Source organism: Lissotriton helveticus, chromosome 10, assembly GCF_964261635.1.
Source record: "Lissotriton helveticus chromosome 10, aLisHel1.1, whole genome shotgun sequence".
In the NCBI taxonomy this organism is placed as follows: Eukaryota; Metazoa; Chordata; class Amphibia; order Caudata; family Salamandridae; genus Lissotriton; species Lissotriton helveticus.
This window is the reverse complement of record NC_136071.1, coordinates 68,326,364-68,468,894: the sequence shown is the minus strand read 5'-3', so window position 1 is coordinate 68,468,894 and position 142,531 is coordinate 68,326,364. Positions and strand designations below refer to the sequence as shown.

Sequence of the window (142,531 nt, the reverse complement as noted above, 5' to 3'; positions counted from 1 at the left end):
TTCTTAACAGGGAGGTTGTCTTCTATGTCCACATCATGGGAACACAGGAGGGAAGTCCCAGGGATAAGGAAGAACAGAGAAGAGTACTGTCCCAACACTTGGTGACAACCTCTCTGTTGTTCTGTAGTGTAGTTCCTATATTCCCAATAGACTCTGCGCATTGGAATAATATATACCATAGAATTGACGTAGGACTTAGGTCTACTAGGTCCCTATCAAATATATTAAATTTAATTGTGAGTGCCAGCTACCGCAGAGGTCACTAGAAACGTTCTTGAATAAACGAGAAGGGATTCGTTTCTGACAACCGCTTAAAACATGACAACTTTGTTTCCCAAGTTAGAAACGTATCTCTAGAGTCGCGGAAACAATAGATAGCTATTTCACATCAATCGTGCATGCTTCGTTTCGCCAGAGGTGCAGAGAAATAGAGAGACGGACGTTTTCAATAAAAGTATTTATTGAACAGTCTTCTTTCTCATGCAGAAGAAATTAACTGCTATAATCGTAATGCTGGTTGCAAAGTACAATGCGTACAGTACGAAAAGTATTATAAAATAATACTGTAAAAGCATGATATGGTTTATAAGCATACATACATTAATAAATAAAGACTAAAAGTACGCAACTGGTGCTTTTAAAATACGCCTACTCCGGTGTACCTAACCTAGGTCTAGTATAAGGGAAGAAGTAAGTGAGGTGTAGCTTAGTTTTAGTATTCTTTGCCAAGAATCTATCCAAGAATTCACTAAGGGTCTAATCAGCTCTGTACCTTGGTTTAGAATGTTGGAGGTCTGGTATCTTCTCTCTCTCTCTCTCTCTCTCTCTCTCTCTCTCTCTCTCTCTCTCAGTACTCGATTTCCCAGCAACCCGCAAGGGTATATGGGCTGCATGGGCTAAGTCTAAATATGGTTATGATTTCTATGCCTATATAAGGATAGGGTGATTTATACCTATATATGGGCGTGAATCTGGAAAATTACACTAGGGTCCTAAATTCATATACAAGAGTTCAGGAGTTAGAGTGGGGAAAGGAGTACTCCTTCCACAGACCCATCCTTCTCCTTGGTGTCCCAGAGGTCAGGCAGAGATTCGCTCTCTTCTTCCTCTTCTCCATCTGTCACCAACAGCATGTTGAGCCCAGACCTCTCAAAGTGTAGTTTGAGGTGATTGACATGCAAAACCCTGTGGGGTTGCCTAGCGGTCTCGAGGTCCACCAGGTATATGGCTCTAATCCTTTCTTTCAATCACCTCATAGGGCACATTTCAGCGATCCTTGAGGGCCTTGGGCCCTACCGGCTCCATCACCCACACTTTCTGAGCAGGTTGAAACTCCACAGTGTGCAGAATTTTTGTCATACCACTCCTTCATGGCATCCTGGCTGGCTTTAGGTTACTGGAAGCTTGCTTCCATAACTTTGCCATTTTGCTTCTGAAGGCCAACATGTAGCTCACTACATCCTGGAGTACCTTCCTGGACGCTTGCTCCTATCCTTCTTTCACCAAGTTCAGAGGTCCGCTGTCTGCATGCCCATGCAGCAGTTGAAGTACTGGGTTTTTCAGAACCGGTACCGAACCGGTAACCCAGCGATGCCAGGGACAACACCCAAAGACTTCCTGTTTCAGACTACAGAACCTCAGAGTCTTCTAGGTGAAGTCAAAGATCGAATTTATTGGCTGCAACCAAGTAACAGGCGTCCTAGAAGTACAACACAGTGTATATTCTCAGGAGACTGCTCAAACTTACAAAGCCAGGCTTCTCTTTTTATACAAAATATTACGCTTTAGGCAAACATTCTTGGCATTACTGTTGACCATTCACATATTTCCACTACAAAGGAAAAGCAGAGTCATGATGACAAGCTCATGTTTCAGTTTGTTCGGCCCACAATAAATTATCCGGCAAGGCCCAGTATTTTCATCAGATACATCGATAACTGTGTTTTTTGCAATTTTCAGCCCGAGTGGGCTGGGTATGCTCAGACGTGAGTCCCAGGCTCTCCACACCACTGGAGTCAAGCTATCCAGGCTGATGAAGGCTGATAGCCAGAAACCGGTCCTTGGATGCTTGATTCCGGTCTGGGAAAGACATGGCTTGGTATTTCGGACTGGACTGTTCCCATGAGGCACAGGGCCAGAGCTGATTTGCATATAGCCAGTGTCTAACCCAGGGTGGTGTGGAGTGCGAAAAAACGATGGATTTAGGCACAGATCCTTGTACTGGGGTGAATGTATGACATTGTTCTACATTCTGTCCATCAACTGTGTTTTTTGCAATTTTCACCCCGAGTGGGCTGGGTATGCTCAGACGTGAGTCCCAGGCTCTCCACACCACTGGAGTCAAGCTATCCAGGCTGATGAAGGCTGATAGCCAGAAACCGGTCCTTGGATGCTTGATTTCGGTCTGGGAAAGACATGGCTTGGTAGTTCGGACTGGACTGTTCCCATGAGGCACAGGGTCAGAGCTGATTTGCATATAGCCAGTGTCTAACCCAGGGTGGTGTGGAGTGCAAAAAAAAAACCGATGGATTTAGGCCCAGATCCTTGTACTGGGGTGAATGTATGACATTGTTCTACATTCTGTCCATCAACTGTGTTTTTTGCAATTTTCACCCCGAGTGGGCTGGGTTTGCTCAGACGTGAGTCCCAGGCTCTCCACACCACTGGAGTCAAGCTATCCAGGCTGATGAAGGCTGATAGCCAGAAACCGGTCCTTGGATGCTTGATTCCGGTCTGGGAAAGACATGGCTTGGTAGTTCGGACTGGACAGTTCCCATGAGGCACAGGGTCAGAGCTGATTTGCATATAGCCAGTGTCTAACCCAGGGTGGTGTGGAGTGCAAAAAAACGATGGATTTAGGCCCAGATCCTTGTACTGGGGTGAATGTATGACATTGTTCTACATTCTGTCCATCAACTGTGTTTTTTGCAATTTTCACCCCGAGTGGGCTGGGTATGCTCAGACGTGAGTCCCAGGCTCTCCACACCACTGGAGTCAAGCTATCCAGGCTGATGAAGGCTGATAGCCAGAAACCGGTCCTTGGATGCTTGATTCCGGTCTGGGAAAGACATGGCTTGGTAGTTCGGACTGGACTGTTCCCATGAGGCACAGGGTCAGAGCTGATTTGCATATAGCCAGTGTCTAACCCAGGGTGGTGTGGAGTGCAAAAAAAACGATGGATTTAGGCCCAGATCCTTGTACTGGGGTGAATGTATGACATTGTTCTACATTCTGTCCATCAACTGTGTTTTTTGCAATTTTCACCCCGAGTGGGCTGGGTATGCTCAGACGTGAGTCCCAGGCTCTCCACACCACTGGAGTCAAGCTATCCAGGCTGATGAAGGCTGATAGCCGGAAACCGGTCCTTGGATGCTTGATTCCGGTCTGGGAAAGACATGGCTTGGTAGTTCGGACTGGACTGTTCCCATGAGGCACAGGGTCAGAGCTGATTTGCATATAGCCAGTGTCTAACCCAGGGTGGTGTGGAGTGCAAAAAAACAATGGATTTAGGCCCAGATCCTTGTACTGGGGTGAATGTATGACATTGTTCTACATTCTGTCCATCAACTGTGTTTTGTGCTAATATCACCCCAACGACCATCAGAATTTTCCATCCCCGGGCGGATATCAGTTCCCAGAACCATCCCATCAACGACCAATCTCCTTTATCCACATGAATAGATTCGAGAATCTTATGCAGTTTGGAGATGGCCTGGTACACTGTTGGAGCGTTATCTGGAATGAAAACACAGCAACTCGATTGGATCAATTTACATACCCCACCTCGGTCTGCAAGTATGACGTCTAGCGCAACCCTTTTCTGAAGGGTCATAAGACGATCCGACTGGAGCTCAGCGGTCAAGTTACTAAGGGCACCGGCAGTTTCAATTACGGTGGACTCAACCACCCTTGTCAATTGCCTTATGTTCCTGCTGTTAACCATTGGTCCCCAGAATGGCAGGAAACCCTTTGCGAAGTCCCCAAATTCTTGTCCTGCAGTGTCTTCTTTACTGAAGACGCCTCTAACTATCCTTGTCTTATGGTAATCTGCCGCAGCGGTGTAGGTGGGAGGCAACAGGAACGAAACAAAACATGTGCCCGAGAAGTCAGGGGGCAACCATGTATAGGCTCAATCATGGCAGATGAAATAGGTGCCCTTAGCTGCTAGAAACGAAGGGGAAGTCTGAGATGCAAACACATATGTTTCAGTACAGATACTCTTCCCTAGCTGAGCTCTGGGAATCATGCCAGTACCTTGCAGACATAGGTGACCCTAATGGGGTACAATCCAAATCGGGGAAGATCTCTTAGCTTGCTGTTTCTCACTCAAAGTAGCTCCATATCCTGTTACGTTCCATCCTATGTATACTAGTGTCTCATCTCTCGGGATAGTCTCGTAGGAAATATCTTCCTTAATCATGTCTACTATACCCTTAACTAGAGCACTATTCTTAGGATTGTCTGTTACGGAACGTAGGGGGTAAACTTCATGTGCATAGATGAACATCGTTCTGTATGCCCACACAGAACCATTATGGCTGAATGGCAGGACCAGATAAGGAATACCTTTATCCGTGGTGTGAGGCATAAGGCCACACACCCAACAGTTAGTCGTGTTCATTACTAGTTGGTGTTGGTGCAAAAGCTGAACGAAGGAGTTATTAATAAACTCTAATCTCCTAGCGGATTCATGTTCAGGAAGAGGTTGAAAAGAATGTGAGGAAACAGTAGGAGGAGGTATAGGCGATGTAGTGGGTGCAAATGTCACTTGAAACGAGAATAGAACATATCCTATAAAAAACATCATTACACTTAATAACATGAAAATACATAGTATCAAAAAGCTTTTCTTGGTCTTCATTCTACATATTCATTGGTTTGGCAGGCCTCTCCATCTCGAAAAACTCCATCCTCTATACAATGCTGCTCGCGATGGTTGGGTGTTCTATGCTAAGGAATGCTTCTGTCAGTCCAGGGCAACTCCCTTAGACCAACCAGAACTGTCGACCTAACATCTTCAGCTGCACCCCAAAGACTTTGGGCAACCGCGACCCTACAGCCGAACCCGGATGGTGGTTCGAAAAACAAAAATAAAAAAGTTTCTCAGATGAGAGAGCTGCGCTTTCAAAAATAGTACTTAGAAAAGACAATTTTATCAGTTCATAGTTCTCGGCCTCAGATTATATCGTTGTTTTCCCGGTATTGTCTGGTCTCGGAACAAGAGTTCAGGTTCTGTAGTGTCCAATCGGACTGATGGTGATACAGCTGGTTGCAAAATTTTGTCACTCTCTTTTTCGGTAATTGTTCCTTTTATACGTGCATCACTGAATGGCAGAAAACGAGGCACAGTTTCAGTCTCTGAGTCGGCGACGCCCTCCTGGACCCACTGGTCGTACGGCAGAGGCAAAGGTACCCTCTTACAATGTACACCGTGGATCCAGTGCTTCTTTCCTTCCACTCGAACAGCTGATCTTGTTGAAAGAAGGACGAGGTGAGGGCCGGTCCACCGGGGCTGGTCGTTCTTTGTTCGCTGAAAGTTTTTCACCAGAACCCAGAATCCAGGATCGATGGGGTGTCCTGGAGCTTCAGAGACCTGCGGTAGTGTGTCGTGAACCTGTTGGTGTAAAACACGCAATTTAGCCGTCAATTCGTACAAATAATCAAGCAGTACAGGGTGTTCGATTTCACTGAATTTCGTAGGCCTTGGTACTCCCCATATGTTGGCCGGGCGGCCAAATACTATCTCGTAGGGACTAAGTCCCACTCGCGAGTGCACAGTCATTCTGGTTGATAGGAGTGCTAAAGACAGAGCGTCAGGCCATTTAAGACCAGAGCTTGCTTGGATTTTGGCCAGTTTAAGTTTTAACATGCCATTGTAGCATTCTACTAATCCAGCTGATTGGGGGTGATTTGCAGCGTGAAATTTCTGTTGGATGCCTAGCCCTTCACATACTTTCATCATCACTCGACCCACAAATTCACTCCCATTGTCGCTCCAGACCATTCTCGGCATTCCAAATCTAGGGAAGAACTCTTTCACAAGGGCTTTAGCTGTGGATAAGGCAGTGTTGTCTTTTAGGGGGTATGCTTCTATCCATCTTGAAAAGGCACAGACAACAGCGAGTACGTATTTTAAATTGTTGCACCTCTCCATGTGGATGAAATCTAGCTGTAAAACGTCGAACGGGTACGTAGGAGGCGCAAAATGACCAGCTGGAGTTGGGGTTCCCCAACCAGGATTGTATTTCAGACACACCATGCAATTCTTGACAACATTCTCTGCACACTTAGGAATTCCAGCATTTTGCCATACTGGGGCCAACAACTTACAAATCCCTTTCACACTGATGTGAGCCATTCCATGGGCCATTGTAACCACTGCAAGCACATACGCATCGGGTAGCAACCATCTCTGATGCTCTGACAATTCAATCCAACAACCATTGGCATCCATTTTACCCGTATTTTCTCTCCACACACTCAACTCTTTCTCTGTAGCTTCAGCTTGAATTGATTTCACACTCTCTATCGTATCCTCACACATTCCAACGTCACCAATCCATCTTGCAGGGCCCGCAACATATATTCGACTCATCACATTCCCCGCTGTTTCTTTTGCGACTTCGTCAGCAAATGCATTTCCACGACCAACATCATCCGTCACCTTCTTGTGTGCACTGCATTTCACAATCGTGACTTGCAACGTAAGTGACTCAAGTAACTCATTCACCAACTGACCATGCTGTATCTTAGCTCCATGCGAAGTCAGAAATCCACGTTCTTTACACAATCGTCCAAAACTGTGAGCCACACCAAATGCATACTGGCTGTCGGTATAGATGGTCACTTTCATTCCTTTTGATAACACACATGCTCTCGTAAGCGCAATCAACTCTGCTGCTTGAGCTGAATTATGTGGGATACGTGCAGCTTCAACAATCGTATGCAAAGTCGTGACAGCATAAGCTGCAGTCGTATCACCATTCGGAAGCTTGAAGCATGAACCATCCACCCATAAGGTACCATCACACTTTGCAAGAGGAGTATCTTTGAGATCTATTATACCTTTCATTTCTTCTTCTGTTCTAAGAAAACAATCATGCTGTTCTGAAGCATCTAATTCCTCTACAATCGGCAACAACGTAGCTGTGTTAAGTGTGTTGCATCTTTTTATGTGCACATGACTCGCTAACAATGTCAACTCGTAACCTGACAATCGAGCACTAGTTAAGTGCTGTGTCTTGGTTCTGTTTAACAATGTGTCCACTGCATGTGGAACCATCACAATGAACGTATTATTCATCACTAAACCAGCAGACTGTCGAATAGAAACAGCCGCTGCCGCTGTGGCTCTTAAGCAACTCGGCAATGCTTTAGCTACTGGGTCCAAAGTCGACGAAAAATATGCACATGGACGCTGCTTGTCTCCAAACAACTGTGTCAACACTGACAATGCACAACCCTCTTTCTCATGGACATATAATGTAAAGGGCTTACTGTAGTCGGGGGTACCCAACACAGGAGCCGAACATAATGTTGTGCGCAATTCGGAAAACATTTTCTGACAATCTTCAGACCATGGAAGGGGATTCGGTGTATCTTTACAGGTTAATGCCACCAAAGGTTTGGCCATCAACGAAAAATTCGGTATCCATTGTCTGCAATATGACGTAATGCCCAAGAAAGCACGCACTTCTCTCTGTGTTCTTGGCACACTCAATTTCGCTATTGCCTGAATTCTTTCTGGGGTCAGTTTCCTTCCCTCCTTCGATAAGAGATGACCTAAGTAGGTCACTTCTTGTCGACAATATTGCAATTTTGAGAGAGACACTTTGTGATGCAAATCACACAAATGATGCAACAAAGACAACGTGGCTTCTTTACAGATTTTCTCAGTATCTGCAGCAACAAGCAAATCATCAACATACTGAATGAGGGTAGCGCCATCAGGTAAAACAATCGTATCAAGCTGTGTTTTTAAAGCTTGACTGTATATTGATGGACTTTCACAGTAGCCCTGGGGAGCGAGTTTAAAGCGGAAGCTTCGGCCTCCTAAACTGAAGCCAAAAATATCCCTACTCTCCTCAGCAATCGGGATGCTGAAGAAAGCATTCTTCAAGTCAATCACCGAAAACCAGGTGGCAGAAGCTAGGAATCATAGTCAATAGGGCAGTGATATCAGGAACAACTGGAAATTGTGGCACAACGATCTTATTGACCTCTCTAAGATCAATCACAAATCTGTAAACAGGTGGCTGAGAAGGATAAGTACGCTTCAAAACAGGCAGAACAGGACTATTGCAAACGTTGCCTCTTGTCTCTTCAATCACATCTTTTTCAATCAAATCGTAAATGATCGCTAGCAAAGCTTTTTCACCTTCACTAGAACTTTTGTATTGGGGAATTTGTGTCATTTTAACATTGGCTTTCAATGTCACAACATATGGTGGTAGAGACCCACATCATTAGGACCAGTAGCCCAAAGAATATTAGGAAGAAATGACAATTCTGTCGGGAGTTTGTCCTTCGACAAATACATTGGAGAGATCACTTTCTTACCTAGTGTAAGTTGTACTCCTGAAGGAGAACAGTACAAAGTCGCATACAGTCTTTTCAACAGATCTAATCCTAACAAGTTTTCACCACAACCTGTTGTCAGAATAAGGGGTGCTTCGAATTCACAAGGACCAACAGAAAGAGACATAGGACTAGGAATCGGGTTCCTAACCGGGGCGCCAGAAAAACCTACTGAAACATTCATTTCGCCAGACAAAGGTGCGCCAGGGAGTTTGGAGTGCATAATAGAACTCTTTGTAGCACCAGTATCCAACAGAAAAGGCTCTGATACACCTGATGTAATCACCTCAACATAAGGCCCACTCTGATCTACTGGAACTGAAACAACTCCCTCTCTTTGTCTATGGCTGTCCTAGCAATCATTACCTTCCATATGCTCATCTTCTGCATAGTAGTCATCAGTATAGTACTGAGCTGTCCTACCAGACGCGTTATTCTGCTGATCGAACCTATTCATTGAATTCTGAGGTGGAAGAGAATGTGTGTTCTGGGGGAAATTTCCACGTCCTCTACCTCTAGGCGCTTGTTCAACACCACGACCTCTTACACCAGAAGCACCATTTGTACGCTGTAACAAGATAGGACAACTATACTTGAAATGACCCTCTTCCTTACAATATGAACACTGATTGGGACCTACAGGGACATGTGGTTGAGTATACTCGACTCTTTGCGAGTTCTTCTGATACTGTTGAGGTTGCTGATAGTTATTCTGATTACCACCATTTTGACCACCACGTGGCGGATACGCTTGCTGTAAAAGAACCTTCGTCTTTAATTCTTTAGTTTTCTTCTCTGCTCTATCTTTCTCATCTTTATCTCGATTTTCATAATACTGTGCGGTAGCCAATATCTGTGCTGAAGAGGAAATGGCCCAAGAACTCTCTGAATCCTTCAACTTCTTACACAACTCTGGAAGCAAATTATGTACGAACTTGTCTACGAACAACCGTTGACCACCTTCTGTACTCATATCTTGACCACTGTGGTCGACAAACGTTTCTTCAAACCTGGTGAAGAAATCAGACACCGTTTCGTCTTTCTTCTGCTTGCACGCAGACAGTTTATCCCAATTCACACGCATCGCAGGCATTAAAGTCTTCATGTAATTAATAATCCTACCAGGGAGATCTGCTACTAAAGGCTCAGGTTTAGCACCACCAACTTGTCGGCCATCTGCAGCAGTAATATTAGCCCATGAGTCACCTAACTCTTGATCATGATCCGCATGACGAATCTTCCCCTATAGAGGCTGCGGAACAACATTCCCAAACAACATATCGATATCGGCTAAATTCATAATGCATGAACCTGCAGTCTGCGACAATTCCTTGTAATACCCTGCAGGATTTTTACGGGGATCAGGCAATGTCTGTTTAAGGGCCAAAACTTCAGCTCGCTTCCATGGAACATGTACCCAGACACGCTGAAAATGTGCTGGAACAGCATCAATATTACGACCCACATCAGCCTGCACTGCTTCCTTCCATACTGGAGGAACTTCTCCCATCGGGTACTGTCTCACCTTCTTCTTAACGGAAGAGCCAGGCTCAAACAACGACTGAGAAACACCCTCACTCCTAAACGACAACAATGTCGCAACTGCTTTCTCAACATCGGATCCCACAATTGTTCCCTTTGCAAACTCGAACCGTACACGGCACAACTCAGGCCGATTAGGCTCCAAATCATTCTCCTCTAAATCCTCACACAGAAAAACACACATTTTCTCAAAAACGTATCTCTGCTTCGGTTCTTCCCACTGATGGAAGACATCCATAACAGATTCTAGCTCATATCTTATCGGGTCTGTAACCCATTTATGTGCCAAATGATCCAACGTTTCTTTTTCCCTAGAACCAGGCAATTGACTACGCAATTGTTTGCGCTCTGAGACGGGGGTTACACTTGTTGCTCCAAAAAGAGGATACAGAAGACTAGCAACAGTGTCAGTCATTCTCTGTCGAACAGAAGGAGAAGTCGACAAAACGGGAGAAAAAGCAGATTGAGAAAAGGGCAACGCAGGAGCAGTAGTGGAAGAGGTAGCAAGAACAGGTGAAAAGGTTACAGGAGGTAAAGTCTGAGCAGGTAACGAAGCAGGTAGCAAAGTCAGTGGCCCTTGAGGAGGCAGGACCGGAGGAATAGGAACCACCTGGAGAGGAGCTGGTGGTTGTGGAGGAGCAGGAGGCACAACAACTAAAGGTTGCGCAACTAAAGGTTACGGAGGTGCCGTAACATTTTGCGCACAGGGGGGTGGGGAACTCAATAAATGCGACATTAGGGGATCTTTTTTAAGTTCTTTTGCTGCGTCTTGCTGAAGAGGCGGCAAAACTGGATAGCATTTATCGATCACCATTTTACGTTGCCTGTGCAACTGCTCACTCATCTGTTCCTCTTCGTTATCTTTAAACTGCATAGCAGCTTGCATTATCGAGATACCCCTTTCTCTCTTATTTTTCTTCGCTAATTTAATTTCCTTCTGTTTGGCCTCCTTACGCCATAGGCGGAAAGAGTCAAACATCGCCGGCCGGGCTTTCTTCTTGAAAAGTTTGACCTCAAGGTTATCTAGTATTTCCGTGTCAACTACCATATTGTGGCCATTTTAAAACACCATCCTTTCTGGTGTATTTGATCCATACTTCATTATATGTGATGGGGCCTACTCAATGTTTCACATACAGTTCATAAGTTGGAGTTCCAATCGGAGGAACCGGACACGAGTCCTCCAATCGGGAATCCCTATTATTACAACCAAGACAAAACAAATTTCCAAGTCTGCTAAGACCAGGCATCTTCGCTCTCTAGTCTAGCTTCAAACTTCAAAGGATTATCGAATACGATATTCTCGTGAATACACAAGTCCTTCGGCTTTGGTACTTGCAAGTTCCAAATCAAAAGATCCCAAGGGGATACCAAAACTAAGAACAAAACTAAGGACTGGGAGACGCTCCACTTATACTTAACTGAGGTATCGATGACGTCACCAGAAGACTCGTCTATCGTTTCGCTCTACCAAACATCAAGGGTCCAAAACAGGGTGATAGTCAGGGCAGCAGTCCTTTCTTAGCTGTCGGGAAGCGGGGAACCTCGCAGCAAAGACTTTCGGACCACGTCGACATGCAGGGGTCGATGAAGTGGTGGCCTTCCTCCAGAATTTTCACACGAAGCTCCTCACGAACCTCTGGCTTGGACCGGTACCGTTGAAATCGCCCCACGTTGGGCGCCAACTGAAGTACTGGGTTTTTCAGAACCGATACCGAACCAGTAACCCAGCGGTGCCAGGGACTACACCCAAAGACTTCGGGTACTTCCTGTTTCAGACTACAGAAACTCAGAGTCTTCTAGGTGAAGTCAAAGATCGAATTTATTGGCTGCAACCAAGTAACAGGCGTCCTAGAAGTACAACATGGTGTATATTCTCAGGAGACTGCTCACACTTACAAAGCCAGGCTTCTCTTTTTATACAAAATATTACGCTTTAGGCAAACATTCTTGGCATTACTGTTGACTATTCACATATTTCCACTACAAAGGAAAAGCAGAGTCATGATGACAAGCTCATGTTTCAGTTTGTTCGGCCCACAATAAATTATCTGGCAAGGCCCAGTATTTTCATCAGATATCGACGGACCCCCAATAAAAGCGGGCACCTCCTCATCGTAAAGCAAGTAAGAGAGAAAGAACAGGGACAGGTGTGAGCAAGATTTAGGCAGGGTGTGTGTGTGATGAAAAGGTTTATGGTAGGCTGTGCCTTGATGCTATCTTGCTCGGCCATTGGGAAAGGAACTGGCCGGGCAGGTTCGGCCTGGGGCAATGGTTCCAGCTTGCCCAGGTCGCAGAGTAGTCAACCAAGGTGTACGTGTCCTTTGGAATCGAATTTGGCTTTAATCATCTGCCTATGTGAGGGCAACTCACAAAATGGCTGCCATGCACGAAATGCAACCCAGGGTTCAGAACGAATATGTCGATCTCGATGTGAAATCCTCACTCGAATATGACGGAAATGCTTGTGCATAGTGTACTTGTCTTTTTCGGTCTTTTGATATCAAATTCGTCATGCTACGATGATGTTCATAACACGGGTCCAGAATTTCCAGTACCACACAGTTCAAATGGGATGAAACCCACTCCTTTTGTGACACCTCTCTGTAAGCAAACAACAGGCATGGTAAGATGATATCCCACTTTTTCCTCAGGGCCTCAACCAGGCCTCTGATAATGCCTTTCAGGTCTTGTTGAACCTCTCGAGAAGCCCATTGGTTTGTGGATGGTAAGGTATGGGGAACATGTAGGTTACTCCACACTTCTTCCAAATTAACTGCTTATAGGCCGAAATTAAGTTTGTGCCCTTGTCAGACACAACTTCCTCGAGGAAATCCGCTCTGTGAAAATCCCCATCAGGACCTAAGCTGCTGTGGGTGCAGTTGTGGTCCTCCAAGGGATTGCCCTGGGTACCTAGTGGTATTATCCACCAGAACCAGGATAAACCTGTTGACTGAAGCAGTCTGGGGATCCATAGGCCCTACAATGTCAATGGCCACCCGCTCAAAGTGGGTGCTTATGAACACACAGGCAACCATCTTAGAATGCCATTTTATGAGTACTATGTCAAAAACTGTTCTAAAATGGCAGTCAATGTGTTCCCTTGCAGGCATGGACAGCAACCTTAAAATGCCTTTGGCCAATAGATCTGAGCCAAGACGTTCTGTTGGCTCTGCTAATGCATGTTTAATTTTACTTTCAAGTCCCCATGCAGGCATGGACAGCAAGCTTAAAATGCATTTGGCCAATAGATCTGAGCCAAGAAGATCTGGTGGCTCTGCTAATGCATGTTTAATTTTACTTTCAATTTTTTTTAAATTGTACTTCCATATTCCTGGACATGTTCCATTTCATTTGCCTTGTCTTTTTTCTTTTCATAAATTATCACTTATCTTTGTCATTATCTTGTTAATCGCTGTATCCAGAACGTATTATCAGCTACCTTCTCTACCCAAGGCCGGATTGGCCATACCGGGCATTGGGTGTTTCCCCAGGAGGCTGGAAGGGTGGGGGCCCACTTTTGAAGCTGGGGCCCGGTTTAGTAGCTGTGCAGCAGTTTTAAAAGCACACGCAGAGTTCCTCCTATATCCAACCGTTTTCAGGCAACCATAAAAGTGCTAAATCTCATTATTAATGTACTTGCTGGAGAGAGATCAGAGTTTTGTCTAGTGGCAGTCTTGACTCATCCAAGGTTGTTCAGAGGGCGAATAAGCCTGCTGCAAAGAGAGTGTACTATGCAGATCACAAACAATATTTTATGTGCATGGCTTAGTGGTGGATGTACGTCGTTACAACGCAATGTTTTACATCGCAGTACTTTACGACGCATGTTTTACAACGCAAGTCATTACCATGACGCGTTGTTGGGGGCTGGATAGTGAATAGTTTAATTTACTATTCCAACTCCATTCCCCATGGATAGTAGGGAAAGAGTTGGATAGTAAATTAAACTATTTACTATCCTGGAGCGCCCCCCAGCGCAATTCGTTGTTACAACTTGCGTTGTAAGGGAACTGCGGTGTAACATCCGCGTTGTAAAGGATGTTCCCCCTTAGTGGTTTACCGCTTTTGTCACAGATATCCTTTTGTTACTGTGCAATCTATAAGTTACAATCAAAATCTATGTTAGATAGTTATGTATTTGTTCCCAGTCTTTCATTATCCTAACTGTGCTAATAAGGTTTGTTTGGGTAGAAATAAATTCTTATTAGTCGAGTCCACCCCAACCACTGTGTTATGTTCTGAATCCTGAGTTTGTGCTTCCCCAGACTAAGCACTCTGATTTTCACATGTATGATTCATTGTCTCTGTATGTGTGTGTGATGCAATATGCTCCGGTGCTATAAAACAAATGAAATACATGTGAGAGAGGGGCAATGGAGAGATGAGAGGCTCTGTTGGAGGGGGATAGTGCGGGAATCATTGAAGAGCTGTAATAAAGATTGCTGGGCCTCATTTATGAAAAGTGACGCATCGCTGCGTGAAAACAGCGATGCGTCACTTTTCACTGCGTCCTCCTTGCGACACCAATGATGCGTCATATTTACAGTATAACGCATTGTTAGAAACGGGACCCTGGCCGGCCAAGACTCGCGTCGAGGTCAGTCAGGGATCATCATTTCTAAGGTCAGGGCTAGGGAGTCACACACCAAGATAACCCCCGCTCACCCTCTAGGTAACGTGGCGCGAGCAGCAAGGCTAATCTCAGAGGCGATGTGTAAAGCGTTTGCGCGCGCACCCCAGCGACAACAACCAAAGGCCCACCACAAAGGAAACTCCACACAAGGTTATATCAAAAATAGCCTTTGTATTATAATAATAAAAACACATTAGATAACACACACACTTTACAATGTGCCAACAGGCACGGGCAAGATTTACAAGGGATTATGTACAGGACAGGGCCACCTGGACCACTGTCAGGGGTATGCACTTGTTAGAAATAATACTTGTAGGTATAACACTTTAGCACATAAACATACAATGACTGTAACACAGAAATAGTAAATGTAGCATACAACCAGTAACTACTGGTAAAGAGAAAATACCTCCTACGCCACCCTAGTCTCTGTAGGGAAATCACGCAGGGAGCTAGGACCTATGGAAGGAAAACCTATCACCTACTACGCCACCCTAGTCTCTGTAGGGAAATCACGCAGGGAGCTAGGACCTTATCATCAGGACCTATGGAAGGAAAACCTATCACCTCCTACGCCACCCTAGTCTCTGTAGGGAAATCACGCAGGGGGAAGGAAACCTAAAATAATCACCTAGGCAAGTAACATTTAGCAAAGGCAATCAAACACAAACAATCCTCTAAGCAGGTCACTTTTAGCAAAGGGGATAAACACATAAAGAATTACCTAAGCAGGTCACTTTTAGCAAAGGTAAAAACAAACATTCCTCTAAGCAGGTCACTTTTAGCAAAGGGGAATAAAAGAACAAAGAATCACCTAAGCAGGTCACTTTTAGCAAAGGTAATAATAAACAAGAATTGCACATGTAACATTAAAACACATTCAGAGGTGCAGGTTAGAACTTTTGCGCAAGAATCATATAGCAAAGAAATCACAATGCGCAGGGTGCATGTAGCACAACACTCAAAATGTCCCTCAGGCCAACTGGCCTCGAAAGGGGCGGAATGCCCTGAGTCTCAGTGTCAGGGAGGTCTGCGCAGGCAGCACAGACACAAAAGCCTAAACGTAGCAACTGTCCACTAAGTGCTGGACAGTTGTGAATAGCAGGTAGGCAAACGTTGGAGCCAGGTGGGCTCAAGAACAATGGTGGGGAGACACAGCGTGGGAGCCTCGGGGCTGCAACCAACTCACTGCCTGTGTCCCCCTAGAGCCTCTGTGGCTCGCAAAGCAAATGTGCACTAGTGTAGAGCTTCAGCGCTCTCAAACAATTAAAATGGCCCCAGAGCCTCTCGGGGCTCAAAGATCAATAACATGCCCCCTCGAGCCTCGGGGCTCGTAACATAGGAGTAGGGCGGGAGCCTCTCGGGCTCTAAATAAACCAATTGCCCCCAGGAGCCTCGGGGCTCCAAGCACCAAAAATGCGGCCACGTGGGAGTCCCTCACGGGGGACTCAGGAATCAATAATGCCCCCGGAGCCTATCGAGGCTCCACACAACAGTGCGCGCGAAATCGCGCTACGGGGGAGGGGCGGACACCGGCAATGTGTCCCGCGGCCCCTCTCCCTCCTCGGCACTCACCGGCAGTCTCAGGGCGGGCGGAGCTCCTCTTCACACGGGGAGCCTCCTAGCAGCGCGGGGCTCCTCTCCACACGGGGAGCCTCGGCGAGACGCGCCAAGCTGCTTCCTGGTTCCGCTCTCCTCCCCCGATGACGCGGCGGGAGGCTCGACCGCCTGGGCCAATCCCAGCGCGGCCGGGCTATGACGCTGGCGGCTGCTTCTGCTCGGCCCGGGACTGCGGCGGTGATCACGGGGCAATGCGGCGTGGGCAGCCGCTCTTCAAAATAAATATAACGAGGCAATGCCGGGTGGCACCGGCTCTCCGAAAATAAAGGTAAAGCGAGGTAGGCACTCGCTCGGTCCTGGGAAAGCGCTCCAAAGCGCTAGAATCAAAATAAAGCGCACCCAGCGCTTAGGGGGGAAATAAAGCGCTCTTCAGCGCTAAAAGCAAAACGAAGCGCTCCCAGCGCTGGGGACAAGGGAGAGCGCTCCCCCAGCACAGCAAAGCTCCAGCAAGGTCTGGAGGCAGACAGGGGGGCAAGGCAGGGCCAGAGCCAGCACACTGGGTCTCCAGGCAGGGAGACAAGCCAAGTGGCGGTCCTCCTGGCCCCAGCAGCAGCAGCAGCCCCCTCTGGCAAGGATCCACAAGCAGAACCATTTCTGTGGGGACACAGCCCCATATTTATACAGAGAAATCCTTTGTTAGGAGGTGCAGGGTGGGGGGAAACCAGTTGCAGCTGGCTTGGGAGTACCCTTGATGGCCCAACCACCCCTTTCATTCACTGGGGAGGCTAGGGTCATTAGACAAACCACAGGGGGGCGGAGCCAGCATTGTGTGGGGAAAACCCAGCCCATCCAGGACACAGATCTACTCCTCCCACACATCACTCATGCTGATCTCACACTCACCACCGGGCAGACCCATCCAGACTTCCTGGAGCCTGGCATGCCAGCCAGCTCCAGCCAATCACGCTCCAGTATCCTCACTGCACACATACATCAATGTCCAGAAGTAGCACTTCCCTTCTAGACACATACAAGCCGCACATACCATTGCGCAGCATTCACTCTCACGAGTTCATACATACTAAACTCGAGCCTGCACTCCCCTCACATCAGGAACTACCAGGGCACACACATTCCCCATGCATTCCTATGGGAGGGCAGGCCAGCCATACTACACGCACGCACTTTCACTCTGGGACACAGGGAAAAAGTGCGCCAAGACCCAAAAATCACTACACAGGGTCACAAATAAAGGCAAAAAGATTAGGGGTGAACCTGCCCTAAGGCCCAAGTCTAACACGACCCCCTTCCAGCCAAAACGCAGGGCAGACCGATCACCACCGTGATGGGCTTCCCTGCTTGGGGCGATAAAACAAGGACGCGGGCCCACAACTGCAGGGACACCCTCCTGTTTTACGCCATGGTGAACCCCTAGGGTTCCTTCTAAAACTACTGTAGGGACTAACTGGGGTACCCCACTGATACTCTCCAGCTGCCCTCGGCCAGGACCAGGCCCTAGGCCACCCAGGTACCACTGGATCCTGTATACTCACAAAGTGGGGGGTAGTAACCCCTGGCACATAACAGCCATTTTCCACTCTTCCTGTCTGCAAGACAGGGCTAGACTGCCACTGGTTCTCCAGCCTAGGGTCTACAACCTTAGGTGGACCAGGAGTCTCAGGGAAGGCTCTCCTCCCCTTACCTCTTCTCCTAGGGTTCCTCCTCCTCCTGCGAGGGGTCCCCTCTAAACAACATTCTCCCAACCTAGGGTTTAACCCCTCAGGTGGTACCGGGGTCAGAGGTGGGCTCTCCCACCCTCTGCACCCCCTTCCAGAGTCCTGCTCCCTCCCAACCGGGGCGGTACCTCTGGAGAAAGAACTGGTTAGGACACCGATTACAGTAGTCCCACCCTTCAGGTCAGGCGGATCCTGAACCTGGCCATCCAACCTCTGGTCTAAAACCTTCGGTGGAACCAATGCCTGGCACTCCAGGACTTCTGGGGACTCACATCCTATCCCCAAATCACTCCTTTCACTGGACTTCTGTACTCTCCCTCCTGGAGCGGTACTGCCAGCTTCTAGGACCATAGAAGCTCCGCTTACAGATGCTCCAGGTTCTCTACACACTAGGAGATCTCCCTCAAGTGAACTAACAGGCAAGTCTAGGTTCCTTTCCTGGTGTTCCCTAAAGAAACCATCCAGGCTCTGTGACAGGGCTTCGGGCATCTGGGGACTCTCGGTCACACACTCACTCCCGCTCCACTGAGACAGGCAGTCAGCCCCTACACCCTTCTCACTAACCAAGGACCTAGCTGGGCTACTCTCACCCTCCTCCACCACACTGGGTTGGAGAAAACCTGACCCACTATTGTTGGAATCACTCACTAGTGACTCAAAAGAACCTTTCGCACTGTCCCAACGGTCTGCTTCCGCTGCAAGCTCACATGCAATAAACGATCCAAACTTCAACAGGTGCTGCCGCAACTCTGGCACACAACAACTGAGCAACTGCTCTCTGATAAACATATCGAACAATATGTCCCAATCACATTTCGTGGGCTCCCGTACCCAATCACACAGGGCTCCACAACAGTCATCCTCAAAGTCTACCCAAGACTGATGAGACGGTTTCCTAAGGTTCCTAAACCTCAACCTATTCTCCTCCTCTGGGGAAACAGGAACCATACTCGGGGAACTGGGAGTGGGACTGTCCACACTAATATTTAAAAAGCTGCCACCACTGGACTCCACCCTCCCTGGGGAATCCAGACAATTACAATTATGCGCAGGGAAGAGTCTATCCTCTAGGGCTGCTCTCTCACGGATGATGGCCCTTCTCTCCACCTCTATCCTCTCCTGCGCTAAGAGTCTTTCGATCTCTAGCTGCGCCATAGCCTGGGCATGCTCTAACAGGAGCTGTTCCATCGCTAACTGATGCTCCCTTTCTTCCTTCCTGTCTAACCAATCCTCTGGGGACAGGACAAGGGATGTGGCGCTGGTACTGACACTGGACTCAGCAAGGGACTCCCTACCTATGGGGTCCTCACCATCTGCTGACATCCATCCACTGTCATCATCATACAACTCACATTCTTCAGGGCTCTCCACAGACTCACCATCCTCACGACGTGCGGCCCGGGCCCTCTCTCTCTCACTGTACTCAAGATCCCACTGACCCTTTTGCCATTGGATCAGGCTGTCCCTAAGCTGGGACTGAGTATCCAACACACTCACCTCCATGCCTCCCTCTTCACAGAATCTGACCAGCTCTGACCTACTGTACCTAAAAAGACAACAGAGATCAAAAACAGGCTCCATTTTGGCGGACGTTCTCAAGAAGAGTTTGACACAGGGAACCTGGGGGTCTGAGCTAAACAGGAGTATACAATCAACAAAATTCAGCAAGATTCCTATCTCAGAACTTGCACTCCACTGTCCAGCGTAACACACACTCATTCACACACAACCCTCCCCTCGGACTGGTAAGGCAGTTTCTACCACCCCTGATTATCTCAACCTGACCACTAGCGACACAGGTACCAAACTCTGGGAGCAGGGCGGGGAACAAGGTACTGGACAAAATACAAATGACACCTTTCAGGAGAAGCAGAACTGAACTTCCCTAAAAAACAATAATCCCAAAAATGTGGTTATCTAAAATTGCAGAGTTTTGAAGTGTGGCCTGTCGCCACTGTGGTACAACGCAAACGCAAGTCCAATCCGCACCGCTAGCCACCAATGTTAGAAACGGGACCCTGGCCGGCCAAGACTCGCGTCGAGGTCAGTCAGGGATCATCATTTCTAAGGTCAGGGCTAGGGAGTCACACACCAAGATAACCCCCGCTCACCCTCTAGGTAACGTGGCGCGAGCAGCAAGGCTAATCTCAGAGGCGATGTGTAAAGCGTTTGCGCGCGCACCCCAGCGACAACAACCAAAGGCCCACCACAAAGGAAACTCCACACAAGGTTATATCAAAAATAGCCTTTGTATTATAATAATAAAAACACATTAGATAACACACACACTTTACAATGTGCCAACAGGCACGGGCAAGATTTACAAGGGATTATGTACAGGACAGGGCCACCTGGACCACTGTCAGGGGTATGCACTTGTTAGAAATAATACTTGTAGGTATAACACTTTAGCACATAAACATACAATGACTGTAACACAGAAATAGTAAATGTAGCATACAACCAGTAACTACTGGTAAAGAGAAAATACCTCCTACGCCACCCTAGTCTCTGTAGGGAAATCACGCAGGGAGCTAGGACCTATGGAAGGAAAACCTATCACCTACTACGCCACCCTAGTCTCTGTAGGGAAATCACGCAGGGAGCTAGGACCTTATCATCAGGACCTATGGAAGGAAAACCTATCACCTCCTACGCCACCCTAGTCTCTGTAGGGAAATCACGCAGGGGGAAGGAAACCTAAAATAATCACCTAGGCAAGTAACATTTAGCAAAGGCAATCAAACACAAACAATCCTCTAAGCAGGTCACTTTTAGCAAAGGGGATAAACACATAAAGAATTACCTAAGCAGGTCACTTTTAGCAAAGGTAAAAACAAACATTCCTCTAAGCAGGTCACTTTTAGCAAAGGGGAATAAAAGAACAAAGAATCACCTAAGCAGGTCACTTTTAGCAAAGGTAATAATAAACAAGAATTGCACATGTAACATTAAAACACATTCAGAGGTGCAGGTTAGAACTTTTGCGCAAGAATCATATAGCAAAGAAATCACAATGCGCAGGGTGCATGTAGCACAACACTCAAAATGTCCCTCAGGCCAACTGGCCTCGAAAGGGGCGGAATGCCCTGAGTCTCAGTGTCAGGGAGGTCTGCGCAGGCAGCACAGACACAAAAGCCTAAACGTAGCAACTGTCCACTAAGTGCTGGACAGTTGTGAATAGCAGGTAGGCAAACGTTGGAGCCAGGTGGGCTCAAGAACAATGGTGGGGAGACACAGCGTGGGAGCCTCGGGGCTGCAACCAACTCACTGCCTGTGTCCCCCTAGAGCCTCTGTGGCTCGCAAAGCAAATGTGCACTAGTGTAGAGCTTCAGCGCTCTCAAACAATTAAAATGGCCCCAGAGCCTCTCGGGGCTCAAAGATCAATAACATGCCCCCTCGAGCCTCGGGGCTCGTAACATAGGAGTAGGGCGGGAGCCTCTCGGGCTCTAAATAAACCAATTGCCCCCAGGAGCCTCGGGGCTCCAAGCACCAAAAATGCGGCCACGTGGGAGTCCCTCACGGGGGACTCAGGAATCAATAATGCCCCCGGAGCCTATCGAGGCTCCACACAACAGTGCGCGCGAAATCGCGCTACGGGGGAGGGGCGGACACCGGCAATGTGTCCCGCGGCCCCTCTCCCTCCTCGGCACTCACCGGCAGTCTCAGGGCGGGCGGAGCTCCTCTTCACACGGGGAGCCTCCTAGCAGCGCGGGGCTCCTCTCCACACGGGGAGCCTCGGCGAGACGCGCCAAGCTGCTTCCTGGTTCCGCTCTTCTCCCCCGATGACGCGGCGGGAGGCTCGACCGCCTGGGCCAATCCCAGCGCGGCCGGGCTATGACGCTGGCGGCTGCTTCTGCTCGGCCCGGGACTGCGGCGGTGATCACGGGGCAATGCGGCGTGGGCAGCCGCTCTTCAAAATAAATATAACGAGGCAATGCCGGGTGGCACCGGCTCTCCGAAAATAAAGGTAAAGCGAGGTAGGCACTCGCTCGGTCCTGGGAAAGCGCTCCAAAGCGCTAGAATCAAAATAAAGCGCACCCAGCGCTTAGGGGGGAAATAAAGCGCTCTTCAGCGCTAAAAGCAAAACGAAGCGCTCCCAGCGCTGGGGACAAGGGAGAGCGCTCCCCCAGCACAGCAAAGCTCCAGCAAGGTCTGGAGGCAGACAGGGGGGCAAGGCAGGGCCAGAGCCAGCACACTGGGTCTCCAGGCAGGGAGACAAGCCAAGTGGCGGTCCTCCTGGCCCCAGCAGCAGCAGCAGCCCCCTCTGGCAAGGATCCACAAGCAGAACCATTTCTGTGGGGACACAGCCCCATATTTATACAGAGAAATCCTTTGTTAGGAGGTGCAGGGTGGGGGGAAACCAGTTGCAGCTGGCTTGGGAGTACCCTTGATGGCCCAACCACCCCTTTCATTCACTGGGGAGGCTAGGGTCATTAGACAAACCACAGGGGGGCGGAGCCAGCATTGTGTGGGGAAAACCCAGCCCATCCAGGACACAGATCTACTCCTCCCACACATCACTCATGCTGATCTCACACTCACCACCGGGCAGACCCATCCAGACTTCCTGGAGCCTGGCATGCCAGCCAGCTCCAGCCAATCACGCTCCAGTATCCTCACTGCACACATACATCAATGTCCAGAAGTAGCACTTCCCTTCTAGACACATACAAGCCGCACATACCATTGCGCAGCATTCACTCTCACGAGTTCATACATACTAAACTCGAGCCTGCACTCCCCTCACATCAGGAACTACCAGGGCACACACATTCCCCATGCATTCCTATGGGAGGGCAGGCCAGCCATACTACACGCACGCACTTTACTCTGGGACCCAGGGAAAAAGTGCGCCAAGACCCAAAAATCACTACACAGGGTCACAAATAAAGGCAAAAAGATTAGGGGTGAACCTGCCCTAAGGCCCAAGTCTAACACGCATCATGTCGCAAGGAGTTACAGATACGTCAGTAAGCGCAAAAGTCACGCATTGCTGGGGTGTGTCACAAAAGTGACGCAACTTCAGCAATGTGTCCTTTCACATGGGGAAAGCCCCATGTGAAAGGGCTTGCGGCAGGCGCAAGATTTTGGCGCAACAGCCTCCTAAAAGTGACGCAGTGAAATCTCATAGATTTCACTGCGTCACTATTACGAGGCTTTTTGCGGGGGAACGCCCCCTCTGCATACATTATACCTGACGCAGGTATAATGTAGCACAGGGGTTTACAAAGTGACGCATCTGCTTAGATGCGTTACTTTGTAAATAGTGCGTAACAGGAGGCATGTTTTACGCCGCTGATGCGCCCCAAAAAGTGACGCATCGGAAGCGCAAAACTGATGCAAGGCCTCATAAATGAGGCCCAAAGTATCCTGGTGCACTTTAAGGTCATCATTCACTATGCTTTAAAAATGAAAACGATTAAATATATAATGAAAATGTGCTGTAGAATGCACAATTTTTTCCAACTTTTCTTGGTGGGAGAATCCTCCAAACCCCTTGTAGTGGCTAGGCTAGCTTGCTGCGCTGGCTCCCTGTGCTCTGTATGGGGGCTGGACTGACAACATTTGACAGGGCTGCTTTGGATTCCCAGTCTGTCACTACCTCTCAGTTTTCCCATTCTAATGCATGCACTAACTTTAATATGTGTAAATTAGGAGGAGTAGCATGTTGATGTCTGCCAGCAGCCTCTCCCACTGAAACACGTTTAGCCTGCCTGCTCCTCGCCGACTGTCTTATAAAAGACTCATTTAAAACCCAATAAGCTCTTGAAGGACGCAAACGCTTTTGCACCATCAGACATCAAGGCGGTAGAGCAGAGCTTGAAGAAACAGGTAAGTAAGGTCTATATAAATAATATTAAACTGGAGACTCCAGTACTCTACAGTAGATTCATTGCATAGATACAGCGGTAAAATTCTTGAATGAAGCATGGAAAGCTATCAAATGTCAGACAGGATTTATATATGTTTTGTATATTGTCGCCCCTCCTCCCTGTTCCCTGCCAGCCACTACTGTTGAAAGGGAGTGATTAATTAGTAAACGTAAAAGTTTAGAAGCCCAAAATGGTCTTGGGTGCTCTCTGCTGGTGTTCCTGAATGCCAGGGTTGCTTACGCGAAGACTGACTAGTTTTCATGCCATCTCTTGACTCCTCCCACCACCCTACACTTCCTGTCCTTTATCTCACTATTGCTGATTATTTTTCATCACTGTTTCCCCATTTGTCATTGTGCATCGCTTTATCTTCCTTCTTCTTTCTCCTTTTTCTGCCTTTTCCCCTATTTCCCTGTGATCCCTGGTCTCCAAACTTGAGATCAGGACATGACGTTTTCTGGTGATACAACCTCCATTGTGTCAAACATCCCCTGACACCAGGAAGTAGGGGCTGTAAAAGTGAGGACATTAAGCTGCCTGTTCTATTTAGGGCCATCTGTGAAATGTATTTTTACGTGTCCTTCAGTAAAAACCTGGGGCCTCATTTATGAAAAGTGACGCATCGCTGCGTGAAAACAGCGATGCGTCACTTTTCATTGCGCCCTCCTTGCAACATGCTGGATGCGTCATATTTATAATATGACGCCTCATGTCGCAAGGAGTTACAGATACGTCAGTATTTCTGGCGTATCTGTATGGCGCAAAAGTGACGCATTGCTGGAGTGTGTCACAAAAGTGACGCAACTCCAGCAATGTGTCCTTTCACATGGGGCAAGCCCCATGTGATAGGGCCTGCCTCCGTTTTACCCCTGCTGTGAGGCAGGGGTACAAAATTGACGCATTTGTGTCCTAGAAGTGGCGCAGTGAAATCTCATAGATTTCACTGCGTCATTTCTACGACCCTTTCTTGCGTCAATACGCCCCCCTTGCATACATTATGCCTGGCGCAAGAATAATGTGGCGCAGGGGTTTACAAAGTGAGGCATCTACTTAGATGAGTCACTTTGTAAATATGGCGCAACAACGTGTATTTTTTACGCCACTGGTGCGTCACAAAAAGTGACGCACCAGCGGCGTAAAAGGGACGCACAGCCTCATAAATGAGGCCCCTGATGGTGAGAAACCATAAAAAAATTATTCCTACTCTCTGGAAGAAAATTCCCAGTTTGTGGGGTCATATATTTTTCTTTCAAAAACAAACTCCTGCTTTGGAAGTTTGTTTCTGAAGGACACAAAATTTAAAAAGTTTGGTAAACGGCCATGAAAACCGATGGCAGCCACAGCCGCGGGCCGTGGAGGGAGTTACGGTGGGTCAGGGAGGCGGGGAGGGGGAGGGGCAGGGTGGAGGGACCTAAAAACTGGCATATGGATAATTGCAGGTAAGTACACAATTTAATTAATAAAACAAAATTCGTAGCGCGCACTGCATCGCAAAATGCGATGCTGTGCGAGCTACGAAATTCGTTTTAATAATTAAATTGTGTACTTACCTGCAATTATCCATATGCCAGTTTTTAGGTCCCTCCACCCCGCCCCTCCCCCTCCCCGCCTCCTTGCCCCACCGTAACTCCATCCACGGCCCGCGGCTGGGCAGCCATCCACCAGTGTTTTATTCATTGAAAGAAATCGCTGTGATTGTGCTTCCTTTCAATGTTTAGAGATGATGCTGGGCTGGGGGCTTTCTTTAAATGTGGTAGGAGGTAGCCCTCATAGTGATAGGGGTAAATTCCTCCGCCATCCTGATGGACTATACTCTGTCCATCAATTTAACAATCAGTCACTTAGTGTGACTTACAGGATACAATGTACTCAGCTGGGTATGTGTGGGAATTACAGCTGTGCAAGCTGTATGTCTGTGGACCTACTCAAGACCAGGCAGAATGTTAACGATGACAGTGGTGTCTTGTCTTGGCAAAAGTGTGGATGATGCTTTACCTTCTGGTCGTGTTTTCTGCCATTGATGGGCACACATGCACAAATTAATATACATCACAAGTAGTAATTGTGCAAAGAGAAGGGAGTTTTTTTAAAGAAGAATGGGGCAGATGCCAGCTCTGATGCAATATCACTATCTTCAGATTGAAAGATCGAACATCTGATAACAGTTCTTGGAAACATTATGACAGCTGATGCAAACAGTGGGTGTGTATAGGGCAAACGTGTATGTCACCCTGTTATTAATAAACAATTGTGCCTAAGATTTCTCCTTGTAACGCACGAGCATGGTCTGTTAGGAAGCCTCTTAGATTATACCATTAGGGAATACACAAATATATCATCTAATGTTTATAGGAAACTCCTGTGTGCTGCCCTGTTACCAGTAATGAGGTATATCTAAGATTTCTCTACTTTGTACCGCATGGGTTTGGTCTGTTAGGAAGTCTCTTAAATTATAATGTTATGTATTATGGTTATGTACATTTTCTGTTTGTAAAACATAGGTATGATTAGGTAATATGATGAGGTAACACACAAATATATCTAATGTTATTAGGGAACTCCTGTATGTCACCCTGTTATCAGTAAAGAGATATATCTAAGATAAGATTTTTCTTCTTTGCAAAACATGAGTATGGTTTATTACATTATAACATTAGGTTATACACAAATAAACCTAATGTTCGTCGGAAATTACTGTGAGCCACTGTGTTACCAGTAAAGAGGGATATTTAAGATTTCTCCTCTTTGTCACATGTGGGTACCTCCCCATAGTCAACCTCATGCAGTAAAAGATTTAGGGCCAGATGTAGGTGGCCATTTACCGATCGGTAATGGCCGATTTCGGCCGTTACCGACCGGTAAATGGGTTTTTGGTATGTAAGGGGGCTACATTTACCGATTCGGTAAATTTACCGAATCGGTAAAATACCAAATCGGTAATTTTACCGATGCGGTAATTTTGGGATGTAGGTGGGACTCTTCAGAGTCCCTAAGGGCTTACAGATTCGGTATTTTACCACCCAATTCAATTGGGTGGTAAAATACCGAATCCAGGTGTGCATGCACATGTGTGCATGCACACCTATGCTATGTGACAATCAGACATGCCCTTAGGGCATGTCTGTCTGCCACATGGCACACATGCCAGTATTTGGGGTGCTAGAGGGTGTCAAAGTGACACCCCCTGCACCCTTGCTGGAATCGGTATTTACCGAATCGGTAAATACCGATTCGGTAATGCCCATTGATTCCTATGGGCTTCAATGCCCATAGGAATCAATGGGCATTACCGAATCGGTATTTACCGATTCGGTAAATACCGATTGTTACAGAATCGGTAATTCAATTACCGATTCTTCCTACATTTCCCCCTTCTATTTTACCGATTCATAAATACCGAATCGGTAAAATTCGGTATTTATGAATCGGTAAAATAGAATTACCTACATCTGGCCCTAGGTCATATCATGCAGAGTTACTCAGATTGCAGACCATCAACCCATATGGAGAATTAAAATGAAATGTGTCCTTAATCCACCTCCTGTTTTCCTTTAGCAGACCTGGCTCAACAAAATGTTGCCACCCGAAGGGTATCATGCTGGTAGGAAACAGAAGTGTCCACTGCCTGCATTGAAACCCATACTCCATTTTTATGGAATATATGAATAATGGACTATAGATTTACACTATAACTTCTCCTAATGGGAAATCAATTTAAATCTAAGCATTGACATGTATTGGCCCCTTAAAACCAACTACACATCAATGCTATTCCCATGTGGGAAATGTATATTGAGGCGAGGGCCTGATAGCATCAGCAGGCCCACCTATCCATCCCTTTGAGGTTCATGAGAGTCAATACATATACGAGCATTGGGTGCATGCCCTGCTATTTTACTTGTGGCTTGCTAGGCTGTAAATGTGAGTGCACATCAGCAGTTGCCACCTGCCCTCCTTCTGCCCGCATGTTCCTATATATATATGTTCCTATATGTTTAACATATAAAACTGCGCAAAAAAAGTTACAGGTGCTAATGTAAAGTGCTCCATTACAATCTTGTGGCGCTACATAAACCTGCACAAAACAAATATAAAGAACAGAGTCATGGAGGAGGAGATAACTGTATGGAGTTCAGGGGAGGCAAGCAGGGATGGGCCGGAGGTGGATGGACAACCAACAGCAAATGCGGGCAGCCACAGGGAGATTAAGTGATTTGGCCATAATCACAAAATGTGGAAATTAGGTAAAAGTTAGGGAGATGGTGTGGCATCCTCTTGGGAGAGATGTGGTGTAAAGGCTGCTGACTATGTAAATGTAAATGTGTTGGACTTGTAAAGCGCACGGCTGCCCGTAAGCGTCCCTGCGCTGGAGACCGCTGGGGAACCCATCCTGGCTTTCCCTGTGAGATGGTCCCTTCTGGGTATGTCCAAGGTGTGGGGCCGTTGTACAGATGAGGCAAGCTTAATGCCCAGAGTTGCCGAGTGTGATCCCTGGTTAGAGTAGGCACCAAGGTGAGAATTGTCGAGTCCGCTGACCCTGGTCCACTACTCTGCCGTGTCGGGAATTGAACCCTGGTCCCAGGCCGTTCTCTGCTTCTGGGTCTGCCACCTCTAACCAGTGAGCCACACAACTCCACTATGGAGCTTTGAAACCAGGTTTGAGTTTTCGCTTTGGCTTAATTTCCTTGATTGTGGGCAAATCACGTAACTTTCCAGTGCTTACAAAAATGTATGTATCCTTGTGTAAAGTAACTGGTGTTAATGTAAAGTGCTCCAATACAATAAGGTGGTGTTGGCACTATATAAAACTGCACAGAAAGGGCAACTGGTGCGTATGTAAAGTGCTCTAATACCTTTGAGTGGTTTTGGCGCTACATAAAACCACACATAAAAACTAATGTGAAAAGCAGATTCGGGAGAGGAGAGGATCTGGGGGAAGAGGGTATCTGTGCAATGGGAGTTCATGGTGTACAAGCAGCGACGGGCGGGAGGTTGCTGGGCAACCAACAGCAAACGCGGACTGCCACAGGGAGACTGCGTGATTTGCCTACATTTATGGTGTCATCATGAAAGGTTACTGATGTTAATGTAAAGCACTCCAATACCCTTGGGAGGTGTTGGCACTGTATAAAACTCCACAAACAAAATATGAAAAACAGAGTGGAGAGGATCTGTGCAACGGAGTTCAGTGGGGCAAGCAGTGACAGGCGGGACGTGGACGGGCAACCAACAGCAAATACGGTCTGCCACGGGGAGATTAAGGGATTTGGCCTTAATCATAAAATGTGGAACTGAGGCTGAGGCTAGGTTGTAAGGACTAAAGCTACCGACTATGGAGCTGGGAAACTCAGCTTAACATCCTTGACTCTGGGCAAATCACTTAATCTCCCCATTCCTACAAAAATAAATGTGTGCTTGTGTAAAGGAACTGGTGCTCATGTAAAGTGCTCCAATACCTTTGGGTGGTGATGCCACTATTTAAAATTGCACAAAAAAATAACTGGTGTTAATGTAAGGCACTCCACTACCTTCGGATGCGGTTGGCACTATATAAAACTGCACATACAAAATGAAAGAATCACAGGGTTAGGCTGTCTTACAGTAGTGAATATGAGGAAATACATTGCATCAACAGCCACATTAAAAGGATTACTTTTGCCATGGACATCGGAGGGGCAGGCAGACTTTGCTGACATCAAGACTCAGCCTGGCTTCATTGAAGAGTATTCAAGTGAAGCAACAATGGCTGGTAAAGGGGGAAACAGTAAGAAAGCGTTCCGACGGGGGAAATTTGAACAAATAGAGTATCACCCTATGAAATGAGAAGCAACAAGGTGAGACACAAAGAGTTCAATCATTTCATTCAAGAAAAACATGGTCATGCAATTAGCAAATGACACAGGTCCTTTAGAAGCTCTGACATGCCCTTTGATAAAGCATATCTGATTCACGTGAGGTCTGCTTTCCAGCTATAAACACCAATTCTGAATGGCCACATATGATGTAAACATGCACACACATCTAGGACCCACACATGCAGAAAATATACAGAGACTAAACGTGTGCCAAGTAATAGCAGCTGTGCACACGTGCTCCAATCAGCATGTCAGCTATACACTAATAAGATATTAAAAGGCAAAACACCACCACTCACTACAATGAAACAGACTACAATGGAGGTTACATGCAGTGACTGGGTCGGGGGTGACTTGTGGATGGGCAAGCACCAGGAGGTGCGAGGGAGCAAGCAGAGGCAGGAGGGAGGAGGTGGGGGAAATAGAAAGCAGAAACAAAGGGAAAAGCAGTGATGGGGATGGGGTAATCTGTAGATGGGGCAAGCACCCGGAGGTATGGGGGACCAAGCAGGGATGCAAGGGTGTAGGTGAGGGATCCAAAAAGCAGCAATGATTGGAAAAGCAGTGATGGGAAGGGGGTGATTTGTGGGTGAGGCAGGAGGCCGTGTGGAAGGACACTGAACTGGTAAAAGTACGAGCACTCTGTAGAATGCTGGAAAAGAAAACAAAGTAAGTCCTACAGGAATACTGATAGTAGGCTGTCCATATTGTCCCATGAAGTAGAAATACTCCTATGGTAAGCCAAGATGTAGGGCTCTTTACTGAGTGATGATTGGTTTTCGAGCAGGTCAATACTGCTACTTTACATACCTGCACATTCACTGCAGAGCTCACAACTTGATCAGCTGCAGAATTACATTTAGAATGAACTCTCGTACTCTGGTGGGTCAGTGTGTGCTGGAGCTCCACCAGTAGATGTAGTCGCTGGAGGGTAGATAGCCAAGCACAAAGTTATTTAGCTTCTATTGACATTCTCAAAACATCATTGTAGTTGTTAGTTTATGAATGTTTCATATCAATATTGTATACCTCTGCACACAATTTTGACTCACAATCAGAGTTGGAAGAGATTTATTAGCAGTTTGCGGGGCTAAGTGAAGTACATTTAATTCTGCAATTTGTGTGGTTGAGTCACCTAAAAACTTTCCAAGTGTGTGCTAAATTATAAATTCTCAGGGGGCGATTCACAGAACTAACTTAAGACAAAATCCTAAACTTACTACTTTTGGTATTCACAGAAGTTAGGATTTTGTCTTAGGTTTGTCTTAAGACAAACTTAAGACAGACTTAAGACAGATTTAAGACAAAATCCTAACTTAAGTCTGTTTTAAGTCTGTCTTAAGTTTGCCTTAAGACAAACTTAAGACAAAATCCGAACTTCTGTGAATACCAAAAGTAGTAAGTTTAGGATTTTGTCTTAAGTTAGTTCTGTGAATCGTGCCCCAAAACCTCAAATCTACCTTTAAAAGCTGCCCATGCGGCAAAATACTTAGGGTTGTGTGAAACTTGCTTAATTTAGCAAAATTCACTCAAACTGACACAAAATTATGCGTGATTACAAAAATGCATCTTCCACATAAACAATTTGCCATTCAGTTAAAAATGTAACTTACAAATTTTATTTTGAATTGAATTCCAATCAATTGCATTCAAAACACTGCAGCTTGTGCTTGCATGTGTAGTTTTGTCCTCATAAACAACCCGTAAGGACAGCTTGGGCAAAAAATATACCTAAAATGTTTGTTGACCAACAAAGTTAAAGGAACTGACGCTTGTGTTCAAAACACTCCAATTACAAGTTTCATTTGTAGTCTTGCACTCAAAAATCACTTCAACAGTCCGCTCAAGTAAAAAATCTACCAGAGCTGCCACTCGTGTTAAAAAAAATGACCTGAATGGTACATCCTGCATTACAAATTCTATATTAAATCACTCGATGTGTCGCAATGGTGTAATCTGTAATTTATGTACATTTTGTTATATGAAATTACTAATATTACACAAATTATGCTTACATAAATTTTCCCCTGACCTACTGAATACTGCTTTTTCATGCTTCTGCCAGATGTGCTGATCCATCAGTATAAAAATATCATTTAATTCATGCAACTGTTTTGTCGATGCGGTTTCAGATATCACCTTTTGAATACTGCACAAATTCCAGTTTTCTAATATAGGGTCATAGTCAAACTGTACATTTGTACTGGTCTGACTTGTGGTCCACTGCATGAAGCAAACATACAATGTACGTGAAATTGGGATACTTTCCCTAGTTTCAGCTTCAAAAGAAGGTATAGGCATTACAGCAATTACCTCTTCCCTGGGCTTTGGATTGTTCTTTAATTATTGCAGTTTGCACAGCAGTAAGAATTTTCTCTCTCTAAGCAAATCACCCCACTGTTGCTTTTTTGATTTATGGGCAATGGGTACAGTTTGTTCTTAATTGTATGGGATTTAATCGAATCCGCAATGGCTAAGTACTAAGCTGATTGCCAAACAGTTGTATTAACTTTAATTTGCTAGTATGTCTTTGTGAGCATGTCTCTTTGTCAAATTCTAACAATTTGTTTATGTTCATTTTCCAATCTTTTCTCTTGGTGTGATAAATATGCCAACATTAAAGAATCCATTTTATTTCGGTAGTTTTCTAATAGAAATAGAGGGAATCCACAGGTTTCTAAGAACCCAGGAGCAAATCCTTTTTGTTCAATGGATAATTTATTTCCTAAAACTATTGCATGCAAAATCATATCTTGGACGTCCTGAAATTCAGCTCATAATCTCCCCCACAAGCACTGTGACTACTTTGACTACAGATTGTAAATGATAACTCAAGTATTCAGCTATTGTGTATATGTCATCAAGATATGAGACGGAAAAACCTGACATCCTCCTGCTTGCAGAAACATGGCTATCTCCTACCTCGGCACCGGATATCATAGCAGCTCTTCCATCTGACTACTACATTATTCAGGCAGATCGCGCAAGTGCAAAAATAGGAGGTGGAGTTGCGGCCATTATCCATTCCAGCTTGGAAGTCACCAGTCTTACCTGTCTGACACTAGCCAACACGGACAACCTTGTGCTAAAAATTGTCACTTCTCACATGACTTTAGCATGCGTTCTGTTGTATAGACCACCTACCTCAATGCCATTGTTCCCCATGGCATTTAGCGAGCAGGTTGCCAACCTAGCCCTGGACTACACCAGGGTCATGTTAGTAGGTGACTTCAACTATTGGTACAAGGATCCCTTAGAGGGCCCTCAATCAACAGAACTGACTGACCTCCTGTCCAACCTCAACTTCAAACAATTGGTACTCTCCCCTACTCACGAAAAAGGACATATATTGGATCACGTGTGGTCCAACACTACCTGCGTGACCCCCCCACTTACCCTGCCTTGTCTGTGGTCAGACCATACGATCCTTAAATTTGAGATTCATGCCACTCAAAACAGAACCATTGTGCCAACCACTGGCAGACTAGCTAGGAATTGGAATGCCTTGGATAGGAATGCTTTTTTACAGTCTTTAGCTAACGATGTCCCTTCTTTGGACAGTGACATAAATCTGTCAGTTGCTTCTCTAACCGATTGGCTACAAACGGCCAGCAATCTCCATGCCCCGTACAAAAAAATCAAAATTGCTCGGCGCACAGATGCCAACAGATGGTTTTCTGCCGAGTTAAAAAACAGGAAACTGGCTCTCCGACAGCTCGAGCGCCTTTGGCGTCGTGACTATGACACTGAGGAAAAAATCAAATATACCAGGGCGAGGAAAGAATACATGAATGCCATCTCTGCTGCAAAGGTGGAGTACTTTTCTTCTCGTATTCTGGACTCATCAAATAAATCCAAAGATATCTTTTCTGTCTTCAACGAACTGACCAATCTGGAGAATGTTCGTCCTAAAGTAATCCCCACCCAGAGTCTGTGTGATTCACTCAACTCCTACTTTAGTGACAAAATCAAAGACATAAAAACTAGCATTCCTCAACCAAAGACCCCTCTCACTACTGGTATGGCAATAAGGACAGGATCTGCCACCCTCACCAACTTTCAACCTATAACCTACGATCAGCTCCTTGAACTAACGACAAGAGTCAAATCTGGCTCCCCATTAGACATCTGTCCCCCTCGCATCCTGAAAGAATGTTTCTCCACTTTCCCAACCCCTATTCTTGCCCTCTTAAACAACTCCCTTTCCTCGGGCATTGTCCCGTCTACCTTTAAAGAAGCAACGGTTATACCCCTATTAAAAAAACCCGGGGCGGATCCTGGATGCAAGGCAAATTTCAGGCCCATCTCCCTACTGCCTTACTTGGCGAAAATTCTAGAGGCACACGTGGCGAAAAATCTCTCCAACTTCTTGGAGGAGTCCTCCTGCTTTGACCCTCACCAGGCCGGATTCCGGCCAGCACACTCTACGGAGGCAGTGATCACCGCAGTCTTGGACACACTCCGAGACTGCGCAGACAGACGTTCTCCCCAGGCCCTGGTACTACTGGACTTGTCGGCCGCGTTCGACACGGTCGACCACAAAATCTTGATCGACCGTGTCGGACAGACCGGCATACAGGGTGTGGCGGCCTGCTGGCTGAGATCCTTTTTGGAGGACCGATCCCTAGCAGTGCGCCTGGGGGACTTGACCGGTGTTAAACAAGCCATCCCATGTGGAGTGCCACAGGGCTCCTCCCTGTCACCTCACCTTTTTAACATATACATACTCCCCCTTATACAAACCTTGAGGGACAAACAGGTGAGAGTTTTTAACTACGCAGATGACCTGCAACTACTCTTCACCATTGATAACTCTGAAGACTCTATGAGTCATTTCCAGTCAACCATGAGGTTTATTAAATCCTGGATGGATCAAAATCAATTGAAATTAAATCCAGGTAAAACTGAACTAGTATTGACCGGGGATAGTGCTAAGTACTGGGGCCCTCACTATTGGCCTGCAGACCTGGGTCAAGCTCCACAACCATCATCTTCGGCTAAAACGCTCGGAGTCATTGTGGACAGTGATCTTTCACTAAAAACACAAGTGGGACAAGTGGTCTCCAAATGCTTCTACCAACTAAAAAAAATCAGGAAGGTCAGGCGTTTATTAACGCCTGAAGCGATTACCCAGGTCGTGATCGCCACTGTCCTGTCCCACCTGGATTACGCAAATGCCATTTACCTAGGTCTCCCCAACTATTTACTTAAGCGCCTCCAGATGGTGCAGAACTACGCTGCTAGGCTGATTCTAAAGCAACCTAGATGGCAGGCTGCGACCCCTCTTCTCATCAAGCTGCATTGGCTTCCAGTCACACAACGCTGCTATTTTAAAGCAGGCTGTATGGTCTTCAAGTCATTACATGGCAAAAGCCCTAAATTTATCAATCAACTGATCACCAGACACGTCCCCTCCCGTAACCTCCGCTCACTCCATCTAGCCCTGCTCCAGACCCCCCCCTTTAAACTCAAACGCTCTGGTGGTCGTAGATTTGCCACCCTTGCCCCCTGTCTATGGAACACCTTTCCCCTGGAGATCCGATCTTGCCAAGACCTCCTACCTTTTCGGAAAGCTCTGAAGACCTGGCTCTTTAGACAAGCTTTTTAATCCACCTCCTCCTCCACCTTAGGCTGTGTTACTGTCAATTTTAGCGCCAAGAAACTAATCAGTGTTAGCGCGCTTTATAAGTGACTTAATAACATAACATAACATAACTGTGACTACTTTGACTACAGATTGTAAATGATAACTCAAGTATTCAGCTATTGTGTATATGTCATCAAGATATGAGACTGCATGCAAATTGCACTGTAACAAAATATTTATTCTTGCTGAAAATTTATCACATGTATTACTAAACCCTGCGGGTAATCATGTGCACCCAAACTGTATTCCTTGCAAAGACAAGGATGTCAAATAATGTGTTAAAAATTCCTTGGCTGGGGCATGGCCTCAGCGGCCAAGATGGCGGTCCACCCGCACAGGTGCTCCTGTCGGCTGAGGGAGATCCATTGTCATCTTGACTGACAACGACATTTGTCTCGATACTTGGGGTATAAGAGCTCCTTGCGGGGCTCTGTGGTACCCAATGGGCCCTTCCATTGAGCCAGTTCAGGGCTTCTGGACTGCTTCTGTGCAGTAAAGGCCTATCACGCTGCTGGGCCTTTGCAGGGAGAGGCCTTAGCGTGGAGCTGCTGGACTCCACTGAGGTGGAGTGGCTTGAGACAAGGAGCTCTTTACCAACAGTGACCACTTACCTAGTGAACCTCGGTGAGATCCGGTTGTGGCCAGGAAGCAAGCGGCTGTGGACTGTGCCAGTTCAGTGGCCATAAACTCTTCCGGGAGTTGGTGACCTGCTGGGAGGAGCGGGCCCCCCGGGAACTGGATGGCCACTTGATGCGATGCTCCGGTGCGGCTGTCCTGGAGAGCAGTATTAGCATGGTGGAGGGTGCCACAGACTGGAGGTGAAAGCCGCCCATTAGCCACTGGACAGAGGGCCCTTTTCTCTCTCTCTCCTTCTCCCCCCTCTCCGTTTCTGCCTGGACCACATGTGTGGTGTTGCTGGGCACTCGGGGAGGGACTCATGGTGAAGTAGACTGTATGGCGGCCAGGAAAGATTGGAGCGGCGGTCTGCTGGACCTGGCCTCCTAGCCTGAATCTGCCTTCTTGCGGAGTGGGAGGCAAGACTCAGCCCACAGCGAGTTGCGGCAAGAGTGGCAGGCAGCAACAGTAGCAGATGGTGGGGCCCCTTGCCATTTCAGAGGGTCCAGAGGTGAGAAAACGACCTTAGCTCATCTAGACCTTGTGCAGCCAGGAAATCCCCCGGGACCTGGGTGCTTCTACCTGAGCCCTGTGATGGTGGTGCTTCCTGTTGGCTCCTGATGCCTGAAATGACTGAGAGTGCTGGAAAGCCCTTTGCCTCTGACCTGAGTTGGGAACCCGGGTGTGTAGCTGAGAGTAAGAAGTGAACTGACACTAGACTGCTGCCTCCAGGGCTGTGGGGGGTGGAGGGGGGGGGGGCATTGAGGTACTCTGGGTGCTTGGGACCAGGAATGGTGGCCTGAGCTAGAAACCACCTATCTATCCCACTCATCTATAGACAGCTTGTGGACTTTCTTGCTCCCCTTCCTGGCAATTGCTTGTTGGAAACTTGCTGTCTGGTGGTCCAGGTGGCTGGTGGCTCCCCACTTCCCCTGAGCCACCCTGGGCCCTGCCCTGGAGATGTTCTTGCCTTCTGCTTACCTGATTATTGGGCTCCCGATTCTGGAGGATTGGGGTGGAGGAAGGTTCTGCCACAAATTCCGGCCCAAATGAAAATGGATCAACACACTGTCGCACCAACCGCCCCCCACGAGCAGGGTGAGTGTTCGAAAGCTCCGATGTGTGACTCACCGCAGCAGGGGGCTCAATCAATCAATGAATGACATTTATAGAGCGCACTACATACCCGTAGGGTCTCAAGGCGCTGGGGGAGGGGGGGTGCCGCTACTGCTCGAACAGCCAGGTCTTCAGCTTCTTCCTGAAGGAGAGATGGTCTTGGGTCAGGCGCAGGTCGGCCGGGAGGGAGTTCCAGGTCTTGGCGGCCAGGTAGGAGAAGGACCTTCCTCCTGTAGTCGCTCTTCGGATGCGGGGGGCGGCGGCGAGGGCGTGGTTGGCTGATCGGAGGTGGCGTTTGGGAGCGTAGAAGTTGATTCGGCTGTTGAGGTAGCTTGGGCCTTGGTCGTGTAGGGCTTTGTGTGCGTGGGTGAGGAGGCGGAAGGTGATTCTTTTGTTGACGGGGAGCCAGTGAAGGTCTCTCAGGTGTCCGGAGATGTGGCTGGTTCGCGGGATGTCGAGGATGAGTCTGGCTGAGGCGTTCTGGATCCGCTGGAGTCTCTTCTGGAGCTTGGCGGTGGTACCGGCGTAGAGGGCGTTGCCATAGTCCAGTCGGCTGGTGACGAGGGCCTGGGTGACGGTCTTCCTGGTCTCGGTGGGGATCCACCAGAAGATCTTCCGTAGCATGCGTAGGATGTTGAAGCACGACGAGGAGACGGCGTTGACTTGCCTGGTCATGGAGAGGGAGGAGTCCAGGATGAAGCCCAGGTTGCGTGCATGGTCTGTCGGTTTGGGTGCGGTGCCCAGGGCGGGGGGCCACCAGGAGTCGTCCCAGGCGGAGGGTGAAGAGCCCAGGATGAGGACCTCCGTCTTGTCCGAGTTCAGTTTCTGGCGGCTGGTCGTCATCCACTCGGCTACCTCTTTCATCCCTTCGTGCAGGTTGGCTCTGGCGGCGGCGGGGTCGTTGGTCAGGGAGAGGATCAGCTGGGTGTCGTCGGCGTAGGAGATTATGCTGAGGTTGTGTTGGCGTGCGATGGCCGCGAGGGGGCTCATGTAGACGTTGAACAGCGTGGGGCTCAGTGAGGATCCTTGGGGGACGCCGCAGATGACTTCGGTGGCCTCTGATTTGTACGGTGGTAGGCGGACTCTCTGTGTTCTTCCGTCGAGGAAGGAGATGATCCATTCCAGTGCCTTGTCCTGGATTCCGACGTTGCTGAGGCGCTGTACTAGGGTGCGGTGGCAGACAGTGTCGAATGCCGCGGAGAGGTCTAGGAGGATGAGGGCCACTGTTTCTCCGTTGTCCATCAGGGCTCGGATGTCATCGGTGGCGGCTATGAGGGCGGTCTCGGTGCTGTGATTGGCTCGGAAGCCGGACTGTGAGGGGTCGAGGGATCCATTCGTCTCGAGGAAGGCGGCCATCTGCTTGTTGACGGTCTTCTCGATGACTTTGGCTGGAAACGGTAGGAGCGAGATTGGGCGGTAGTTCTTGAGTTCGGTGGGGTCCGCTGTGGGTTTCTTGAGTAGAGCGCTGAGTTCGGCGTGCTTCCAGCTCTCAGGGAAGGTGGCGGTGTCGAAGGATGTGTTGATGATGTCTCGCAGGTGGGGTGCGATGACAGCGTCGGCCTTGTTGAAGACGTGGTGAGGGCAGGGGTCGGTCGGTGATCCGGAGTGGATGGAGTTCATCGTGCGGATGGTGTCTTCGGTGCTGATCGGGGTCCAGGCGTGGAGGGTGGTGGTGGGGGGTGGTTGTTCGGTCTTGGTGTACGTTGGTTGGTTGTTGAAGCTGTTGTGTATGTCCGCGATCTTGTTGTGGAAGTATGACGCGAGGGAGTTGCAGAGGTCTTGCGATGGGGTGATGTCGTTGTTTCCTGCGCTGGGGTTGGATAGCTCTTTCACGATGTTGAAGAGTTCTTTGCAGTTGTGTGCGTTGTTGTCCAGCCGGTCCTTGAATGCAGTTTTCTTGGCGGCGCGGATCAGCTGGTGGTGCTTCCGGGTGGCCAGCTTGAGGGTGGTCCTGTTGTCCGGTGTGGGTTCCCTTCTCCAGACTTTCTCGAGGGCTCGGCAGTTCTTCTTGGAGCTCTTGAGTTCGTCGGTGAACCACGGGGCCTTCTTGCTGCTGGGTCTGTTGGGCGGGGTCCTCAGCGGGGCGAGCTCGTCCGCGCAGATGCTGATCCACTTCGTGAGGTTGTCGGCGGCCTGGCTGGGGTTCGCTGAGCTGGCAGGAGGGTGCTGGCTCAGGGAGGTGGCGAGCTGGTCTGCTGTGATCTTGTTCCAGCTTCTGCGGGCGGCCTGTTGCTGGTGGTGGTGGGTCTTCGTTCTCTTGAAGGTGAAGTGGACGCAGCTGTGGTCCGTCCATTGAAGCTCTGTGGCGTGGCTGAAGTCGATGTCTGTGCTGGAAGAGAAGACTGCGTTGAGTGTGTGTCCGGCGAGGTGGGTGGGGGTGGACACCAGCTGCTTGAGTCCAAGATTGGCGAGGTTGTCGAGCAGGGCGCTGGTGTTGCGGTCGTTGTTGTTCTCCAGGTGGAAGTTGAGGTCCCCCAGGAGGATGTAGTCAGGGGAGGGTAGGGCGTGCGGGCTGATGAAGTCAGTGATGTCCTCGCTGAATTGTGTGCGTGGTCCCGGGGGTCGGTAGATCAGGGTGCCTCTGAGGGTGGTGTTCGGGTCGGTGTGGATCTGGAAATGCAGGTGTTCCGCAGTGGTCAGGGAGTTGTCGGTGCTGGTCGAGAGGCGGATGGTGTTCCTGTGAATGATGGCGATGCCTCCTCCCATCTGGTTGGCGTTGCGGTCCCTCCGGACGATCTTGTAGCCATCTGGGATAGCGATGGCGATGTCGGGAGCTGAAGAGGCGTTCATCCAGGTCTCAGTGAGGAAGGCAACGTCAGGGGCTGTGGTGTCTAGGAGGTTCCAGAGTTCGATGGCGTGCCTGTGGACGGAGCGGGTGTTGAGCAGGATGCACTTGAGGTGGGTGCTGCTGGAGGTCGACTTGGCGGGTGTTGGAGCGAGGCAGGTCCGGATGCAGGTGTACTTGCAGGCGTGGCAGCTGAAGGGTCCGTGGGAGCGACGTGGTGTGGCTTGGTGGCATTCTGGGAGTCGGCCGGTGTTGAGTGCGGTGAGGGTGGCGGCGGAGTACGTCAGGCGGGTCGGTCGGGGTCCGCGGGGGCCAGGGGTCCTGGCGCTGGTCGCGATCCAGTTGCGGACGGGCGCAGACGGGCTTACCTTTGGCGCGCCTTCGGCGCACAATCGGCGCACCCGCTGCGCGTGACCGCTGCGCGTTTGCACGGTCTCCATATAAGGCGAAGTGCGCGGGTGGGTGGAGCAGCTGGGAGGCGGGAGCGGGGAGGGTACAGAAGAGAAAGGGGCGGGGTAATCGGCGGTGGCGGGAAGCGGGGAGGGAGAGCGGAGGGCGGCGAGGTAGGCGGACAAACAGGAAGGAAAAAAACGATAACACGGGCACAAGTTACAAAATACGATGATACAAGCACAAATTAATGGCAAAACAAGACCAGATACTGACAGAGGCAAAAGCGGCCGGCAGCCGAGCACGGACCACGCCGCTCGGAGGAGGGGGCGTGGTCAGCGGCAGTGAGGCAGGCGGCGAGGCAGTAGAGGCAGGGCAAGGGGCACACGCAGCAGCTGGTGGCCGTGCGGCGCGGGGGTGTCCCACAAGTGGGTCACACTCACCTGCGTCGCACGGTCTCCATATAAGGCCAAGTGCGCGGGTGGGCGGAGCAGCTGGGAGGCGGGAGAGGGGAGGGTACAGAAGAGAAAGGGGCGGGGTAATCGGCGGTGGCGGGAAGCGGGGAGGGAGAGCGGAGGGCGGCGAGGTAGGCGGACAAACAGGAAGGAAAAAAACGATAACACGGGCACAAGTTACAAAATACGATGATACAAGCACAAAGTAATGGCAAAACAAGACCAGATACTGACAGAGGTAAAAGCGGCCGGCAGCCGGATCTAGTTCTGGTTCTCAAAGAAATACAGGAATCTCGGGATGCTTTAGAGTCCAGAGTAGATGACCTACGAGTGGATCCCTCCCTGCTGTGTCAGGTTTTGAGTAATGTGGTGGACAGGAGCACAGAAGTCGAGAACTGGGTCTCCTCTACTGAGGACGAAATTTAATCTCTCAAGAGCCAGATGTCCAGGCTGTCTGCCTCGGTGTTCTCTTTGACGGAGAGAGAAGAGGATGCTGTAAACAGGTCTTGACATAATAACCTTAGACTTATTGGCCTACCCGAATCCTTGGAGCAGAGGGGCCAGGCCGGAGTGCTGGAGGACTGGTTGAAAACATGGGTGCCCGAAAATGAACTGTTCCCCTGTTATTGTCATCGAAAGGGCGCACCACTCCTTGATGCCAAGGCCTCCGCCAGGGGCTTCCCCAGGGCCTGTGATCCTGAGGTTGCTCAACTTTAAGGACCGAGACATGATTTACAAGAGGCCCCAACCCATCCTGATCTGCGGTTTGACAACACAAAAGCGGTGCAGGAGTAGTCAGCGCCCCTTCGCCGAAGTGAAGCAGTAGCTCCGTGAATTAGACCTGACTACATGCTTCTGTTTCCCACTGCCTCAAAATCTTCTTCCAATCTTGCACTCTTTTCTTTGACACACTGGATCAGACTTGGGAATGGGCAACAAAGCGCTGGCTGCTGCAGTGCCGCACCAACCGACCTGCACCAATCTGGGAGCACAAAGGGGGATGCTCCCAATCTTGGAAATATTGGATCAAGTATGGGACAGATGATGAGGGCTCTGGCTTGGTCCAGGCGGAACTCACCTTGGACCCGGCTTCAACAAGGGAGGTCAACAACCTCTCAAATACTCCACTGGTCTTTCGCTCTGCAGAGGTGGACTTGGGTTCTTCTTGTAAGCTTACCAGAACACTATGACTTGGATGCTCCTTCTCCATATATAGCAACAGTCATGTTGTGGGGAGCGGATCACTGACATAACCTCGACAGACCGAATATCGACTGGACAAAATATCGATGCCAAATTATCGACTACAAAATTATCGATTGCCTATACTTAAACAACAAAACACAAAAATATCGAAACCACATTATCGACTAAAATAAACAACGACTACAACAATATCGACTAACAACATTATCGATTTCTAAAACATCGATTATCACATCTTTAAATGAAAAACTGTCAAAATATCGAATACAAAAATATAGATAGCAAATTTATCGTTTTTTAAAAATATCGAAATTACTACATCCTTGAATAAATCACTGTATTATCTTAAAATTTAGTCATACTATTCATAATTATTCACTAATTGTTTCTAAAAAGCTATGAAACATACTATATATTTTCCTAACATTTATAACACAAAATAAATACAAACATACATTTTATAATACATAAACAATGTTTCGAACAACTAAACATTTCTTACTGCAAATTATATATATTCCTCCACTTTAAAAATATAAAGATAACATTACCTATACTAAATAAGGCCTTACACATTAAATAAACGTTAATTGGCGTCACCCATATAAGGAAAGCAATTAGCATAACAGGTTACAAAATTCAAATCCACTAATTAAAACAGACTATCAATTTAAACAACCAATCCTACTTCAGAAACTATTAGACTAATACTATATAAACAAAATTACAGCAAACTAAAAATGCAGCCTAAATCTCCTAACTAAAGGAAGACGAAACTCTGCAGGATTTCTGAAAGAAAACGTATTGACTTCAACATAAAGACAGCTACAGCTATCTGAAGTAAGTACTACTACATTATTTTCCATCGAAAATGTAACTTTCAAACCTCACACCTATGTTTAAAAGCCAAATACCCAAAATATGTTTTTTTTTTACTATTTATCCTACAGACAAAAAGAAAATACAGAAGACCTAGACAACACCTGGACATCAAAAGTTAAATATAAACAAGTAAGTATATCATTTAAATGTAACTTCGACATTTAATAGATAGGTAACTAAATAGAAACTAGCTAAAAACCTCTACCAAAATATCATAAATAGTTATAAAATATTTCTACACATTTTCTCAACTTCCACAGGTACAAAAATATATACACAGAAAATACCAGTTTGAAGAACATCAACACCTGAAAAGAACTACTTGAAATCATAAAAAGATTTACAGGTAAATCAGAAATGTGTTAAAGTGTATTATTAGAATACAACATTATTTTTTCAAAAAATGTAATGACATTCTCTTTTAATTACCTCCTAGCACTACAATACAAGCATGACTGAAGGAGCTAAATTCATTTATTCACAAAAAGGGAAAATGCTTCTTTGTTACATGGGATATGTCTACACTCAAGAAAAACAAAAAGATTTGAAAGTTTTTTGGAAGTGTACGAAATATTATGCCAACAAATGTTATGGTAGAGCTATAACTCAGGAAACTACTGTTACTTATACTAAGGAACATAATCACCCACCCAATGTAACAGAAATAGAGATTAGACAAATGCTAGATTCCCTTAAAGAAGCTAGTACTAGTACTGATCAACCAACAACTGCTATTCTGAAACACCATTTAAGTGTACTTCCCCAACATGCTTCTAGCCAATTACCATCTATCGAATCCCTTAAAAGAACTATAGCTAGACAAAAAAGAGCAACATGCACTACTCCTCCCACACCAAAAACTTTTGAAGAAGTGCAAATTCCCCCTGAACTCTCTGTAACTCACAATAAAGATGATTTTATACTCCATGACAACAAATCTAAAGATAAAAGAATTATACTGTTTGCCACAGCAAACAACATGACTAAACTTAGCCAATGCCAAACTTGGATGATGGACGGTACTTTTTCTGTATGCCCAAACCTTTTTATCAATTATACACTATCCATGGTAATTTCCAAAATGCTAATATTCCATTCATTAATGCCCTTCTACCAAACAAACAGCAAGCTACCTATCAAGAAATACTAACTGAAGTCAAGCAACATACTAACAACTATTTTCCACAAAAAATGATCATTGACTTTGAAAAAGCAATGATAAACAGCATCCTTAAAACATACCCACACACAGCAATACAAGGTTGCTATTACCATTTTAACCAATGTATCTGGTGACATCTACAACAATCTACCTTGAGTATCCAATACGCCACTGATAGCACTTTTGCTTATCAAATAAAAAAACTCATCGCCCTAGCCTATGTTCCACTGACAGATGTAACTGAGCACTATAACTTGTTAATAGACAGCCCCTACTATAAAAGAAACGAAGAAAGACTAAGCCCTATGCTTGACTACTTCGAAGACACATGGGTAGGAAGGCTACACAGATCAGGCCATAGAAGACAACCCAAATACCAAATAGCTTGGTGGAATGTCTACCTTAGCACACTAAATAAGGAAGCAAAAACAAACAATGCAGTTGAAGGATGGCACAATGCCTTCCAAGCAACTACAGGCCGAGGAACGCCTACCCTTCACAAATTAATACAATCCTTACAAAAAGAACAGAGTTACCAGGAGCTCCGAATGGAGCAATCAGTAACTTTGATCGGACCTAAACTCACCAAAGAAAGGAAAGAAATGTATAACACACTCCAAAGTCAAGTTACCCTCTATCCAACTAGCAAAGGACTAGACTATCTATCAATGATTGCAAAAACTATTCTTTAAAACATAACATAACTATACACGTTACATTAAGCATTTTTTTTTAAATTCCTTGATTTTTACATGTAACAATTTGCAATTAAATTATCAAATACATAATATTAACATATATAAAATGTATTTAGATAATGTATTTACAAAATGTTACATACAACGTAACTAAAGCAAAAATTAAAACAGTTTCCCCACCCATAAAAAGTTTTGTAAATACTGACCTTTCTGTTGCACCTTCAAACGTAATCCAATTCCAAGCAATCCATACGACACCATTGCAAAAACCCATACAATCCATGGAAGCCCAAAAAAAAAAGAAAAAATACAAGCAAATCCATAGCGACTCCTCTCCAATGTAATCCACACGATATACCATTGAAAACCCGAAAATAGTAATTTGTAAAAAAAACGCTCCTGGAAAACTTGAAAACCAAAATATTTGTGTGCAAAAATAAGAGTATATAATACTCGTCACACAACTCTGATCGAAAAAGAAGGACCTCCTCAAAAACAGTAAAACGCGACGATAACCTGGAAAAAATAAAATACATACCCACCCACACAAAAACACCCATACATATATAAAAAAACATATTTATACACCAAACATATTATCTTTGTAACATTTAAACATATTAGCTCACGTCACACACCTACAACTAAAATGCGGTAAAAATGAAATATCGTACACTCTATCTAACACCGAAAACACAATCTTCTCTTAATAACCCTATCTACATAAACTTAAACACACCACACATACACTAACACTAACTTCATTAACTTCTAAAATACAATTAAAACAAACTTACCCTCTCTAACGCGAAGCAGCATCCAACCGCGATCTGTTGAAGCACCAAATAAGCCTAAATAACATTACGCGGTTAAAAAGTAGTCCCTGTATACAGCAAAAACCTCTTTAATTTCTATATTCCAACACTTTAAAAAAATACACTGAGTATTATATTAAGTGTTAATAATTATTTAAATTGTAGAACATTATTTCTTAAATATTCATTACTTTCAAATAATTATTCAACTGTTATCTGTTACTTTAAATAATATTTTATTATTTATATATACATTTTGAAAATAATCTATATGTTAAACAAATTTGAATATATAACCTTGTTACAAATAATTTGTTTATAAAAATAGCTAATATTAGTTTAAACATTATGTATGTATATAAAAATGTATTTGTGTGTTTATCTATGTAAAAATTAATATTATAAATATGTTCAATATTCATACGATTAATTTGTTTAAAAAAATATGATTACTTTGTAAAAAACAAAAATGTTACTGTTGTAAAACAAATATACATATTTATCTATGACAATATATTCAATGTCTATGTAAATAAAATAATTGTTATTAAATGAAAAGTACATATTACCAATTTGTTTCTTTAACTTTTTAAATTACAATATATGTGAATAAACATCAAATTATTTAAATATCATTTATTTGTTAAAAACATATATATGCACTTCATATATTTTGTTGGATAATAAAAACTGTTTACTTACAATTTTCAATAGAAATAAAAAATACATCTCTACTTACAATTTTATTTTTAATATGTTAATAAACTGTTTTTCATTTATTCCATTTACCCCTGTGTATGTTTCCTTCTTTATTATTCTATATAAATATTAATTACATATGAAATATTCTATTTAAAAATGCATTTTAAAATTTAATAATTTTACAAATGTATTTATCTTTTAACTACTACAATAACAATAATTATAATTAATACAAAATGTTTCTATGTAATTTTAAAACTTTATTATAGTATCCTACCAATAATAATTATTTGTATTAAAAATGTTTTCTTATTTCCACTGCACCAATTATAAACTCACAAAACCATACTACACATTAAAACCATACAAATTACAATTCCCACTTCACCAATTGTAAACTCATGGAAGGTGCTGCACACTGAACCCATACTAATTACTATTCCAACTCCACCAAGTATAAACGTAATTGTTACCCTGTACCCCTGTACCCAAAAACCCCAAACTGACCCAGAAACCTAAAAATACCCCTTTACCCAAAAACAGAAAACTGACCCTGAACTCTAAATATACCCCTTTACCCTAAAACCCAAAACTGACCCTGAACCCTAAAAATACCCATTTACCCAAAAACTGAAAACTGACCCTGAACCCTAAAAATACCCCTTTACCCAAAAACTGAAAACTGACCCTGAACACAAAAAATATCCCTTTACCCAAAAACTGAAAACTGACCCTGAACCCTAAAAATACCCCTTTACCCAAAAACTGAAAACTGATCCTGAACCCTAAAAATACCCCTTTACCCAAAAACTGAAAACTGACCCTGAACCCTAAAAATACCCCTTTACCCAAAAACTGAAAACTGACCCTGAACCCTAAAAATACCCCTTTACCCAAAAACAGAAAACTGAGCCTGAACCCTAAAAATACCCCTTTACCCAAAAACCCAAACCTATAACATTTTAAATATAACTATATACTTACCAATACTTACGTTGTAATGGTATGCGTTGTAAAAGTACCTGCGTTGTAAAAACATTCGTTGTAAATACATGCGTTGTAATGGTATTTGCGTTGTAAAAGTTTCGTTGTAATGGTAGTGCGTTGTAAAAGTTGCGTGGTAAACGTTGTATACCTTTAATAAATAATATTATTTCATTATTTATTATTAAATTACTTCCCACTCTATTCCCCTATAAACCCACAACCCGCTACAGAAAAAAAAAAATATTCAAAATAATTAGCAATTAATCAATTAAATTTAATTAATTATCAATTAAATTTTAAATAATCAACAAATATTTTTTAATTAACAATTAATTAAATATTACTACCAATTAATAAATTTACATATTTAATTAATTATAATTAAATTACTTCCCACCCTATTCCCCTATAAACCCACAACCCGCTACATGACATAAATTATTTAAATTAACATAATTACCAATTAATCAATTAAATTAAATTAATTACAAATTAAATTTTATATAATTAAAACATATTATTTAATTAACAATTAATTAAATATTACTACCAATTAATAAATTTACATATTTAATTAATTATAATTAAATTACTTCCCACCCTATTCCCCTAAAAACCCACTACCCGCTCCTAGAAATTATTATACTATTTGAATTATTTTTTATAATTATTAATTTTTTATAAATTTAATTTCGATATAAAAAAAAATAACATATATTTTAACAATAAATATTCGAGATTATTTATATCGATATTATTATTCGATATTATGACAGTCGATATCATGACTGTCGATAACACAACTTTCGATATTCTTAAAACCTATATTTTGACTTTCGATATTTTTAAACTACTAGAAAAAACTATATTTTTTACTATCGATATTACTTACTCGATATTTTTTCAATCGATATTTTTTAACATACATGACAATCGATAATAAATATATCGATATTACTTACCTCGACATTAATGCCATCTCGATATTCTGGAGTCGATATTATGTCCATTCGAAAATAAAAACTCGATATTTAGACTGCACACCGTGGGGGGCTGGTTAGGTGGGACTTCCGGAGAGGATGGTTGGGCTTGCCTCCCTCCCACTCCCAATGAGGGTCCTAGTCTGCATAGCTCTCTTCTCGCTCTGTTTGTTGCTTATGTTTGGTTCCAAGGGACGAATTCATTTGTATGTGGTATACTTCATTGTCAGGTACTGGATCCTGTTTTACGGGCACTTATAGACCACAGAGGTTTCCCACCCCCTAGTTAGAGATTTGGGTTATTTAGGGGGTCAGATGCTTCCTGGTGTGAAGTATGATGTGAGGGGTGTTGAGGGAGGGTACTCTAGTTGGGCTTTCGAGCCTGGTTTATTTTTTTGAATGTTCTGTTATAACAAAAAAATTCATTCCAGGTTGGCTAACATGAGTTTTTTTGCCGCTAATAAGCCTATCGGTAGTTTTTTGCCCACTAACGCCGGGTTTCATATCGCCTTTGCGCTGATTTTAGCGGCAGTTTTCAACAACGTTCCCTGAAACTTTCGCCTGTTAACGGCGGTTGTGAATACGCCGCTAACGCAGCGATAAGTTCACACGGTACACAGCGATAAGAAAACGCATGCTAACAGAGATTAGCGATACTTTTCGCCTATTGTTGAGAATATCCCACCTAGTATTCATAAGTAGCTTCGGTGTTTTGAAATGGTCAATGAAAATTGAAGTCTCTCAGCACCATAGCAATGTACCATGAGTGGGAAATGATGTTAGGTTCTCTGTTCTTGCTTTCAGCAAACCACCAATACTATTTTCTGCTTGAAAAGGTATGTGAGAGGAAGATACATTTTAATATGCTAATGGCTTCATATTTTGATAACAAGAGAAGCAGAAAAACTGCAGAACAAAGGCAGGATCTGTGATAAAAGAAGAAGAAGAAAGAAATTGATGTGCACCGTGTGTCTATTAATGATACTTGAATGATGAAACTGAAGTAATAAAACAAAGTGCAGATTTTATAAACTGAAAAAGAACTCCTAATTCAACTAATATTGATGATCAGGAAAACAAAATAAAAGAAGTGCAAAAAAAATAGAAATCATAGACATGAAGTTGGTATGGACTCGATGGAAGACATTGTGATATATATCACAGAAAGCTCTATTGTCGTTCATCTGAGAATCATTAAAAAGAATGAAAGCGAAACACCTAATGAAAGAGCTAATGGGCCTATGAGCACTGCTCAGGATGGAAATCAAAGTCCTCCAGACCAATAAAACAAATCAAAGTAAAATAACATTCAGGGCTTAACAACAATGATTAAAAACGTATGAAAAATAAAGGGCAGCTTCAAAGAAAACATACAATGTTGAAAAAGCAATAAAAAGAAATTGCCAGAATGATCATTGTTCAGGCAGAGAGCAACACAAGGCAAATCACTGAGGATGACATTTATGAGTGATATAAAGGAATAATTGACTAAGAAATGGAGAAAAGTCAATAATTCGTCCAATTGCCTAATACTTAGAGGAATAGCATTATGAAAACATGCGGAACAAATTCCCAGTTCTTGAAATAATGCAGGCACTTGAAGAACCCAATTTAAGACAAGTGGTTGTACCCAACAATATAGGTTAAAGTGATGTGTACAAAACACATAAAAAAGAATGTAAGACTTTTGCTCAGAATCTTATCATCTTGGTTTGGAATGAGAAGAGCGTGAGAGTGCATCAAAAAGAACAGATAAATAATAATTCAGAAAAACATGCTCTTAAAAAAACTCAGCAAAATAAGCAACTGAAGACCGATTAAAATAGATACATAAGACCTAAAAACGGCTGATGAAAATGTTGTCACAAAAATTGGCATGCTTTGCAGGCATGAACAAAAGGCAGAAAAGCTTCATGAAGGTGAATGTGTATCTAGAAAACATGAAACCCCTGCAGAACCTCATAAAAGGAGCAGAGAGAACAAGCACACTCTTTCCGTAGTGCTCATAGACAAATCAAAAGTATTCGACACTGTTAGACATCTTCACATCAGGCAAAAAACAAAGAATACTATTGTCTGTTTGAAATCTCATAAAAAATGTAATCAAATTGAAGTACGTTCTTCCAGGGGAAAAAATAAATTGACACCTGAAATAGTAAAGGTTCCATGAGCTCTTTACTATGAGATCTTTCAGGCAATGGCAAGGGCCTTACATTTGGGTCTTGTTTATCATAAAGCAACTCTTTGCTATGGCCTTTGCAAATGAAATAGCAGTACTCAATGAAACATGGGAAGGAATGAGAGCTAACTTGAAGACCACCAAGAAACTTAGCAAGGCAGGCAGTTTAAAACCATGGAGTTTATTTACAAGCCCTTTGCTCGCCGGTGCATCACTTTTTATGACGTTCTGGTGGTGCAGAGTACAGACCTATATCTACAAGGCAGCGCAAATCCACTTTGCATTGCTTTTCATGGCCTGGTATTGTGTTAGGCAGCACAGTGCAAGGTTCTGCAGCACACATAGAAAGAGGAAAAAGCCTCCATGAATTGTTTTTGTGCAAGAAGGTGGCCTTTCTGCACAAAAACAATCCTGCCAACAAGGCAGGCACTTTTGCATCATGGTGCCTCTGTTGGCACAATGCACTAAATTGTGCACCAGCGCAGGCAGGATGGACAGGTATGCACAGTAACTTGTAAATGAGGTGCATTCGAGTCCTTGCAATTTGGCATAGGGCAGTGCAGCAAAAAGACTTGTGGAGCTGCCCCATTCCAATTCATTGTAATTGAGGCCCTAATTGTCAAGAAGACCAATGAGTTCTTTATAAGCATCACAAATTAAAACACTGGTCAATAACTGGAAGCCATGGCAATTTGACAGTCGAAAAAATCTAAGATATCAATTTGAAATATAAGCCCAAGTATCAGCAAGCATTACATTGGATTGAATTCTGATTCTAAGAGGTATCATAAAAAAAAATGAGGTATGAGCACTGTGGGATAACAAACTTCAGCCCAAACTCACACAAAAGGTTGACAATCTGACAATAATTAATGCTCAAGCTGTCATAGAAACTAAAGAAGGTAGGCACATAGGCAAAAACTCTTATAGAAATGAATCAAACAAAAAAGAAATATGTAAAGTGAATTTAATGAAAAATTAATTCACTGCAGCACTTATTTTAAGAGGAAATGTCAGAACAGAGGAGTAATGATCTCTAAAGAGAGTGACAGTCATTCACTACCTGTTGATATTTAAAAGATGCTTTTGAGACGATTTCTCATGTATCAGGAACATGTCCCAAGACAAAAAATATCAGAATAAAAAGGCACAATACAATCCTAGAGCTTCTTATTGATAGAGTAGCTAAGATATACAGAACCTCATTTAAACAATAACCAAGGTAACTGAGATGTAGACACAGATTTACTAACTTTTCATAAGATATGGTGTTGTTTTCCTCTGTAGCTCGCTTGTTCTCTTCATATTACCATATGCTAATGTACACACTCTTGCACCATAGTGATGTTGTGTGTGTGTTCTTTGAAGCTTGGGTTTTATAGTAGAAAGTGGCCCTTGCAGTAAAAACAAACTATGCTTTAATACTATAATACTTTTTCCACGTTCTATGTGTAATGTTTAGTGTAGCGCACATACAAGGTTGAAAAATGTGAAGAATTAAAGAAATGCTTTACAGTTACACCTTCTTCTAGGAGGCATACATTTTTTGCATTATCAAAGTACTGCAAACCCAGCAGAAAGTGTTACTAAAGCTGGGTCAGACTGTTCCCTAAAAATGGTACTGCTGTAGTGATAGATGTATCAATCTGATAGAAGAACGTTGAGAATTCACTTGAAGACGACTACAAAAGTTAATTACTATTGTAATTTATCACAGGAAATGAAATCTCTCACTGTCTGTTGCACTGGTAAATGTCATGGTTTCACTTTAAGTAGTTGGAGAATTTTGCTATAATGTAATGATGTCATAATAAACAGATTTATGCCTTCAAATGTCATTCTCTTTTCAAAAAGAAAAAGAATGTTTACCTCGCAATAATGATGGAAACTTTAAAACAAGTACCAGCTACTTATGGACAATTAACCAAGTAGCAAAACTCATAATGTTTAGAAATGAATCAACATCTTAATATCGGAACCACTGGAAAATGTTCTCAACTCCAGACACATCACCTTGCCCATAACGGGCTGCGAAAAACTTCTCCCAGTGGATCATAGAATGTGACGACACAATCACCCCGCCAAGCCAGCAAAACCTAAAGTACCGGTCAGAAGAGCCACCTGGTTTACAGCGGAACTGATATCGTTCAAATGCAACTTCTAGCAACTAGAAAGGAAGTGATGAACAAGTGAAACGACAGAAGACCATACCAATATCAAAACAGCACCTAACCAGTACCATTGCCTCCTGAGAAAACAAAGAAGAGTGCTCTATCAGACTGAATAGAAGCTAACACAAACCCCAGCAAGAAGTTCTTCACCGTAACTAAGGAGTTCTCCAGCCCCACAGCCATTGGGAATGACATCACCCTCTCCCAAGAACAGTGTGACAGGCTGGCAGACTTCTTCTACAACAAGATCGCAGCCATTTATGAAAACTTGAACCCCTACCCCTAAAAGCATCAGCCTACTCACACCCATGAACACAAAGCCCGAACACCTACTCATCCATTGGGACCCTTTCACAAGTTAAGCCACAATCTCCATCACAAACTTTGTATACTCAGGAGCACCCATGGACCCATGTCCCCACCATATCTTCAACCTTTGTAACAAGATGATTGGCGACAAGCTCCAAAAGGTCCTGAACGCCTCCATCAGCACGGCCTCCTTCCATGAGGAACAAAACACACTGAAGTGAGGCCCCTTCTGAAGTAACTTTTCGATGACTCAGCAGATTCGCAGAACTACCATCCCATCTCCCTGCTCCCATCCAGCGAAGGTTCTCGAAAAGGCAGCTCACCAAACACTTGGAATACCATGACCTCCTGGACACTCCCAATTTGGATTCTGAGTCAACTACAGCACCAAGACAGCCCTTATAGCAGTGACCGGCGACATCGGGGCCCTCCTTGACCATGGTAAACAAGCAGCCCTCATGCTCCTGCACCTGTCAGACACTTTGGCACTATCTCCTTCCACATCTTGATCAACAGCCTCCACAAAATTGGAATCCAGGAAGATGCCCTCAAATGGATTGCCTTATGCCTCATCATAAAAACCCAGAGAATCACCTTGGGACATACAAAGATCATCTGCGACGTCCCACAAGGATCATCCCTCAGCCTCACCCTCTTCAACATGTACATTAGCCCCCTGGTCAACACCGTCAGACCACACAAACTCAACATAACTTCCTATGGCGACGGCACCCAGCTCATTCACTCGCTGTCGGAAGACACCTCGATCACCACAACCAACTTCCACAGATATATGATGAACCTCGCCAACTGAATAAAGGCCAACTATCTTAAGCTCAACTCAGACAAGAGGGACGTCCTCATCTCTGGGAATAATGCCTTGCCATGGAACAGTACTTGGTGGCCTGCTGAACTCTGCCCTTGCCCTGCCCCTACAGACTATGCCTGTAACCTCTGCATCATCTTGGACAGCAACGTATCGATGTAAAAACAGGTAAATGCAGTCTTGTCCACCTACTTCCACATCCTAAGCATGCTCCATACCATCTTTAGGTGGCTTGTAATCGATTCCAGAAGAACCGTCACTCTAGCCTTCATCACCTGCAGGCTGGACTACGGTAACACTATTTACGTAGGAATCAATACACGCCTTCTGAAGAGACTACAGACCATACAGAATGCAGCAGCAAGAATCATTCTTTACCTGCTCAGATGGACTGACATCACCCCACACCTCAATAAGCTACACTAGTTCCTGATCCAGGAGGGATGGCAGTTCAAGATGCTGACCCATGTATACAAAGGCATGCACAACGAAGGACTAGCACACATTGACAAATGAATGAATTTCCGCTAAGTAACCAGACACCTGCGATCTGCCTCCCCTTTCCTCTCAGAAACCCTAAATCCACTGATCCAATAGCGGAGGTCACCCCGTTTATCACCTTGTGCCCAAAGCATGCAACAGTCTTCCCCTGCATATCAGGAACACTGTATCAATCTGGGAATTCAGAAAAGGACTCAAGAAATGGCTATTCGGATGAACAGAGCACCGGTAAGTGGCTAGCAATTCCAGCACATTGAGAAACAATTGTAAAGGAAATTTACAATTAATGTTGAACTACTGCTACCTTTTGTCATCGTTACCCTTTTTGAGCTAGACTATAGTCTGAAGGAACATGATAGCTGTAGGAAAGTGGCAGGCCCTATTTCTGCTGGCTAATTCCACTACTTTTATTGTGTTTCACTTAACTTGTGAGACAGGAAGGCAAAGCCTCCGGGGCTCTTGCTTCTAGCTCTAAGCTCTAGGTGTCCGATTTGCGTGATCCACTCAGGACAGTGGTAGGTGAGTGGTTTGATGGGGCATTGCAATGGTCAAGCCAGAAAGCAAGCTTTCTGAGGCAAGTGCAAAAAGGGTAGGAACATCCCAAAGAGAAGAAAAACAAAAGCTTGCTTGATTCCTATTTTCAGTATGAAGACAGAGCGTGAAAGCGAGGCCACCTGAAACGTATGACTTTTTGGGTTTCCAAGCAATGTCAGTTTTTGATCGTATGATGCAGGCCTTTACTATCATTTTGAAGAAGATTTAGGCAAGCATTGGAATATCCATCCACTAATAACGAACATGAGTTGGGTTTATACTGCCCTGAGAAAGGTTTGTATTAGTTTATTGATGGTTTGTTGTTGCAGTTGTAATCCTTCTCAGTACAAGAAAAATTGCCAGTTCAACTATTTGGTGTAAGTGCTTCATTGAGGAGCCTAGGATATCCATCCTCTAAGCCAATGCCTTCACCATGCACTACTAATTACATCACATTTTACTTCACTTATGACATGTTAGATGACATCATTGACAACTCCTGCAACATCGGAAATTACATCTTTGATGACAACACAGTGCATGTCGGAGTTGTAAGTTATAGTGACTTTAGGGCATGAGTTGTAGTTAGTTGAAATAACAACTATATCGGATGAATTTCAGTGGATGTGTTTGTTCAAAGATGTATATTTTTTAATCTGGTGAATTTCAGTGGATTTGTTTGTTCAAAGTTGTGTTTTTACTGACATTTGCACCTACAAATGATGTCAGTATGTATATATATATACAAGAAACCAAAGTTCCAGTAAATCACCAGTCGCGCTCACGGGTGGGTCGGAGTAGGGCTCACGGTCACCCACTAAATCCACCAAAGTACTCCATTCAATCGAATAGACGTCTCCGACACTCAAAAGTTGATGTGCACGCAATTTTTAATCAGCAGGAAAACTGATTAAAAATTGCGTGCACATCAACTTTTGAGTGACGGAGACGTCTATTCGATTGAATGGAGTACTTTGGTGAATATATATATATATATCTGCTGGCAAGCTGTTCGATAATAAAGTGAAGCCACGTACTTCAACTTCCTTGAGTTTCCTCCGTATGTGCATCCTGAGTTGGTTGGATTAGTACGGTCGGCACAGCAGTGGAGGAGAGCCACTGCTTCAACGCGGTCCCGTCCAGCTCGACTTCGAGTTAAGACCAAAGGGAGGAAGTCTGCTGCGCCCATTTCAGGGATGGAACCAGCATCGTGCAATTGAATAGCTACAGAACGGGGCAGCTATGACATTAAGAACCCAGCATCAACCCACTGGGGTTTCATTATTTTCCATTTTTGCAGAGTTTAACAGTGCAGCCACTTGGTAAATATCGAGCACATGGACTACAATCACCAGAGGGCCGCGGGAGCGCCCCACCCACTGGGGCAGGTGATAGACATTATATCAGAACGTGTGCAGCGCGGACGTTAACTCTCTGCTGCCACTGATGAAAGGAACACTTTCCTGAAACGCGTCTGGCTGTTGAAAAGAGGTGCCGATTTTGATGTTTTAACTGCTGGCAAGCTGTTCGATAATAAAGTTAAGCCACGTACTTCAACTTCCTTGAGTTCCCTCGTATGTGCATCCTGAGTTGGTTGGATTAGTACGGTCGGCACGGCTGTGGAGGAGAGCCACTGCTTCAACGCGGGCCCGTCCAGCTCGGCTTTGAGCAAAGACCAAAGGGAGGAAGTCTGCTGTGCCCATTTCAGGGATGGAACCAGCAACGTGCAATCGAACAACTACAGAGCGGGGCAGCTATGACATTAAGAACCCAGCATCAACCCACTGGGGTTTCATTATTTTCCATTTTTGCAGAGTTTAACAGCGCAGCCACTTGGTAAATATCGAGCACATGGACTACAATCACCAGAGGGCCGCGGGAGCACCCCGCCCACTGGGGCAGGTGATAGACATTATATCAGAACGTGTGCAGTGCGGACGTTCACTCTCTGCTGCCACTGATGAAAGGAACACTTTCCTGAAACGCGTCTGGCTGTTAAAATGAGGTGCCGATTTTGATGTTTTAACTGCAGGCAAGCTGTTCGATATTAAAGTGAAGCCACATACTTCAACTTCCTTGAGTTCCCTCCGTATGTGCATCCTAAGTTGGTTGGATTAGTACGGTCGGCACGGCCGTGGAGGAGAGCCACTGCTTCAACGCGGGCCCGTCCAGCTCGACTTCGAGCTAAGACCAAAGGGAGGAAGTCTGCTGCGCCCATTTCAGGGATGGAACCAGCATTGTGCAATCGAACAGCGACAGAGCGGGGCAGCTATGACATTAAGAACCCAGCATCAACCCACTGGGGCTTCATTATTTTGCATTTTTGCAGAGTTTAACAGCGCAGCCACTTGGTAAATATCGAGCACATGGACTACAATCACCAGAGGGCGGTGGGAGCGCCCCGCCCACTGGGGCAGGTGATAGACATTATATCAGAACGTGTGCAGCGCGGATGTTCACTCTCTGCTGCCACTGATGAAAGGAACACTTTCCTGAAACGCGTCTGGCTGTTAAAATGAGGTGCCGATTTTGATGTTTTAACTGCAGGCAAGCTGTTCGATATTAAAGTGAAGCCACATACTTCAACTTCCTTGAGTTCCCTCCGTATGTGCATCCTAAGTTGGTTGGATTAGTACGGTCGGCACGGCCGTGGAGGAGAGCCACTGCTTCAACGCGGGCCCGTCCAGCTCGACTTCGAGCTAAGACCAAAGGGAGGAAGTCTGCTGCGCCCATTTCAGGGATGGAACCAGCATTGTGCAATCGAACAGCTACAGAGCGGGGCAGCTATGACATTAAGAACCCAGCATCAACCCACTGGGGCTTCATTATTTTCCATTTTTGCAGAGTTTAACAGCGCAGCCACTTGGTAAATATCGAGCACATGGACTACAATCACCAGAGGGCCGCGGAGGCGCCCCGCCCACTGGGGCAGGTGATAGACATTATATCAGAACGTGTGCAGCATGGACATTCACTCTCTGCTGCCACTGATGAAAGAAACACTTTCCTGAAACACGTCTGGCTGTTGAAAAGAGGTGCCGATTTTGATGTTTTAACAGCTGGCAAGCTGTTCGATAATAAAGTGAAGCCACGTACTTCAACTTCCTTGAGTTCCCTCCGTATGTGCATCCTGAGTTGGTTGGATTAGTACGGTCGGCAGGGCCATGGAGGAGAGCCACTGCTTCAATGCGAGCCCGTCCAGCTCGATTTCGAGCTAAGACCAAAGGGAGGAAGTCTGCTGTGCCCATTTCAGGATGGAACCAGCAACGTGCAATCGAACAACTACAGAGCGGGGCAGCTATGACATTAAGAACCCAGCATCAACCCACTGGGGTTTCATTATTTTCCATTTTTGCAGAGTTTAACAGCGCAGCCACTTGGTAAATATCGAGCACATGGACTACAATCACCAGAGGGCCGCGGGAGCACCCCGCCCACTGGGGCAGGTGATAGACATTATATCAGAACGTGTGCAGTGCGGACGTTCACTCTCTGCTGCCACTGATGAAAGGAACACTTTCCTGAAACGCGTCTGGCTGTTAAAATGAGGTGCCGATTTTGATGTTTTAACTGCAGGCAAGCTGTTCGATATTAAAGTGAAGCCACATACTTCAACTTCCTTGAGTTCCCTCCGTATGTGCATCCTAAGTTGGTTGGATTAGTACGGTCGGCACGGCCGTGGAGGAGAGCCACTGCTTCAACGCGGGCCCGTCCAGCTCGACTTCGAGCTAAGACCAAAGGGAGGAAGTCTGCTGCGCCCATTTCAGGGATGGAACCAGCATTGTGCAATCGAACAGCTACAGAGCGGGGCAGCTATGACATTAAGAACCCAGCATCAACCCACTGGGGCTTCATTATTTTCCATTTTTGCAGAGTTTAACAGCGCAGCCACTTGGTAAATATCGAGCACATGGACTACAATCACCAGAGGGCGGTGGGAGCGCCCCGCCCACTGGGGCAGGTGATAGACATTATATCAGAACGTGTGCAGCGCGGATGTTCACTCTCTGCTGCCACTGATGAAAGGAACACTTTCCTGAAACGCGTCTGGCTGTTAAAATGAGGTGCCGATTTTGATGTTTTAACTGCAGGCAAGCTGTTCGATATTAAAGTGAAGCCACATACTTCAACTTCCTTGAGTTCCCTCCGTATGTGCATCCTAAGTTGGTTGGATTAGTACGGTCGGCACGGCCGTGGAGGAGAGCCACTGCTTCAACGCGGGCCCGTCCAGCTCGACTTCGAGCTAAGACCAAAGGGAGGAAGTCTGCTGCGCCCATTTCAGGGATGGAACCAGCATTGTGCAATCGAACAGCTACAGAGCGGGGCAGCTATGACATTAAGAACCCAGCATCAACCCACTGGGGCTTCATTATTTTCCATTTTTGCAGAGTTTAACAGCGCAGCCACTTGGTAAATATCGAGCACATGGACTACAATCACCAGAGGGCCGCGGGAGCGCCCCGCCCACTGGGGCAGGTGATAGACATTATATCAGAACCTGTGCAGCGCGGACATTCACTCTCTGCTGCCACTGATGAAAGGAATACTTTCCTGAAACGCGTCTGGCTGTTGAAAAGAGGTACCGATTTTGATGTTTTAACTGCTGGCAAGCTGTTCGATAATAAAGTGAAGCCACGTACTTCAACTTCCTTGAGTTCCCTCCGTATGTGCATCCTGAGTTGGTTGGATTAGTACGGTCGGCACGGCCGTGGAGGAGAGCCACTGCTACAACGCGGGCCCGTCCAGCTCGACTTCGAACTAGGACCAAAGGGAGGAAGTCTGCTGCGCCCATTTCAGGGATGGAACCAGCATCGTGCAATCGAACAGCTACAGAGCGGGGCAGCTATGACATTAAGAACCCAGCATCAACCCACTGGGGTTTCATTATTTTCCATTTTTGCAGAGTTTAACAGCGCAGCCACTTGGTAAATATCGAGCACATGGACTACAATCACCAGAGGGCCGCGGAGGCGCCCCGCCCACTGGGGCAGGTGATAGACATTATATCAGAACGTGTGCAGCATGGACATTCACTCTCTGCTGCCACTGATGAAAGAAACACTTTCCTGAAACACGTCTGGCTGTTGAAAAGAGGTGCCGATTTTGATGTTTTAACAGCTGGCAAGCTGTTCGATAATAAAGTGAAGCCACGTACTTCAACTTCCTTGAGTTCCCTCCGTATGTGCATCCTGAGTTGGTTGGATTAGTACGGTCGGCAGGGCCATGGAGGAGAGCCACTGCTTCAATGCGAGCCCGTCCAGCTCGATTTCGAGCTAAGACCAAAGGGAGGAAGTCTGCTGCGCCCATTTCAGGGATGGAACCAACATCGTGCAATCGAACAGCTACAGAGCGGGGCAGCTATGACATTAAGAACCCAGCATCAACCCACTGGGGTTTCATTATTTTCCATTTTTGCAGAGTTTAACAGGGCAGCCACTTGGTAAATATCGAGCACATGGACTACAATCACCAGAGGGCGGTGGGAGCGCCCTGCCCACTGGGGCAGGGGATAGACATTATATCAGAACTTGTGCAGCGCGGACATTCACTCTCTGCTGCCACTGATGAAAGGAACACTTTCCTGAAACGCGTCTGGCTGTTGAAAAGAGGTGCCAATTTTGATGTTTTAACTGCTGGCAAGCTGTTCGATAATAAAGTGAAGCCACGTACTTCAACTTCCTTGAGTTCCCTCCGTATGTGCATCCTGAGTTGGTTGGATTAGTACGGTCGGCACGGCCATGGAGGAAAGCCACTGCTTCAACGCGGGCCAGTCCAGCTCGACTTCGAACTAAGACCAAAGGGAGGAAGTCTGCTGCGCCCATTTCAGGGATGGAACCAGCATCGTGCAATCGAAGAGCTACAGAGCGGGGCAGCTATGACATTAAGAACCCAGCATCAATCCACTCTAGTGGGATTACAGGGTAAAGGTGTTGAATGAGAAACTTATCATCACTGCTAGGACTAGAAACTGACAGGCAAGAAAAGGGAATTTTAAATCCAGATCAAGATGCAACACAAACACACAAGAGAATAATAATGACCCCTACCGTGATCACATAATTAGAGAACTAATCACTTTACAATCCCATACAACAGGTTGATATGCCAATAACTTGACAATAATACAGCGAGGAGTAGGGCTCCCCAGGGCCAATAGTGGCCGAGGGAAGGGAGGGGCATATGGCACCCCTCCCGTATAAATAATAAAACTAAATATAGAAATTGAAGCCATGCCCCAGGGCATGGGGTACCCTGGGCCGAAATCGGCCTCAGGAGGGGGGACGCGTGACCCCTTTCCCATTTTATTTTTAATAAAAGAAAAGCTGCCATCCTGCTGGAGGCCCCACCCCCTCCCTGCACCACTCTGTAAATGCACCTCCTGGCGCGTTCTGGGTAGGGGCATTAAGTCCCCTAGAATCTTAAGGGTGCTTAGGGGAACTAGCCCACCAGGTACCTCCAGTAAGCCCCACACAGTGGGATTGCTGAGAAGTGGTGCAAGGCCACGTCCCTTTTTACCCAACTCTGCAAATGCACCTCTTGGCACACTACTGGTGGGGCGATTAGGTCTTCTTGTGTCCTGAGGACTGATGTGTACTTCATCCCCCAAGCAGCAGTGCGCCAGGAGGTTCGTTTATAGAGTGGTGTAAACGGGGCAATTGGACCACTCTCATCAATCCAGCTGTGTTAGGCTTACTATAGATAAGAGGAGGGCTAGTTGGCCCCCATACCCCAGCCAAGAGTGTGCAATTTGCAGAGGGGCATGGCCTTTGTCTAAGTCTCAGCAATCCCACTATTTGTGGCTTACTGGAGGTGTCAGGTAGGCTAGTTGGCCCCTAACAACCCCTAGCAGGAAAGGGGACTTTAATCCCCATTCAAGAGCGTGCCAGGGAGTGCATTTGCAGAGTGGTGCTTTGAGAACTTACCAATGCTGCTGTGTGGGACTTACTGGAGGTAATATGTAAATTGATAGTTGTATAGCGCACTACTCAGCCGCAAGGGTCTCAAGGCGCTTGTACGAATACTGCTGTGGAACCCATCCTGGCTTTCCCTGTGAGGTGTCCACTCCTGGGCACCCCCAAGGTGGAGGCCAGGCATCCTTAGCATTGTGGGGGCCATTGTGGAGATTAAGCAAGCTATTGCCCAGAGTTGCAGAGTGGGACCCCATGATTGGAATAGGCACCGAGGCGAGAAATATCAGGTCCGTGGAATTTTTTAGCTCAAGACCTGCCGAGGCAGGGAATTGAACCCTGGTCCCGGGCTAGACCTCTGCATCAGGGTCTGCCGCTCTAACCATTGAGCCACACTTCTCCACCTAATAGTAGGGATTGTTGGCCCCCAAGGTTGTCCTTGGGGGCCAGCTACCCCTCCTGTTACCTCCAGTAAGTAACAAACAGTGGTGTTACTAAGAGGTCTTCGGAGGCCGAGCCTAACATTCACCATCACTCTGCAAACGCATTTCCTGGCACACTACGGGTTGGGGGATGAAGTCCTCTTTACTCCTGAGGGACTTTGGGGGTCAAGAAGCCCTCCTGTTATCTCCTGTAAGTCCTACCCAGTGGAATTCCTGTGTGCTGGTTGGAGGCTCAGCCCCCTTTCAGCACCACTCCGCAAACTCAACTACTACATTATAGTTTTTTACAGAGTTTTATACGGAGCAAACTTAACCTGAATCAGGTATCAGAACAATTTACATAGCACCAGTTGCATTACATGAGGACACATTCATTTTTTTTAGGCACGGGGAGATTGAGTGATTTGCCCAGAATCACAGGGTGTTTAGTATCATCGCCGAGACTCGAACCCAGCTCCCCAGATTTGAGATCGACCGCCCTAGCTTTAAGGCCAACTCCTCTCCCCTAGTTATAAATTCGCATTTAAAAAACCTTAGAAATTCCTTGAAAAACCATAGGTTTCAGTGACATTATAGTTACTAATTAGCATTTAAAAAAACAGATACATCCACTGGGATTCCATCTGCACCACTCGCCTTAGCATTGGGCATACTTTTTAACACTGCTAACATTTCTGTAGTCCCAATTGCACTATTCAATATCTCAGAAGCTTGTGAGGTTATCTGGGGTAACTCCAAAAATTCAAAATAATCCACCTAATCTACTACATCTACCCCCTGTGTTTCTGCATAAATTTGGTTAAAATGTGAAAGGAATATCTCGGAAATAACTTGTTGATCGTTAACTAATATACCAGTTGAGGGATTCTTAACTTGGGCAATTATTAAGTATGGGCGTAATTTGCGAATTCGCGGTCCGCGAATTCGTGCAAAATGTCAAACAAATCTGCGAATTTGCAAATTTTCCCGCAAACTCGCGGATTTTTGTGCCATTTGCACAAATATGTGACCACGTGTGCCTGTAACTTTGCCAGTGCGCCAAAAGGCGCCGAGGTCCCTTGAGTGAGCTGGCCATTATAGTGGGGGCGGGCAGGAAGACGTTTCATACCGCTAGTGTGTGGTGGACGGGGCCAAACGGGCTGGGCTTCTATGCGAGTTCACATGCATCTTGTTTATAAAGGGTCAGAGACCGAGCAGAGCAGCAGATGAGGAGAAAGCAGCCTCCTGGCCACAGGAGCTACAAGGGGATGGTGCTCGGGAAATTCACGGATGCAAAAATACATTTGGCACAGGACCCCAGAATTCTTCAGATGTCCAAGATAGCTCTGCTGCACGTGTTGGTACAAAGCCATTCTGATCCTGCTCAGTGGGTTCAGGCGCGTGCAGCTGCTGGACAATGTCCCATCTCATACTAAACTGCCCCGTACAGGCATATGCTGGTGCTGGGCAGTAGGGTGCAGTGGCATGCGGGGGCTCCATGCCTGGTACATGCGCATACCGGTGCCAGGGGGGACACGTGTTTATTGGTGCTGTGTAGCAAGTTATGACTTTGAATTTTGAATGCACCAGACGGTGGTACCACCTACACGGATCAGGAGCATCCAGGCACCAGACTTCATGGTGCAAGAGCATATTGGTGCTGTGCGGTACGGGTATAAATGTACTGGGGGCAGGGGGGCACTTAGCACAATGTGTGCTCACACCCAGAGGGCTCCCAAGCAAGTGAGCACAAATGATTTTTACACTGAGAGGACTCCGGGGCAGTTCAGCAGCATGGGGGCTCACACCCACTGGGCCCCCGGGCAGTTCAGTAGCGTGTGGGCTCACAACCCCTGGGAAGCTCAGCAGCGCAGGGGCTCACACCCACAAGGCTCCCGGGCAGTTTAGCAGTGGCACTCTCTGGTTCATCACTGCCACCCTCTGATTCATCACTGCCCCCCCCTGGTTCATCACAGCCACCCTCTGGTTCATCACTGCCACCCTCTGGTTCACCACTGCCACCCTCTGGTTCACCCCTGCCACCATCTGGTTTTATCACAGCACCGTCTGGTTCACCACTGTCACCCTCTGGTTCACCACTGTCACCCTCTGGTTCATCACTGCCACCCTCTGGTTCATCACTGCCACCCTCTGGTTCACCACTGCCACCCTCTGGTTCACCACTGCCACCCTCTGGTTCACCCCTGCCACCCTCTGGTTCATGTACAACACAAAGGAACATAGGGGGTCTAAATGCCAGCTAATCTGGCTGGGCCGCCAATCCAGACTCTCAAAAAGTCTCAGGGTGCCTAGGTCACCAGAGGGCCGCCACTACAACAGGGGTGAGCAACTCCCAACATGTACAAAAACAATAGACACTATACCGACACCAAACCTGTCTAAAGATTGGTTAACAAAATACAAACCATTGAGCGATGGGTTACCATCAAAACAAACCCTGGGCGAAGCACTACGCTACGCTTGCGTAGTTTGCGAAGTTTGTGCAACTTCGCACTACACGAGCTGCACGTAGCACAGTGCGAACACGCGTAGCGCAGCATAGCACAGTGCAGCGGTAATTTTTTGCTTGTTTGCGGTCCTCAACATCATGTTCGCGACCGTGAGCAAGCAAAATTACATCCCGGAGAGACTCAACGCGGGGAGGTCAGGTTTCTCATTGCGAGTGGTCGCGATGAGAAACTACCAGTTCGCGTTGAGAAAGCTGCCGCTCGAGTAAAAATCTACTCGAGCGGCAGAAAACTACAGCTCGCACTGTGCAAGGTGCCGTTTTCAATGATTGCACAGTGCGAACAAGCATCCGGCACTGTGCAATCATTGAAAATGCATCTTGCACAGTGCGAACATGCTACTACGCAGGTCACGTAGTGCTACGTGAAGTTTGTGTAGTGCGTAGTGCACTTCGCGTAGCTTCGCGTAGCTTCGCGTAGCGCTACTTCGTGAACTACGCCCACCCTTAATCAAAACGACTTGGTGATCAGTCATATCATCTGGCTATCCCAGGTGTGAATTGGCTAGTCCCCTGATCATTGGGACACAGGCCCCACATCATTAGTTGCTGGTCTTGGATTTGGTCCACCAACACAAATGAGCCGCCATCAGATAGTTAATCTTTGATGGTTTAAGAAATTGTAGTGCAACACAAAACAAAGAGTGGTCAGTTAATATAGGATGATGTGTCCTCCATACATCAATTTTATTCTTAAGCCAAACAACATCTCCTAATTAAAAATCAGAAGAGTGCAAAGGAGACAGTCAACAAATATCTGTCTAATAACGGGCCAACATGTTTCTGCTTAGCGGACAACCTGTCCCATCGCTTTCATCAGGGCCTCTGCTCTATAGAAAGTTGCACTTGTTATTGAATAAACAGTGATTAAATAAAAAAAAACATACCAAAAATGTATAAGGGTTGGAAACGATACAACCTGTACCAACAGAAAACTCTAATCCTCCATGTCCATCAGAACATATGTTTCTATGAGGAAATATATGTATAGTGATTAGTGTCCTGTAACAGTGTCTACCATTCCAACATACAGGTGTGTCACCCTAAACACTTCAATTAAAATTAATCCATTTTTGCTCACCCGTCGTGACAGGGGAAAGGACCTCACCTCACCTGGACCATGCTCAGGTTCTACGAGGCCCCGCACTATAGAAATAAAAGAGGTAGAACAGAGAGTGGAGACATAGTGAGGCAAATATATAAGCAATTCACATAATGTCCCTTAACCCCACTCTGTTATCCTTATCAACTTTTATCCATTTTTTACAGAAAGAACTTGAGTCGCATAATAGAATGCATGACCAGTCTCAAAGTGTCCCCTTTCCATCATATTATTTCTCTTCTTAATACTTTGCTAAAAAACAAGTGTCTTAATCCTCTCTTATCGCTCCCAGTACCTGTTAGTATTCTCTCAATGAAACCATTCTTTCTGAAACCCCAGAGTATACATGTACAGCTCTAGACTAATAGGAAAAGACTATAGGGCTTTTAGGGAGTAGTGCCTTACCTCTCCGTCGGTACCTCAAGCTCAGTCCTGAGTCTTGGGGGAGGTACCGATCAGGAGAGGCCAGGCAATTTATGTTAGATGTTAATTAGGAACTCCTTTTCACCAGCATCGAGCCTGTGATGTATAAATGCGCGCTATCCTGTGTCTTGCACATGTACAAAAACGAGAAACAACAGCGCACCTGTTTTATCAAGAAGCATATGAGTTTCCCAATCGTGTGCATAACGTTCGTCTCCTCCGAAGATTCAGATGCCCTCTGTATCGTTAGACCAGTGCCGTGAGCTAACGCGATCACTCTCTCAAGACGGACAACAAAGAGACGTCATACCGTCATCGTTTGTAGTTCCGCCGCGGAGTCGATTAATTCTGTTTTGGTCAAGATAGAGAAGGACTGTTCAGTACCAGATGTAATTGGGCGCTATGAACCAGATAATCCCAGTCATCTCTGGTTCATCAGCGATAAAAGCAACTGTCATTACTCACATCGACAGACAAAGCCCATTTGTTACAGAACTAAAAACAAATGACGTCATAGCGTCCATCTTTGTAGTTTCTTACCGTGTCATTTTTTTATTAGTTGTAAAAACTTTAACTGCTGTTATTAGACAGATTCCTCTGAGCTCAGACGAAACCTGTATATTTATAGCTATGTGGGGAACAAAGTTATTGGTTCAATCATGTCAGCCTACCTCAGATTCAGTTCGCTGATGTTATCAATCTGATTACTGGGAGATAAGCCTTACTTGCATGTGTTTTCAAGAAAATGTATATTGAATGACTACATAACTAAGATCTACTGTATAGATGACTTAACCTCTGTATCATCAACCAATGGATTAATTTCTACAGTGAGGTCCAAGAAATGTCACCATTTAAGCCCTCTGTGTCTGTACGAAGCTTATAAATCCATTTCTGTTCTTTTTGAAACAGATGCCTAGACACATCACTCACATGCATAGGTATAAATGGCTTTTCTAAGACTGTCCACTGAAAGTCTGTTTCACAGTGTTGCTTCTCTAAGAAGTGTCTAGTGAGCTTCGTCATAGACTTTTTGCACCGAAAGGAGCTCTAGTGCTCTGACATTTCTATGCGTACCTTTCGGGTGGTCATCCCCACATACCTAATGGAGCAGGAGCATGTTAGCAAATAGATTAAGTTATTGCTGTTAAAGACGCTGAAATGTAACTGTGACCAAGGTCTGTTGGTACCTATATCTATTTCTGTAGAGTGCTTGGTTTGGGGGCAAACTGAACAAATGCCACAAGGATGGTGTCCCACCACAGGAGGTAAATTCCAGAGAGTACCTATCGCTTTTTTTGAAACCTCTTTAAGACGAGTATGCACAAGGCGATCTCGAATGCTATTTGCCCTCTTAAATGCAAAAAGAGGCAAAGCAATCTTGTCGTTACTATGGTTGAGAATCCACCAGTGTTTTCTGATTATTCCCTGGATGTTGTTGCTCCTAGTGTTGAAAGTGCTTACAAAAGTCAATCTTCCAAGTGGGGGTTTGGGAATCGGGGGTTCTAAGAGAGTATCTCTGTTGTTATTGATTGCTCTCTTGCAAGACTTGTTAATCAGTGATCTTGGATAATGTCTCTCTTTCAATTGTGATGACAAGTTGTTGGCATGGACATTGAAATCCTCCTTGTTGGAACAGTTCCTCCGAACACGTAGGAACTGTCCGTAAGGTACATTTTGGCGTAAGGACTTGGGGTGATGACTATCGTAGAGGAGTAAAGAATTTCTCGCCATCGGGTTCCTGATCACCAAGTCGTTTTGATGGTAACCCATCGCTCATTGGTTTGGATTTTGTTAACCAATATTTAAACAGGTTTGATGTCGGTATAGTGTCTATTGTTTTCGTACATGTTGGGAGTTGCTCACTCCTGTTGTAGTGGCGGCCCTCTGGTGACCTAGGCACCCTGAGATTTTTTGAGAATCTAGATTGGGGGCCCAGCCAGATTAGCTGGCGTTTAGACCCCCTGTGTTCCTTTGTGTTGTACATACAGTGTAGCTGGGGATATGAACCAGGCACAGTTCTCTAAACTTTGAAATCCCTCTGACCCTCCCTCCACGGTTTGTTTGTGATACCCTCTGGTTCATCACTGCCACCCTCTGGTTCACCACTGCCACCCTCTGGTTCACCACTGCCACCCTCTGGTTCATCACAGCACCCTCTGGTTCACCCCTGCCACCCTCTGGTTCACCCCTGCCACCATCTGGTTCATCACTGCCACCCTCTGGTTCATCACTGCCACCCTCTGGTTCACCACTGCCACCCTCTGGTTACATAGCTGCCACCCTCTGGTTCACCACTGCCACCCTCTGGTTCATTACTGTCACTCTCTCATTCACCACTGTCACCCTCTGGTTCATCACTGCCACCCTTTGGTTCATCACAGCACCCTCTGGTTCACCACTGCCACCCTCTGTTTCACCACTGACACCCTCTGGTTCCCCACTGTCGCCCTCTGGTTCATCACTGCCACCCTCTGGTTCATCACTGCCACCCTCTGGTTCATCACAGCACCCTCTGGTTCACCACTGCCACCCTCTGGTTCACCACTGCCAGCCTCTGGTTCATCACAGCACCCTCCGGTTCACAACTGCACCTTCTGGTTCATCACAGCACCCTCTTGTTCACCACTGTAGATTATGGGGAGAAAGCACACCTGCCCAGCCTCAACCGGGGGCTGGTTAATGTGTTGCTGAATTTGAGCTTCAAGTCCGGCACCTGCTTGCTTATCTGTAAGTGCTTCCTGTTGTGGTTAGTTTTTGTGACAGCCTGGAGCATTGTGCCATACTTGTAATTATTCTCGGACCCTGCTTCGAGGGTCAGAGCAGGGTCAGAGGGTAGTTGCAAGAAGGCAACAACTCTGGAGGCGCCGCTCAGGAAGCACTTACAGGGTTACAGCAGATGCCTAAGTTGAAGTTAATTTCTTTGTAACCATTTTGTAAATGGTTATAAAGAAATTAGCTTCAACTTGGGCACCTGCTGTAACCCTGTAAGTGCTTCATGTACTTCAGTTTTTGAAAATCTGTCCCACATGCAATTTTGCGGATTTTTCTGGAATTTCGCGAGATTTGCGGACCGCAAAATTGCAGAAAATCGGTAAATTCCGCCAACATAATGGATTTTACGCCCATGCTTAGCAATTATTTGGGGTGCTTTCTGATTTTTTTGGGACCAAGCCAGTAATCTCCCAATCTGTTGACTTTCTTCATAAAGTTTTGGTTGATAAGCCCTACTCCCTGATATTTCTTCCAATAAAAAAAGTCCTTCAACTGTTCCTTTACTTTAACTAATTCCTACTGATGCATTCTAAAAGTGGACTCAGTAGTATTTTCTAAATCGACATTTCGTCTTGCTTTCTCTACTTCTGTCTGTAATTCTTGAATCTTTTCTTTTCTTCTTTTATTTATTCTAGCCTTATATGATATTGTGTGACCTCTAAAGGTCACATTAAATGCCTCCCATACCACGAACATGGATGCAGAATTTTCATTGCGCTGAAAAAACTCCTTTATAAATACTTTGGTTTCTGCTATCCAGGTAGAATCTTGTAGTAGGGATTTATCGAATTGCCATCTAGGCCTGTTTTTCGGAGTAATTCTTATCCTTAATATAAATGAGACTACGGAGTGGTCTGAAAAGGAGTTGGAAAGTATTTCTGTAAGTCTGTTAGCGAATAATTTATCTACTAAGAAAAAATCCAGTTGAGATGCTGATCTAAATCTAGCTTTGTAGCAGGTATACTGCTGAAGTCCGAGATGTCCCAACCTCCAGGGGTCTGATGAGGAAAAATCTTCTGTTAATCTACTTATTAATTTTGTGGTTTTGGGCTTTAACTGACGCTTTGCCTTATTTGATGTATCTAATGCCAAATTCTGGATAAAGTTAAAGTGCCCACCCAAAATTAGAATACCTTCGATTTGTGCTATCAACTGATAGATTTGCTCTAAGGCCACTGTGTCATCGTCTATTGGGCCATAGTAATTAACCAGGTTCAAGACTGTTTCGTCTAACTTTACTTTTACCCAGATCCATCTCCCTTTACCATCCCGTCGTACCTCTTTAACCTGCCAATCCAGTGAATTAGAGAATAAAATCCCTACACCTCTTACCGCTAGGCTGGCAGATGAGAAGTAAGCTTGCGTATATTTCTTAGGAAGGGATATTTTCGGGGTATCAGGCCTAAAATGAGTTTCCTGTAGAAATATAATTTCTGGGGTAAGAGAATTAATCCAATTTAAACAAGCCGCACTTTTTCGTGGATTTAATGACCCATTAACATTACATGAAACTATTTTTATATTCTGCAATTTTGGTTCAATTTTTGATTCCATCCTAGATTTCCTCCTAACTCATTAATGGTTATTTTCATCACCAGATTCATCCTGCCTTTTGTTACACCCCTCAGGCGGATTTTTCCTAGGTAATTCTGGTGCCACAATACCCTTATCCAAATGACTATACTGCTTTCTTGTTCATTTTTTCCCTTGCTAATTCCTTGCACCCCCCCACCATGAACTCCCACCCCAAAACTCCAAGCAAATGGGGAATTGCCCACCATACCCCTGCCTTCTCCCAGGGGCTGCCCCCCCAACTGGGTGCCATGTTGTTGCACCCTTTAGTGACCCTGGCCCCATCACCGCTCTTAGTAGAAGCTAGAAGCTATAGAAAAGAATGCTTAGGTACCAATATCCTGTAAACATTATTTTCTCACAGTGATTTTCTGTAGAAACTCTTGGGCCTCTTCTAAATTTGCAAACATATGGAATTTGCCTTGCACAACAACACACAATTTGTACTGTTGGGCTATAGACGCCTGAGCTCCTTGTGCCTTAAACAAATAAAGAAGTTTCACAAATTCCTTTCGCCAGCGGGCTGCGGTAGAGGACATGTCGGAAAAGATATGACAGCTTGGTACTTCTCGAGTTGAGATCTGTTGCATTTGGATAGCCTGCGATAGTACCCGCTCCCTAATTCTAAAATCTGAAAAATTAACAAGAATAGTTCTGGGTAATGTCGAATTCGGAAATGGCTGGGCTGGAACACTGTGTGCTCTTGTAATAGTTAGATCTACAGAGAAGCCCGTAAGAACGCTGTTTTTAATAAATGTCTCCACCCACTGAAGCATTTTTATCCCCTCGCAGCCTTCTGGCACGCCCACCAATCGCAGATTTGAATGCCGGAGTGATTCTCCAGTTCCTCAATTTTGGTCTCTAAACTAAGCTTTTGTTTTTTATCCAAGTCCATTTGTTGCTGAATCGTCATCATCTGATCCTCAAGTTGGGATATTCTTGACTCAGCCTCCTGCAACCTTCCTGGAAAACTGGCTACAGCTTCTTCGATTTTTGCCAACTGATGGTGCAGGGCCCCAATCTCATTTGCTTGAGTCGTTTTCATTTCGCGCATCTCATCTAAAATAAGGTTTAACATTGATTTAATATCACATTGAAAGCTGGCCCCATTATCCAATTGTGAGGTCCCAGATGGTTCCGCACCGCCTGCCTGTGTTCGATCTTGATCTTCTGCTTCCATGTTTTTTTCCAGCAGTGAGGTCGAGGGAAGGGGCTGTCCACTCCTCAGATCCTTTCTTAACTGATTTTGCTGATTAGATGGTGAGACTGATAGTGAGCTAGTGGCTGTTTGAATATCCAGTGAACCTTCAGTTTGTAATCCTACTGCTGGCTGTGGTCCTTGCTGGAATGTTTGCTCTGGCACAGCTTCTTGAAATGGTTAATCACGGAGGGTCTGAGCGGGTACGAGAGGTATTTTGGTTTTTTGAAAGAGGGAATATTCCTTTGCTTTTATTAAATTCATGCCGGCTGTTTCTTCCCTTGCGGAATCTTGATTTTGACCTATTTCTGCCTCAGCCGGGGCTCTTATCACCTGATCATCTTCCTGAATAGTGGGCACCCTGGTTTCAGGGACATTATAGTTAGTTGGACATTTCACTCATACAAAACTAGAGAAATGTGGCTGTTTATTATTTAGTTGAGCTAACAATAACTTGGGCCCCCACAATACTATGCTGATGATGTCACATATTACATCACTCATGACACGGTCACTGATGACATCACTGATTTACACTTTTGAGTATGTTTACTACATTCGCTATTCACAAACAGTCAGTGTAAGTTACTATTAAAAAACAAAGAACTAAAATAAACAGTAGAATGTCCAGCACCACACATGGCCATCTACCGGTACTGCAACACCAGCTGACAGAAAATAATGGAGACTGTAAAACTTTCAGATCACTGACATAATATAGAATGACAAAATATAGACTTACCAAAATATAGTCACCAAAATATAGAATGCCAAAATATCGAATTCCTATCTACAAACAGGTAAGTACAAAAATATCGAATCCAAAATATAGTCTGTAAAAAATATAGTCAGCCAAAATATCGAATCTTTTTTAAATGTCTTAAAAGTAATTTAAAATTAATGAAATAATAAATATAATTAACTAAAACATACTTAAAAATACTCAAATAACCTTAAAATTAAGATATAATTAATTTAAGTTATTAATAAAAAAAATGTACAATATTTTACCGTAGGATAGCAGGAGGGTAACATTTAATATTACCACTCCAGTGAGTGCAACAGTAGGGAAAGCGTAGGGGTAAAAAATACTATTCCCACTCCAGTGAGTGCAACAGTAGGGAAAGCGTTGGATAGCGTAGGGGTAAAAAATACTATTCCCACTCCAGAGAGTGCAACAGTAGGGAAAGCGTTGGATAGCGTAGGGGTAAAAATTACTATTCCCACTCCAGAGAGTGCAACAGTAGGGAAAGCGTTGGATATTGGAAGGGTAAAAATTACTATTCCCACTCCAGAGAGTGCAACAGTAGGGAAAGCGTTGGATAACGTAGGGGTAAAAAATACTATTCCCACTCCAGAGAGTGCAACAGTAGGGAAAGCGTTGGATAGCGGGAGTGTGAAAATTACTATTCCCACTCCAGATAGTGCAACAGTAGGGAAAGCTTTGGATAGCGTAGGGGTAAAAATTACTATTCCCACTCCAGAGAGTGCAACAGTAGGGAAAGTGTTGGATAGCGTAGGGGTACAAAATACTATTCCCACTCCAGAGAGTGCAACAGTAGGGAAAGCGTTGGATAGCGGGAGGGTGAGAATTACTATTCCCACTCCAGTGAGTTAAACAGTAGGGAAAGTAATGATTTAATATATTATTAAAAATAAATTAAATATCAATACCAATAAAACATTAATTGACATGAATACCCAATTTAATATTATGTAATAATTAATTAGAAATACAACTACATATTAGTTATTAAAAATTAATAACCTATTCATAATTATTTAACAACTAATTAATTTTCAATAACAAAAACTAATTAATAATAAAATTAATACCAGTTAAAAATTAACAGTAAATTAATTATCAATACACAAAAAGTATTTTTAATATGTAATTAATTACAATTACGTTACTTCCCACCCTATTCCCCTATAAACCCACATCCCACTACAGAAAATACATTAATACAATTATCATAATTATCAAATATTTAATTAATACAAAATAATTACCAATTAATAAAAATTAATTTCCAATTAATAGAAATTAATTACCAATTAAAAATTAATTAACAATAAATAAAAAATCATTACCAATAAATGAAAAAAAATTACTTCCCACCCTATTCCCCTATAAACCCACAACCCGCTACAGAACTAAAAAGCAAAATGTAATTAAAAATTAATAATAATTGCTAAAAATTAATATTTAATTTAATATAATTAAATTACTTCCCACCCTATTCCCCTATAAACCCACAACCCGCTACAGAATTAAATTCCGCAAAAATTAAATAACATAAAATTCATTACTTAAAATACACTAAACATACATTACAAAACTTAATATACACTTTTCAAACACATTTACTAACATACAAAACACTTAAAAAAATTGATATTATTAAAAAATCGATATATTTAATGCCTATATTGTATACTTCGATATTTTGACTTCTATATTTTGAAAATCGATATTACTTACCTTAAATTCGATATTTTTAACCACTATATTGTGTCCATTCGATATTTTGTCCATTCTATATTTTTACTTCGATATTATGTCCATTCTATATTTTGGAACCGATATTATGACTGTTTACCAAAACTTTCCTATGACCTTACAGCTCCCCTGCCCTTTGTAGTTTGAACTACTTGGTTTAATTTGCCCTTTCGATTTTATGAAAAGATTGTGGTTATTTTTAGAATCCTGTTTCTCATGCCCTTATATTCTGTAGCCCAGTGTTTAGACCAGTGGGGCAGTAAATGGTATTGTGGACATCTTCCAAGTCAATCTTGACAAATCCTTTATACTGATCTTCTGTTCACATTTCATACCAGGTGTGCATGCATTGATCCTCTTTAGTAACATAAGCAGAATCTTTCAACTTCAGTTGTGAAATTGTGTTTTATTCTCGTGTGGCATGATTGTTTATTGAGGATGGAATAGTTTGAAATCGGAAGAAGCATTATGCTATGCCAATTTACATATTTTGGATTAAAATCTATGTTTACTTCTATGTAAAAAACAAATGTTACAGGAGTGTTATAGTTACATTTTGATTTTACACACAAAACCATAGACATTCAACAGTAATTGTTATCTCAAGTAACTATAACTCGTGCTCTAAGGTAACTATAACTCGCGCCCCTGCCATGCACAGTTTTCTCATCAATACTTTTACTGCAAATGTTGCAGTGATATAGTCAATGATATCGTAGAAGTTGTCATGGTGATGCACTATTTGAGATAATCAGCAGTGCATGGTGGGGGTGGGAGTCTCGCCATCTGCTCAATTAGTGAGCAGAGGGCATTACAGCTGCAGACTCCCAGACTCCTAATTAGCGTTAGTTTTGCCTACCCCCGGCCAATCCTGGCACTGCTCTTAAGCAATAACAGCTAGGGAGCGGTGTCTGAATTGCCTCAGGACACACCAATGAGCCTCTGCCCCAGTATTCGGAATATAGCCAATCACTGCATGAGTTTCTTATGAAGCCATGCAGTGATTGGCCATTTCTGTACCTAGCTCTTTTCCCTCTTTGTGAGCAGTGCATATGGTAAATCATTATGCAGCAGTGCCCTCTGGTGAATATGTATGTAGCAAGTTCAACCTGGTACTCGCCGTGACTACTGTTGTTACTGATTAGCTTATTTCATTTGTATTTATTTTACATAAACAGCCTGTTAATCCATCTTGTTATTCACACCCTACACAATAATTACCAGGAAATTATGCTCCAGAATAATTTCTTGAATCTTTCCTCATATATCTAGCAAAATGGCAACAGCGCTCCCAGAATTTAAGTGTGCACCGGTATAGTCGGAGATAAGCGCAGATATAGCAGGGTTGCGCTGACCCCAGGTGCAAGTGTCTAGCCAAATACCATTTTTTTTAATGGAAAATGCATGTTTTGGATTTGGATGATTGACTTATGACAACGTGATGATAAATAATAACAGCAAACTAGCTTATTACCAAACTACTGTTTCAGAGCTTCCATCACTCTTCTCTTGGAGTGAAATCCTACATTAAGTAAAACCAAAGAACACCCTACATCTTCATATGTTTGCCTGTGTTTGGGTGCAGTAATTATTATTTTTCTGTTACTTCTGTTCTGCTTGCCATTCTGCATTGTACTTCAATAGCTATACTAATGTGCATAGCTCCATTTTACGAGGTGCAACATGTATGCAGTTAACTAACTGGTTTTGCAATAAGATTAAAACAAGGCCTGATCCAGTACCTTGGGGGCTTATGTTCAAGAAGACAAAGCATTGCATGACATAGACGGACCACTTTGAATTGCTACTAAATTGGAGCAAAAATTAAGCGATGGCAGTGTCAAATGGAGCCATTGGCTAAACTAGCATGACAAAACCATTCTAAGACTGCCACCCATGCGTGTACATGAGTGTTAATCGGCAGGCAGCCATTATGGAATGTTTTTTGTCAAGTAGTAACAAAATTAGAATATTGCTCTGTGTGTGAGTGCTTGCTTGCTTGCTCAGGCATGGTGAACATTTTTGCTGTTCCAAAATGGCTGCCCATGCATCCACAAGCATGCTTCATCGGCCATCTTGAAATGCCTTTGACCATACATTATCCAAAAGCAAACAAATACTGGCAAACTCAATAGCTCTGTTCCAACACTTTGAAGGTGAGACCTACATGCTTTGACAATGCATGTTTCATTTTACCTTCAGTATTTTTCAAATTCTACCTTTTTTTTTTTTGCAGAGTTTTATATAGCGCGAACTAGACCCGAACTGAATCAGGTATCAGAGCGCTGTGCATAGCACCAGTTACGTTACATGAGGACACGCATTCATTTTTAGGCACGGGGAGATTGTCACCCACATGCATCATTGTTGGTATTTGCGATTCCTAAATTGCGAAAATTAAGGAATCGCAATTTAGAAATCCCAAATACCTATGCATCAACAAATCGCAAATATTTTTTCATTTTCTTAATTTTCCTTAATTGCGATTCACATTTTGCGAATCGCAATTAAGGAAAACCTTCCCATTGATTCCTATGGGCCAAAAGGCCCATAGGAATCAATGGGAAGGCATTAACATTTTGCGATTTTCGTTTTGCGTTGTTTAAGTGCAAGTTTCACACACACATGTCCAAAGGACATGTGTGTGTGTAACATGACACTTTCAAAAATGCTTTTTTGAGCATTTTTAAAAGATTTCGCAAATTAACACGAGGGTCAACCTCGTGTTAATTTGCTCCTCCTAATTGCGAATTCGCATTTTTAAAAACATTCACGCATTGCATTTAAGGAATCTCAAAAATGCGATTCCTTAAATGCAATCGCATTTTTGGAAATCGCAAAAAATGGCGATTTTTAAAAAATTGTTTAATGCATCCCAAAAAGAGATTTTGGAATCGCAAACGGCCGAATTTTGCGATTCGCACCGTTTGCGACTCCAAAATCGCTTGATGCATGTGGGTTTAAGTGATTTGCCCAGAATCACAGGAGATTTTTGGCGTCGTTACCGAGACTCGAACCCAGATCCCCAGGTCCAAGGTCGAGCACCCTAGCCGTTAGGCCAACTTACCTTTCCTAGGAATGTTCCAATTAATTTGTCCTAGTTCACCTAACTGATTTCCTTTGTTGTTTTACAGGTATATGCATCAAAGTAAATACCGGGAGCAAATGGGCAGATTCTCAGAATCTGCCCCTTTGCTCCCGGTATTTTTGCATCCCAAATGCAAAAATCACAATTTAAGGAATCTCTAAATTGAGATTCCTTAAATTGCGATTGCATTTAAGGAATCCCAAATTGAGATTCCTTAAATGCAATGCATGAAAGTCAAAAAAAATAGCGAATTCGCTAATAGGAGTAGCAACTTATCATGAAGTTGAACTTCATGGTAATTTGCTAAAACTTTGAAAAAAGCACATTTGTGCATTTTCCAAAGTTTCATGTTGCGCACACACATGCCCTTAGGGCATGTGTGTGTGCAACATATGTGCAGAGATCAATTTAAGGGGTGAACAGGGTGTCATTTTGACACCCTTGCACCCTTGAAATTGCATGAGCAATTTGCGAGTACCTACTGGTTCTCGCAAATTGCTCATGCAATTTCCAATTCATTCCTATGGGCTGGGACAGCATTCCTTAATTGCGACTAGCAATTTGCGAGTAGCAATTAAGGAATATTTAGGAATAGCTATTTTAATAGCGATTGCTACATGCATATGCTTTTGCTATTCCTAAATAGCGATTCCTTAATAATCACTATTTAGTAATAGCAAAAGGCTACGTTGATGCATCTGCCATATTGTCTTTCATATCTCTTTATCGGGAACATCTCTGACGCCAGCCTCCAGTACCTTGATGTTTTCCTGACCTTTTCCATAGGTTATATTGGATATGCGTCATATAGGAGGAGCAACAGGTTGATCTCTGCCAGGTGCTTCCAGGCAGCCTCTCCCACTGGAAAACGCCTAGCCTGCTTGCTTAATGCTTACTGTCTCATAAAAGGAATACAGGCTCATTCAAAATCCAGCCAACTCCTGAAAGCACGGGAAGCTTTCCCTCCATCAGACTTTGAGGCAGTTGACTCGAGCTTGAAGCAACAGGTGGGGACAGTGTGTATAAATATTTTTTAAAACAATACTTTGATAATGTACTTTACTGTGGATTGATTGACTAGAAAGACAGCTAAACTTTATGATCAAAGCAAGGACAGCAATCAAATTTGCCAGGCACTTTTTCTCAGAGTGCTTGGACTTTAAGTATATTGCATTTAGAACATGCTGCTATGAGGAGTGCAATATGGCTTCAACCTTGCCCCCGACTGAGTGATGGGCAAATACCAGCTCTTAGGATCTGAGCAGAGGGCAAAAATTCAAAAGGAGAGTACTCAGAGGCTTCTTTAAATGTGTCTTCCTTCTCTCTCATATATATGTGTGTATATATATATATATATATATATATATATATATATGTGTGTGTGTGTGTATAAAGATATAGATATCAAGCAAACTCCTTGCGCCTTCTCTCCTCGCAGCGCTTCAAGAACGGAGGACGTACCACAGGCAGGTGCAGCAAAATTTATTGTGCTAACTTACACCACTTTGCCAGCATGACGCGTTTCGATCTTGATCACATGACGCGCTACACAGTGCGAGATTACCTTAAATTGTTTTTTTTGTTTTTTAAAGTGACATGTGCATAGAACTTCTCAATGTGCAATCTCATAGACATAGATAAAATACTTGTGTTGCACGGGGATCTTAAAAGCCAGGTTTGTATAAATTACATATTTAAATATATTTTAAAACCTCCTATTAACCCTTGAAAACAACATATACATTTCAGATGACATTCAGTTCTGTAATATATCAATAGCTGTTGCATTGCTGTCGTAGCATTGTGCAAATTCGCAATCTCACATTTTTTGTGATACTTGCTGGCGAAATAACTATATATGCATATTATATGTATACATGTGTGTGTGTGTGTGTGTGTATATATATATATATATATATATATAAATATATATATATATATATATATATATATATATATATATATATATATATATATATATATATATATATATATATATATATATATATATATATATATATATATATATATATATATATATATATATATACTAAAGTCCTATAGGTCATAACAGTCAGCTGTGTACTGCTTCCCGCTCTAGCATTAGGACTCAATTCAGGCAGTCAAGATGTTGTGATGCTTCTGAAAGTGGGTCAAACTCATACAGTTGTATTCGAGTCTAGCAGCAGATTTCCGCACCACCTGCCATTTAACTAAACCGGCAACAACATTTTATATTTAATGTCCTGGTTATTGAAAGGTGTGGTGACTGGCGCTGCGATGACCGGGGAGCAGCAGTCGGCTGCTGCACTGCAGGTGAGGTGTGGCCGGCTGACTTTGGTATAAGCACTCAGGAGAGTGTGGCTTGGTTCTTAGTAGTCGTGGTGCAGGTGGTCCCAAACTGGCCCCACCTGCCCCGCACCCTCATTTATTACTTGCGGCCCACGTGGTACGGGAAACCGCACCACCAGCCGTGCAGGATGGCTAACACAGTTAGGAGGACCCCCCTGCGGCACACTAGCGGGACATCACACAAGTGATGGGGAATCAGGTGTGGCAATCGTTAGTTTTTCTGGAACGAACCACAGGTTTGTAAATTTGTTTCTGAAACACGAAAAAAAGTTAAACATGTTGGTGAACGGACGTGAAATCCAACGACGGCTGCCTAGCAAACACTATATACACTAAAAGGAACCGTCGTGATGGCGCCTACCTTCAAGGCACAGTAACGACCGCAGGGACAGCATTCGTCCCTAATTTTGGCGGAAGGCAGTTTGCCAGGGTGGGGAGGCAATGTCCTCCATCACCCTGAAGTCCTCTGTTCCATCCGTAAAATTCACAATCAGACCGCATAATTGTGCATTTGCCGCATTTGCCAGGTAATCCATCATCTGATGCATATTCTGTGTATTTAAACAAAAAAAGTTGTGTCTGGCTCAGACGGATCAAATGTTACAAAAAATATGGAGAGTCGGGTTGCTGCGCACCTGAACGTTTGGCTGGCCATCTTTAGGTTACTTATTGCTGTATTTGGGTGTTAAATGGTTACTGATATGGTGCCTTGCCCTCTTTTTCAGATGTAAAATTGACAAACCATTGAAACAAAAATGCCACCAATTAGATTTTTCTTCTCGTATAATTTCTTTAACCCTGCAACATATTTTGGTCCTTCTCTGCCGCATAATTCGAGTGGCTCCACCTATTAGAGAAAAGGTGCTGAAGTGGGTGCGTTGAGGTGTGTCTGTAGATGTACTCAGGGCTTGGCAGGATGGGAATGGTGTCTTGCTGTAGGCAACATTGTGGAAGACGCATGTTTGCTGCCATTGTTGGGCACACAAGAACCAGTGAACGCTCCAGAAGATGTAAACATGCTGAGGGGAGGAAGTCTTGAAGAAGCAGAGTGAGGCGGCGCCAGCTCTGAGGCAACATCAGTTCCTGCAGAGGGAAAGCTGGGACACCTGCTGACGACTGTGGAACCTGTTTTGCAACTGGGTTTTGTCTTCGCCCGTGGCATCCTCATATGCAAACAGTGTGTGTGTGTGTTTGTAGGACACAGATGTGTTTGTCAACCTGCTATTAATAAAACTGTTTGCTAAGATTTCTCCTCCTTCTAACATATGGGCATGGTATGTTAGGAAGCCTCCTGCATTATAACATTAGGTAAGAAACAAAGGGGCACATGCATCATTGGTTTTAGCATTCGCAAACGGTGCAAATCGCTAAATTCGGCCGTTTGCGAATGCAAATACAATTTTTGAGATGCATCAAGTTTTTTTTTCCCGCAATTTAAGAAATCTCAATTTTTTTACGATTTCTTAAATTGCGATTGCATTTAAGAAATCGCAATTTTGCAATATCTTAAATGCAATGCATCATTTAAAAAAAAGAGCAAATTCGCAAATTAGAAGTGGTAAATTACCATGAAGTCAGCCTTCATGCTAATTTGAGAAAAGTTTAAAAATGCACAAAAGTGCATTTTTGAAACTTTCATTTTACACAAACACATACCCTTGCGGCATGTGTGTGTGAAAAATTTACTTAATGGCAAATTTCAGGGGTGCAACAGGGTGTCCTTTGGACCCCCCCCCTGCACCCTTGAAATTGCATTCTCATTTTGCGATTCATTATAGGAAAAATAAGAAATCGCAAAAATATTTGCACATTTTTAATGCATAGGTATTTGCGATTTCTAAATTGCGATTCCTTAATTTTCGCAATTTAGGAATCGCAAATACCAACAATGATGCATGTGCCCCAAAATGTATCACATTTTCAAAGGAAACTCTTGTGTGCCACCCTGTTATCAGAAGAAAAAGTATATCGTAGCTGTTTTATCTTTGTAACACGTGTCTCCAGCCCTTATTAGGTAACGTCAAGCATAGTTTCTTCTCCATTAAGGACAAGGGAGTGTGTGTCTTTATTATTTCACCATACCATGTGATAGGTTCAGTACATGAATGAGACCCCAACCTCTTTATTGGTCCAGGGGGTGGTGGCAGGTGCAGATTGCAGGGCATCCAGCAAAATTAAACATTAAATGTACTCCTAATCCACCCTTGTACTCCTAGAGCAGATCTTACCTACCAAAGTGCTGCGATGCTGGATGACGTCATGCTGGCAGGAAACAGAAGAATCCCTGTTCTGCATTGCAATCTCATGCTCAATTTCTGTGCTATATATGAATAATGAACTATAGATTCACATTCCAATATCTCCTAAAGTGGTAGAAATGCAAATCTAATCTTTGACATATATGGGACCCTAAAGACCTTCATATGTCAGCGCTGTTCCCGGGTGTGAAGTGGGTATTGGGGTACACCTGACGACGTCAGCAGCCCTCCTCACCAGGACTGATGCATTACTGGACACCGGGTGCATGCAATGCTTTGTTACGTATGGATGGCCAAGCTGGAAATGAGAATGCAATAGGCACTCGCTACCTGGCCCTTCTCCTACCTGCAGGTGGCGTCACTAGGGGGGTGCGGCCGCACCGGGTGGCACCATCACAAGGGGTGACACCAATCTGGCTACGCTCGCTGGGACAGTGTGTGCAGACAAGAGCTGGAGGTCTGGGGTGCACATACACTGAATACATATGCGTGTGTGTAAGGGCAAGGACACAAGCCACTGATGTGTGCCGTAGTATAGAACGTTTCCGTGTCTGTCTGCACTCACGAACAGACGGACGGCATGAGCATGCGTCTCACAAACACAGCAGTCTGCCATTCTGCAATGGGCGCTAACGAAAAGGTTTATATTTTTAAAATGTGATGGTGGTTTGCATATTATACAGGCTGCGTTACTTGCATATTCCTAATGTTGGCGTTGGATAAACATTAACATGTCATGAGTGTAACTGCCAGACGTCTCTCTGAATGTAAACGCGCACAGGTTTGGTGTTTTGGTGTAAGATCCAGGTAAAAAATACCCTACCCTAAAGCGCACAATTCAACTCAAACATTAAAATTGCCGTTAATCACGAACCGGGAGTGCATTCCCTAGCAATTGAGTATTAATTCTGCTTGCAAGTGTAATTCATAATCCCTGATTCTGCTCACCAAAGATATTTCCTGAAAGTTGTGGAAAGCAAAAGCCCAGCTTGGCATGCGCTATACAAACACACACAGTTGCACTGCCTGAGGCACTGGACACTGATAACAGATGTTTATTGTTACCCAAATCAATGGCACGCATTGAAACATTGCTTACTGGGCTGAGGAGTTGGCTGATGGGAAAGTTGTGGAAGGAAACACAGTCTATTTTCAGGGAGGTGGCGGAGGGGGTAGGGTTCTAATCATAACACAACATCAAATGCGTAATTACGTAACAACACAACTAGAACTGAGCACAACAAAAATGTAAAACCAGAACGCAACACAGCAACCACTGTACAGAGTAACAATTTCATATTGCAAGAATGCAAACATAAAAATACAGCACAAATTATGACAAAATGCCATTGAGAAACCATACACAAACATTCTAGTCTCACATTACTCATAATTTACTACCAACGACATGAAATAGCTACAGTCAATAATTTTATGTGATCCGGCCCAGGGACTTATTTTTCAGCATCAGATTTTGTGCCAGAACAAAAGAAAAAGCAAAAAGAAACAGGAAGAACATGAAAGGAAAATAGTAACGAGACTGAAAAAAAGACAGAAAATGTGTGGTGGGGGGAGCAGGAAACATGCATTCTGGGTAATCGAGATTAGCCGGCCTTGGAATTCGGTAGTCAAAGCATTTGGCAGTGGGATCCTCAGACAAACTTTGGGCACCTAAGCTAATTTTAAAGTTATATAAATGCTCTGATTTTTATTTTAAATTATATAAATGATCACTGAAAAGGTTCACTTGTGTGACTTCTTTGTAGAAACTGACCAAGTAGATGGAAAACATTAAATGCAATAGATGCGACATGTACAGCGGTTGTCCTCACCATTTCAAACTTCACTCTCCGTTCCAAAATCGGCAGCTCTTAGCCTAGGGCCCCCTTGCTTCCCCCCGCCATTGGCTACTGTTGTCTTGAGTAACAACTTAGCAACACCACCTGATCGCCTGGCAAATAAGGAAACATTTCGCCCCCCGCCTGTAATGTGTTACCCTTGCTTGGCGTTCTGTGTGCGCATGAGCTTAATAATGTAGTTCAAGGTTATGGTTTGCATATGGCCCGTGCATGGAGCGGATGCTGACTGAGTGTTCAAGCATCGTTCAACACCCCCCCCCCCCCCATCAGTTCACAAGCCAAGCACTGGAAGAAGGTGCCACACTCCTTCCCCCGAGCTGGCGAAGAGCTCTCTCCCATGGCTGCCAGCCAACAAAATGTCCAACAGTAAGTGCGCAGGGGATATCCCCAAGGCCCCCCTTGCACTGTTAGGAACCCATGTTCCTTAGCCCTTGAGCGAAGGCAGGTAAAAATACCCCAGGTCCCTCCGAACCGGGGGCGCGGCCCTGCCGGTTACAACCTTATCTCCTGTAACAGTAACATTTAAAGTTTAATGCTAAAATAAAAATAAAAAAGTAACATATTTTCTATGTAGTTCTTAGTTCCTAACTTCTTACAATCTTTTACCTGCGACCTTGTTGAATTAAATTTTTCTTCTATGGCCTTTGTATATAGGACCTAAATTTACAAACGTTACTAAGAATTCTGTATGGTCTCGTTATTTGCCAACTGTGTCCACTGGCAGACTCGGAGCAGAGGTGGTCCATGTGGTAAGTCATGAGGGGGTGACACCATGAGTTACCCGCACCGGGTGACACCAACCCTAGTGATGCCACACTGAGGTCCCCTTCGAGAAGTAGGACCTGTTGCCTTTGAAACTTCAGCTGAAACTTAGCAATGGACTAAAGGGCCATCGCCGCAAACCACTGGCCATAGATTCATGAATCAGGGCCTCCAACCTCTCAGTAGTTTTTAGACTCAAGCTGCATACCTCCAAGCCCCACCTCTCAGAACTGCATGCTGTCCCTGAAGTTGTACTTTAGCCTGTGCAGCCTAAAGTCATTATAAACAGCTGTCAACAAGGATGACCACTGTCAAGGACATAAAAGACTCCAGTGAATCTGGCCACCTTAATTACCACTGCAGTGCAAGCCCACATCACACGAGAACATTAGGACATTTATAATATTCCCTAGAATACTGGGTATTTCTGTGACAGTGCAGTGAAGGGTACCATCTTGCCACCTGTACCCAACCTCAACTGTTCAAAATTTACAATGATGCTCTCCTTTTTTCCTGTCTCTGTTAGAACAGTCCCAAAAGAGGTACAAGCGCTGACCGTCAGGAAATCCATGGATCCCAGAAAGTGTATCTTCCTTGTGGCGGGTCTTCTGTTCTTGGAGATCTCTAGCCCTGTTGACGCTTGCAGATGTGTTCCACCAGTTCTACAGAACAGTTACTGCGGTACAGATGTTGTTGGTGAGTTGAAAAAGATAAAAGAAAATTATATTTTTTACTTCTGTTTTTTCAGAAATTGTTGCTTTTTCATGTCTGGCATTAGTCAAGACCTTTTGATTTTACTTAAATTATATATTTAATATACTTCTATATAGGGGTTGTCAGACAGTCTTTATCCATTCGTCTGCTGTTGTGTCATCTGTATTTTTCTTCTTTTCGCTATACAATGCAGCACCGGACAATGGATCAGACCACTTCAGCCATTGGCTAAGGTCACCGTGAGTGATGGCAGTTTGCTCTTACACAAGGAGCAGATCCAAACACAAACTTCCCTTCTGTGCTAGGGTCTACTATGTCAACGTGTCTGTGCATTGAGACAATAAACTATTTTTATTTTGGTAGATCTTATTGAACAGCACAGCTGTCTGCTTGTAAAATCCCTATTGTAATCTGTGCCAACTTGATGGAATCTGTTAACTCCACTAGTCCAATTCGGTCTTAGTCTTGGCCATGAGTAGTGTAACAGCTGCTCCTGTTTCAAGCCATTGGAGAGCTGCCCATTAATGAGCTTCTACAATATCTTTGACACTTCAGGTAAAAGTGAAATCTGCCTGAAATTTGCAACACTCATTTGATAACAGTAATTTATTCAGAAGCAGGTTGATCACCTTCAAGCTAGCAATCAAAACCCATGGAGGACATGGATCATCAGGTGAACCAGATTTAGAAGAGTGATTTATACATTCCACTGCTGACTTTTAGCAAACAATTTCTTTCCTTGATCTCAAGCACTTCATGAGTGTGCATGTCTTTTTCATCTGTCTTGTTTGCTTCTCTTCCCCACCCACTCTTGTATTGCTTTCTCTTGCCTGTAGACAATGCTTAAGTTGTGGACTTATAAATGGTAGGGCCCAAAGTTTTCCTCAGAAGCCTGCTGCCGGCACAATCAAAAATTGGGGTGCCAAATACGAAGAATGTGTAATATTGATTGCCCCTCGTGCCTCTTTAATCTGAGGCATGAGGGTGACATTTGTGAAGACAATGCATGCTCTTCATCACATTCTTGAGGTTTGTTTTGTTACTCCATTCTCCCATTGTCCTATTTTCCATCTTTCCCTACCTCCTTCTTTCATCTTTTTTATATTTCGTTTCTTGCTCTGGATCAAAGTCTTCGAAGGAAAAAATAAGTGCCAGTGTGCCCCACCTGCAACCTTCAGTTAAGCACTGCTCATGTTTCTCCCACACCTTCCCTAGCAGTCCACTTTGCGCAAGATCTCTAGTTGCTTCTCTGCCCACGCTCCTTGTGCTTTTATGACGCCAATCCTCCCAGTTGTTTTCCCGTGTATCCTTCCCCAACTTTCCCCTAATTGCTCCTCCTTGAAAAGACCCTTTTACAAAATTTCTTTTTTTTTTACCAGTTCAATTGGTGAATAAAAAAGAAATAAAGGCACATGTGCCTACAAAATAGCACATCCACAGCAGCCATATGATCACTCCTATTTTTAGGTACGCTGCACATCATCAGTGATGGTAAACAGCATGGAAAAAAACATTTGCAAAGCCCACAGTCCCCAAAGGTAAAACTACTGGCTTTGACAGTGATTGCTTTCATGTTGGCGAAAGCCAGAATGCTCCCTCTATGGCAATATGTTTTTAACAACACAAAAAGAGCACTGACAAAAAAAAAAAGAGGCTGACAACCAATTCTAGACATTTAGGGGCTCATCAGGATGGCGGGCGGACTATGTCCGCCCGCCACCCTAACAGAGAACGGGACTGCCCGCCATAAGGGCGGGGGTCCTGTAGGGGGAATTAGGATGTGCCCGCCACTGTGGCGGGCACGTCCTCCATGTTTTGCATTGTGGCGGGCGGTGCACTCTGCACCGCCCGCCACAATGCAAAACACTTGTGAGCGCATTTGCTTGTGCAAAGCGGCAGGCACCACGCGGTGCCTGCCGCTTTGCATATGCAAATGTGGGGGGGTACCATAGGTACCGCCCCTGTCCTCCCCCTAAACCGGCATCACCTGGGGGCCCGCAGGGGGCAGCCACAGCAAACACCACCTGCCTTTCCGTGGCGGCATTGCCGCCGCGGAAAGGCACCTATTTGTGGCCATTGTAATATGGCTGGCGGTGTCCATTGGACACCGCCACCATATTATTCCATTACCGCGGCGGTAAAGCGGCGTCATGCGCCCCCCCCCGCCATCCTAATACGGAGGGGGGAATCCAGGCATAGGTGTCGGGCGGATTGCCTCCGCCAGCCTGGCGGAGGCAATCCGCCCGACATCATAATGGACCCCATAGACTTTGCCAATGCTTCTTTGGTATTGTTAACAAACGGAAGTGCGTTGCTTCTCCAAGGAATAGTAATTTTACAACTGAGGAGACCTGCAGTCAGTGCAGTGAACTCTGCAAATAAAAAGACAGGACAGGCCTATCTTTTTATGTGTGGAGCCTCTGCGTCGAGTGCAGAGTCTCGGCAGTGGTAAAATTACTATTAGCAAAATTGAACTCATAGTTTGTGAACACCAAAAAAATTGTAAACTTGCACAAAAGTGTAAGTTTACCTTCGTGAATCTGGCCCCTAATTAGAAGGAGCCTCATTGTAATGGCCCTGCGGTCCTAAAAGTCCTTCATCAGAGCTCTTTCATTTCTATTATGAATGAGAGTTGTTCAAAACCCTGGGCTTAGTTTGCGTAGTAGCGCTATGCTTAGCTAAGCAAAGTGCACTTCGCAGTACGCTCGCTACGCATAGCTACGCAAAATGCGTAGTACAGTAGGGAAATGCTGTTTGCAATGATTGCACAGTGCCGGATGATTGTGCTCACTGAGCAATCATTGCAAACGGCATCATGCACAGTGCAAGCAGTCGTTTTCTGCCGCTCAAGTAGATTGGTACTCGAGCAGTAGCTTTCTCAACGCGGACTGGTAGTTTCTCATCATGAGCGGGCGTGAGCATACGTGACCACTCGCAATGAGAAACCTGACCTCCCTGCATTGGGAATCTCGCCGAGAGTATTATTTTTCAAGCTCGCGATCGGCAACTTGATGTTGCCGATCGCGAACAAGGAAAAAGTCTCACCAGGATGTTGATTTTGCTCGCTTACGGTCGCCTACTTGACATTGAGGACCGCGAGCGAGCAAAAAATGCCTGCTATGCATTTTTGCACTGTGCTATGTGCGATTTGCGTAGCACGTAGTTGCGCAAACTACGCACACTCCGGGAGCGTAGCTTAGTTTTCCGCCCAGGCCTAGTTTTTCAGTGCTTAAGTTGAGCCGTGGTTTCCAGTGCTCTGCACCAGCATTTAAATGTCAACACCGGCACTTATGACAGACTATCACATGGTGGTGATATTTGTCTAATTTAGAGAAGAGCACAACAACAGTTACTTCAATGTACATTATCAATGATAAATACCTGCTGCTATAGCCATTCCTATTGGTTTGTGAGCCTGGAATAGTCAGAATTATTACACATGTAGAGTGTAGTGGCTAGTAGCTATGTTGGTACTTGCATAGGCAGTGCATGCAGGGGCAATGGATGGTGCAAACTAACTTATTGTTTTACAAACTTAGCACTACCTTTAGCGCAATATCATCATATTCTATAGAGGAAATTATCCAAAGTTCTTTAAGGCTGACTTGCCACAGTAATGAAAATGTTAGGTGGTCAAATTTCACAGACCACTGGATTCTGGAAGAAGGGAAAGGGTCACCCAGATTATGTAAGGAATGTTATTCAAGAAATGATAAGATGACCTCTAAAACATCTTGCTGGATACCTGACAATCAATGTGAGAATCCATGATAAAGTTTTGTGAGATTCCTTCTCAGGGTGTGATTCCCTGAAGTAGGGAGGGTCAGGGTATTTTAGTCTGGACCTCCCCAGTCCCCAGCCTCTGGGCAGGAATACACTAGGGGCCAGATGTACGACCAACATATTTGCGCCTCACAAATTGCGACTCAATTGCGAATCACAATTTGCGAGGTGCAATTTGCCATATACAAGAGTGTGTTTAACACTGTTTGCGATTCTCAATGGGTTGGCAAATTACGAGGCCCATTATTATTAATAAGCCTCTCGCAATATGCATGCCCATTGGGAATGATAGGCCCTCCCAGGGATTGTGGCCTGCTGGGCTCAGCGGACCAGCATGTCTGGGACTGCTTTTAAATACTGCTTTTGTAAGGGCAGGTAGAGGTACCTGGGAACACTCCTTGCCCGTCAAAAAAATTTTTTAGGCACTGTCACAAAGTGGAAGAGGTCACCGGGGGACCCCTTCCTAATTGCGACTGCATTACCACCCACTTGAAGAGGGTGGTCATTTGAGAGTGTTTTGCAACCGCTATTGCAGTCACAAAACATTTGTACATTGATTTACAGATGCAATTAGGAAGGGAACGGCCCTTCCTAATTTCGACTCTCAATTCCTAAATAGCGAGTTGCAAATAAATCGCGACTCGCTATTTAGGGATTTGACATAGCTCAATTACATTTTGCATGCGCAAACGGGTCACAAACCCATTTATGCATGCAAAATAGGATTGTACATCTGGCCCAGAGTGCATGGCTCAACGAAACATAGCTGAGCCAATAGGCATCTAAGGCCAAGCAATGGAACGGCAAATCAAGGAAATAATTATGTGATCAAGTTTTAGGAAGGTGCCTGAGTGGTCAGCAGCTCCACCGCCACCTCTGTTCTGAAAAAAGGTCTGCATTTTGTTAGGAACTTGGGCTTTGTCTTTCTTCTTTTAAGCAAGACCCAAAATCAGCAGCTCATATGTGTCGACAGCCTCATTCATTGAAGAACAGTGCAGTGGTATCCATAATGTGAGGTAAGGATGCAAGTCAAGTTTAAATACTTTATTCGACAACTTTGTCATAAAAGCATATATCCCTAAGCTAAACAGAATAAATACTACGCTAGATTTTTAAGAACAAATTAAAATGCATATTACATTTTATACTTTGTTGACGAATAACTCAGTAAAATTATACATTTGTAAAATCAAGTCACCGCACAAGATCTTAGGGGAATAAATGTTGTCATTGTAGATAATTAATTACAGTTTTAAAGTGCGCGTACGTATTATCCAAGCCCACCCCATATATTTGGCTACAGCGATTGCAAGATTGGGGGCACAATTTGATTTTAAAATCCTTAGCGCCTCTATATATTTCCTTGTCCCCAAATTCCTGCAAGCCGGCTTTAACCATCTACTTCTTGGGGCAGCATATAATGGGCAAACAAACAGAAAATGTGGTATGTCCTCTACATGTGCTTTACAATAAAAGCAAGTATTTACATTACCGGAAGACCATTTGGCCGTAAAAACATTAAGGGGTAAAGAGCCAATTCTAAACTGAAAATACAATTTCCTGTCTAGAGGCTTAGCAATCAAATCCCAGTACTGTTCAAATTTTGGAGTAGTTTTAAATTCCAGAAACTGGGATGTCAACACGGAGGGTTGGTTGGAAATCAATACAGTATTATTTATCATGTCCCAATACATTTTTTTCAATAAAATCTTAGATGGAAAAACATGTGGGTCTACTGCAGTCCACAGATGCTCAAGGTGAAATTTTTGAAGTAATTTCCTAACTTCTTTGAGCCACGGTACTTTATGGAACCTGTCAGAATTAACAACATCCAAAAGGGCAGCTGCGTAGTGACTCAGTTCAGGAGTAGTTTTTACACGCCTCCAATAAAGGAGGGGACGCAGTCTGATCGTATCCTCGATCTTTTTCCTCCCGAGATCATATTGAAGCAGGTCGAGGGGGTGCTCTGGGGGACACCAATTATTCGGCGAAGAAATTTATTTTCTGCAACTACTAATGAATTCAAGTTGGTGAAACCCCATAATTCTGATCCGTAAAGACAGGCGCCCAACACTTTCATGCTGTAAATCTCCATTATTGGCTGGATAGGTCTTGTAAATGAAGATTTGTGTTTTTGGGCTATTGCCCCTGCCAGCTGATTAAATTTTAGCACCACAGAGTCCATGTGGGATTTCCAGTTCATGTTGGCATTTAAGGAGATGCCTAGGTAGGTAAAAGCATTCACTTCCTCCAGTGACGACCCATTGTAGTTCATTTTCCCCTTGAATTTCTTTGCGGGATTCAGGTTCATAAATTTAGTCTTTGATGTGTTTATTTCCAAGCCCCGAATCCGACAGAAGTCACCCAAAGCATTTATTGACTTTTGTAATCCGCTAGGGGTCCGCGAGACCAGCAAGGTGTCATCTGCAAACATTAATACTGGAACTCGCTCCCCATCTAATAATGGGGCATCTGTCGGAAATTGCTTCAAAAAGTCAACTATGCCATTAATATAGAGGGAGAATAAAGTGGGGGCCAGAACGCAACCCTGCCTCACTCCTCTGTCCACAGGGAAGGGTTCCGTGACATCTCCCTGTGCACCCCATCTAATCCGGGCATAGTTGTTCTCGTGCATCCTTACAAGCAAAGTCAATAGTTCAGGGCTTATTCCGAGATCCCGCAAGACAACCCATAACTTTTGTCGGGGAACTAAATCAAACGCTGACTTCAGGTCAACGAAAACAGCAAATAGTGGACCATTTAGCAAGGTTACGTTTTTCCAGTACATAGTTAAAAAATGGAATACCTGGTCGACAGAGCTGGTTAAAGGGCGGAAACCAGCTTGATACGGGGAGAGGATATCCTTATCGTCTATCCAGGCTTGTATTTTGTTTTGTACCATCCTGCCCATCAGTTTTTGTGCACAGTCGATAAGGCCAATGGGCCTATAGTTGCTTGGTAAAGCCTTGTCCCCTTTTTTGTAAACAGGTATTATTTCCGCTCCTTTCCATGTTGCTGGAATCTTTGCTCCTTGTGCGATGGCATTACCAAGCCATGCAAAGTATTTGCAGCAGTTAGCCCTGTCCGATAAAAACACATCCGCCGGTATTCCATCAATTCCTGGCGCCCTTCCTCTGGTTACTCCATCCATTGCCTCATTCACGTCTTTCAATGTAAATAGTTCATGGGTATAAAATACCCTTACTGGAAGGGGTTCAATTTGTAGTACCAAATTGTCTGCATATTGCGGTTTAAAAAAGTCCACCCAAGCCTCCTTAGCTACATGATTTTTCGGACAATCGGCTACTCCCCCAGAGCCCCACTTTAAAATGGCCCAGAACTCTTTCTGATGTTTATCGGCACATGCTTTCTTCAGGTCTAACCATATATTCTCATCCCACAATTTTTTTGCCTTAATTTGTATTTTTCTGTATTCATCCCTGGCCTTTAAAACTCCTGTTTTAGATCTCAGCGCTACACTAAGATTTTGACGCGCTAATCTACAGGAATGGTCATACCATCCTCTTTTTATTGGTAGTCTAACTCCCTTCCTCTGCTTGGTTTTTAAAAAAAATAACTTCTGTATATTAGCAAAAAACTTTGGCTGTGACTCTTCAATCAATTGTTTAAAATGTATTTCATTATTAAGGGTCTGTAGTCTGGTTACCTCTTCAGTAACTATCCCCTCTAGGGCCTGCATATCCCCAGGTTTGTCTACCAAAGTTGTCCATTTGATGTGTCGGAGATTGTTAGATGTAACAACGTCTAATGACGTAAGATCCCTAACCGGGTTTGTTGAGTTTACACCTTGTTCCAGGTTGAAGAGCAAGCACAAAGGATTGTGGTCGCTCTCCAATCTTGGAATCACCTGCATATCGACCACTTTATGCCAACCTCTGACATCTATAAGGATATAATCTATCCTACTACTTGATCTTAAATTGTCAAAGGTGTGCCTACCCTGTGAGTCAGAGGAGGTGCGGCCATTTACTGCCCTCAGTCCTCTGGATAGGCATAAACTTTTAGCCTGTGTTGCCACTTCTGTCCACTTTTTTACCAGCGGGAGGTCGAATTGGGGGATTCCCCATTTAGTGTCTTCCTCTTGTGCCAGGTCGTTATCCTCGCATCCTAGAGGTTCAAATGTTGTGTTCAGGTCTCCCCCCACCAGGATTGTATACTGCGTTGGTAGAGTCTCTAAGTCATTATCTAATGCTCCTATCACATCAGAAACTGTGCCCCCTTGGGTTCCCCTGGCATAGATGTTATATATTGCCAGGTTATAACCATCAGCCCAGGTGAGCACTATAGAGAGTAAGTCACTGTTAATAATATGACTCTGCTTGATGGTGCATTGTAGGGATTGGCGTATCCATATAATAAGACCCCCAGAAGGCCGCCCCTTAGTGTTCTTTTTCGCAGGTACATAAAAATTTAGGAAGCCCTGGCGAAAAACTGGTGCCACTGACCATGTTTCCTGTAGCATGATAACATCATGATGGTCAATGAACTCGCACCATTTGGGAGTCTCTAATTTATGGTGGATACCCGCTATGTTCCATGAAAAGAACTTGATACTACCTTTCAATTCAGTATTCCCCTCTTGTGAAAATATGCTCTGATTAAAGGGGAGCAAGGGGGATAGAGAAATAATTTCCTCGTTATTGGTAATGGTATGAATAGCTGGTGGGCTATACACTATCAAGCCAGGAGTATAATCTCTATGGTCGGGAATCTTACCCTCACAACAATCTGTTTCTGGCTTCATTAGAGTGTTATTGATTCCGTGGTTAACCTCTACAACCTTAAATTTTCCTATGCTCCACGATTCTTCCAGTCAATCACATTGGCTTAGACCCGAAAGGGCCGAGAACCTATTATCGGTCAAAATACCCCAATTATTTCTATTTTCTGGGATTTTGGCTTTTCTAAGTACAGGGTTCCACTTCGTTTTCAGCATTGTTGGGTTTAAGATGTTACCTTTTTTATATAAAAGAAATCCAACGTTAGTGGCACTATTTCATTGGATCTACGGTGAGGGGGGTATATATTAGCTAGAATATTTGGCAAAACTTCTGGGTCTGAGAAATGTAGCACCACACAATCCCCCTTAAATTTTTTGCTGCCACCCCCAATCCATTCGACTCTTCTAGCTTTAACTACTTCCTGTGCCAGCTGGTCCCTGCCACCCGGTTTAAAAGCCATGTTCTTTGATAACCAATGAAGTGATTTGTTTATCAAAGAAGGAATGTTCTCTACTTGCCCTGGTTCCAGTTGAGGGACATTTGCTAGGACCAATATTAGTGGGGAGGCTTCCACGATTAATTCAACGGGCCCCTTCTCTGAGTTGTCATCTTCTTTAGTACCTCTAGAGCTCGGCCCTGCAAAGTCCCCATTATTAATATCTGGATCTGGGTCTCTCAAATCCCCCCCCCCCTGCACTGGTCTCCTCGTGATATTTCGGGGAGTGTTTGCAAGTAAGTCTGACCCAGGAACAATTTGGGTAATTTTTGGATCAACTCTAGGTGATTGTAACAGAGGGGTTTTCGATGTTTCCTCTAATGATTTTTGCAAAAGTACCCCCAGTCTGTTAACCTCTTCTGTGAGCTGGTCTATTTTGCTTAAGAGCGGTTTGGTTATAGATTTGATCTTGTTATCCACGGCAGTCAGCAACTTCTTAAATTGGTCTTCATCCAGGTGGATCTTTCCTCCTGCATTGCCCCTTATATCATCTCCACTATTTCCCTGAGGGGAAGCATCGGGGCGCTTTTTACTTGATCGAAGGCCACCTGTTTAGGTATGTTCTTTTCCCCCCCTTTGTTACTCTTGGGGCTGGGACCGGTATAGAGGGCTCCTCTTCTAGAGTAATAATGTCAATATCTTGCACACTCTCGGGTGCTGGTTCAGAGATGGCTACTAGAAGCTGGGTCAGTGGATTGTTATCCGGGATCTGAAACACCTCATTACTGATATCAAGAGCAGGAGTAGATAAAGGCGTGTTATCGATAAGCAAGTCTGGCGAATAACTCAATCCCAGGGATGATCTCCTGTCATAATTAATTTTGGCAACTTTCAGGACCATGTAATTGTCTATGGTGTTGATGGAAACTATCGAAGATTTAGGTTTAGACATTTTCCAAACAGCTTTACCAGGATACAACTATGCAGGTCCGTGGGGTGTTACGTCAATATGGTATCACAGGCACATACAATAGGGTGTGGGAGAATGTAACTTACTTGGGTATTTTTGCACAGAGTTCTAGGCCCTGCCCCTGCCTCTTTGTGCCGATGAGGGCCGTAGAGGGCCCGCCCTTTGCCCGGGCTTCGCCCCGGGCGTCCCGCTTGCGTCCCGCGACGCGGGGGTGTCCCCTTCTTTATGGCGCCGTCGGCGCTCTCACAGCGCGTCAATTCCGCGCCGCCGCGAGGCCTGCCGGGTGTTGTGGTTCCCGGAGCGGCGGCGCGAGTCTTAGGAGCAGAGTGACTCTCGGCGGTGGCGGCTTTTCCTCCTGGGTGCCCCTGGCAGCGTCGGCGTAGTGAAGGTAAGTTTGTGCTTCTCCCCCGCTCTGCCGGGGTGTCCCCTTCTTTATGGCGCCGTCGGCGCTCTCACAGCGCGTCAATTCCGGGCCGCCGCGAGGCCTGCCGGGTGTTGTGGTTCCCGGAGCGGCGGCGCGAGTCTTAGGAGCAGAGTGACTCTCGGCGGTGGCGGCTTTTCCTCCTGGGTCCCCCTGGCAGCATCGGCGTAGTGAAGGTAAGGATGCACCAGCCTTAGGGCATAGTTTAAGTTGCAAAAAATCACTACATAGAGATCATCAAAAAGTGCCTTTTTAAGGCATGGACAGCACGCAAGGAGTCAATGTTCTGTTTACCTAAAGCATTAAAAATCCTAGCATGATTCCTGCTGAAAAGTGGGTCCCAATCAATTTCATAAGTTTAGAGAGCTGAGAGATGTTTTATGTCTCCAGGCAGGAGGAAAGGCATAGTTTCAGGACAGAGGAGAGGAAAATGGCTCATGGATTGCACACTTCACCTGAGATTGAAGGGGTAAGGAGTGCATGTCTAAGCTTTCTACGTAGTGCCCTCCTAAGATACATGGCGAGATTTGACATAGTTAGGAGGACAGATGTGCACACATCTCCGGAAAGTGTTGTAGTGTAGTTCCTATTTTCCCAATAGGCTCTGCGCATTGGAATAATACCTACAGCAGTAAAGGCCTAGACCAGACGTTAACTAGGTCTACTACTGTCGATACTAGACTTAATTTTTGGGTTTGCCAGCTAAGCTCAGAGTTCGCTAGAAACTTTCTCGAATGTTCAGGAAAGAATTACCTCCCCTGATTAGACAAGAAGGGATTTAGTTTCTGACAACCATAGAACATGACAACTTTGCTCTCCCCTAATCAAGAGTCAATCTCAAGAGTCGTGTGAGCACAAGGCAATTATTTTACTCAGTCAGTACGTGCATTCTTAGTCTCATCAGAATGTAGAGAAAAGGAAGAGACGGGCGTGTTCAATAAAAAGGTGTTATTTATTGATCAGTCTCCTTTCTCATACATGAGAAATGGATCGATATTATTGCAATACTTATAGTTAAGTAAAGTGCATACATTAAAAGCAATAGTATAAAATAATACTGTAAAAACATTGATATGGTTTCTGAGCCATATGATGTTTAAAATGATTAAAATATATTTACATACACATATACATTTGACTAAACGTACTCAACTGGTGTTTCTAAATACGCCTACCCCGTGTACCTGACCTAAGTCTAATGCGTGGGCGGGAATAGAAAGTTACAGTTTAAGTTAAGTTTGTTTTTGCCAAGTGAATAACTAAAGAATTCTCTGTGAGGGGTTATTCAGTTCTGTACCTGGAAGTTAGGATGAATGAGGAATGGTATCTCTTTCTCTGCTCTCGATATTCCAGGCTGCCTGCGAGGGCTGCCCAGAAACGCCGGTGCTGGGTCTCTCGGCTTGAGATAGCAGCGCGTCTCTCAGCGCGTCAGGAAGGCGGGGCTGCTGCCAGCGGGGTCTGCTTCTGCTCTCGGCTTCGGCAAGTATGGCTGCTCCGTCTTGTCACCACGCGTGTGTTTGCATAGGGCAAGATCGGCAATATTTATACCTTAAAGGTGCCGAGATTGACGTAAGGATGGACATAGATACGTCAATAAAGATGTCATACGACTTGCTCGTTAGCACATTCTTTACTAAAGTTCTCTGTGAAATCAAAACAATGGCCGCACGGATTTTCCAGGTTGTCATAGGTTTGATTTGTTATGAGAACGTCGTATGCCTTATCAGGGACTGGAGGAATGTCGCTTGTCTAATTAGATCTCAAGCGTTATGACCTAATCAGATAACACGTTCCTGTGCCGTAGTGTGACTGCGTCAGATAACGGTATTTGCATCATGGGGGCTGTTCTTGCCTCATGGGCTGACTGCTAGTTAACTTGATAGTTAGTTTAACCAGAATAGGGTCAGGAATAGGGGGATCGATTCAGAACCTATAGGAATACACGACACCCACTCCACGCTAACTATGGTCATAATCTACTAATCTATGCATAGTATAACATAGTACAACATACTATAGAGTATAGTGTATACCTTACCACCCCAAAATACATAAATGCATTATGAGATTTTCAAATATACTGAAAAATTGCAGTCATATATATTGTATGCACTTAAGCTATGAATTAAATGCAAAAGTAAACACCCATTTTTATGCATTATTGCTTATTGGTATATGAGAAGTACACATGAAATGGCTCTTAATATGGCTATACAGAAAGGAAGGTCGAGACCATTTCATCACATAATAAAATATTTGTGAACATACCAGCGGGCAGCTAAAGTCTATATAAAGTATCTAAAAATAGAAATCTTAGTTCTCTAGGAATAGTTCCTTACTTTAAGCAGAAGATCAGTGTCCCGGAAAAAATATAGGAAGAAAAATATTTTAGGGGCTCGCTGAAAAAATTGCTGTCCGTGAACTGGATTGTAATTGTTCATGTGACTTTATTTTTAAAGTTGAAGGCCGAATTCAGGGAACGCCGTGTGCGAGTTTACTCAAAAGTCTCTATTTCTGTTCTGGAGAGAACATCATATCATTCAGGCTTTCAAAAAAACTGTCAACAGCTTCATGGGAAAGTTCCTCTAAGTCGGGAATAGGTGTAACCATGCATTCATGCGCATGATTGTCTCCATTGACATTCTGATTTGCATCACTGACAGAAGGTCGTACCTGTTCGATGCTGCTTTCATCTTGAACTTCACTACTCTTCAATCGTAGTGGTGAAGATTCCACGAATGCCGTCATCAGGATTGGCAGCCTTTGAGGGCAGCACAAAGCGTGAACCTTGGTAGGAACCAACAATGTATCTGCATCCACTGGCGCATCCGATTGTAGCGTCAGACAGGTGTCTAACACGCATTCTTCTCCGCATAGCAGACACCTTAGTACAGGTAAAACACACCTTTGCCACATTGGTCGAAATGATAGAAACCAAGTCATGTTCAGGTCTCTAAGCCGGGAGAGTCCCAGGATTTTTGATATCCGGTCCCGGTATCCAATGGCTAGGATCGTATCTTCCATTGTCGCGAGAGTTTGATCTGTGACATGGGTTGCCATAACGAAAAATAAGGACTAGGAATAGGATTCCTGCAATTAGTCCCAGGATCAAGGGAAGTCCGCCAAAAATCGAATGGACGAAATCTGGAAAAATCCCCAGTATGGCTTTGAATGGTGTTAATGCCACCGAAAATACTGTCTTAAATACCCCTGAGATCCCATTGGTATCAGAAATATTTAAGATTTCGCTCAGGATTTCCGCGAAATGTACGGGGGAATTAGTTGATAATAATGTATGTATCTCTGCAGTCGTCCTTGCGACTTGTAGATCATACGTTTCTTTTGATGACGTGAGCCTTGTAGGCGTCTGTAGAAGCACTGTTTTCATTCTGCTTAAAGTATCTATTCGAATAGAAGTAATTTTCAAATTGGGCCATGCCCTTGCCTCCCTGTCTGGAAAGGAGCTGGGGAACAAAGAACGTCCACAGCACTTGACCTTCGCCGTCGTAGTGACTAGATAAGGAGTCCCGGGCATAGGACTACAACATCTGCGGTCTACAATAAGAATGTAACTCCCATTATAGAGTCTTTGAAAGAATGGTTCTATTTCAGTTGCAGGTGCGCCTTGCTGGTGACATGAAAGGTTGTATGAATTCCCTTCACAGGCTCCATGCAAACTAATACCGTTACACAGAAGCGTGCCGCTTAGTGACATAGCACAATTGTCGCCACTAAGAAACACTTTCTGTCCTTTATTACTGACACATGCATGTGAATAGGGCAGGTTCCAAGTTGTTTTAAGGTACCCCTTTCCCAATTTCTCGTACATGCCAGCCTGTATATACTTTTGGCAGTATTGAAACCTGAAGGTTGAGATTGGAATATTTATGATTCCGTGGATTATCCATTCACTGACAGGTCGTTCTGACATTGTCATTGGTAATCTTTCTAGTTTTTCAATGCTCAAGATTGTATAATCAGCACCCTTTTGCGCCATACCGATTTGTCTATCAGTAAGGTTAAAGATTTGGAATAGTGACGTTGTGTTGATTAAACGCCAAGGCACATAGCCTGAACGCAGATTTTGTAACGTCCAGCCAAGCTGTACAATAGAACGCAATTGTGACTGACCATGTTGTAATAACAGTAAGTCTTGCGATAATATATCGATTGCTGAAGACACAATGCTGTCCAAAGAAAAAATTCTGGAGGACAGAGTCATTAACCCATTGTCCACTACAGAAAGTGATTTTTCCAAATTAATACGGTCAATTTCCCGTATTCTCTCTGCTGTTTCAATTTGAGTAACCTTCCAGGCCTCATTATATGCTGCATATACAGAGGCTGCTATGAAACGCTTTTGACGCTGTTTGCGTGGTCCCATTATGAAATCACGCAAGTCAGCACCATCAGTAAGTAAAGTTAGGTGTTGCTTAATTTCAGGCAGTGTGGAAGTTTGAAGCCATTGAAGGCATAATTTGCCCACACTGTAGGTTGTTATTATCCCTGGGTGATGTCTTTGGGGATATCTAGGGTCTGGCCTGGTCATTTTAAAACCCTGTGTTTTATTCAGGAATCTGTCTTGACAGTTATTAGTATCTGTTGGCCAGATCAACCACTGTTTCCAATCAGGATGTGTTCTGTTTTGGTTTAATATATGGTTTACGTCTATCTCTTCATCTGTGTCAGAGCTATTGCTAAACACTGTTGGCTTTGGAATAGACGGTTTATTTAAATCTTTGATTTTGGCTAAGCCAAGACAGGTGGTTTGTTGAACAGTGTCATTTAAAAATATCATTTGTTCTGGGATCATGCAGGCTCTAAACAAAGCTTCTAAACCCTGTACTTGCCATTCTTTTGTACCCCAAACACTTTTCAAATCAACAGTTTTATCCCAATAATCAAATCCAAAAGTATTCATTTTTTCAAAGAATGAATCTGAATATATCAATTTTGTGTTGGTTATCATGGTTTTCATCCCTGTCTTGTTTGACAATTTAAAATAAAATGTTTCAGCATTACTTGTGTTAAAACCTGAAAAATATGAATATTTGTCATAAACGGTTCTTGAGCTCCCTTTTGGAGGTGTAGCACAATGTTCCCATTGATTATAATTTAAAACATTTCTAGGTTGTGCAGATTTATGTAAAAAATGGTTACCATAATGGTTATAGCAATACATACTATCATAATTTGTAGAACCTTGCAAATAATCATGTTTTGTAAATTTAGCAGACATTACTAAGTCAGACATCATGTTGTTAATGCTTTCGAAGTCCCAATCATCAGCAAATGAGTTTGGTTTTGCAAAATCACTCAAGGAGATCTTGATTTGGTGTGGATATTTCAGGATCTCGACCGGACCATAAATTTCATAGTCAGTGTTGTCCCAGGCTACCCCACCAGGTATCGGATTGGCTGTGAAGTTGGCTGAAGAAAGTTCTGAAGAAAGTTCTCTTTTCTCGACGTGTGAAGATGTGTGTGGTTTGAGGACCAAGTTGATGTTCTGACTTGCTGTGTCCATTTTAGCATATTTTCCCTCAATGAAGCGTCCCAAAGTTAATACCATGATGAGCCAAAGTATGAGGATAAATGCACCAAAACCCACCCAAAATTCAATCCATGGTGAAATCAGATATGTTTCTTTCAGTTGTTTCAAAAGTTCCTTCGCTTTGTCTTTAAAGGATTTGGATGATGGCTGTGTCTTTGGTTCACTGAAGCCTTCAGAGGAATCATCGAAGTTGATGAAGTAACCAGATGCAGTTCTGTCAATTGTTCCAATTGGTTCAGGATTTTTGTTTTTTGCATTTTCACTTGGTACTTCAGTATAGATTGGTGTGTCTCTGCTAAATGTCTTTATTTGGGTTTTCAGAGGTCTGAGTTCTATTGCATTGTTGCATAGTCCTTGTTGTTCTTCTGTAGGCGTTTCGAATGTGATGAGCCTCTTTGTTAGGACCTCTGTACTGGTAGCAAACCTTGGTGTTCTGCTACTTATTGGGAGTCCACTTGGCCTACTGTTTGTTATCGGCCACATGTTGTGGTTTTACCAGGTCGATGGATACAACTCGGTTCTCCTTTTTTCCAGCAAGTGGCGGTAGTATAACTGATCTTGTCCCGTTGACAGACAAGACAGGAACTGCTTTTCTGTAAGAAGGCCCAAATTCCTTCTTTACCGCGATCTTCTCCCTGACTAGATCCCCGACTTTTGGAATCCAGACAGGTCTTGCTGGGACAGGTGGTGATTCTTCAGTGGTTGTTGGCTGTTGTTTCAACTGTATGTTGCTCAGGTCTTTTCTTTATTTTGTTTAAGTACTGCAAAATAGCCAAACGGTCTTTGACATCAAAGCTTTTTTCTTTCACCACTGAAGTCTGACTATCAAGGTCAGAGATAATCATTCTAGTTCCAAATAATAATTCGTACGGACTGAATCCCTTCAGAGAATTTCTTGGCAAGTTATTTAGACTACGTTGGACACTTATTAGATGTTTGACCCACCCAGCTCCCGAACCTAATATCCTTTCTATTATAGATTGCTTTCTGCCTTGGTTTTTTCTTTACACCATCCCGTACCCTCAGGAAGGAAGTGAGAAGATTCCCGCTGGGCTGTGCTCATTTGGCCATGTTTCCCCCCAGGCTGGTGTGCCTGAGTGAAAACAATGGTCGAACGTAGCATGCTCTTAGCGTATATGCCATTTAGACTCGCAAATCTTTGTATAACAGTCCGGACGTCAGCCGAGTGCTGAGGATCTACATTATAAGTGGAAACTAGCCTGTATATGTTAATCGCAAGCCATTCTTTTTGCTGGTAATATTATCTGCCTTGATACGACGAGGTATTAAACTGCTTCTCTCCCCACTGCGATCTCTGTTGCAGTTTGGGCAGTTTTTTACAAACATGGTGTAGTGCAGGCTCATGCCTGGCCACCAGTACCGTGATTGTAATTCTTCCAGAGAATCTTTTAATTTAAGGTGTCTGAGACCCTCGCCCATGTGTGCGTCTGCGATTAACAAGTTTCTCCTGTCCATGTTTGGAATCACTCTATCCCCCACTCCAGGGATTCGAGCAAAAGGGACGGAGTTTGCATCGATTATGTATGTATAATTGAGTGGATAGTTGATCGGTAGTGCTGAGCAGTCGCCTTTTGATGACGTTTTCACCGCCAGCAATGTTTCACCGTCAATGTATTTTAATGTACGCTTTTTTCGAACTACGGGAGCCGATTTAGTGGCTGCCGCTGCGGTTGTTTCAGCCAATGAATTCCCTATAACGTGAACGCCATCACGTTGATGACTCAGTGAGTGAGTCACGTGAGTCTTTGGTAGTTCTTTTTGTAAAAGAGCTATTTGTTCCCAGAGCAGTCTCTGCTTTATTGGTGCATCTGTGTCATCTTTGTAACCGTTCTGAATCCATGTCTGCAAATCGCTGTTATATGATTTGACGCAGTAATATGAATCTGACACTATAAGTGTCGGGAATTCGCGATCCGCATTATCTAGCGCCATTTTCAATGCGATTATTTCAGTTTGTTGTTCTGAATTAGTTTCTACTGAGTGTGATTTTGTTAATAGAGGTTTTAATATACCTCCGCGCCACACTTCTTTTGTAATCTCACATGTGGGGTTGTATGCTTGTTCTCCCCAAACGGAGGGTTGAGCATGTCCGTCTGTGTAGATTACACAGGCGTAATGTCGTAGAGGCAGAATGTCGATTGGCAGAGGATACGTCTTTTCATATTTTAGATTTTTTAATTCTTCTAGTTCTGGATCAAAGTAGTAGTATACTTTGTCCGTTGTGATTGAATTCACCCATTGTATCCATTCCGGATTCAATGTTGTTATTGGTAAATTACACGGTGTTGTTAGTGCCTCAAAGGCTGATTCTGCTGTTCTGACTGTGATATGTCTACCGTCAGCTATGTCTTTTTCTCTAGCTATTGCGGTTTGAACTGCACGAATGATTTTTTCTGTATTACTGAATTTCTGTTCAGCTTCTGTGTACATGTGTGATTTGAATGCAATTGGTACCTTATCTCCCTCATTAGAGGTTAGGTATGTGAATCCGCATCTCCCTGGGATGACTCGGATCACAAGGTTGCGTGTATTATCACGGGTTTCTAATTTTGTTTTAATTAGCATGTCTGTTTGTAAGGATCTCAAAATTTCTGTGTGTGTTTGAGTCCAACTGGATCTTTTAAAGTCTGGTTTAATTAGATCATAAAGGGGTTTGACCCTTTCTGCGTAATTTGCAATGTAAGTTCTTCCGAAATTTAGGAAGCCTAGAATTGACTGTAGGTTTTTTAGTGTTTTAGGAGCTTGGATTACGGCACATTTCTCTAGGAAATTGTCTGCCAGGCTTTTGCCTTCACTTGATAACTCATATCCTAAGAATAGGACTGTCAGATGGGCAATTCTGGATTTTTTGAAGTTGAATTTGTAACCCTCTGCAGCGAACCCAAGTATTATGGTGTTCACCCTTTTCAAGTGAGTCTCCAAGTCATCATCTGTTAAGTAAATGTCATCGACATAGGATAATGCTTCATCATTATATAGTTGTAGTAATTCTGTTACTCTCGCTGAGAATACCCCCGGGCTGTTCTTGTACCCCTGGGCTAACCGACAGAATTGTTTTTGAGTGCCATTTACTGAGAATGCAGTTAAATATCTGCTCTCTGGTGCTATGTTTTGACAAAAGAATCCATTGGAGATGTCCAAGGTTGTTTTGTATTTTTTGCGCACTATGTTATTCATTAGTGCAGCACTGTGTGAGTTTTGCACTGCAAAAGTTTTGCAACATGTGTTAAGGTGTCGGTAATCCAAAACTAGACGATATGAATTGTCTGGTTTGGAGACCGGAAACAAAGGATTGTTCATTTGTGAGGTGCAAGTTTCAATCACCCCCTGGTATTCTAGCTGATCTAGTATTTCATTTACCTGTTTTTTAGCTTCTTGCTTAATTGGGTACTGCCTTTGTGCAGTTGGTTGTGATTTTAACTGGATTTTGTGAGGAGGAGAATCCTCATCCCATCCTACATGATTTTTATATAAAGCAGGTGCTAAGGCCACTGCCCACTTTCTAGCAAGTGTGTATTTTTTATGAATCGGGATTTGATTCGAGAAGGCAGGCATAATTACTTCTTCGCCATGAGGGCACTCCCTGACAAACTCTGGTGGCCAGTCTTTTTCAGCTAGAAGGATATCATAGCCCTTGGAGAGATTATCCCAAAATAGTCCCCTTATTTTCCTAGTCTTATCTCCCTCTATACGTAATGTTATCTCGTATATCTTGTGGGGTTTGCTAACTCTGGTGTCTGCAGTTTCCACTTGAAGATATTCATTCGTGTCCACTGTCTCCAGATGATTCATAAGGACTTTGCGAGCTATGCTCACCTCTGCTGCGCTGTCTAGCATTGTCTGAGCCCACTCTCCGTTTTTCAGTTGTGTCCTCAGTATTCTCGGCATTATTAACTACCTTGATACTGGCTACCTTCTTTTTTGGAAATTGTAATTTCTTTTTTAGCTGAGCAGGTTCCTTGTCTTTGCACTTGGCGTGCTCTTCTCTTTGTTCTGATCGTCCTCTTCTTTCCGATTTCTGCGAGGAATTCTGAAAAGATTGAGAGGGACGCGTATCAATGTCTTGATATCTATCAGGTTTTTTAATATTATCCCTATTTCTAAGGTTATATCTATTCCCAGAGGGGTCACTCTGCGGTGACCTCTGTCTTCGGTTTGGAGATTTTTCTCTTCGCCTAGGAGACCTTCCTCGGGACTGGAATTTCTTTTCTTTAGGATTGGATTGTTTGTTTCCATCCCAGTTCTTTTTTGGTGAATTATTATTAAAAAATATTTTTTCTGGACTTTCAGTCAGTTGCGGTTTTACTGGTATTCCACCTAGACTATCTCTGCCTAGTTCCTCATACGATTTTTCTATGATTCTGGCTATTTCAGCTGGTTGGTCTGCTATATCTGTCTCTTTTAACCTTTGGCGGATCGCCACGTTTGCTGCTTCACCTTTTATGTTGGCTAATAATATAGCCGAGACCTGCTTGAAGTCTTTTAGTAATTTCATACCAAGAGTTAAAGCAGGTTCTGGACCGTATTCATCTTGAATTTGTTTTAGCACATCTGGTATTACCGAAATGGATGGAACACCGTGCGTTTTAGTGTAGATAGAAGCAAAGACTGTACCCCAAGTGTCACAGTCCTCAATGTGTGGTGCGATTCCCATTGGGAGACATATAGTCAGAATCCTGTGTTTTTCTAGCGGGGTGGTGTCAGGAAACACCGCCTCTATTTGGGTGATTTTCTGTGCCAACCAGAATGGTATTTGTTCCCGTTTAGCCGGAACTTTCCCTAGGCAGGATTGGATGTTCTGTGGTGTAATTTTGTTTGTGTTCCCCTGGTGAGGGGTAAGCTGTGGAAGTTTAATCGCTGGCTGAATTGTTGAAGTCCGCATTACATATTGAACTAATTGTCTGTGAATCTTTAGTAGTTGTTTTAGCTGTATTAACAGCTCTGCTGCAGGCATTCTTTCGATGTATGGATGTGGTGTGTATCCGGCTAGGACCGGCCACGTTGCTCCTGGTCTACCTAAAGGACCGAGCCTTGTAATGTGATTATGTTTTAGGGCGCCATCAAATAAGAGCAAATGCTCTTGGAATTTGAGTGGTACTTCCACCTCCTCGAAAGGAGTGTACATTTCTGGTGGAACCTCTATTTTGTAATAGTGGAAGTACTTTGTTACAGCATTTGCTGCTGGAAAATGTATCCATGTATAGTATACCTCTGTCTGCCGATATTCGTGTGCCTCAATTACGAATATGACTGTACCACCTCTAGGTGTCAGTCCATTTTCTATAAGTTTTAAGGTTATAGATTTCCTTTTGGCGACCGGGATGAGTATTATATCCGGGTCTGCATCGAGTGCTGTATTATCAGCTGCTGCTATTTCAGCTGCTAATCTAACTGCTTCTCTTTCTTCATCACTTTCTGACATTTTACTGTCAGGATGGTTATTTTGTTTGTTTGCAGATCAGGTTTCTTTTGGAAACAGAGATTAGATGCACAATATTTTGGAACTGTTTATCCTTCAACGTTGACTAGACCAAGAACCATACATAGGAGTTCCCTCCTGCGAGGTTTTGGAGGATATTACCTTTCACCCACTCCAGACGTCTTTGGAGTATGTGGGAAAAGGGGTCTGAGTGAGAAAGCACGACTGAGTTACTCTAAATGTCTTACGTTAGTTTTATCGCCCTTTCCAAACGCGTTGGGCGCCATGTAGTGTAGTTCCTATTTTCCCAATAGGCTCTGCGCATTGGAATAATACCTACAGCAGTAAAGGCCTAGACCAGACGTTAACTAGGTCTACTACTGTCGATACTAGACTTAATTTTTGGGTTTGCCAGCTAAGCTCAGAGTTCGCTAGAAACTTTCTCGAATGTTCAGGAAAGAATTACCTCCCCTGATTAGACAAGAAGGGATTTAGTTTCTGACAACCATAGAACATGACAACTTTGCTCTCCCCTAATCAAGAGTCAATCTCAAGAGTCGTGTGAGCACAAGGCAATTATTTTACTCAGTCAGTACGTGCATTCTTAGTCTCATCAGAATGTAGAGAAAAGGAAGAGACGGGCGTGTTCAATAAAAAGGTGTTATTTATTGATCAGTCTCTTTTCTCATACATGAGAAATGGATCGATATTATTGCAATACTTATAGTTAAGTAAAGTGCATACATTAAAAGCAATAGTATAAAATAATACTGTAAAAACATTGATATGGTTTCTGAGCCATATGATGTTTAAAATGATTAAAATATATTTACATACACATATACATTTGACTAAACGTACTCAACTGGTGTTTCTAAATACGCCTACCCCGTGTACCTGACCTAAGTCTAATGCGTGGGCGGGAATAGAAAGTTACAGTTTAAGTTAAGTTTGTTTTTGCCAAGTGAATAACTAAAGAATTCTCTGTGAGGGGTTATTCAGTTCTGTACCTGGAAGTTAGGATGAATGAGGAATGGTATCTCTTTCTCTGCTCTCGATATTCCAGGCTGCCTGCGAGGGCTGCCCAGAAACGCCGGTGCTGGGTCTCTCGGCTTGAGATAGCAGCGCGTCTCTCAGCGCGTCAGGAAGGCGGGGCTGCTGCCAGCGGGGTCTGCTTCTGCTCTCGGCTTCGGCAAGTATGGCTGCTCCGTCTTGTCACCACGCGTGTGTTTGCATAGGGCAAGATCGGCAATATTTATACCTTAAAGGTGCCGAGATTGACGTAAGGATGGACATAGATACGTCAATAAAGATGTCATACGACTTGCTCGTTAGCACATTCTTTACTAAAGTTCTCTGTGAAATCAAAACAATGGCCGCACGGATTTTCCAGGTTGTCATAGGTTTGATTTGTTATGAGAACGTCGTATGCCTTATCAGGGACTGGAGGAATGTCGCTTGTCTAATTAGATCTCAAGCGTTATGACCTAATCAGATAACACGTTCCTGTGCCGTAGTGTGACTGCGTCAGATAACGGTATCTGCATCATGGGGGCTGTTCTTGCCTCATGGGCTGACTGCTAGTTAACTTGATAGTTAGTTTAACCAGAATAGGGTCAGGAATAGGGGGATCGATTCAGAACCTATAGGAATACACGACAGTGTGTTTTGTGAGAAAGTCATACTTGTTGCCCTGATCACCCTAATTGTTTTGACTGATACTGGTGGTTACTGACTCTGGTTGTGCCTTGGCCTCTCCTAACCAGGGGCAAGCCATATCTCTCTTTAAAAGGTATATGGTAATTAGGTGCAATTACAATTGTCTCTGACATCCTACCTGTAAGTCCCTAGTTTATGGTAGAGCATATATGTTTACAGACTTGATTGGATTTACTACATTTAAGTGTGCACTGCTCTGGTTCCTGCTGTCATTTTAAATGCAGCCCTGCTTTGCAGGCTACTTTCAAAATAAAACTATGTCTAAATTCTGGACTTAAACGCACTTGCAAAGTCTTAAACTACCTTATTCTGAAATATGTCACACGAGTACTTGCCAATATTTATTATAAGTAAGCAATAGTTTCAGAACTGCTTTACTAAAGTTACCTCAAATCATTCCTGTATCAGCCTCTTCTGATGGCCAGCCTTTGACAGGCTGAGCCAAGCTTCCTTGATTGGGTGTGAAGTGGCCTAAGCTGAGAGACAGACCATGTGGTGGGAGAAGATGTGCTACTACAGATGCAAGGACAGGAAGAGTAGCCAAACTGGTCTTCAAGGGGTGAAAGACAGTCCTCAGCAGGACAAATGGTAGCAGGCAGCAGGGTAGCACGGCAGAAAAGCTGTTCTTCCAGAGCAGGAGTTCAGCAGAGTGGCAGGCCTTGTAGCAGCACAGCAGTCCATTCTCGTGACAGAGTTCTTCACACGTCCAGCAGTGTCTGAGCTGGTAGGGTCAGAGTTCCAGTACTTATAACCAGTTGTGCCTTTGAAGTGGGGGAGACTTCAAAGAAATGCCTTTGAAGTGCACAGAATCTCTGCCCTTACTCCCCTGGCTCCAGACTCACTACAGGGAGATATGCAGCCCATTGTGTGTGGACAAGACAAAGTCTATTGAGATGTAAGTGAGGCAGTGGTCAGTTCTGCCCCCAAGCAGCCGGTTGATCGCCCATCAATTCACACCTAAGCTCTTATTGTGTGTTGCTCGCTAGAGGAAATAAACAAAGCCCAGCTGTTACCCAAGCTGGACATGTATTCAGAAACAGTCAGCAGGCACCAATTGGCTAAAGTAAGAAAATGCCACCTTTCTAAAAGTAACATTTTCAGAATTACAATTTACAACCCAACTGCACAATAAGTTGCGATTTTAAATTGTGATTCCAGGGACACCAAATTGGGGGTCCAATCTATTTCCAATTAGAAATTACACTTATAAAATGTAAAAAGCTAATGCTAATGTTATCCTATGGGAGAGATAGTCCTTGCAGTGGTGAAAAATGAAATGAAGGGGTTTTTCACTGCCAGGGCATGTAAAACTCAAAAGTATATGTCCTACATTTTAAATAATGTTAATGTCCAGTATTTGTAAAGCGTGAACAATTACCCGAAGGTGTCAAGGCGCTGGGAGCCCCCGGGAAGATTAAGCAAGCTATTACCCATAGTCACATGGTGCTGGGATGATCTGGCACCTGTGCCGAGGATCGAACTGTGAGCCCCCGGGTTCCGGAGTCAGTGGTCCCGACTGCTGCACCACACCTCTTCCAGAAATACACTGCCCTTTGCCCTTGGACTGTCCAAGGTCTACCTTAGGGGTGACTTATATGTATTAAAAGGGAAGGTTTAGGCCTGGCAAGGGGATTAACTTGCCAGGTTGACATGGCAGTTTAACACTGCACACACAGGCTCTCCAGTGACAGGCCCGAGATGCGATTAAGGGCCTACTTAAGTGGGTGGGACCTTCAGTGCTGCAAGTCCACTAACAGCATTTGATTTACAGACCATTGACACATGTAGTGCACTTTACAAGGAACTCATAAGTAAATAACATATGGCATTCGGTAATGAACCAATGTTGCTATGTTTAGTGTAGAGAGAGCATGCATGTTAGCTCCGGTTAGTAGTGGTAAAGTGCTCAGTGTCCTAAAGCCAACAAAAATGAGGTCAGTAAAACAGTGGAAGGAAGACAAAAAGTTTGGGGTGACCCTTCAGAGTGGATGATTTTCCAACAACAAGAGAACAAATAGCCAGGAAATGAGCAGTGGTAGTAGCTGAGATGGAACTTCATGCTGACTCCTGAGCTAACTGGAGTCTCAAAGGACAGTTTATTGGCTAAAATAACATCAGAACTACAGGAGGGACCAGGTATTACTCCAATGACTGGTGACACCATCATATGAGAGCATTGGCTGTAACGGTTTTGAAGTGGAATAGGTGTCATCAGACATGATGCATCTCAGGGGACGCTCAAAGAACACATAAAAGGGGAGAGAATGTGGCCTAACGGCTAGGGTGGATGACCTCGGAGCTGGATAACTGGGTTTGAGTCTCGGTAGGGATGCTTAACATTCTCTGATTCTGGGCAAATCACTTAATCTCCCCCTTCCTAACATAATTAATTATGTGCCCTGGGAAGTCTTTACTGTTATCCGCTCTTGCTGTTGGAGCTATATGTCCCAACACAGGACTGTAGACTTTCCTAAACAACTTGACCCTGGACTTGCTCCTTTAGAACACAGAACCCTTGCTTTCGGGAGGGGACTACTTCAAGGTGCCTGATACAGCACTAGACTGATCGACTTGACCCATATTGAATACTAATGCGATAGGGGACTCCAGAACCCTGTGTAAATGGGCCACAGATACTCAAGTAGGTGAACAGTGGCAGGCACACCACCTAGAGAATAGAACCTTATTTAGCCATTTAGGCTTATTTGCCCTGCATAACAAAATTGATTTATTCTGCTGAATATTAGAGGCAGGATGGAGAGTGATGGGACGCACACTGTTGGATCACAATCCCCTCAAACGTTCACTGTTTTGGGGCCTCCCATGCTCGCCTTTACTTATGTGGCTCCAAAATATAGAGGCACTGAAGGATCAAGGTTTCAGGTAGTAGTGGGGATACACATTGACCAATACTTTACCAAGAACGAGGATACTGCCTCTGCCCCACAGTGGAATGGGATGCTTTCAATGTGGTAATCAGAGGCCAATGCCTCAAGGCCACATTGGAGGCAAGTTAAGTGACTGTAGAAGATCTTATAGGGAGTGTTTTGGTAGATTTAATCTATAGGGAATGTGGAACACGCCAACACGAGGATGGTGACAAAGCAGGCAGACTATCAGCTTGGCTGCTCCACTCAGAACAAACTACATCTCCATCAGAGTCATCCACACACACCAGGGAGATCTAGACAGCACCCAAGAGGGCATTATTACTGCCTTCTGACTGCCCTGTAGTCTACCCCAGGGAGACACAAACAATCACTAGAGGATCACTGCCCCGGCTCACAAAATACAGATCCTTGATCTTGAGGAACCAACCTTCCTTGAGGAAAATAAACAGATGTTTAAACAAATCGTCAGAGGTATGACTGTGGACAACAATGGCTTACCAGTTGAATTTTATGTGGCATACACCTCAAGTATAGCACCGCAGTTGCTATCGGTACTAGAAGCGTCAAAACTTAGATGTCTACTGCCTACCCTCCCGTTTGAGAGAGTCATTGCTGGTAGCCCTCCCCAAACCTGGAAGGGACCCCCCCTAGAGGTCAGATCCTACCGATCACTGTCTTTACTAAACCTCGACTGAAAATACTGGGAACATTTCTGGTGAACCGGTTCATGTCTATCATATACGTCTCAGGGCAAAAAGGTCAGAACAGCTTCATACAGATGCAATACCTTTTGTAACCTATTGAGGCTTATCATGTTCATGGACTGGGCCAAGGCCGAGAAACCAGACCACTCAGTGTTCTCCTTAGACACATGTAAGGCCTTTGATATGCCAAGCTGGCCTTTACTGATGGAGGTACTCTGCAGAAAAGGGATAGGCCCGGGCAGGATGCGTCTCCTCTATAGGCAGTCGTTGGCATGGATCCACACTGGGTAAGTGGTGTCTGACAAAGGTCCTATTGAAAGGGGAGTATACCAGGTTGCTGGCTCTCATCACTTGTTTTTGCTCCGGAATGGAGCCCCTAGCATGCCTTGTATGGGGCTAGAATCCGGACTGGGGTCTGTAAATTGCGAATCAATGTCATATATTCTCACTGCATATCGACAATGCTCTGGTGTGCCTCCACAGTGAACACCATAATTTACATTTCTTGATGGCCTCCATGAACGAGTCTGGAGAACTATTGGCCTTCGTATGAACTAGGGTAAATTATGCTTAGTCTCACACGTCTGATTGAAATGCAAATGTGCTTGATACCAATGGTAAAGATGCAATGGTGATTTGACACATTTAAATATCTGGGAGTTACCATGATGAATGCAACCCACTTGATGGTAATCTGGGCAGGTTAGTGGTGACAGTGTGATGCTTAACTCCCATCTGGTGCACCCTGCCTCTATCTCAGAGTGGTAGTGTCGATATTGTGAGAAGTTGGCCTGGTATGTGATGTTCACTATTCTAGTGAGCACCTTGCAACAGTCCAAACAACCCTTATGGTGATGGTTGTAAAGTGCACCTTATAGACCTGCTATCATAGTGGTAGCATGGACAAAGCAGTCTTAGGCTAAACTCAAGAGGGCATGTGAAGCCAGCTGTTTTACCATATGCAATCCCCTTAATACCAAGTGAAAGGACACCACACAGGTTGTATATCAAAATATATATGTATTTATTTCTAACACAACCCTCTGAACTCTTTATGAGGTCAGAGGCACCAACACAATACAAGATACTTAATTAAAATACAAAAAGTTGCACCAAATACAGTAATGCCCTAGGGGCACTTCGAACCATGTACTAAAATAGTGGTATAAGAACCACGTCACGAACAAAGGAAAGGCCTAGGGCCTGGAGAATCGCTCGGGCTACACTGTACTACCAAAGGATAGAGAGCAGGAGGCCCACGGGATGCGCGTGCAGTGTCTTTACACGCACGCAAGTTACCATAGAGTTAGAATGGGAACGAAAGAAATGGAAACTAGTTCTTTTAGGACACTTCCGGATGGACTAGGGAAAAGCTACTTGAAACTAGGACACTAGGATAGTCAATACCCACAGGATACCAAAATACTCGCATTACCTCACCCACAGGAAGTGGGTGCATAGGTGTCAAAGTGTGTCGGGTTTCGTCGCTGATTCCTATGGAGCCTTGGAGAAAGATGCTGCAGGCGACCAGGAGAGAAGTGTCCGGGTGGATCCAAGGGCAGATCGAGGATGGAGAGTACCTGAAAGCAGAGGGGACAGAGTCTGGGTCACTAGCCAGTGACCAGGATGGAACCAGGAAGGAACCAGGCGATGTCGCGAAGCAATCAGGTGATGTCGTGAAGCTTGTCTCTGCAGCCACATGGACCAGGAGGTGTCGACGACAACCAGGAGCTGGATAAGGACTGTCCCACAAAGGCTCTCGCTGTCGGCGGTGTCGGCTTCCGGATTGGAGTCAACTAGCCTTGGCAAAGGCATCCCACGCCGGAAAGGAAGATGGCTTCTTAATCAGACCAGCAAGGTCTGATGGGCTGCACCTTTTCAGGGGAGCAAGGGCCTGTCTGGAGCAACCAGACCAACATTGGAAATTCAAAGGTTCATCGTCACAGAGGCCACTAGCCAATGGGCAAGTAAACGGACAAACGGGTCAAGCAGGAAAATGCAGAAGGGCCCCACGCAGAACTCGTGGAGTGTGGAGGGCTATTCTTCGGTGCAGTTGGTGCTCGGGGCTAGGGCTTCGCAATCCCCAATGCACAACTTCGAGGGTGCCTCAGAAGTTGCACGGAAAGCAATTAGCTGGCTTTCCAAGATGGCCGGTCCCACGTCTCGCGTCGCCTCCACTGGTCTCAGCTTTGCTGTGGCTGTGGATCAGGCTGAAGGAAGTCTGGAAGTCCGGGTCTTGTCAGGCTCTGCGCTCGGGCTCTGGCAGGAGCGCCGACAAAGCAAACCGTTGATCGCTTGATGGTGCCTGCTTGTGCAGGGTGGTCACTCCTTGACCACAAGGGAGATTTTTCAGTCTTCTACGTCGAGTAGGATGTCGAAGGTCCAGAGTTTCGTATCAGATTTTCAATCAGGATAAATATAAAGTCTTGGGACTCAGCTCCTACCTATATACCAAATTTAGGGGCTGGATTACCTGCTAGGACCCTGCTATGGGGGGGACCCAGGAAGGGGGTGGTTAAACCCCTTTGCCTTTGTCCAGTTTCGCGCCAGAGCTGGGGCTGGAGTGCCCCAGCACCGGTTTGAACTGGACTATGCATGGGACACCTTGTGTGCCCCAGGTAGTGTCTCATTTCATTCAGCCCTCCCTGCCCCAATACACTATAGCCTGTCTGGGGTGGTGCTAGCACCTCCATGTGACAGGAAACCTATTGTCCAAGCCTCCCTCGCTGGAAGGAATCCCAGCAGCAGGAGGTCAGACTTGTGTCTGTGGCAGCAGCATCCATTTTGTGATGCTGAGGCTCTGGTTAACTTTAACCGGGATTAATGGAAGTAACATGTCTTCTCCCTCTACAAGGGTGGAATGCTACCCCCGTCACCAGAACTGGCGAGGGGGTAGTATTCCAAAGCATCTGACACCTTGTTTTGATAAAGCCAAACCAGAGTTAGCATTTAACCGCGAGGTTCATAATGCACTTAAGAGTATATGGTATGGGCATATCCTAGAACAACTATAAGGACATGGTTCCGAAAGCTGTAGACAGGCTCAGCTCATACTAGAGCACCATCTCACATAAAACCAAGCACTCTGCCTCCAGGATTGTTAAGGCCTGCCATAGGAGTGACTTATAGGATTATATGTGTCTAGATATAAGGTTAGACATAGGTATACTATATCTAAGCAAGGGGTGACTACACAACCTTGCCCCAGCTGAGTGATCAGCCAGTTGTGTCAGTTTGGATGGCCAGCCAGGGGTGGCAAAAGATATGCTGCAGCCCCTGGTAGGCCTTGGGTGCACCTATGCCCTGGGTACCTATAGTACACTGTACAGAGACTCACAAGAGTGACCCAAATCCCAATTGGTAATGTACCTAAACTACATGGTGTGAAATTTAGAGAGAGAACAGTAGGGCTGCGGGTCTGATTAGCAGGCCCACAGCCACATTAAGTCGAAAACCAGTGAAGCAAAAAGCAAAAAATGGGGTGACCATAGGAAAGCAGATCCTACTCTCCTACAGATATCTCCAAAATGCCCATTCTTCCTCTTCTGTTATATGTTTTCGCAGCTCTGCCGGTTGCAACTCCGCAACACCTTTTCAGGGAATTGTGCTCTCTGCTGGCATAATTAATATGGGGCTCTGGAAGAAGCAGGGTGGCTCGATCAAGACTCTACCTGCCACTAGTGGAAGAGGGACTTGCCGGCCCTAACTATGAGCTGTGTTTTTCTGCATCCCTGTTTCAGTGGCTGATGCACTGGATAGCCGATACCTGAAGTTCGGAGCGAGATGACATCCTGACATGATTAGACGACTCTGACAATCTGCAATGGCTCATGACATGGGGAGGGCTGACATTCCTGGCAATGCACTCATGGTAGTAGCGAAATGGAACTGGGAAACAGATATCAAACCACATGGCTGGAAGACTCCATATGCACCAGAGATTCTGCTGTGGACACTCCCTGACAGCTTTCGACACCATCACAACACAAGATCATGGTGAGAGGCACAGCTGGGGAGGCCAGTTTAACGAGGTCCTGTGGATTCCCTTTGAGGATTCCCTTTGAGGAATTGAAAAACCAATTCCTCTTATAATATGACCAGTATAAGTCCTTCACACCTGTCTCGTTGGAGGACACAGCTAAAGCCATCTTGGCCAGTAAATCTGGATCGCCTTTTGATCCCTGCCCACCCCTGGTCCTTCAGGCGGCGGTGGAGGTTGTTAACCCCATCATAAACGACCTCATAAACTCATCGCTAGCCACAGCGGTAATCCCACCTGAGTGGAAACTCGCAGCAGTCAAGCCCCTCCACAAAAAGACTATCGCTGATCCGTCGACTCTCTCCAACATGCGACCGATATCCCTGCTTCCCGTGGTTTTCAAACTGGTTGAAAAGTTCGTTAACAATCAACTTACGGACTACTTGGAGGTGAATAACATTCTACATCCCAACCAAGGTGGGTTTCGATCGAAACATTCCACCGAGTCTGCCCTCCTGTTCACGGCGGAAACCCTACGAATGGCTGTCGACCAAGGCAAGAAGGCTGTCCTAATACTATTAGACTTGTCGGCAGCCTTCGACACGGTCTCACATACCATCTTAGTAGACCGGATGGTGGCCTCAGGAATAGGAGGGACAGTCTTAAGTTGGTTGAGAAATTTTTTGAACAACAGACGACAAATTACTGTCTTGGGCAAATTCCAGTCAGAAGCTAAGGTCATCAGCTCCGGGGTTCCTCAGGGATCGAGGCTAAGCCCGATCCTGTTTAACCTATATATGGTACCCCTGCTTGAGCTAATTGCATCGTTTAACATCAGCACAATATCATATGCAGATGACACTCAGCTAATTCTGGTACTGGATGGAGAACTGCGGGGAGCGGAAGAAAACTTGAAGAATTGCTTAACAGCCACATTCAAATGGATGACTGAAAACCACCTTAAATGCAATTCCGGCAAAACGGAGATCTTGCCGTTTGGAAATCGAAATCTGTTTTCTCCAAAACAATGGTGGCCAGACGATGCTGAATCACCCCCCGAAACTATAACATCTGCTCGGAATTTGGGCATCAAATTTGACGACCAGTTGTGCTTTAAACAGCAAGCGGTGGCCGTAGCCGGCCTGTGTTTTCACACCATTAAATCTTTGAGGAAGTTTTTTGATCTCCTTCCTCTGTCAGCCAGGAAAGCAGTCGCAGTAGCCTTAATAAGCTCAAGGCTAGATTATTGTAACAGCCTGTATGCCGGAGTTAATAAGTCCGTACTCCATAGGCTGCAGATGATCCAACATGCTGCTGCCAGACTGGTGCTACGCTGGCCCCGAAAGTCATCTGCGTCAGCTGCACTAAAAGCGCTACACTGGTTGTCAGTTGGTAAAAGGATCCTTTTCAAAATCTTGCTGATCACATTCAGGGCCTTCCATCAGCAGGGGCCTAAATATCTGTGCACTGGCTTTAAGCGATACTATCCCACTCGCTGCCTGAGGTCTGCCAACCAGAATCTATTAACCATCCCCAGATTTAGATTGGCTACCAAGGGAGGAAAGTCTCTCTTTGTCCTGGGTTCCAGAGCTTGGAACAAGCTTCTCTCTCACCTTAGGTTACTATGTCATGAAACACAGTTCAGGAAGGCGCTAAAGACCTGGGTGTTTTCCCTTACAGACGCAGCCTGCACAGCATTGGTTTAAGCGCTCCCATCGATCTATCTTTTCCTAAACCGTTTTCCATCTGGTTGAGCGCCAAGATACTCCATGGAGTGATAGATGCGCTATATAAGTGTCCCCTACATTACATTACATAAGAAAGGTGAATTGGGGAGGACGTAGCTTTAGTTACAACACCTCTAAAGAATGGAACTCCCTCCCTCGCCATTTGAGGGAAATACCTACGCACGTTGACTTTAGGAAGCACCTGAAGACATGGCTATTCTAATCATATGAAGTGGTCTGAAACAGTTAGGAGTACCGGAAGCGCCAAGACACCTACGGGTATTCGCTCGCTATATAAATTGCATATAACATATACCATATAGGTCCAGATAGCTTCCTACTACACTGAACACAGCAGACCCACCTACAGCTAAATTGCAACACTGTGCTTAGGGAACCAGTGGTCTTGACAGGTCTGAGGGTATTTATCACACACAGGAACCACACCAAAGCCATTACACTTCTCTAAACAGCAATATTGTAGAGGAGAGACATCTTGATGCCCTATCTGCCACATAGGTGGACGGACCGTCTGCATTTGGAGATCATAGAAGCTAAATGGGGAAAAAGTTTAGGAATTGTTAAAATGGGCTCCAGAAATGCAAGCCTAAAATTCATGGAATTTAATTGCTTATTTTATGTGTATTTGACCCCAAAAAGCATAAGTCAATTGTATCAGGGTGCGACAAATTACTGCTCGCACTGTGCAAAAGCGGAGGCGGATTTCATCCACAAGGTCTGGTACTGTGTAAGGTTGTCTATATACTGGGAAGTAGCATAAACCCTGACAGACATCACGGACACTGACCCCAAAACACCCTATCCTCTGCCTACTAAGCCCAGTGAGTCACACAAAAAAGTCTAAAAATCTAATCTGTGAAACTTTGTGGACCTGGTTCTAGTCCTGGTGAAATGTTGTATAGCCAAGTCCTAGTAGACACTGGTGGCGTCTTTCGTCTTGGACTGGTTACTTGATGTGGTTACTTAATGTGAAAAAATGGACAAGTGCAGAGCTGCTCTCCACCCTCGATGCAGGGGAGCTCAGTGGGCACAGCATTGATGGATGGAATGGGTACTTATGAAAGGTGGAATCAAAAATGGATATACATCCCCCTTGACTTCTGTGACTTGTTGTTAGTACCAGAGGTAATGATGAAGCAGACTGCTATACTCCACACGCGGGGCGGATCTGAGGACTGCGGTGATGTCTCATCATAAAGGAGCCTACATTGCTGTCTGTCCCCCTCCAGTAATACAAGAGTAAGGGGTACAAGATGTGGTATTGGTGGCCTTTGGCCTATGTTTATGTGTAACAAATTCAAATTTTTTGTTGAAACCCAATAAAAATTGAATGAAAAAAACATATCATGGACGTCTTTACAGCAAAAGCCTGCATTTTCTTACCCATTCACTGGTCACCCTCTGCCCTGCTGTTCGGTTCCTCAGTAGCAAAAACAAACATCCAAAGGGGTGCATATAAAAACACTAATAAACTCAACACCCTTGAGAATGTCTATCCTAAATAGTCCATTCATGAGGCCATCAATCCAAAGTTTTTGCTGGCAGAGTTAGGAAGTGCTCTGCTACCAGAAACATGATGGTTTGCCAGAATAAAGCACCCTGTCCACCAAACTCTAGCTATAGAAGGTCATTACATCTAATGTTTAACATGACCTTAACACCTGGCAAGAATCTAGCCTTCCTCGATCTATTTAAAAACACATCTCCTACTGAAACTATTTTTGAGAAGTATGCATGTTGCATACAGTTCTCTTCCAGTGTTTCAAAATGTCACATTATCAAGGGGAGAGAATTTGAAAGATGGTCATCCAGTGAACGATGTCACAATACATCTCAAACCCCAAAATGACATCATCAAACAAGACTGCTTATCGTGGTGATTGTTTAAGATTAGTGCTTTCGGTTTATAGTCTTTTTTTTACATTTCCATCTGTATTTATCCATATTTATTTTTTGGCCATCTTATTGGTATTATTCCATATTTATGTTATGTTTTGTGAACAGATGATCAGATAAATCATATAGTTCCACATATATTTAACAGATAAAAGTGCACTCATATTTATGCCTGTCGGCTTTTAGCACAGTACACTGCCAAAAAAAATAAAAGAATAAACCCACATTAATAAATTGGCATAACAGCACCAATATGAGATTTACCGTATTTTAAGCAAATGTCATCGAGATGTGTAACTCCCTTGCTGCCAATATGTACAGCTATTGGCCCAAAAGTCTCCGGCATAGTGAGTCACTCAAAAGAAGTCATTATCTGTATTTTTCCGCTTTTAAAAGTAAATACAGTCAGGAAACAGTCTGTATTTATCTGTAAAAATCAGTAAAACCGGAAACAGGTAGCCCTATTTCAGATGCAGGGCTGGATAAAGAGGACTTTCGGCCCCTTTAGGAGAACCCCTCCTGCACGTGCATACAATCAGGCCAGGTTCTAGTGGTTCTTCCCAAAGCCAGAAAGCTAGATGAAATTGGCATCAATCTTTCAGGTAGCAATGGAAATCTTCCTTGGGATGGTAATACTTCCTTACTTAATAGATTATGGGATTGTAATTTGGTGCTGATTGTCTTTTTTTTGTCTGACAGTTCTACAAGTTACATTCTTGGAAGCCTCCCAGAATACGGATGGGGCGAAGGGCTATAAAGTTCGAATCAACAAGGTAATAGGTTTTTTTCTTGTTTCTCATAATTCACAGCGTGAGTGAAGGGCAAAATTTAGACAATATGGCTTTCATTAGGAGAGGGATAACAAAAGACAAGCAACATTTGTATCTCAGACCATTTCCCTGTTCATTGAGCTTTAGTAGCCACCTGGCTGATCACAAACCCAAACACCACTGTTAACTTTCACCTGAACATCTTCACTAATCTTTCACTTGGATGAATCTGAAAAATATATCTGACTAACATCTTAGAGTTAGAAGAAAGAAGCCCTGTAATTGACAGGGGAATACATAGAATGCAAAAGCCCAATTTAAATGTTGGAAGTCTGGCTGTCCTCTGCCATGGCAACAAAGTGGAAAGGGAAACATCCTTTACAACGCAACTTTTACCACGCAGTGCCTTTACGACGCAACTTTTACAACGCAAACCATTACAACGCATTGCGCTGGGGGGGCGCTCTAGGATAGGGAATAAGTTTAATTTACTATCCAACACCTTCCCTAGTGTCCACGGGGACTGGAGTTGGAATAGTAAATTAAACTATTCACTATCCAACACCCCAAAGCGCTACGCATTGTAAAGGTTTGCGTTGTAAAAACCGCGTTGTAAAGGCATGCGATGTAAAGGCATGCGTTGTAATGTCATACATCCAAGTACAATATTCGTCGCCCTGGTGGGGGTCCTGATTGCCAAACTTAAAAATGCCCATCGGGCCGATGGACATTTCTAGCATTCACAGCAACCGCTGCTAAGGAGGTTTCTGTGAATGCATTGGAACGTTGTACTACGGCATAAAATAAAAAATACACAGACCTACCTACTTATGGATAAAGGGTTTGCCTGGTGGTGATGGACAGTAAAAAACAGACAGCATTTAAATCGGACCCTTATTTTAGAGTGGAACATTAGGATTCAAAGCACAGCATCGAGGCCATTTTATTCTGTCATTAACGCCTTAACTGCTGCCGTTATTTCGGCGCAGTGCGGGCGTTCTAAAGGGTGGGCGGGGTCGCGTCGGGCGTTGGATGTGCGCAGCACTAAAAGGGTTGACAGCAAATTACACAGGCATCAGCAGAACCAATATATCTTGGCTTTAAAAGGTCAAGCTATTGACTTTGGAAGTGATTTGTGCCACTCGCTAGATGCATGCCCACTCTAGACTGGCGATCTTGCAATGGGTTTCTAATAAAGACAACTCATTCTGAGTCGGCTACTGATGCACATGCCTGTGTAGACACATGCACAAACATGGCGCATGAAGATTGCATACATATGAAGTGTGATGCACGGGTGCCATTTTGATTCCATTGTTCTAATATGGAGGTTGGCCGCGTTAGAAGAGTTACTTTAAACTGAAAAACAAGCCTGAATAGAGCACAAACAACGAATCATGTACATTCGTTGCACTTTGCAGTTGCTTGGACTTTATGCAAAATAAAATTGTAAACAAAGAAATGACATATTTAACATGAAAAGTGGAACAGAGAGAGGGATGGCAGCGAGGTTGTGGCTTTGGGAAGCTGCGAAGCGGGGGGTTGAATGGAGAGTAACTGGTAGGGAGAAAGGCAGGGAAGAAAGTAGGAAAACATATGTTCTCCAATGGAGTGCTGCTTACTAAATAAACAAACACTGGCAAAGACAATAGATCTGACCATAGCTGAAAAGCTTTGCTTTATTGCCACCTCGAAGTTGTTACAGACAGTGAGGACAGAGGGGCATATTATCAAGGGGGTTTATCTCCGCTTTTTTGGCTTTAAAAGCCAAGAAAGCGGAGATAAAATTATCTCCCTATTACCAAGCTGTCGCTAACACCAGTTAGCGACAGCTAGTAGGAGATAGCGACCATCTTGGGGCCCACTTTGCATGTCAGTGATATTTATCACTAATAACATGCAAAGTGGGCGTGCCAAGATGTTAGCGACTGGAAACAGTCGCTAACATCGCTATCTCCTATTACCAACTTTTGGAGATATTCGCGCTAAGCGCGAATATCTCCAAAAGCTAACACCTGCCCCTGAGCAGTTCTTAGCCATGTTATCCAATGGGAGGTGGATAACATGGCTAAGAGCATTAGCTCGATAATGCATGAATCTCGCTGACTTTTCAGCGATATTCATGCATCTCGGCCGATTTTTATCGCTTAGGAGATAAACCTTGATAATAGCAAGGTTCCTAAGCGATAAAAATAGGCGATGCTTAGCGATACTTAGCGATAAAATAATTGTCTCTAACCCTACTTAGCGATAAATATCGCTATTTGTTGATAATATGCCCCAGAGTTTCTTTTGAGGTGCGACCTCCATCTTTTATGCTTGGGATAAAACACAAGACCACATGACATTACTGTGGCAAGAGATAGCCTGACAGACAAATGAGTAATGGGATGGGAGAAGAAAAAGAGAGAGAAAGGGGAAAGGGAGGGAAAGTAAAAAGTAGAGCCAAGCAAAGGAAAAAGGCGAGGGGGAAGAAAAAGAAAAAAAAGCAGGGTGAGAAATTGAACATAAGTGAAAAAAAAATAAAGCAGAGGAGAGTAGAAGAAGAAGAGGAAAGAAGAGGCAGAGAGAAAGGAAGTGAAAAGAGAGCAGGGAGAACATTTAAAAAAGCATAGGGAGGAAAGAGCCAATTCGAAAGGTATACATTGCAAAGCACAGAATTAAAAGAACCATGAGAGAAAGTGAAAAATGAATAGGGAGTAATAGAGACAGAACATGTAATGAGGGAAGGGAATATGAGGCAAAGGGAAGTAACATACAAAAAGAAAACCAGAGGAATGAGATTCATTTAAATTGTGAAGAGAGAAGAAAGGATGCAAACATGAAGGAACGATTTCTAAACAGAAGGAAAATAAGGTACAGAGAAAGAGTGTGAAACAGGAAGACTGAGAATGAATGTATTGGCTACTAGCAAGCCTCTGAATAAGCTTTACAACAATTTCTATTAACTAGCATTGCAAAGCCAATAGGTCTGGCCTTGGCAAGCTGGTGCAATGGCTACGTTTTAAAAAAACATTTCTTATTGCAAGCTTATGCCAGACCCATACAAAAAGAATAAAAGATATGCCAGTCAAATGCTTTCTATAAAAATTTTAAATACATGATAATCGTTTCTTATATGTGAAAAGAACAGTAGCGACACCTCATATCAGGCAGGCGTACTTAGAATAGGTATAGAAAGTCTTTTTTAGCTTTCATGGATGTCAGAGGAAAGTACAGTTCTAATTGGTTTAAAGAAAAGACTGTAATGGTTTTGAATTACGGTAACGTGAAGACATAGTTTAAACACACAAGGATAACAATACAATTTAAAATGTGGCTAAAAAATGAAAAGGAAAAAAACATTGTCAAAATGAACTATTGGCCCACCAGCAGTGACACTGAAATGCATTTATTTTCGCTCAATGTACACACGTGTGCGAGTGACAGGACAAATATTGTCACTCACAGTGACTGACAAGAGCCAGTGGGTGAAGTCACTGCTTCCTCCATGCTTTATGGGGTGATGGGTGGAAGCAAAATGTACATGACATTTAAAATTACAAATTAATGAAGAGGACTAATCCATATTCCCTCAGTGTGTCACGAGGCTTTTAAGTCATTCAGGGGCATATTATCAAGGGGGTTTATCTCCGCTTTTTTGGCTTTAAAAGCCAAGAAAGCGGAGATAAAATTATCTCCCTATTACCAAGCTGTCGCTAACACCAGTTAGCGACAGCTAATAGGAGATGGCGACCACCTTGGGCTCCGATTTGCATGTCAATGATATTTATCACTAATGACATGCAAAGTGGGCGTGCCAAGATGTTAGCGACTGGAAACAGTCGCTAACATCGCTATCTCCTATTACCAACTTTTGGAGATATTCGCGCTAAGCGCGAATATCTCCAAAAGCTAACACCTGCCCTGAGCAGTTCTTAGCCATGTTAACCAATGGGAGGTGGATAACATGGCTAAGAGCATTTGCTCGATAATGCATGAATATCGCGGACTTTTCAGCGATATTCATGCATTGCGGCCGTTTTTTATCGCATTTGCGATAAACCTTGCTAATAGCAAGGTTTATCTGCGATAAAAATCGCCGATGTGCGGCGATAATTTTTGTCTCTAAACAAGTTAGAGACAAAAATTATCTCTATTGGTTGGTAATATGCCCCTCAAAGCTATCACTAAGCTAGACCTTAGGAATACATACATATATACACGCATAGAAGGGCTTTGGGTCAGTCAATTAATCTGTTAAACTGTCATTCGCGTTTTGCTTCCACTCACCTTTTCAATGTCTTGATGGCCTTGTGTTTCTACTCACCTTTTCAATGTCTTGATGTCCTTGTGTTTCCACTCACCAAAGCATACAGCAATGGGTCGAATGCAACAGAGTCCTCTGCCCGCTAGTTGGTCCGCCTGCCTCATTTATAGATGGGCAGACCTTAAGTTGTCGTTCGTTGGTGCCCTGTTGGCGCTGTTGACGGAACGTTTCCTCAGATGGGCCGGTAGGGTAGGAGCAACCAGAGGAAGGACATTTCAGTACCAGCCCTATTTTTACTCTGAGGTGAACCTGTGCCCAAGCTCGAGAGGCAGTACTTTATATATCTTTGTATTTCTTTAATTTCCGTATTTTTCTGAGCAATGTCAGTGATAATTCACCCTGCAAGGTGGGTTTAAATGATACAATAGATAAAACCGTTGTTCCAAAATGTAATAGGAAAGACTCCTTACCGTACTAAAAATACATGTAGACCCTACCCACTCCTGACTCTGTAGTAATCTTTTCTCTAAGAACCATCTGGCAATTGAAAGTCAAAATCCACATAGTTCTATTTTAATCGTAATAATGAAATGATCAGATAATGCTCTGCAATTAGAGCATCTGAATTCAATCTCTTCGACTAACAAGTGTATCATTTTGAAGCATGAATATTTATTTCAAAATCTACTAAAACGCTCCACATTAGAAAACGACATTAATCTTGTGTTATGTTACGTTAATGCTATAGTGGCATGGACCCTAAGCATTGTCAATAGTCAAATACAAAAGCTATCCAGACTTCTGAGGAGTACAGACCAGTTAGTCCAAAGAAAAAAGTCAGGTTTTTAAATCTTTCAAAAGGTGTGATTGAGCTCATAGGTGTTTTTGCATTAGATTCCACCCTTTTGATGCCATATAGGTAAAGCTTCTCCCGCCCCAATAGGCTTTTCTTATTCTGGGTACTTTGTTTGCAATACTAGACTGCAAAAGTACTGAGTTGAGTACCAGTTAAACATTTCCTGCAAGAAAAATGGACTGTCTTGATGTAGTCCCTTGTGAACCCAACAGAGCACTTTCAACTGAATACACGTCCCCAATTGAAAGCCAGTGAAGTTCCCAAATGGAATCGGAAACTGAACAGAATTTTGGTAGATTCAACAGAACTCTCGCTGCCGCGTTTTGAAGAGTCTGAAGTTTATTGAGAAGCCGTACTTGGCAGCCTACAAATAGTGCATTGCTGTAATCAATTTTTGAGATTACCCAGGCTATGATTATTGCTTTCCTATGCTCTAATGTTCAAAGAAATGGTAACATCATTATTAAGGTTTTTAAAATAAAGAAGCAGGAAGAGGTCTTCTAATTTGAATGTTCTATAAAGGTTGATCTGTTGTCAAAAACGACACCCACGTTTCTTGCTTTCTGTACTGGAATTGATAGCGAACCAAGATTCAATTGCCACCAGGTTACCAAACACTAGCACCTCCGTTTTATCAGAGTTAAGCTTAAGAGAGTTCAGTTGCATCCACAGCGCAGTACTGTTCATGCATGTGCTGAACTGCAGGGCTATTCCTTCTGGATTAGATGAGACTACTACCACTAACTGTGTATCAGCAGCTTATATAAACAAACCGAAAAACCATATGTTCTGATCGGGTAAATAAGAGGGCGTACACATTAAAAAGTGTTGGACTTAAAGAACACCCATGCGGGACCCTACAGAGAAGTTTAAAAGAAGTTGAGGTATATTCTTCCAGCATCACTAATGGTTCTCTATTGGTAAGAAAATATTAGATCAAGTTGACACCTGCTCTTTTTATGCCAGTCTACACAAAACGGTTGATGAGTGCGAGGCGGTCCACCGTATAGAATATGGACGATAAGTCTAATAGGACTACGGTCGCATTCTCTTCTTTATCCACTATGAATGTGATATTTTTTGTAGCTGCCAGAAGGGCCAATTCTGTGCTATGTCTTGGCCAAAAACCATGTTGTGTGGGATCAAAATGGTTATTAGAGTTTAGAAAAGAAATAACCTCTTTATCCATTGCTTTCTCCAACATTTGTGCAGGTAATGGTAGGTGAGAGATAGATCTATAGTTTTGGGGGATTTTACTCCTTATTTTTTTAGAGTCCAGATTGGTTGCCTGTAAAACATTAAAATCTGCTTCAATGATCAGATGGCTGGAACCATGAATATATGCAACAAACACGTTTTGTAATTGTAAATGCTAATATATGCATATATATATATATGCTCACCACCCCTGACATGTTGAAATGCTTTACACGCCGGGCAGGACTGTTCACCGAAACCCAAGGATAGTGGTTAGCCCATAATTGTTGAGATTAGATTTGTGTGCTTAAGCAAACCTTACCATGCATTCACTCCAGTTTCTAGGAGGTGGATTACATTAATAGGAGTGAGTTGTGATCATCAGTGGGGGCCGGTATGTGTGTTCATGTAGATGGTGCCAACAGCACCACACATATCCAGTACAAATTCTAATTTTTGTTAAATATAGCTCATGGAAATGCAATCTTAATTATGCAAATGCCTAAAAAGCATCCTGAAATCAGTACCATCTTGCAAAGGAACAGGACACCCATCTTTAAGTTGGTCTTGCACTGTACTGTGCTTTTATGCATAACCATCACCACCCCTTTTGTACAACTTTGTTCACCATAAGTGTGGCAGGGTATGCTCAGACGTGAGTCCCTTGCTCACTTTGCCACTGGATTCAAGCAAGCCGGGCTGAAGTCAGCTGGAATGCCAGAAACCGGTCCTCGGAAGCTTGTTTCCGGTCCAGGGATGGCATGGTTTGGCAGTTCGGGCTGGACTGTTCCCATGAGGCACAGGGTCAGACTGATTTGCATATGGCCATTTCTGAACTGGGGTGGCAGAGTGGGCTAAAGAACGGTGATGGATTAAACCCAGATATGTTGACTGGGTGTGAGTGTTTGATTGGTTCAGATGCTCCGTCCATCACCACCCCCTTTTGTACCACTTTACGTATAATGAGGCACGCATTGCTATACTTCTGACTCACAAGTAACACACCTCAACGCCTTGCAAAACCAATCAGAGGATGGAAACGGCCCCAGAGCATCATAAAGCTGCGGAGTGCATTTAGCCGCACATTGTGACTGCAAACATAAAACTTGTAAACGCAAGACAAACTTCCTTTAATTAGCAGTGTACCATGTTCAAGGGCTTTTAAGAGGTGGTCAATTACTGGCAATGCCATATGAAGCCTCCTTCCAGTGGAGAATGACAAGAACAATTGGAAGAAGTGAACATCAGGCTTTGGATGCAAAAAGGAATTGGATCATGTAGACTGGAGATTCATGGAGTGGGCACTTTGGAGGTGTGAGTGTTGGTAAGTGTGTGAATAAAAAGGCTCTGAGGCCAGGGCAAAGGCATATGAAATTATATTGCAACATGTTCAGGTGTCCAGGGGAATTAGAACGTGTTGCTGTCTGTTCTAGTACTTTTGCCCTCAAGCCACTGGAACCATACATATGTCTCAATAATCAAATAAAGGTAACTGGACAAAAGACATTTATGATGGTATTGCCTGCAAATGTGTTAATCTATTCAGTTAATGTGCAGATGACCTCAACCTTATTATTTACTTCTCATGATAGGTACTGAAAGGCGGTCAGGAATTGGAGTCAGTGACGTTTATCAATTCGATGAGCGGGAGCAGCTGCGAATACTATCACGATCCAAATGAGTTCAACGTTGAGTACCTGATCATAGGTCAGACATCTGGTGTGGTGCTGGGGAATGCTGCATTAAGCAGTTTTTTAAGAGGGAACATTTGGACTTTCTACAACTACTCAGTTGGGCTGTTCCCCAGAAACACTCTGAAACCTCTACACCCATCTTGTACAACCCTGTGCACCCCTGACCACACATCTCTCACGTTCACCCAACATGCAAAAAGGTTGTCTATCACCAGTAATAGCATATGTGCAACACAGAGCTTACAACAGTGTTATTAGTAGACTGAATGACACCCAATGTATTGACTTCAGAAACATGATTTGGAGACACAAGGGGTCTGAGCTGTGAAACAGTTCTCTAGTCTATAGTGAATGTGGTCCAAGAGTTTGTCTCATATGCATCAATAATTTTGATAATTATCTCTTTATGTTACAAAGGATAAAACATAACTGCTTTGTCGATGCAGCTAAATAAATGTATCTTGTCACCATCCACAGCTTTACCAAGATGTTAGTATTGTAAACGTCTTATATACAGCTATATGTCAGAATTGAAAAGATTAGTTGCAGAAAAATCACAGAATTGAACACAGGAAACAGCCTCTTTTCAGTCATTGCCTGCATTAAATGGCAAGTGCTCTAATGCTTGCAATGATGCACAAGCTGAAATCTCTGCTTTTAAATCTCGCATTCACAGTCCGAAATTCACAAATCCCTATATTCACAACAAAGACTGTCTTTGGCACAATATTCATGTAACAGCATCATTTACATGGGTACCACTGTGTTCCTCCACCTCAAATGTGTAAGAAAACTCTTCTGCTGCAAGGGGAAAGGTGCTGTTGCATTTCTAGTCCTTACTTATATTGCAGCCTGCTCTAACCATGTCCTTATGGGCCACAAGGAACAATACAGTGCTAAGTTAGAGGCTATAGTCTAAACTCTTGACTTGTGGTGTCCCTAGGATTCGAAAGGGATCAAACACTTTGACCCGCAGATGCAAGCGGGTGCCTCTGAGAAGCACCAGAATCATCCTTGGTAGCTTGGAAGAAAATGGCTTCTCTAGAGAAAATGCATTCCTAATAACTAGTACATGTATGGAAATGTGCCTAATGCTGAAACCATCAATAGAGATTTTAGGAGACCTAAGCCACTATAGATCATAACAGCAACAACTGATAAGAAAAATGTCACAAAATAAAGAGAATTGTATGTAATATATAAAAAATTGCAAAAAAAAGTGCCACAAAGAAAAGCATAGAAAAAAAGTCCCTCAACGCTATCAAATTGGAAATTAAGAATATTTTGAAAACATTAGACCCACTGTGATTGACCCTCTAGTGAACAGGGTCAGGGAGAAGCTGGCGGGAGGCCCTATTTGAAGTTTTTACCTTTAAACTTTGAAACTTTTCTGATGGTCATATTTTTTAAGCATCTCAAGCTGTCATGTGAAAAGGATCTGCAAAAACGGCTATTTGGCATGCGGCCAATAAGCACATGTTTCCCACCAGAAACCATCATAGAAGGAAATATTCAAATTCAAGCTGCCGAAGTGGCATTTCTTTCCGGGGGTTTGGTAGGTTGAACTAGTCTTCCAGGAGTAGTACGTCTACAGTTTTATTCCAAATTTGGCAGCACTGCCTTCTTGAAGAAGAGCCCGCCGATGCCCAGGATTGGTCCTTTAGACTCCTGTGAACCCCTCCCAGTTTTATGAGAGTCCCCCCAACTTGGTTTAAATTTCCCCCAAAATCCCAAATTCCAGTTATAATTGAGACACTGAAATTCTTCCTCAGAGGATATTGTCGTCTTCCTCAGGATAATTTATACATACCAGCTACTGGAGGAAAGTTGCCTACTGACATTCAAGCGTATCTTGTAATCCCTAAACCCCATTTAGTCGAACCATGCACATCAGCAGAAGACTGGTGCCACCAGTCCTGGAGCCAACTATCTCCTTTCAGTGAACCGAGGATGGAGTATTAAGTGAGGAAGCAGTCAGTAGATGGTAGTGAGACCTAGCTAATCCCAAAATCATTCCCAGACATACCAGGTCCAGTATTTTGGCAGAGGGTAGCATTTCATTTTCTGAGTTAACACATCATGGCACCAATTATTTCAGTGTTGCATGCACCCATAATCTATAATTGAGAGTTTCTTCCTCAGCTGTGCACCCACTGAAATACAGATGAGATCTCCACCTCTGAGCCATGAGTTGGTTCAGGCCACCTGCACAGGCTGTCTTATCTGAGTGTTCTGAATTAGGAAGGGAACACAGATTCAGTTCACTCACAGATGTTGTACTTGACAATCCCCAGGGGTTACCTCCCTCTAATGTAACGCATTATGTTGCCAACAATCTTAAATGCAAGCTGTCAGAAAGAGCCAACAAAAGATGCAAATGCATTATGATCTATTACAAAAATTCTGTCATATGGCATGAACTTCACCTGAGCTCAGGGTTTGGTTAGTGAAATCATCAGAACTGCAGAATGACCATGGACTTGTTCATATTTCCCCTATCTTAGCTTCTGAAAGGTTTGAAGAAATTGAAAAACTATAGGGAGTGTGGCCTGGTACTTCATAGCTCAGGCAAGGGGGGTGTAGCTGGTACATGACTAGATATAATATAATGTGTTAAATTGGGTGGGTCTGCACACCTATTTACTCAAACTTTGGTAAAGTTAGTTAGCGTGAAGTTATTCAATATTTTTGCGTGCAGTGCTTATGGGAGAAGGCACCTATTCCCCGGGAAATTGTTTATGAATGAGTCTAGAGGAAACTCGAGACTAAAGCAGTGCACAGCTTCAGAGGCACTAAGGCCTAATGCTTTTAAACAACATTTTTTAATATAATATAAGGCATAGGTTGCACTCATGTAGGTATAATCTCCAAGGCTAGAGATGGAGCCGAATAGCATTTCTGAAGTTACAAGAAGAAAATCAGGGTGACTGAGCTGAAGTAGATATATTGTTTTGTTGTCAAAAAAGCTGTTTTTCAAGATGATTGCTCAGCCCTGTCGTTGGAGTGTTCAGTGTCTGTATGCTTCTGGAGTGAAGATTCCCTCACAACTTAAGCAGTAGAGCCCACAGCCAGATTTAATTGAAATAATTTCCCCTGGTGGTATTGGTCCTCACAAGAGGGCAAATGAATTACTAACGTGGCAAATAGACCGGATTGCTCTTCACAAGTATTGTTGGCCAGCAACTGCATCCATATTACTGCAGGATATTAGTAGCTGCAGGATGTATGACATTACAACGCATGCTTTTACATCCCATGCCTTTACAACGCTGTTTTTACAACGCATGCCTTTACAACGCATAGTGCTTTGGGGCGCTGGGTAGTGAATAGTTTAATTTACTATTCCAACTCTAGTCCCCGTGGATAGTAGGGAAGGTGTTGGATAGTAAATTAAACCTATTCCTTATCCTAGAGCACCCCCCCAACGCAATGCGTTGTAATGGTTTGCGTTGTAAAAGTTGCGTCGTAAAGGCACTGCGTGGTAAAAGTTGCATTGTAAAGGATGTTTCCCGTAGCGGCACCATGGATCCAGATGCAGCGAGTGGAGGAGCCCATCGCTAACCAGTTGAAGCAATGTATCAGATAATTTCAATTGAAGTAGATTTAATTCATTCAATTCCACCTGCAATTAAATTCATTGAAACAACTCTCAGTTCACCAGCTGACACACTGTTAGTAAGAGTGATTACTGTAATGAATGCTAATGGTAGCTTTTGTATTTTCTCTGCTCTCTCTGACCAGCTTACTATGATAATGGTGTCCTCAGAATGAGTAGCTGCAGCTACAAGGCGCGCTTCAGTGAGCTGTCTCCCGGGCAAAACCAAGGTTTAGAGGGAGCCTATGACGAAGGATGTACCTGTAACGTAAGTGTGCCCTGTGTCGCGGGTCCTATCAAGGCCACCAAACAAGTAGCATTAAAAAATGGAGTATTACCAGAGAAGGGACAATAAAGGAGTAGAAAATAGGAATATGAAGGGGAACCGAATGCTTGGATTGACAGAGAATCAGGGAAAGAGAAAGGACAGCGAGGACAAGACATCGGACACTCAAGGGAATATTCTGAATACAATTCAAATCTCTTTACCTCAATTGTACGAATATCAACAATGATGTTCTCTGCACTTGACCAGAACAATTTCCTTGTAGGATCTTTTAAAATTCGAATCATTGATAGAATCTGTCTCTGGATCCATTCTATAGTGAGGTGAATTTGTCTGCGCTTTAGAAACAGGAGTCACCTATAAATCCAAAAGGGCCTCCAGGCAAAAATTCTCAACGCGTGCGGTCAGGTTTCTCATCCTGAAGAAACCTTCTGTTCGCGTTGAGAAAGCTGCCACTCGAGTAAAAAACCTACTCGAGTGGCAGAAAAAAAGTAGCACCATCTTGCGTTGTGCATGGTGCTATTTACACTTATTTTACAGCATGGGACAAATACCCGGTCTGAGAATCAATGCGAAGAGCATGACCAAACACACTCCGCACTTGCAGAATCCCACATAGCATGGCAGAGTTTTTGGGTCCCTCCGCACAGGCCTAGTCATTAGATTAAAACAACTTTGTCATTCTGACAATTCTTCAGGCAAATGTACTGCATAAATAAATAAACTACAAAAGGATATGGGTAGCAATCATCCAAAAACATTAATATACATTTTTATCTTATATTCAATCGATAGCAGCATCAAATATTTGGTAAAGGAAAAGTGCTTGATGTGTAAAAGGAACACACAGTGCTCGTAAAACTCACGTGGGTGGCCCAAGGAGATAGAAATAAAATAAAGTAACAACAAAAAGAAATATTGATCCAGTATTGTGTATAAATTAAATTATAATTCCAACGTTCATGTATGTATCATTGCACAATAAATATCATTTTCAGGTGGTATTTTGTTGACGGCATTCTGACCTTTATCAATTTATCAGGTCATCATCAGGACAGAAAGGGGCACAAAGCCACCTGATTGCTAGCTAAAGTGGACAAAGGGAAACCGAAAACTGGGAAAATAATGAATCCGAGGACAATAATTAATGATTAATGGTTTCAAAACTGGGAAGGGCCATGTCTCTAGTATCCAGAGGATACTGTACTACTTAGAAAATCTCACAGTAATACCTCATGCACATTTATTAGAAGAAAGCAAAGCTTAGATGTCGGTATGAATAATATTCCTGCAATATCTTAATCACCACAGAAAGTTCAAGCCTTATCACTTCATATGGAACTCTGGGGCATATTACCAAGGGCCTTATCGCCGCTTTAGCGGGAATTTTTCCCGCTAAAGCGGTGATAATTTATTGCCCTATTACCTAGCTGTCGCTAACACCAGTTAGCGACAGCTAGTAGGAGATAGCGATCATCTTGGGGCCCGCTTTGTATGTCAGCGATATTTATCACTAATGACATGCAAAGTGGGCATGCCAAGATGTTAGCGACTGTAAACAGTCTCTAACATCGCTATCTCCTATTACCTACAAAGGCTCACCTTTGGAAATATTCGCGCTAAGCGCGAATATCTCCAAAAGCTAACCCCTGCCCAGAGCAGTTCTTCGCCATGTTATCCAATGGTAGGTGGATAACAAGGCTAAGAGCATTTGCTCAGTAATGCATGAATATCGCTGACTTTTCAGCGATATTAATGCATGTTGGCCGATTTTTATCGCTTTTGAGATAAACCTTGATAATAGCAAGGTTTATCTGCGATAAAAATCGGCGGAGCTCGGCGATAATAATATTGCCGCTAACTGTGTTAAGCGATAATTATCGCTTACTCTTGGTAATATGCCCCTCTGTGTCTTCGTCCATTATTTACACTTGGGAGTAAATTACGGCAGCAAAAAACACCATGGAGGAAATAATATTAGTGATGGCAGGCACCTGCAATGTGCAGCACATTTACACCAGGGAGTAAAAAATGAAGATTCCTATGCGCACACGACTTCTGCATCCATTGGATATATAAACACTACTAAACAGTTTTTTCCACCAACAGTAACCACAATAAAAATCTAGTGGGTAACTGCCCAGGAAGACACTAAAGAGAATGGAATTTATGCTCATCTCCAAATGGGAAGACATGCAAACATGTACATAAAGCGTTTTAACACTTTTTCACAGGTCTAAATGATCTCCTATTACTTTGAAATTGAATCACATGATTTCAGAGCCCGAACTCCATTGCACATTTCTTAGTTATTGCACTTAATTAGCTCTTTTGTTAGGTTGATCTTTAGGTAAATGATCTCAAAAGTCATGTCTTGATACCATGATTTGTGGGCACTTGTCTTAAAGACCAGCTCCAGCTCTTTTGATCACCTCATTTAGTAGAGTGAGGACACTTTTGTTCTATATTCTAACCAGAACAAAGAGTTTTTCAATGATCTAATGAAAGCCAACTTTGCTTGACGTTTCTTCATCAATTTTGCTATGAAGTACATTATAAAACCTGAACACTGCTGGTGGCTACTTTTGCGCTTGTTGGGTGACCTGACTATTGTTTTTTTATGTCTTCAACAGGTCGTGACATGCTTTTATCAACCTTGTTCATCGGGGGAAAAAACATGCATACTTGAGCAGTATGAAGGCGGCAATGCTGAGTACCAGATAAAGAAACAGGTCTGCGTCCCTAAGACCGGCACCGAATGCATCTGGAAGAACATTGAGTAGGACGAGCTGACCAGAGAAGCCATCTCGATGTTCAACTACCCATAGATGGTTGAAGCCCTTCTACACCATCCATCTTGTAAATGATTAATAGTCAGGAAACAAAGTGCATCTCTTACATCTAAGTAGTCAGTAGAAAGTAGGTGAGCTACTGTTCTGGAGGTCCTCTGTGATATTCAGACTTGCAGATTGTTTGCTACATTTCTGATTCTTTCAGTACTTGTACACATTTTCTGTCCACAGTTCACATTGCAAAGTTACCTGCATGTCTCTGTAGTCCAGCTTTTTAGCGATGGATCTTGTTTCACTTTGTGGCCTGGTTCACACTTTATAAATCTTCCAATAAAATAAAGAAATTCAATAATTCTTTTGGTACCAAAAAGAGTCACTTATTATAACTAATCAACATAGGAATTATGAGTCTCATTGGGAGATTGGCAAACAGGGGACACCAACACTCAGTTAGTGGACTACCCTGTCTACCCTGTCTGCCAAACTGATGGTCCGCCCACTGTACATAGAGTCAGGTGGGCTGTCATGTTTCCATCAGTGGAGCACTCGTTGGCTCCGCTAGCGGAAACCTTACACCAATGGCCATATGAACATGCTGCCTATTTTGAACAGGCGTTCTGAGGTATTTTCATACTGTTCAGCACTGTCAAGAAAAACGTAATGGTCCCAAACAGAAAAAAGAAAAAATGGCTTCATGGTATCGGGGTCATTACAGTTTTATTTATTTATATATTTTTGTTTTACTAAATGGCTACTTGAAACTTGGTGGCCATTCGCTAAATCTTTCAGGGTGGCAGAGGGTATAACCTTTGCCCCTCTGCCAGATCACAAGCAGCCTGCCATATCTATTAAGAACCTAAGGCCCAGATGCATGAAAGGAAAATCTGGTCACAAAGGGGCAGATTCTCAGAATCTGCCCCTTTGCGACCGGTATATTTGCATTTGGGATGCATCATCCCAAATGCAAAAATCGCAATTTAAGGAATCTCTAAATTGAGATTCCTTAAATTGTGATTGCATTTAAGGAATCCCAAATTGAGATTCCTTAAATGCAATGCAACAAAGTAAAAAAGGTGCATTGTTTTCTCATTCCCAGTTCAGCCTCTAAAACTCCACTGTAACATTATATGCCAATATTTAGGCTTGTGTGGCTATACACAGTACCCCATTAAAACAAATGAAGGTTTCATCATACCTTAATTCATGTAATGGACAGTTCAGTTCAGTTCATTTTAAACCTGCAGCACGATTCCCCTCAGAACAACACCCTCTTCAAATCTACTCAACAAAACATACTGAACAGTGGGGAGAAATTGGGTTGGTGGTTAAGTTAGGTGTTAACCCTGCTTAAGCAACAGTTACAATTCCTGTCAAGGTGAACCTCAAAAGTCTCAAAATGTACCTATGCCTAACCCTTTTGTAGCTTGGTACATAAGCGTTGGGGCTTAACCAAGAGGTAATGTGTAAAATATTACACAAGAAAAACTCCAAATCAATTAAGAAAAGAAAAGTCAATTTAAAAAAACAAAATGAAAAAAATCGAATCAACAGAGCTAGAATTATGATTTTTTGAAGTTTAAGGTACAAATTAGCACCTTAAAGATCAAAGCCCCAACTACAGACATCCTGTTGCATGAGAGCTGGTCAAAGTCGAAAAATATGGGCAACCGCGCGGATTAAAGTTGAAAAATATAGGCAACCGCAATGGAGTGTCAGTTGGATATAAGAAGTGGTTTGGGCCAAATCGATTCTTACTATTAGACTTAAAAGAAATCTGATGAAAAATTTTCTGAGAAGATAAAGTTCAGCAGGGCAAGGTTGCAGACACTGTCTGAGAAGGGAGTGTCATCGTTGGGGTGCTGCTGAGCGATGTCGCTGTGAAGATTTCTTCTGTGGAGATGGACATGCCGTGAAGTCAGATCGAATGGTGATGTATCTGAGCGGATAGATGGGCAGTCTGGTTCCGGTCTCCTCTCGAATCTCACATCAGTTTTTAGCCAAAACATTTTAAATCCCACTTTTTGGATTTTTGCTATCTGGCCCATGACTGGGTATCACTTGGATGGAGGGGGATTAGAACTCACTCAGGCTGCAGGCTCAGTTCGTTAACACCTTTTCTTTCCCTGCTCTTACTGGGAGGCCAGCCAACTAGCCCTTGGTATTCACTCTGGTAGTCTTGGGTTCAAGTGGTGAAACTCAAACAGCAGGACCAGTCACTGAGGCTTCAAGACAAGCTCCAGGCAGCAAAGCAATCCTTCCAGGTGCAGCAAAGCAGTCTTTTGGAATACACAGCAGGCACCAGCAGCAGGCAGGCAGTCCTCTGAGCACTTCTACATGTATAGAAGGTGTGCTGAAGAGTGAGTCTAAGTGCCCTAATATTATACTTTGAGCCTTCTTTGAAGTAGGAAAAGTTTAAAGAGATTTCCCTTTGAAGTTCTAGTAGTTTTCTGCCTCCATAGTTTTGGCTCTAAGCTGGCTGCATAAACAATGCAGTGATTTCAAATTATTTGTGTGAAGGTAGAGCACAGCCTATTTAGTTGCAAGTGAAGCTGTGCCCAGTTCCACCACCTCATAATGACAATTGATGGCCCCTCCAGGCAAACATGATACCTCTATTTGGAGGCTGTCTGGGAGAAATAAACAGTCAAACTGCCAACTACACCCAGTCATGTGACCTAGTAAGAGGTACCAAATAGTTAGGGCAGGGAAATGTCAACTTTCTAAAAGTGGTACAAAAGGGGGTGGTGATGGACGGACCATCTGAATCAATCAAACACTCACACCCTTTTGTACAACTTTCTAAAAGTGGCATTTTCAAACTGATAATTTATAGTCCGAATTGAACATGAAAGAAGATTTGTAATTACAATTTCTCAGACACCAAGCATGAAATGTTTGGCTGTTCCCAATCGAAAGTTAGCACTAACTAAATGTAACAAGGCAACCAACCATTACCCTATGGGGCAGGTAGATCTCCCAGTGCTGAAAAAATAAATTAGGAGTTTTCCAGGACGAGATAAATCTTAAAATTACATGTCCAACCTTTCAATTACTTTGCACCCTTCACAGAGGGTTATCTAGTGCCTACTTTTGGGGTGAAGTATATGTCATAAATGGGGAGTTTAAGGTTTAGCAAGGGGGTTATAATGCCAAATCAAACTGTCAGTTGAAAACTTTATTCAGACTGCAAAGCCAAACATGGGAAATGTTTTAAGGAGCTACTTAAGTAGGTGGTCCAATGAGTGCTACAGGTTGCATTTAATTTACAGGCACTGAGTATTTGGTATAGTACTCTACATAGGATTTATAAATACCTTAAATATTCTAAACAGGTGTAAGTCAATGTTACTGTGTTTACAGGAGAGATCACAAAACCGTTATTAGCAGGGGTAAAGTCCTGGAGCCAATCAAGTAATCAATCAGGATTTTTATAAAGTGCAACTATTCACCTGTGAGGGTCTCAAGGTGCTGAATAGGGGTGAGGGGGCAAAGGATCTGCTGTTCAGTTGAAGAGCCAGGTCTTGAGGTCCTTCCCGAATTGAGGAAGGGATAGTGATTGCCTGGGATGCAGAGGCAGGGATTTCCAGGTCTCCGCAGTGTGGTCAGAGAAGGATCTTCCTCCCACCATTGTCTTGCGAATCTGTGGGATGGTGGTCAGTTGGGAGGAGTGGAGATGTCTGGTGGCAGTGAGGAAGGAAAGGTGGAGGTTTAGGTATGCAGGTCCGGCATTGTGGAGGGCTTTGTAGGTGCACATGAGGAACTTGAAGGCAATTCTCTTGTTGATAGGTAGCCAGTGAATGTCTCTCACGTGGAAGTAAGGTGGCTGTTGCATGGGATGTTCAAGATGAGGTTGGTAGAGGCGTATCTGTCTGACATCTTGATGAGCCCCTAAATGTGACAGACAGACTGCCAAGTTGGCAGATTGGAAGACCATTGAAAAACCGACGGGGGACCTGATCCGCCAAGATCTGAATATGACCCTAAGTGTTTTGGGACCCCCCTTTTTTCTTGGCCCCCACTAGATGGATCATCCCAAAACTTTCAATGAAGAAGCTGAGATGGATGAACTTTTTGGGGGAATATTTTGCGTAGATTTGGCAAAAGTTATTAGCAAACCAAAAAGCGCTCTGTCTATGAAAAAGCAGACCTAACTAAAACTACTAAGTGGGAACTTCCGCTCGATTCTATCTATCTATCTATCTATCTATCTATCTATCTATCTATCTATCTATCTATCTATCTATCTATCTATCTATCTATCTATCTATCTATCTGTCTGTCTGTCTGTCTGTCTGTCTGTCTATCTATCTATCTCTCTATATATATGTATATATCTATATCTATCTATCTATCTATCTATCTATCTATCTATCTATCTATCTATCTATATGTATAATATATATACATAAATATTACACATGTATATATTTATTTGTATACTAGCAGCCCGTCCTGACGTTGTCCGGGAGCAATCAGGCTTCACACAGGCACCGCAGTTCTTATATCGCCGAGGGCCCCCCAGCGAGCCGGGAACACTTACCGCCAAACCAGCAGGATCGCAGCGGGGCGTGATGGGGCACGGGCCTCTAATGGTGCAGCCGTAGCCGATTAGGGATGTTAGGGGAGCGTCCAGAGTGTCCGGGCAGCCGCGCAGCATGTCTCGCGCCGCCGCAGCTCTGATCTCCAATTCCACCGACAGTGGATCCTCGGTGGAAAGGTCAGGGCCTCACAGGCAGGGCGCCGGGTGGTGAGCGGGGTCCTCCTGCTCCCCGCGCATGAAGCAGCACCAGTCACTCCAGGATTACGGCGGGACTCACCCCCGTCCGCGCTCTAAGGGATTGTCCAGGCCCGCTCCAGGTGCCCCACCCGCACAGGCCGCCACTTCGCCCAGCAGCAAGCAGGGCCACGGCAGTCCTCCCAGCAGGTCACGATTTTCCTGCAGGCCCACAGGAGAGGGGCGGTAGCACCTCAGCACCCCGGAGTCAAGCGGGTCGTCAATGGGCACGATCGCAGAGCTGCACAGCCTCGGACACCCGGCCTCAGCATCCAGCAACCACGTTGTCCGGGCAGCACGATTCGCCCCCATTTCAGGAAGTGCAGCCAGGGAGGGCAAATGATGAATTGCGTACCGTAGGTGGCTCCGCGCTCCTGATGTCAGCACGCACGTCGCGGCCGGCGCTACTTCCAAGGGACTACTTTTTTTTAAGGTAAATATTTTAAAGAACGTATATATATTTTTTTATATAGCCTATGTCCATCTGCAGACCCTGACAATTACAACGATGTATCGGGTGTTTGGATTGGCGCTGTGGTTCCCGAGTTTACCCGCCTCAAAGGTTCAAAGTTCTCTCTTTATAATAGTAGTATAGATAACCTACTGGCGATTTCCAGTAGATAAATATAGTTACAATGTAGTTTCCATAGGAAAAGCATTTTTTTCATTTTCTTGTAAATGGTATTGATTGACGAATCTTCATGACATTTTCAAAACTAGTTTGCCTCTTATAGCAAATCAAAATAAGCTTTATTCAGTACATAGGAATATATCCATACACGCATTCTACAGAAAAAAGAAGTCAATTCATCACAAATTTTACAATAATCATAATTAATTTCCCAATAATACATTCTCCTTTGAACATTTTCACCCTAATTAGTTTACTTAAGACACATTTTCCACGTTAATGTAAATACAACATATCAATCAGATTTTGTGTATCATCACATGGGGTGATAAGAAATAAAGTGCATACAGTAAATTTTAATTCAATTCAATTCATTTCAATGAAACTTTATTTAGGTCAATTTGACTATAAAAACATATATACAATAACATACATTTCATTTGCTTCATAATAAAACAAATACAAAAATATACATTCATCATAAGGCATTGTATAAATAATACACAAATGTAACCTGCATACAGCCTACATTGCAATCAGTCCAAAAATCACTGGCTACATTAAGGTGCGTGTGCATTATGTATGTACAATTTACAATGTCGAATTTAATAAGCCTGTGCTCTATCTCTCAGTTCAGTCATTCAGGCAAAAAATATTTTTTGTAAAGTGCTTTTATTGATCAATATAGAGGCTGTAAACATTATCATAAACCCTTGGACCGCAGTTTTACTTCTTGGTGGTACTACACAATTTCATAATTCAAAGATTCCAGATATAAAAGGTCCTAATTTCGCTTGATGGCCAATTGAATAAAAATGATAACCACATTACATATCAATACATTTTTAAAATTACAAATTTGATAAAAAGCGGTTTTCTAGGAGCACAATCTATTGACAATAAAAAGGGGCGTAAAATTGATTTCCTAATATTACCATAAAAATTGCAAAACAATAGAAAGTGCAAAGTGTTTTGGGAGGATTTACCATCACATGGGCACTCAGGTAAATTTGAGCTCCACCTACCCATCTTAGTCAATGCTATCTGGTAGTGGAGCGTACTCAGCCTTCTTAAATGAAATCTATGTTGAACATTTCTAATAAAAATAAGATATGGCTGGGTACCCGGTGAAAATGCCCCTTTACAGTGCAATCTAACACATGATTTCGGACTCGTCACAACTTCCCTAATTTTTTCCTTAGATTTAAAAAGTCTCCTTTTTAACTCCCCCTTACTATAACTCTGAATACTTGCGGGGTCCTTAAAATCAGTTGCCACATTACACTCAATTAAAATACTATGAATATATTGTAGCCATGGTATTTTCCTTGAATAATCAAGTGTGAGGCAATCTCGTATTATTTCCTTAGTATAATTTGTTTCATCCTTTGTCCAAATTCGATACCACAACATAAGGGTAGATATGCTAATCAGGTCACTAAGATATGGTACATCTGTCTCCCTATGGATAATAAAGGTAGCCGTGGAATTAGGAACCGATAACACCCTTCTTAGAAATGTATTTTCCAGTGTTTGTAGTGGGGAAGTGTCTGCCATACCCCCATAGTGCTCCACCATAACATACCCCTGTCATACACTTTCTCCCCTATAATTTTAAATTTTCTTGCACTAGCTTATTGCCAATTTTTTTTGAAGAATCTAAAAAAAAGCCTCGCTTGTCCTCAAAAAATACAATTTGCATGAATTGACAAGTGCACTCCATGTACCTTTACAATTAAAAAGTATCCCCAGAAAAGAAAATTTAGGGGTCCTTTCAATGGGTACTCTGTCAACATAGTGGGTTCTACTCTTAGTTTTACTTTTCACACAAGTCATGACTAAGGTCTTAGTCAAATTCATCAATAGATCTTTATTGCTCATAAAATTTGTTAAATTGTCTATCAGGAGTTAAAGGCCATTGGCAGTCCTAGAGATCAAGACTGCATCGTCAGCATATAATAAAACTGGGGTTACGTGCTTGCCAACGATAGGAGCATCAGCTTTCAAATTCTGCAATAAAAAATCAATACCATCGATATATAGCAAAAATAAAAGGGGAGCAAGGACTCAACCTTGTCTAATCCCTCTGGTTACTCTAAAGTGCATAGTGCATTCCCCATTCTGGCCATATCGTATATTTGGTGAACATATATCTGTGATAAAAGACTAATAATATCATGTGGGGCTCCCATCCCATCC

General features: G+C 43.9%; 1 protein-coding gene across 2 annotated transcripts; it reads left to right on the top strand.

Moving 5' to 3' along the window:
* Window positions 1–23,766: 23,766 nt before the first annotated feature.
* On the top strand, window positions 23,767–135,282 carry LOC144785891 (metalloproteinase inhibitor 1-like). Of its 2 annotated transcripts, none has more exons than XM_078664761.1 (6): window positions 23,767–23,889; window positions 85,021–85,190; window positions 120,188–120,261; window positions 128,153–128,267; window positions 131,996–132,117; window positions 134,769–135,282. In XM_078664761.1, exons 2-6 carry the CDS (start codon window positions 85,064–85,066, stop codon window positions 134,916–134,918), a joined length of 588 nt encoding a protein of 195 aa, XP_078520887.1. In that variant the 5' UTR covers window positions 23,767–23,889; window positions 85,021–85,063; the 3' UTR covers window positions 134,919–135,282. The 2 variants fall into 2 exon arrangements, with proteins under 2 accessions (XP_078520887.1, XP_078520886.1); XM_078664760.1 differs by lacking the exon at window positions 23,767–23,889 and adding an exon at window positions 78,136–78,270.
* The last annotated feature ends 7,249 nt before the right edge of the window (window positions 135,283–142,531 follow it).

Bases quoted from the DNA above. Each gene is read 5' to 3' on its own strand.
- LOC144785891 (XM_078664761.1), top strand. From the start codon at position 85,064: ATGGATCCCAGAAAGTGTATCTTCCTTGTGGCGGGTCTTCTGTTCTTG. The intron at 120,262-128,152 runs GTAATAGGTTTT...TTCTCATGATAG, and splicing joins ATAAAGTTCGAATCAACAAG to GTACTGAAAGGCGGTCAGGA. The intron at 128,268-131,995 runs GTCAGACATCTG...CTCTCTGACCAG, and splicing joins CGTTGAGTACCTGATCATAG to CTTACTATGATAATGGTGTC.